Below are 144179 nucleotides of genomic sequence, written 5' to 3'. Positions count from 1 at the left end.
TCTGATAGCATCGGGGGGGGGGGGAACGTACCTGTCTTATCGCATAGGAGTAAAGATACTGTTTTATGTTTGGCGCCTCTCTTCTCCCCTTTTGCCCCCTTAATAAAACCTATCACTAACCCCCTGAAGATCTCCCTACCTTAAGTCGTCTTCACCCAGCCGAGCCGAATTCTTCATCCAAGCGGAGCAAGAAGATGTCCTCCATCCGGTAGAAGTCTTGATCAAAGCGGCAAAGAAGAGGTCCTCCATCCGGGCGAAGTCTTGATCCAAGCGGCAAAGAAAAGGTCTTCCATCCGGGTGATGTCTTATTTATTATGCAATCAGCCAATCAGATTGAAGTTCAATCCGATTGGCTGATCCAATCAGCCAATCGTATTGAACTCGCATTCTATTGGCTGATCGGATTGAACTTCAATCTGATTGGCTGATTGCATCAGCCAATCAGATTTTTTCTACCTTAATTCCGATTGGCTGATAGAATTCTATCAGCCAATCGGAATTGAAGGGACGCCATCTTGGATGAAGTCCCTTAAAGGAACCTTCATTCATCGTTAGTCCGTCGGTAGAAGAGGATGGCTCCGCGTTGGCTCCTTTGAAGATGGCTCCGCTCCGGATGGATGAAGATTGAGACGCCGCCTGGATGAAGACTTCTACCGGATGGAGGACCTCTTCTTGCCCCGCTTGGATGAAGACTTCTACCGGATGATGACCTCCTCTGCGCACCTTGGATGAAGAATTCGGCTCGGCTGAGTGTAGACGACTCAAGGTAGGGAGATCTTCAGGGGGTTAGCGATAGGTTTTTTTAAGGGGGGTTTGGGTGGGTTAGAGTAGGGGTTTGTGGGTGGTGGGTTGTAATGTTGGGGGGGTATTGTATTTTTATTTTCATGCAAAATAGCTGATTACTTTTGTATTTTAGAATAGGTTAGGGACATTTTTATTTTGGGGGGCTTTTTTATTTTATTAGGGGGCTTAGATTAGGTGTAATTAGTTTAAACTGCTTGTAATTCTTTTTTATTTTTGTAATTTAGTGTTTGTTTGTTTGTTTTTGTATTATAGATTAGTTTATTTTATTGTATTTTATTTTATGTAATTGTAGGTAATTTATTTAATTAATTTAATGATAGTGTAGTGTTAGGTTTAATTGTAATTTAGGTTAGGTTTTATTTTACAGGTAATGTTGTACTTATTTTAACTAGGTAGCTATTAAATAGTTATTAACTATTTAATAGCTATTGTACCTAGTTAAAATAAATACAAAGTTGCCTGTAAAATAAATAAAAATCCTAAAATAGCTACAATGTAACTATTAGTTATATTGTAGCTATATTAGGGTTTATTTTATAGGTAAGTATTTAGTTTTAAATAGGAATAATTTAGTTAATTTTAGGAATATTATTTCGTTTAATTTAAATTATATTTATGTTAGGGTTAGGGTTACAGTTAGGTTTAGCGGTTAATAACTTTATTATAGTAGCGGCGACGGTGCGGGCAGATCCCATTGAAAAGATAGGATACGCAATTGGCGTAAGCGGATCTTTGGTAGCCTGGAATCGCGGTAGGGAAGTGAGCGTTAGACCCTTTCCTGCCTGACTCTAAATACCAGCGGGTGGCCAAAAGCAGCGTTAGGACCCCTTAACGCTGCTTTTGACGGCTAACGCCAAACTCTAAATCAAGCCGATAGTAAAAAAAGAAATCTAGGATGTCCATTTAAAAGTACATTAATTACCTGTTGTGCTTGTCCTGCATGCAGTAAAGAGACCAAAAAGCAAATTCTTCAAAATGCTAAAAAAATTCCAATCCATGATTGCTTAGAACAGCTGACACTCATTTGCAGCTAGCCCTAAATGGCCACAATTTAGAGACATAAAGTAAAGTTGTTGTTATTTTTTAAATAGAAAACATTTGTTTTTTGTTAACTACATTTTCCTGTTATGTCATATAAGTATGTCAAGCCATTTTAATATTTCAAACAGGTGAAAAAATAGGACAGACTTTCCTCCCTAAAACATTCAAATCTGCAAGAAGAAGCTGGGACTCGAGCCAGCCTTGTTTCCAGATAGCCTATAAGTGCCACACCATTGTTTGCAGATCCCAACAGTTCTTGATCCTGTTTCCAGAGATACAGATATATATCCTGCAATGGAATGATAAAGAGTCAATTGTCATCCCTGCTAAATGTGATTAAATTCTGTGGTTTGTTATTGAGTTTGTAAAACATATGCCATCAAATATCTTGCCAATCGCTATTTAAACTATCAAATGTTAAAGCACAGCAAAAAAGTTTGTTTAAAATTTCAAGAGGGACATTTAAAGATGTCTTATATATGCATTAGAAATTGCATTTTAAAATATCTTTATACATATGTTTCTGTGTCTCTGTGTGTGTGTGTGTAAAGCATTTTAAATTGTAATTTTGTTAGAAAAAATTGCATTTTGTTAGCAGTTCAGGAACACGCTCCTTGAAAAGCCTAGTGTATGTTATCTTATCTCCTTTACTGTAATAGTAAATGACAGATATAAATGAACTCCTGTGCACATCAAGCAGTCACTGTGCAGCAAGTAAGAGAGCTGGGGAACTGAATTCTAATAAATGCACTTCAGTACAGATTTAAATTACAGAAAAATTAGGCAAACATTATAATAAAAGAACACTGCAGGGGGGCATCTCCAAACCACAATCTTACATGGTCGCATTTTTCCTGAGCTCCTACTGATCACTTGAAATCCGCTGGTAAATTTCGGAACAATTTGTGCTGTATTTGGGAAGTTAGAGCCCGGCATCGGACGCTAGAGGCCTAGAGCGGTGGCTCATGCATAGGCAACACCACCCCCTTCAAGCAATCGGGGGAATTTGCCCTAATTGGGTGCTCAAGCCCAAAATATACACTCCTCAAACGAACTTAATCAGCAACTTAGCGCTTGAAGAAGAGAAGATATCACTCATTACTATTTCACTACTACCTAGCAAAAATGGCTGCTGCGCAGGAAATAGACCTGCAAACACGCTTTGACCCCAGCATGGAGAGATTGGATCGCTGTTTTCAGAACTTGATAGCAAGAGCCCCATGGGATTTTTGAATGCAAGCTTACCAATAGTGACAACAGCTTAACCACCCTAGTGCTGCCATCGAGGAGGACTCTATGTTAGACGTACCGGGTTTGCCGACCCTCCAATAGTGCCTACACTTAAAATGAGGCTCTTACCTTCTATTATGCAACCGACAGCGACATACAGCATGGCAGAAATCGAGAAGGATGACGACTATTGTTACATCAACATTGCTGACGCAGCGGCCAAGAAGCTATCCCAATCCGGTCTGGGCCCCAGCGTTATTGAAATGCAGCCGACTACAACCAACATAGCTCAGGAGCTACCACCATCAGATGAGATTACAATTAGAGCTGTATCTGCGTGGGAACTCGGGGTGGACTCCCGTGCTGTTTTAAATACCAAGAAGATCACTGATCCATCTAGCTTTCAAAAGTTTAAGATCCCTGGGTATCTATTCAACTGGCTGGGCCCTGCTGATACGCTTCCATCTACAAAGCTGATAGCGGATGGTTGGTTAGGAATCCCAACATCAATAACTCGGCACCCCTTCCAGGTATTTGGTGACCAGGACAGGGACATTGGGGCGCTGTTTATACACCTGCAGGCTAAGTCTGGGTACAGAAACCTAGCGTAACCTTTCCTTTTGTACACAGATTTTATTGGCCACAGAGGTAGAGTTATAAAGATGCTTTGCGTTGTTTCACCTATTGTTACAAAACACTTGATTTTATCTTATTTTTAGTGTTGTTATAATTATAAGGGTAGATTATAAATCTATACTGTCATTAATACTGATAATGTACCACAGGGGTTCCTTTGGTGTTTACCTACTATTTCAACCTACTTCCCGCGGTCGCAGCCAGAACCAGGGAGGAGGGTAAATATATCTTCATAAAAGCTACAGAAACCGCCTCTAAATAATTATGTACCTTTTAGAGACATCTATGATAGTCAACCCATTACTCTATTCTTTGCTTTCTATACACACCATGCTAATATGCCCTAAATAGCATTTGGTATATTTTATTTTTCACAATTTTGCACAGTGGATTTTTTATAGTGCCCTTAATTAAAATTGTGTGTTTTCTGTGGGGTTTAGTGGGGGACCCCTAGGAAGACATCCTACACCATATATATATATATATATATATATATATATATATATATATATATATATATATATATATATATATATATATATATATATATATATATATATAAAAAATAAGGGTTTGTAAAACAAAGTGTGGTAGTGTCCATATGCATGGAAGACACATCTCCCTCAGAGCTATAAAACAACTAATTTCCTTTCCCTACCAGATATCTGAAAGTTTCCAAATACATAATTATTAGCAACATCCACCCAATAAATAACTTAGCACTGCTGCCCAAACTGTTCTCCTAGACTTAATCTGTCACATATTACCCTTTTAAAGATGTTATAGAGGTATACCTGAATATGCATACCTATACTAAAACACTACCTAACCTTTCTCACATTAAGCAGCTTAACTTATTACACATTTGTGGCTGATATTTCTCTTCAAAATATATAACAGTTATTTAATATATAGCGCTTAATCGTTTTTGTAGTAATGTTTAAATTTACCAAGTGAGTACCTGATTAGGGCTTTTGCATCTTCTTTTTTTAAACTGGATCCACTTAGCATTGTTATTTTTGGAGATGCTATTTTTCTGTGTATTTTCTGTTACCGCTTTATTTTAAACCCCTACAAAACATGTGTTTCTTACCTTAGATCCAAGAGTGATCTATCACATCAAAAAGAGGGGGGGAAATAAATGAGGGGAAAATCATTTTATTTCTGTTATTGTTGCATTGCATACTCTTAAATATGTCATAAATATTTGTATTGATGTTTGTACCACACAATATATATCTTGTAACCTTTTTTACCCTCAATAAAAATATTAAAACTTAAAAATACATATACTGTGTATATATATATATATATATATATATATATATATATATATATATATATATATATATATATATATATATATATATATATGAATCTATATGTTAAAGCCCTTTGCCTGCCCTTTGTTTCTAACACTTGAGACCTCGTATCATTGAGCCCTTATTACTTTTTTGTGCAATATTTTTCTTTAATCCATTTTATTAAATAGTGTTATTATGGGTGTGAAAAAAAAAATAACTGCAAAGTTATCCCTCCATATATGACTAAACATCTTATGTTAAACAACATTTTGAGTATAACATGCCTTTACATTTACTTGGCATGAGTAAGTGATATGCATGATATTTCTTATTTGCTTGACAGTACTGAAAGGACGAACCAATGTTGATGGGAAATCTTGTCTGCTGATTTGCATGTAGATATGCACAAGTCTACTGCATGTACAAATATTGTTTTCCCTTTCTCCTTATTCTATAATATTCCCCTTTATTCGTCAGAACAAATTTGTATAGTTCATGATTATTAAAGCAAGGTGCACAATGTAATTTATTAAGAAAGCAGTAGGACAGCCAACTTAATTCACAGACAATTTGATTGTGTATTACAGATGCACATTTTTTATAGTATATTAACAAATTATGCAAATAAATAAACTGCTGATGGACGAACCTGTCAAATGATTCATATTTGCGTCTTCAAATCCATTACTCAAATTATATAACAATTTATTACCATGCCATATCCAAATTTATTAAAGATTTTTACTTTCAACATGTAATGCTGAGACATTAAAAATGGTCAACGTTTATAACAGCATATTCTTTAATTTTATGTGTCCTATACAGATTGCATACAAAAATATAAAAATCACAGTACTCCAAAACTGTATATTCAAAACAAAAAATGTCAGGTAAATTCATGAACGTTAGATGTATGCATGCAGGAATTGTTTGTGTGTGCATGTGTATCAATGTAAAATACAGTTTCAGGATAATTGGTTAATCTTTGGCAGCATGCATGTAATTAAGCTAATTAAGGGCCAGATTACGAGTTGAGCTTCAACAGTTACACGCAAGTGATAAGGGGTATATCGGGTTTTCCGCTCATATTACAAGTTGAAAGTAAACGCAATCGCGTTACCGCTATTCAAGTTAACACTCGTCAGGTTATCTCATCCGCAGAGCTCTGGTTAACTGTTTTGCAAAACAAAAAAGTGTCACAAAACAACTCAAAAACACACTACAAATATTTCTCATTCCTATGTTCTGCACAGAGCAGAATATGTTCTAAGTATTTATAAATAGATATTCCTATATATATATCTATATATATCTATACCTATGTATAATCATGTTATGAAAACTGACAATATGATAAATTAGCAATGAATCATACTAAAATGTAACTTTAAGAAAGACTAAGATGCATATTTCTGTTCTTTCCCTCTGTTCCAGTTCTTAAAGCATTATACACAATATTCTATAATGCATTAGAAAGGGGGTACATAGATAAATAGAGACTGTAACCTAGATTATAAGTGGAGCGCAAAAATATTACCGATATTGAGCGATAACAACGCTCAAGTTAAATCAATAGCAGTCTAATTCTTTTGCTGATATTACAAGTTTAAAGTAAAAATGTATTGAGCGAAAGCCTCAGCACACTTTCATGTTGAGATTGGATAGTCTGAATGCGCAAACTCCTTTTCCTAATAGAATTCTAGGAGGTGCACTATAAAACCCTGTTCTGGCACAAATAATTTAAATAGCCTTGTTCTTCACTCAGAAGATAGTGTTATTTTTATTTTATATATATATATATATATATATATATATATATATATATATATATATATATATATATATATATATATATATATATATATATAAAATAAAGTAGAAGAAAAGTTGCTAGCAGCGGTCTTAAAAGCAAACAGTCTTTATTAGAACATCAATAATAAAAACACTCCAGGAAATGCCACAAATGCATACACAACATTTAGTCCGCTAACATGTTTCGGCCAGGGATACTCGTCGACTTACGACCTATGCGACTTACGACCATCCGTACTTACGACCATCGGTCGCACTGAAGAGGCGATGCTTATTTGCGTATGTGCATAAAGGGGCAAGGCGGTGCTTGTGTGTGCAAAGGCGGTACTTACGACCATTGGTCACAAAGGCGGTACTTATGTCCATCGGTCGCACTGAGGGTGATGCTTATTCGCGTATGTGCGTAAAGGGGCAAGGCAGTGCTTGTGTGCGCAAAGGCGGTACTTACGTCCATCGGTCGCACTGAGGGTGATGCTTATTTGCATATGTGCCTAAAGGGGCAAGGCAGTGCTTGTGTGCGCAAAGGCAGTACTTACGACCATCGGTCGCAAAGGCGGTACTTACGACCATCGGTCGCACTGAGGGTGATGCTTATTTGCGTATGTGCATAAAGGCAAGGCAGTGCTTGTGTGCGCAAAGGCGGTGCTTGTGTGTGATGAGAAGTGACTGTAAGCAGCAGCCTTTGTATGGGTCTCACCATGTCGCAGTCCAAAAGGCCGGTACCGTGTAGTGGCAAAGAAGCTACAAAGAAGAGGAAAGCTCTTGATTTGGAGATAAAAATGAAAGTGATAAAGCAGTATGACGAAGGTAAAAAAGTGAATGCGATTGCCCGTGATATGAAACTGTCACATTCCACAGTTTCCACAATCATTAAGGACAAGGAACGCATACGTGAAGCTGTAAAAGGTTCCGCACCAATGAAATCAACAATAATAACAAAACAACGTCAAGGGCCCATTCACGAAATGGAGAAATTATTAATGTTGTGGATAGAAGATCAAATACAAAAACGTACACCCATAAGCCTTCTAACAATTCAGATGAAGGCTAAAAGTTTGTTTGAGACTTTAAAGGAGAAAGCTGGTGAGGATTACAAAGAGAATTTCCAGGCAAGCACTGGATGGTTTAAACATTTTAGAAGAAGATTCAGTCTGCATAATGTGCGGGTTTCAGGAGAAGCAGCAAGTGCAGATTCAGAAGCCGCTGCAAAGTTCATTGACACTTTGGATGAATTAATCCAAGAGGGAGGGTATTTACCTGAACAAATATTCAACGTTGATGAAACGGGTCTGTTCTGCAAACGGATGCCTGAGCACATATACATTCACCAAGAATCAAAAACCATGCCAGGATTTAAAGCATTCAAGGATCGGGTAAGCTTGTTATTTGGAGGAAACGTTGTTGGTTTTAAGCTTAAGCCATTTCTTATCTATCGCTCAGAAAACCCACGTGCATTTAAAAACATTAATAATAACACTGCCTGTGTATTACCGGTCAAATGCTAAATCGTGGATGACTCAGGCATTGTTCACAGACTGGTTTGTTAACTGTTTCATTCCTCAAGTTCATGAATATTGCTTAGGGAAAGTTATCCAGTTCAAAATTTTACTGATTTTATACAACGCACCTGGACATCCACCACACCTGGGTGACCTTAATCCTGATGTAAAAGTGGTTTATATGCCACCCAACACAACACCACTCATTCAACCGATGGACCAAGGGGCAATTGCCACGTTTAAAGCATACTACCTCAGATCTACATTCTCCCAAGCCATAGCTGCTACAGATGCTGATGATGACATAACATTGCGTGATTTTTGGAATAGTTATAACATTCTTCAGTGCATAAAAAATATTGCAGCAGCGTGGGAGGATGTAACAGAAAAGTGCATGAATGGAATTTGTTAGAAGTGCCTAAAACGATATGTGACCAGATTTGAGAGATTTGAAACAGAGGAAGAGCTTGATGAAATTCGAGAAAATATTGTAAGACTTGCAAACAATCTTGAATTGGAATGTGAAGTGGAAGATGTAGAAGAGCTGTTAGATTATGAGTCAAAAGAACTTTCAAATGAAGATCTAATAGAACTGGAAGCAGAGAGAGTTGCAGAGGAAAATAGGAGAGAGGAAGAAGACAAAGAAGAAGAAGAGCCAGAGAAGAAATTCACTGCAAAGGGGTTGGCTGAAGGCTTTACATTGCTAAATAAAGCTGTCTCCTGTTTTGAAAACATGGACCAGAATGTTGAAAGATTTAACAAGGTTGACCGTCAAATTCAGGAAGCTGTGCGCGGCTATCGTGAAATTTATGAGGAGAAAAAGAAACAAACGCTTCAAACAAAGCTCAGCATGTTTTTTGAAAAGAACACTGCATCTGAAACCCCTCCAGCCTCAACTCACCAAGATGATAACTCTGATTACATATAACTGTATAAGTACAGTAAAAGAAAAATTTAAGTTCAGTTACTTTTTTTTTCTTAAAAGTTTAAAGTAAAATAAGTGTTAAAGTTCCTGCAAACTACTGTACAGGTACAGTAAATGTTATGTTATTATTTGCATAGTACTACAGGTAGAGTACAAAAAATGTTATTTTATTACAGTACAGTATAGGTACAGTACAGTACAGTAAATGTCAGTAATAGTATTTGCACAGTAAATGTTATGTTATTATTTGCATAGTACTACAGGTAGAGTACAAAAAAAATGTTATTTTATTACAGTACAGTATAGGTACAGTACAGTAAATGTCAGTAATAGTATTTGCACAGTAAATGTTATGTTATTATTTGCATAGTACTACAGGTAGAGTACAAAAAAAAATGTTATTTTATTACAGTACAGTATAGGTACAGTACAGTAAATGTCAGTAATAGTATTTGCACAGTAAATGTTATGTTATTATTGGCATAGTACTACAGGTAGAGTACAAAAAAAATGTTATTTTATTACAGTACAGTATAGGTACAGTACAGTAAATGTCAGTAATAGTATTTGCACAGTAAATGTTATGTTATTATTTGCATAGTACTACAGGTAGAGTACAGTAAATGTTATTTTATTATTCATACTGTGATGATACTGTATTAGTAAAGGAATTTAAAACAACTCTGGTGTTATTGTTATTATTAATCATGAAATGTCAGCCCAACACACCACATAATAGACCATATTATTAACATGCCATATATTTTGACCGATTTATGTCCAAATCGTCTTACGACCGGAAGGTCAGAACGCAACACGGTCGTAAGTCGACAAGTATCTGTATATATATATATATATATATATATATATATATATATATATATATATATATATATATATATATATATATATAAAATAAGTGAAGAGCAAAACTATTTTTAAAATAAAAAGTGATGTTAACATTGTTTTAAATAGATATGGTATATGACAATGTATTTAACTGAGAAGGGCTCAAAGTTGTGTATATAAGAAACTTAAAGGGACACTCAAGTCAAAATAAAACTTTTAATATTCAGATAGAGCATGACATTTTAAACAACTTTCCAATTTACTTCCATTAACAAAATGTGTACAGTCTTTTTATATTTAAACTTTCTGAGTCACCAGTTCCTACTGAGCATGTGCAAGAATTCACAGAACAAGCGTGTATGCATTTGTGATTGGCCGATGGCTGTCACATGGTACGTGTATGCATTTGTGATTGGCTGATGGCTGACACATGGTATAAGGGCAGTGGAAATAGACATAACTTAAAATTGTCAGAAAAAAATCTACTGCTCATTTGAAGTTCAGACTACGTACTATTGCATTGTCTTATTATCTTGCATTTGTTGATTATGCAAATCTACTGTGTTGACTGGTCCTTTAATATGTGTGTGCACACTTTTTCAACTTCAGGGGGGGGCTTGGAAATCTCAGGTAACCCTGGTATTGTTAATTCCTTTTGGGCATACTCCTATCCGATAGTTCCCATAGAGACCAGTTATCAATTGGAAGGACCGATCACGGTGCAAAAGGTGCTAGCTGCTATTAAAGACTTGCCCTCCCACAAAAGTCCAGGACCTGATTTTTTTAATGCTTATTACAATCATTACAATCATATATTAGCTCCATACCGCACAAGAGTATTTCAATTAACAGATGCCCTAGGTCAGTTTTCATTGCAAATTTTGGAGGCACACATCACACTGTTGCCCAAGCCTGGTAAATCACCCCTGGAACCAGGCAATTACCATCCCATCTCTTTGCTGAATATAGACACCAAAATATATGCCAAGATCCTTGCTAAGTGCCTGAATAGCGTACTATCTCAGATAATCAATGTAGCTCAGGCAGTTTTCTTTCCACACAAGGAGGCCAGGGACAATATTATACAGGTTCTATACCTGAAAGATTTTGTAATCTGGTCTCCAATGATGTGGAAAAAGTCCTTGACATGGCTTAAATGGCATATTTTGCAAACAACACTAAGGGGATTTGGACTAGAGTCTAATATGATAAATAGAATATTTAGTCTGTACTCCTCACTTTCTGCCTAGATTGATGCCAGAATTCTCTAAAGTAAATGCAATATCCATAAAAGCACCAGGCAAGGATTCCCATTCTCCCCCTTTCTATTTATTTTGGCCATGGAGACTATGGCAACCCACTTTAGACACAACTTGCATATTCGATGTGTCACTATAGGCTTTAAAGAGTATAAAATCAGTTATATGCAGATGAAGTATGTTTGACCCTCATGGTCCTACTATCTCCTTGATGGCCTTGACTACAAAATTCCAACGCTTTGGCCAATTATCACATTTTCTTATAAATAACCAAAAATCGAAAGTTTTGACCTTTAGCATGTCTGAAGTTAAGTTTAAATCTTTTGCAAGGGACGGTGCACATCCAGTGCAATTGTGTGCAGACCGAGGCTTCAGAGCCGCTCGACTGACTTAGATGCTCTGACAAGACTACCAGGCCGCAGAGGGGCTCGTCTCTGATAACGTCACATCTTACAGTCCAGAACAAGGAACCCAGCCAATAGAAGAGTTGCACCTATGATAGGTCTACGTAATGAAGGGTTCCCAACAAGTGTCCGAATCACAGCAAAGGGAGAGCAAGGTACAATAAAAAGGATTTATTAAAAAGTGATTTAAAGCAATATAATGTTGCACAGCAAAGCGTTTCTCTGCACATGCTGCCTTTTCATCAGGCTGTATGACATATTCGATACCTTGCTCTATTAAAAACCCCTTCAGAAGCCAATCAGATTATTGGCATTTCACACACCCACAACAATGCACAATACCTTTTGGATGATAAAGGCGGCCAGTATATCCTGTACAATGATAGGATGCCTGTGAATGAGTGTGAGAAAGACCAAAATATAGTGAATATATGTGAACAAGCAGTCAAAGATTAATGATAATCTAGTGTCAGTGCAAAGCAATGTTAGAATAATGTTATAAATGGTCATTGATATAAATCAACACTAAGGTAATAAATAAATACAAAATTATTTAAAACACCATAATGCATATTACATAAAAAATGTGTGAGTAATATAAATAAATTATTTGGTTCTATTTTATTTCATACTTTTAGTGTTAAAATAAAAGTGGAAAGTAAAAAAAGATCAAATCAGTTGATCGCCAAATGTCTCATAAAGATATTAGGATGATCATTGTATAATGGTCAGTAATAAATATTGGAAGTGCAGTGTGAATACACACCACAAACGGCCATACGCCCTTTACGTCATCACATACCATAACTTGTAGCGGTGGTAAAGGCAAGGATTATATTTGTGTATGAAGAGTGTTGAATGTGGTATGTTAATAAATAACACAACTCAATTATATTAAGGACCAGTAGTGGAGCAGTATCGGATAATCCTATAGTACTCGTAATAATAATAAACATATGTAGGAACATAGTAAAAAAAACTATAAAGGTATTATGTGAATGTTAGGCAATAATAAAACTGTATAGTGTATATATTTAAAATAATACCGCTAGCCCTCCCCTACAGGGGTTACATATCAATTTTTCACAAAAATGCGTTTAGTAGGTAAATAAAGTTGGCAAACTAGTTGTAAGGTGATAGAAATATACAATATGTGATAAGCTATAATAGCAAAGACACAATAGTGACAGGAACCAGATATAACATAAGTAACAGTACAATATGCAACATATTAGAGACAAATGATGACCGTCTCTCAATAGAAAATAAGTGGCATATCAGAGCCACACATTGGGTCCATAAATTGGAGATACATGATAAAGGTCCTAAAAAGCTGCTAGATCCACATTCATATTTAGTCCTAAAGGGTGGAGTGCCTTCAACTTGTGGATCCAATAAGTCTCCTTCTGCCTTAATCTTATAAATCTATTATAGGGGTATGATGTAGACATACCTTTTATAGGAGTCGGGATTACCACTATTTTTCATATGGCAATATCTAATGACACTATGTGATTTTTTGTTATTGATAATACTGCGATAGTGTTCAGACCATCTATGGCTAAGGTGCCTTATCGTGTGGCCCACATATTGAATTTCACATTCACAGGATAACAAATAAATTATATAGTGTGAGGCACAGGTTAAAAGGCTTTTGATTTGATTACTCTTCTTATTTATATGAGAGTGAAAACATGTTCTCCCATGTTCTTACAATTGGGGACACCACATCTAAAGGCTCCCTTCTTGATCTTAAAATTGTGCTTTTTCTTTAGTTTTTTTTGCTATTTTTATGGTAGCTAGAAGACCCAGGAGTATTTTTGTGATTCACAATTCTGATAGGGGCTAAGATGTTCCTAAGATTAGGCGCCTTCTTGAAGACCACCATAGGCTTATCTCCAATTAATTAATTTAGAATCGATCCCTCTTTAGTATCCTCCAGTGATTATTTAGAGTTTGACAAATTTATTTGTGATTAGAATTAAACTGGGTTATGAATCTTAATTCTGATTTATTAGAGTTAATGGGTGATACTATATTCCCTTTCTTATGGTAAAGGCAGCTTATGCCGAGAAATGCGTTGCTGTGCAACATTAAATAGTTTTAAATAACTTTTTAATAAATCTTTTTTATTGTACCTTGCTCTCCCTTTGCTGTGATTTGAACACTTGCTGGGAACCCTTCATTACATAGACCTATCATAGGTGCTACTCTTCTATTGGCTGTGTTCCTTGTTCAGGACCGGAAGATGTGACGTTTCAGAGATGAGCCCCTCTGTGGCCTGGCAGTCTTGTTGGAGTATCTGAGTCAGCCGAGCGGCTCTGAAACCTCTGTCTGCACACTATTGCACTGGATGTGCACAGTCTTTACCTATCATAGGTGCTACTCTTCTATTGGCTGGGTTCCCTTTGCTCTCCCTTTGCTGTGATTTGGACACTTGCTGGGAACCCTTCATTACGTAGACCTATCATAGGTGCTACTCTTCTATTGGCTGGGTTCCTTGTTCTGAACCAGAAGCCATGACGTTAACAGAGACGAGCCCCTCCGTGGCCTGGCAGTCTTGTCAGAGAGTCTGAGTCAGCCAAGTGGCTCTGAAGCCTCAGTCTGCGCACTATGGCACTGGATGTGCACTGTCCTTTGTGAGTACCCTGCTGTTGTTTCTCACATTATTGCATCATTCATTGAGATACTACACCATAAGGTGCCTCTTTTCATTTTGTCTTATAGGACATTGTTTTTCCTTATCCTCTTCTATCAAGAGAGCAGCCTATCGATATATACTGTACTGCCACCGTTTGGATTGATTGAGGACTTTTTACACTTTTGATTTTATTTGATCCTCATATGTGCTTCAATTTGTTTATATGAGTATTTGTTTATATTTAATTTTATTCACTTTTTTCACCTATTGGTCAATTGCACCTTGTCGCTTTGAGGGTCATTGCTGGTGCACCTCTTACACAGTATCTGGTTATTTATTGTGGTTTATATCTTAAATCTCTTGCAAGTGTGTGCCCATACAAATTGCAATCCCCTTCTATTAAATATTTAGGAGTTACATTTGCACCAAATATCCAAAAACTATTTCATTTAAATGATAAACCCCTACTGTACCAGCTGATGAACTTTCTTGGCAGAACAAACACCTGTCATTGGGGGGACAAATACAGGTTATCAAGATGATTACCCTTTTGTGAATTCTCTATCTTCTCCAAATGGTCCCAAAACCCTTCCTTTTTCCTACCTATTGCAATTACAAGCTGCCCAAAATTATTTTATCATGGTTAAAATTTGTTTGCGGGTGTCCAGGGCCAAATTGTATCGCCCCTCAGGTCAGTGTGCCCTGGGGGTTCCCCTTATCCTTAAATTTTACATGATATTGCCTTACAGAGAGTATTAGTTTGGTATGGTAAGGGAGGAGATAAAGCATGGGTCTCTATAGACTCACACATTCTTAGAATCCCCTCAGTAGGTACTTTGTGTTGGCTTCCAACAATACAGTGCCATCAGCTTGCAAGAACTTATATATTGTGTGACCATATCTTCTCCACCTGGGACACTATAATTAAAAATATAGTGGGGTTATCCACTTCAAAATCACCATTATCACCTATCTTGCATAACATGGAATTCTAAGGAGGTCTAAACAGTACTGCAAACAGAACTATTTGATTGTATCAGAAAAAGATTCTTCAACGGTAATCTTTAGATTTAAGAAAAGGGCAAACTAAAGATGAGGATGGATTTACAAAACCTAGCTGGAGGTTACTTCACATCATTGCTTAAATACACACAATTATCCCACTTTTTACAAATGTCTCCATTACCAGCAGGATACTATCCCTAGGGGCATTTCCAAATGTTTTTTAGACAACTGTTGATCTTTTATTTTTCCTAAACTTTCACAGAAGTGGCAGAAGGAGTTGGGACTGGGGTCCCAATGGAGTCATGGGAGTGGCAGAACATTTTCTTATATACACATAAATCTTTTGTATCACCGCTAATCCTACAAGTGAGTTATAAACTGCTTTTTCAGTTGTATTTGAACCCAGTAAGAATACACTGTATTTATTCCAGAGCAACTTCAAGATGCTGAAGTGGCTATGGAGGCATTGGCAATATGATCCACATCATATGGTCTTGTCCCCTTCTATGGCCTTGGTATAAGATATATTCTGTATACAAACACCTATTAGGGGATTCGTTTACCATCACGCCCACAATGGCACAGCTCAATTATAGACCCAAATGCCAATGTAAAATCAGGATGTATCTCCTACAGGTCAGCCTTAATAATGCACAATCCCTGATAGTAAAGAATTAGAAATCCACACAGGTCCCCTCTTTACCGTCCTGGAAAACCAGAACCAACAAACTGGTCTAGCTTGAGGAGTATAGAATATTTTTTTGAAAAATAAACTTTACATGTTTCCTGATATTAAATTCTATTGGGAATCACGACAACAACATATTGTGATGGGGGGATTTGAGAGTGATGTTAAAAGAAAACTGTTTTCTTTAGACATTTATATGTATGTATCTCAATGTTAAAGTCCTTTGCATGCTTTTTTTTTCCAACACCTGAGACCTCATATCCTTGAGCCCTTATAACTTTTTTGTGCATTTTGTTTTTTAAATCATTTTTATTAGTGTTATTATGAGTGTATCTGTATTTTGTAATGTATTTTTGTTGGGGTTTTTTGTGTCACTTTTTGATTTGCAAAACAGTTAACCAGAGCTCTGAGGTCCCGTTAATCATTCTAGCGTAAATCGGGATTGCGCTCAAGGGATCGCGTTTACTTTCAACTTGTAATATGAGCGGTAAACCCGACACGTGCAAACAACCACGATAAACCCCTTTGCACGTAACAGTCAACATGACACTTGTAATCTGGCCCAATGTGTTTTGCTGTTGAATGTTAATATTAATACAAAATTAATAAATAAGAAAAAAATCATATTCTGAAGATTTTAAAATGATGATATATTAGATTTATACTGGATCCTCTAAACCATAAATGCCTTTAAGAACTCTCAACACTTTTAATGTCCCTGTTGTGTTTCAATTCTACCAAATTCAATTGTGATGCATATACCAAAATAGGTCATATTTTACCTCATGATTATCTAAATAAAATTAGTCCCACCCAACATATCTGATAAACATTATATATTATGTGATTACAAATTATGGTCTTACAATTTAAATCTGTATTCACAATTGTAGCTCATATTAGGATCATTTTTTTTTTCACAACAAGAGGCCAGAAATACATGAAGGGTTGTGCAGACACCAATAGATCATTTACAAGAAAAATTTCAGCAAGGGAGCTGGACAGGATACTAACCAGAAAAGCACTCTGCCTTCATACGTATGGGCTTAGTGTATATAGGTTTTAAAATATATCAACTTTATTAGTTTTATTTAAAAAGGGTCACACACAATAAAAACAGTTGCAGCAAGTAAAAGTGGTTTTCAAACTAATGTAGTGAAAATGGTGGATAGTTACAAATTCTTATCCTGAATTGATATCATGGATAGTAACTCCAACCTAAAGAGGATTTATGCTAAACCTTAATGGTAAAGGTATGTTTATGTTTTTTTAATTAATTAATTAATAGCAACAGATACAAAGTTAGTTGTGAGTCATTGGTTACACTTAACTAAACGTTTGAATACACAGTAACTCCTGTGGTTTCATTTATATACATACGCTCCATTTCAGATATTGGGCTGTACATATGACGACGGAGATATACCTCTAATCTTTGGAGCAATGAATATTCTAATTGTGACCCACGGCACACTAACAAGTAATTTGTATACGCCTCCTCGCTAAGTATTACACTCCTTTGGAGGTTGCTGAAAATCGTATAATAAAAGTATACGATATGTAACTTTATAATTAATCAATAGCAACCGATACAAAGTTAGTTGCGAGTCATTGGTTACACTGTAACTTAACGTTTGAATACACGGTAATTCCTGTGGTTTTATTTATATACACACGCTCCATTCTAGATATTGGGCTGTACAAATGACTGCGGAGATATACCTCTAATCTGTGGAGCAACTAATATTTTAATTGTGACCCACGGGCACACTAACAAGTAATTTGTATATATAAGTGCTTGACGGCCCGTGTTTCTGGTGAGTCTTCAGACTTGCCAGAAACAGCAGTTATGAAGCAGCGGTCACAAAGAACGCTGCTCCATAACCTATCCGCCTGCTCTGAGCAGGCGGACAGACATTGCCGGAAATCAACCCGATCGAGTACGATCGGGTTGATTGACACCCCCCTGCTGGCGGCCCATTGGTGCAATGCTGAATATGGAGAGCGTATTGCTCTCTGCATTCAGCAAGGTCTGGCAGACCTGATCCCCACTGTCGGATCAAGTCCGCCGGACCTTGATAAATAGAGGCCTTTGACTGAATAGTGTATATATAAGTTCAAACTACATGTAACTTACAAGGTATCAATACCTAGCCATACTACTACTGTTGCAGTACTCTATCACAGAGCACATATGGGTAATTTATTTTAGTATACACATAACACTCAGTGAGGTATACAATTTATAAGTACACACTTTGACTAAATAGTGGCCCCTAACAGGTTGGCCTCAATTTTTCAGGGATGTTAGCCCACAGCAGATTATAAACATACCTTTACCATTAAGGTTTACCACAAATTCTCTTTAGGTTGGAGTTACTATCCATGATAATAATTCAGGATAAGAATTTGAAACTATCCACCATTTTCACTACATTAGTTTGAAAACCACTTTTACTTGCTGCAACTGTTTTTATTGTGTGTGACCCTTTTTAAATAAAACTAATAAAGTTGATATATTTTAAAACCTATATACACTAAGCCCATACGTATGAGGGCAGAGTGCTTTTCTGGTTAGTATCCTGTCCAGCTCTCTTGCTGGAATTGTTCTTGTATATGTTTCTCTCTGATACTCAGCACCTATACACAATTACATAGTATAACTACATATTAGATTATATTCTATACATTTAAATAAAGTGTTCCCTCAAAGTAATGAGTGGTGCCATTGTTCATCTCAATTTTAACAATAGATCATTGACTTATAAAATTCATATATTAAAACTAGACATGTGCGCCACTGAAAAATTCAATTTGTTTCATTTTCAATTAGTTAAAAAATAATTTGTTTCGGCAAATTAGTTACGTTATGTTAAATCGGTTTTGGATCCGTTAGTTTTTTCAGATCTATTCATTTTTCTGATCCATTCTTATTTCATATGCATTATTCTATTCTGAACTAAGTTATAGAATAATGCATATGAATAAAGAATGGATCCGAAAAAACGATTTAATATTATGTAAAACCACCTCCACCAAATAAAGCTTTTAACCCCTAAAGTGCTGTCCCCCACATCGCCAACACTAACTAAACCTATTAACCCCTAAACCGCAGCCCCCCCCCACATCGCCGACTAACTAAATCACTAAATAAAGTTATTAACCCCTAAAGCGTCGTTTCCCAACATCGCCGACACTTACTAACTAAACCTATTAACCCCTTAACCGCACCCCCACATCACCAACACTACTTAAACCTATTATTCCCTAAACCGCTGTTCCTAAATATTGCCAACACTAACTAAATCACAAAATAAAGTATTAACCCCTAAACCGCCGTTCCTCGACATTGCCAACACTAACTAAATTTATTAACTCCAAAACCGCAACCCCCCATCGCCAACAGTACCTAAACCTATTAACCCCTGAACCGCCATTCCCAAAAATCGCCAACACTAAATCACTAGTATTAACCCCTAAATTGCCTTTCCCCGACATCACCGACACTATCTAAACCTATTAATTCCTAAACCAAACCTGCCCCCACATCGCAAGACAACCAAAATTAAACTATATTAACCCCTTTCACTAACACCCCCTAACTTTAACATAATTAACATAATTAAAATAGAGCTAAATTAAAGTTACAATTATTAACTAAATAATACCTATTTAAAACTAAAATATACTGTGAAATAAAAAGGAAACCTAAGATAGCTACAATGTAACTAATAGTTATATTGTATCTAGCTTAGGCTTTTATTTCACAGGTAAGTTTGTTTTAACTAGATAGACTAGTTAGTAAATAGTTAATAACTATTTACTAACTACCTAGTTAAAATAAATACAAACTTACCAGTGAAATAAAAGTTAAACCTAAGCTACCTTACACTAAAACCTAACATTACAAAAAAATAAAAAATAAAATTACAAAAATAAAAAAACTACCATTACAAAAAATAACAAATGAAATTATCCAAAACAATAAAATTCTTCCTATTCTAATACCCTGTTTTAAAAAAAGAAGAAAAAAAACCCTAATCTATAATAAACTACCAAGGGCCCTTTAAAAGGGCCCTAAATAAATCAGCTCTTTTTCTAAAAAAAGAAAATCAAACACCCCCTAACAGTATACAAACCCCAACCCCCAAAAAATCACAAAATAAAAATAAAGTTGTTAAACCTAATCTACCCATTGCCCTGAAAAGGGATTTGTATGGGCATTGCCCTTAAAAGAGCAATCAGCTCTTTTACTGCCAATTAAAAATAAAAAATGTCTATTCTAAAAAAAAAAACACCCCAAAAAGAAAAAAAAAATTACACAAAATAACAAACAAATTATTCAAAATAATAAAATTCATTCCTATTCTAAACTGTTTAAAAAAAACACCCCAAAATAAAAGAACCCTAATCTATAATAAACTACAAATAGTCTTTAAAAGGGCCTTTTGTAGGGCATAGCCCTAAAGAAATCAGCTCTTTTGCTACAAAATAAAAACGAACACCCCCTAACATTACAACCCCCCACCCCCCAAACCCACAAAATAAAAAAACCTAACTAAAAAAACCTAATCTACCCATTGCCCTGAACAGGGCATTTGTATGGGTATTGTATGCCAGTCTCTCTCTGATTTAAAGTATATTTGGATAGATTAAATATCTTCACTGTATGGTCACCTATTATGTAATTTCCCTTCTCCTTTTTAGATTGTATTCTCCTTCCCCCTCTACATCCCCTTCATCTTCCATGGTTCTCTTTCTTCCTCTACCTCCTGCATTTTGTATTCTGGGTCGTCTCCACTCCATCTCTGGGGTTGTTACCTCTTGTCTGTATTCTTTTACTACTGGGTGATCCCTGGGTTTGTCGGTTAGGTGTCTGTATAAAAAAACCTGCTCATGGTGTTTTACTTTATTTTTATTGTTGTAATTGTTGTTATATTGATATTGGTTCTCACGACCTTCAAATTTCCCATCAAGTCTATTCCAGTTACCTCTAGGTTCCCTTTGTGCATTGGGTCGGGAATATAGGGTCTAGTGTCCTCCATATAAGTAGGGTTTTTTTCATAGTATCCTCTGTGTTGCCTCCCCTCTCTTTGGTAATATCCATGATATCTATTATTTTTATTTATCATGTATCTGGGGGGGCTCCTATCTCTAGAAAACTGGTTGTTTCCTTTGTAGTTTAGTCCTGATTGTTTTTTGCTATTGTTCCCTTGATTGTACTGGCTCCCTCTATTATAATGGGTTTATGGGAAATGAAATCTGTGTATTCTTTGCTGGGTGGGTGATATTAGTGCTGACAATTGGAGTGGATCCTCCCAGGTATTCTATGTTTCTCTACAAGATTTCCCTTGAATTTCTTCTTTTTCTTAGATTTTAAATCTCTTTCTAGCTTTATCATGCGTCCTCTTATATCCCCATCTAATTTAGCATAATAAACATCCTCTTTAAAGGGTAGAATCCGAGCTTCTAACTTCTTTATTTTCAGTGTAACCTTTTCAAAATTGGCTTCTCTAAATTTTATAATGACTCTTATTAGTTTTATAGAGCTATCCTCTTGAATAGTCCCACTCAGTTAGGAATTCCACATCAGTGCTATTAAAAATTGGTGTCTTGGTTAAAGTGAAACTTTTGGGTATGATACCTGCTTTCGAAATAAGTTTCTAGACCTATAATATCACACCAGTTTTTAATCTGTATCCTACTGAGTTTCTCTATTTGTTTGAAAAATTCTCTAGGATTACATTGGGACTCTAAAGTAGTGGCACCCTCACTGTTTGATATATCAGAGGAGAGGGTTCTTTTCCTATTGTTATGATCAAAGTAAACCCCAAAAGTACACTCAGTCATCTTTCAAGCAGCTATTTGTAATGATTAGATCACTCTTAGGTATGACCAAAAAAACAGAATCAGGAATAGAGAGTAAAACAGCGCTAGATATAGATAGACTAGGAATGAGTACCAGTATGTGTATATCACAGGCTCTGTGTAGTGATATAGTGTATTATAGGTGTACAAGGCTGTAGATACCAGAGGATGATAATACAATCTATATAGCTATATGTTGTCTGGTAATGGATATAAAATATGCCAGATCTCTACACCTCTACTGGAAACATAAAATATATTTACACAAGCGAAACTAGTATGGTAACAGCAAGTGAATATAACTATCTAGGTAGGCAGTGCTTTGGTGAGAATATCTAATAGGTTTACTTAGTCTCTGTTCAAACAATCCCCACGGAGTGCAGCACAGCCCATGCAAAAAAGATTCACCTCTCCCGGAGAGGATTCTCCCAGGTATTCTACGGAATAGAGAAAAGACAAGCGCACAGGGGGTACACCTAGTGCAATAAATGACAGACTAGGTGACTTTAAATAAAAAGATGTACATCACACTCACATGGTTCCACCTCAAACGTATGAGGTATGGTAAAAGCACTTGTGGTATAGTAGCAGATGCTCCTCCTCCACTTCTTTTTATTTTATTCCACAAGTTCATATAGGGGTTAATCTAGACTTTTAGAGTTTTTAAGTATTGACAGTATACAGGTGAAAGAATGGGGAGGTGGATTACATTAGTGGTTTAGTGATAAACATATCACACACACACACACACACACACATATATATATATATATATATATATATATATATATATATATATATATATATATATATATATATATATATATATATATATATATATATATATATATATATAAAGAAACAGTATACAAAAAGATAGAGACAACTATCACCAAGTAGATCTCTAAGGGTTTACAATTTGAATGCCCAACATACTTCTAAGTGAAATTTCCAGATATAAACAATATGGAAATCCATCTTCTCTCCTCTAGGGGGAGTAGATGGTGTTCCCAGCTATAGTCAATGGGGCCTATCTATCAAGCTCCGTATGGAGTTTGAAGCCCCGTGTTTCTGGCGAGTCTTCAGGCTCGCCAGAAACACCAGTCATGAAGTAGCGGTCTAAAGACCACTGCTCCATAACCTGTCCGCCTGCTCTGAGGAAGCGGACAGACATCGCCGCAATTCAACCGGATCGAATACGATAGAGTTGATTGATACTTCCCTGCGAATCTGCAGGGGGCGGCGTTGCACCAGCAGTTCACAAGAGCTGCTGGTGCAATGATTAATGTGGAGAGCGTATTGCTCTCCGCATTCAGGGATGTCTGTCGGACCTGATCGGCTGATCGGATCATGTCGGACAGACACATAATAAATAGGCCCCAACGACTTTTCCAGCAACAAAAAAAGTATTTTACTTTTACTTTATTCCATAAGTTCATATATGGGTTAATCAAGACTATTAAAGTTTTTAAATATTGACATTTGATGCAAACCAAGTTTTATACAGAGAAAATTAAAAGACTATTTTATACAGGGGGCGATACGATGCCAGTAAGAAAAATGGCTACCATAGCATCTAATTGCCAGGAGTGTTTTTTTTTATATATCTTCTGCAGCAGCTGTGGGTCAGGCTCATGCTGTTATCAAGTCTGTGTAAATGGTTGTTGTTTTTATTAATTTCTGATACTTTTTTATGTGGTTTTATATACTTTATGGTTGTATGTGACCTTCCTGCTTTGTGAACTTTATACTGACATTTGTATATAATTACATGTCTGAATATATATCCTTTGTATATAGTAGCCCCTGGCCCTCACCCTTTTTACCTCTAGTTTAAGGACTTCTGAGTAGTTGTACACATGGAGGAATACTCGCATGAAGTTTGAGTGTGTCCAAGGCAGGATATTTCCCGGAGGAGGAGCATCTGCTACTATACCACAAGTGCCTTTAACATACCTCATATGTTTAAGGTGGAACCACGTGAGTGTGCTGCATATCTTTTTATTTAAAGTCACCCAGTTTGTCGTTTATTGCACTAGGAGCACCCCTTGTGCGCTTGTCTTTTCTCTATTCCACATATATATATATATATATATATATATATATATATATATATATATATATATATATATATATATATATATATATATATAGCATAGAGGTTAGAGATATGGGACTGGTTATCTCATCAAAAAGGTGCATACTAAAGTCATCTCTACATAACTTGAAATTTCTTTAAAATAGTGAAAACTGCTACAAAGTGACATACATCACTCTCACATATAGCAATTATATTGGCAATATGTAAAAACATCATATGTCTAAACAAATGCAAGATGATACATTGCCTTTTTTTGCTATATATTCTGCTTCATTCTGATTGTTTAGAATTTTAACATCTCTTTTTTGTACTCTTTTATCTTTACAAATGATTGTTGTTTTACACAATTTGTAATAAAATATGTGTATATATGCTTGCTAGTTTTAGTGTTAAGTGTCTATGATTACAGTGGTCTCCGTGTATACTGCCATAAGATAAAGGTTTCTAATTTTCTTACATTTACAGCCTGGCTATATTAGTCATCCATTAGTTTGCGGCATTTTACACGGACACCGTGTACGTCAGGTGTTTGTGGGTGTATTCTACAAATCTAAGTATTTACAACTGAATTGAGACACTCCCAAACTATCTTTGAGAAAGCACCAGTCGGCGTGAAATGCGTCTGGTGATGTATCTCTTCCCTTGTCTTTCGTGAGTCTGTGAGTTTGTCTTCTATTTCACTTTAAATGCATATCGCATAAACTTATACTATGTTTTATATAAGGCTTGTGCATAGTGTATTTGCCCATGCATTCTAAGAATACCAAGGTGCACCTCTATGGTCATATTCACATATAAGGAGCTTGTCGTTTCTTTTGAGTCCATATATATATTTAGGGTCTGATGAAGGGGAGCATTCCCCAAAATGTCACTAAATAAACTTTGTTTTTTTTCTATTATCAAGAACAGAGAGTGCTGTCTTTTGCTTGCTATATCTTACCCCTATTCAAGCACCCTGGCATGTGAAGAACTGTTTGTGAGAGTGCACCTTACTCAATTTGTGTGTGTGTGTGCATATATATATATATATATATATATATATATATACACACACATACATATACAATATACAATAATACAAATACATCTTTAACAATGTATATGTAAGTGTCTCAATCTTGAAGCCATTTGCCTGCCTTTTTTATCTAACACCCAAAATCTCCAATCTTTGAGCCCTTATAACTTTTTTGTGCAATAAACCACCATCCCCCCACATCACAAATGATATAAATAAACTCTTAACCCCTAAACCACTATCCCCCACACAGCGCAAACTACCTAAATCAACTATTAACCCCTAAACTGCCATCCCCCACATCTCAAAGTACCTAAATAAATTATTAACCCCTAAACCGCCATCCCCCCACATTGCAAACTACCAAAATAAACTATTAACCCATAAAATGATGTGGCTACTGCCTACTAAGGGAAATTTATATGCAGTTTACTAAATCTTCTTCTAAAACAGAAAAGAACATGCCAAAAGTTAAAAACACATTTCATTAAATAACTAAAAGACATTAAATACATATTATAGTATGTTACACTATAAAACATATAGATACCATAGTATATTCACATGAACAATATTCCCACAATTCCCCAGCTTCTATATGTTTACTATAGTATTGTAACAAAACAGGTTAGGTTTCGGTTAACACATGCAGATTGTATTGCCATTCAATATTGTTTAAAGGTATCATTTACATTACACCTTCAATGCAGGTGGCTATGCAGCTTTTAAAAATTCAATGGCAGAGAAGCATTGTATCCCATAGAGAAGTATAGTAAAACACCTCTTAGAGAGACTACATTCAAACACTGATTTCAGACCTTTATAAAATTTCACAAGTTTCGCAAGATGGATCCCTTTTTAAATGATTGCTATTATCACAATACTTTTTACATAAGGACCTAGGTAATTAAATGTGTGTATTTGTAGCAAATGTAGTATATTTGAACAGTAAAAACAGTTAAATGAAATTCATAAATAATCTATACTATAATTGCGTTTGTAACGCATCCGTCGGTGTCGCCAGTTGTGCACGTATCCTCAAAGGAATGTTGGCAGCGCGAGGCAGTCAAAATAATTCAGGTGGATTCCACCTGGATGCAGCGAAGGCAAACGGAGCATTACAAAACCAAAAACCTAACCGCCCGCAATAAGTATTAAAAAAAAAACTAACCACCTGCAATAAGCATTAAAAAAAACACCCTTAATAAGTATTAAAAAAAAAAACTGCCCACAATAGGCATTAAAAAAAAAACTAACCACCCGCAATAAGTATTAAAAAAAAACAACAACCAACTACCTAATAAATTTATAAACCCTTAAATCCGCAAACCACAACATTTCAATTAACATAATACATCTATTAACCCCTAAACCGCCATAACCCACTACGCGAATAACTAATCCCTAAGCCCCCTAACCTAACACCCACTAAATTAACCCCATTACATACATTTAAATAATCCTAAATTACAATTAAAAAAAACTAACATTACTTTAAAAATAAAGAAAACTAAACTTAAATCAACCTAAAATTATAGAAAATAAAAAAGTCTAACATTACACAAAATAAAAAAAGTCTAACATTACACAAAATAATAAACCACATTATCCAAAATAAAAAAAATTAAAGCTAATCCCTATGAAAAAAAATAACCCCCCCAAAATAAAAACACCCCCTAATCTAAGAATAAACTATCAATAGCCCTTAAAATGGATTTTTGTAGGGCATTGCCCTAAAGGAATCAGCTCTTTTAAATTAAAAATAAACCAAGTCCCCCATAACAGTAAAACCCCCCACCCATCAAACCCCCCGAAATAAAAAACCTAACACTAAAAAAACCTAAACTACCATTGCATTTGTATGGGCATCGCCCTTAAAAGGGCATTCAGCTATTTTACAGCGCCCAAATCCCTAATCTTAAAAATAACCCCCTCCAAAAAAAAACAAATACTAAGCCCCAAATAGGTACTCACTCAAGTTCGGCAGAGAAGGTCTTCTTCCAGGTCCATCATCTTCTATCTTCATCCACAGCAAAGGCGAAGCGGAGGTACGGATCGGTCTTCCCAGATGTGGTGATCCTTGGCGGCGCTCCTCGGTGGCGGCGTTCCTCTGCGTCGTGGAGGCTCCTCATCATGCGATTGTTTGCCGCACACTGAAGATGTGGGGTATCTTGCATTCCTATTGGCTGATATTTTAAAATCAGCCAATAGGATGAGAGCTTATGAAATCTTATTGGCTAATTTGAACAGCCAATAGGATTTCAGTAGCTCTAATCCTATTGGATGATTTCAAAACTTCAGCTAATAGCAATGCAAGGTACCCCAAATTGATTGCGGTACGTTGCATTCAATCTTCAGTCTACGACGAACATCAGATAAAGTGGAGCCTCCATGCCGCCAAGGAATGCCTCCGCTGATAACCGCCACTGCCGATGACCGCCTCTGAGGACAGCCACAGTTGAGGACCGCAGCTAAGAATCCAGGCATCGGGAACACACCTCCACACCTCCGCTCCGCGCCGCCTTCACTCTGGATGAAGATGGAAGATGATGGATCCTTCTGGAAGAAGACCTTCTCCGCCGGACTTCAGGAACAGTGAGTACCTATTTGGAGCTTAGGTTTAGGCTTTTTTATTTTAATTTTTGGGATGTTTTTTTTTTTTTAGATTAGGGTTTTTTTGGGGCTTGAAAAAGAGCTGAATGCCCTTTTAAGATCAATGCCCATACAAATGCCCCTTAAGGGGCAATGGGTAGTTTATTTTTTTTTTAGTGTTATTTTTTTTATTTTGGTGGGTGGGGGGGTTTACTGTTAGTGGGGATTTAGAATTTTTTGGAGGTAACAGAGCTGTTTATCTTAGGGCAATGCCCTACAAAAGGCTCTTTTAAGGGCTATTGGTAGTTTCGCATTAGATTAGGGGGTGTTTTTATTTTGGGGGATTTTTTATTTTTTATAGGGGTATTAGTTTAGGTTTAAAAAAATTTTTTTTGGATAACTTTGTTTATTTTTTTCTGTAATTTTATTTTTATTTTTTTGTAACTTTAGCTTAAGGGGTTGTAGTTTTTAAACATAGACTGCCCTCTGGGCAGGCTTATCGCCTAGTAACTAAATATGTCCAATTTAGTTTTAAATAAAACGTGATTATAATCTAATTTTAATTTTGATTATTAAAGGTATAGGAAAGTCAAAAATAAACTTGCAGGATTCAGATACAGCATGTAATTTTAAAAACTTTTGAATTCACTTCTATTTTCAAAAGTGCTTTGTTTTCTTGATATCCCTTGTTTAAAAAAAAATACACACATATCCTACACTAGTGGGAGCTAGTTTCTGATTGGTGCCTGCACACATTTGTCTCTTGTGATTGGCTAACTAGATGTGTTCAGCTAGCTGCCAGTAGTGAAATGTTGTTCCTTCAGCAAAGGATAACAAGAGAAGGAAGCAAATTTGATAATAGAGGTAAATTGGAAAGTTGTTTATAATTGTATGTTCCATACGAATCAGAAAAGAAAATGTTATCATTTCCTGTCCCTTTAAAGGGACACTGAACCCAATTTTTTTCTTTCATGATTCAGATAGAGCATGCAAATTTAAGCAGCTTTCTAATTTACTCCTATTATCAATTTTTCTTCGTTCTCTTGCTATCTTTATTTGAAAACCATGAATGTAAATCTTAGCAGCCAGCCCATTTTAGGTTCAGCACCATGGATAGTGATTGCTTATTGGAGGCTGACATTTACCCACCAATAAGCAAGCATAAACCAGGTTCTCAAACAAAAATAGGCCGGCTCCAATGCGTCACATTCCTGCTTTTTAAAAAAAAAGATAGCAAGAGAACGAATAAAAATTGATAATAGGAGAAAATTAGAAAGTTGCTTAAAATTGCATGCTTTATCTGAATCATTAAAGAAAAAAAAAATGTGTTTAGTGTCCCTTTAAGCAGCACAAAACAATATATAAACATCTGTACTATTACAAAGGAAATTCACACAGGAACACCACTGGTAAAAATGTATCTTGCATCAAAAATACATAAAAAGCATGCACATATGTACAAGATCCATTTAAGTAAACTGAAGTTTATTCTAGATATACAGTTGATTTTTTTTATGTTTATATAACTATTTAGTATTTTTTTTTCTTTTGTAAATTTATGTTAATTTAAACTGTCATGATTCAGATAGGGCATGCAATTATATCATCAAATGTGCTTTGTTCTCCTAGAATTCTTTGTTGAAAGCTAAACCTAGGTAGGCTCATATGCTAATTTCTAAGCCCATTAAAAGCTGCTTCTTATCATTTTTATGGTTTTTAACTGCTAGATGAGCACTAATTCATGTGTGCCACATAGATAACATTGTGCTCACTTCTGTGGAGTTACTTATGAGGCAGCACTGATTGACTAAAATGCAAGTTTGTGAAAAGAACTGTTAATGCAAAACTGGGGAATGGGTAATAAAGGGATTATCTATCTTTTTAAAAATGAAAACTCTGGAGTAGATTGTCCCTTTAAACACATCAATCTATAAAGGACCAATTATTTGTAAATGAGTATTTTTTTCTGTAGAATGTTACAAATTATGTTGTCTTTTGCAAACAGAGATAAATCTTCAAAACATTATAAATTATCCATAACACAAAAAAACATAATTTTAAGAAAAAACGGAAAAATATAATGTAATAAAATGTCACCAGTCTTTTAATAATAAACACCATTAGAATAAAAAAATAATTGGTATATAATAAATATTTTATATACAGAAAAACCTTCTTAGGAAATTAATATAAAAATATTTGAGAACCCCCGCCCCCCTCATAAAATTAAGTGACTATATGTATATATAAAATACTTGCATTCACACCAAATCACACAATAAACATAAATACAACATGTTTATGTTAGGATATAATATGTTGTTAACCTTTTTAATATGTTGCTTTGATCAATAAGCTATCCCAACTTGTTCTTACTCAGTATTGTTTGTAAGACTTTAGTTTTCTGCCAAAAAATATATTGAGTGAGAACATAAGTGGCTCTGCATGAAGCCATTTTTATGAAAATGATTTCTGCGGTAGTTATTCCTACAAAAGCTACTGTCAGGTAATCAAATTATGGAAAATCTAAAGGTCACAACAGCATAAATTCAACGTCTTCATAAAATCCTTATACCTAGCTGGAGATGTCAGATATAGATGACAAAATAACTTCATATAATATGAGGGGGGCTGCATTCAATGGGAACAAAGACATTTGTATTAATACATCTCAAAAAGGCAAAACAAGTGGTGAGAAGCTTTGGCAAACATAACAGCAAAGTGATATACTAGGTTTGAAAAGTGCAATGCATTTTCAAGCAATGTGTTACTGAACCCTCATGTATTCAATAAATTAATCATACAAACATCATTTATTTAACCCTTTCCTGATGGGACTTATTTGTCTACATCGGAACAAAGTTCTGATGTAAACAAATAAGTAAAAATTAAAATTACGCAATTGTTCATATGATTGCGTGATATCAATGATGGGATAAGGTCAGAGTGCCTATGATGTTAGGCATGCCATCCAGCCCGCGATCCCATTTAGCAAGTGGCTATGGCTTCAGTTCCATGTCGTCCTAATGGCGCTAAAGCCCAGCGCAGTTAGGACGCATGGAATGTCCTAATGGCAGGAAGGGGTTAAAGGGATATTCATAACTTTCAACTTGTAATATCAGCAATATGTAGCACTAAACCTTCTCTGGTAAATTTGTTTTACCATGGGCTTGTAATATCAATTAACATGCTCATTTTAGTGCTGCCCAGAGATATTGCTATAGCATCCCAACTAGCATTTGTGTACCACTTGTAATCTGGACCTCTGCTGGGAGCTAGCTTGTGATTGGTGGCTGCACATTTATCTCTTGTTATTGGCTCACCAGATCTGTTTAGCTAGCTTCTAGTAGAGAATTGCTGCTCTGCAGGGTTTAAACGCACAGTAATATACAAGCAAATGTGCTTTATTTTTGCACTTTTATATCACTTTAAGTTTTAACCAAATGATGGTGCTGTTTGTGTCAGGCTGAAGTAACTGTAAGACCAGTGTGGGACCAGGGGCGCACTCTGCCCACAGAATGAGGCTCAGACTGTGCCTTTACAAGTATGGGTGTAGCCAGGTCCAGAAACAGATGGTCATAGCCAAGTCTAAATGGGAGAGGCAGAAGAGTAGTCAAATCCAGGATGTGGTCAGTGACTATCGGTAAAAAACAAACTTGAAGAGTGAGGCATAAGGATCTACAGGAAACAGGCCAAAGGTTAGAAACAGTCCAAGCAACAATGGTACAAGTATCAATAGGCAGAAGAGGCATCAAAAGTTTAAGGTAAAACAAAACAAATAGGAATTATACTGAAAAAAAAAACAAGCACACCCAAGGAATGATGTTCAACAATCAGGCGGGGAAATAACGCATCATAGATGCAACAAACCAATATTAATTTATGTGTTAATATGTGTATGTGTACATATATATATATATATATATATATATATATATATGTTTGTTTGTATAAATTCACTAATGTTTGAAGCATTCACTGTCTGAGGAAGGGGATACACTGTCCCCAAACGTCACTAATTTTGCCAAGTAAAAAAGTTTGTTAAAAAATCCAGCGAGTGCAAGGTCTTTTTCTGATGTTATATATATATATATATATATATATATATATATATATATATATATATATATATATATATATATATATATATATATATATATATAGGATACAAGAAGAAAAGCGAGGACCCAGGAACTTGAAGCCAGGTGACTTTTATTTGGTATACAAAGGTGGTTAGCACAAACACAGGTGTGCAAGGGGTGCTAGATCTGACGCGTTTCGCGCATGCTCACATGCGCTTCATCAGAGATCTAGTAGTGTTACCTGTGAAGGATTTTTATAGGGGGTGTCGGCCAATGGAACAAAAATCACTGAAGTGGGCAGTGCTAGTCTAGTACTGGTCCCTGTAATAATATACCAGGTGTGAGCATGTCTTCTCTCAAGTGAATGCTATGAGTGAATAAATCAGTGAATAACTTTCTATGTTCTATTGGGTGGATCAAAAGAAAAATGTTAAAGTGCAAAATGAAAAAAGGGAAAACATGAAAAAGTTTAAAAAGTGGTACTAAAATCAAGTGATGGTGGTTTAGTTAAGATGGACCATTGGCACAACATTTACTACATTCAGGCTAAAAAACTAAGGGCCGAGAGCGGGGAGGGTCCTAAAAAAAGGATAATCTCCACACCAAGGCCCAATGATTGTGTTAAAAACACACATCCTCAGTGTGCAGTGTGATTACTGTTACTACTTTTTTTGTATTTATTTGTTTTTTTATTTTGTTATTTATTCATTTTTCTGTATTGGTGTCATGTGTTGGTGTAAGTTATTTGTTGTTGTATTTATTTTTTGTTTTTAATTTTCTATTTTTTATTATTTATTCTATATTCAATTCCTATCTTTTCTGTATGCCTTGTGATATTAGTCAACATGCTGCTAAATTCTGTATCTGAAGTATCCTTAAAATAATTTGGCCCTTAGGCCACAAAAAACCATTGGTAGGTTATTCTTAAATTTTATGGGTTAGTTTTCTTCATAACATTGAGTTCCTATCTTGGTAACCGAGACACTTGTAATGTTTACTGTACCATAAAATTCTCATTGTCAGTTATGGAAATGAGTTTAAATTGTTAGTTATGGAACTGAGTTTTGAGTAGACAAATGGTTTTAAGGAAGGCATTATTCCTATATGTCACAGGGTCTCACCTGTGAGTGAGAAAGAAAAAAGGGAATACATTGATTAGGGGCTCTAAAATTACTAAGTTGGGGCATTGTGTGCCTACCTAGAGAGGTATCTTGCTATTGAAAAAATTAATATTAACAATAAGGCATATGGAGAATAAAACATATGTGAATAGGGCATGTAAAATTAAAAAATGAATATAAAATTAAATTGAATGTTAAAAATGAAGAAGAAGGAAAAAAGGAGAAAAAGTGGAAATGGTAATGATAATTAGGAGTTTCTTATGGCCATATCATAGCTGCATAGGTGGAGTAATTGGTAGGATGCTTGGGCAAGGCCAAGGGGGTGATGGTTTCTATGAGCCCAAAATGGCCAGACAAGTGGACACAGTGTATAGAGTGAATACCTAGTTTTCGTGTCAGGGCCAAGGGGAAAAAGAGAAACTAAACCTATTGGACATTACTTGCCAGCTCTGGGAAACCTCTTTGTAATAAAACAGAAACCCGGGTGGGGGATGCAGAGGTCGGATCAGAGAAAATAATTGCTGAATTGGAGCAGTAAGCAATTCTAAAATCAGCAATGGCCATTGAAGAAAAAATAGACTGAATGCAAGGTATAAGTTACAGACCAGAAAAATAGACTGGATGTAAGGTATAGGTTACAAACCAATTGAGGACAAAGGGAACACTAAAAATAGTCTAAATAAAGCAATAACCTAGGGTCAGATATTTCCTGGGCCTGGACTTGAGTGTGGGACAGAAAGAGAGGAGGGAAAGGTAATGAGGGGAAATAGGGGGAGGAAAGAAGTTTTAGGGGAGGGGCAAAGGATACCCCTGCTGGTAGGGCATATATAGGACCTAGTCTATGAAAAGGTCAAGGTCTTGTCTCATATTAATGCCATGGTGAAATTTGGTACGAAGGGTAAATATCCAATATGCCTCTCTCTTCTGAAGTTTCCCAGCCCTATCCCCTCCTCTGATGTCATTGTGAATATGTTCGATGCCTATAAATTTGAAAAGGTGTTTATTATGATTGCCATGAGACCGAAAATGTTTAGCTACAGGGGTTCTCGGAATTTCATCTTCTAAAGATAATAAGTGTTGTCTGATTCGGTCCTTAAGTGGTCGTGTGGTAAGACCTACATATTGGTGGGAGCACTGCCGGCATGTGATTAAGTATACTACAAAACGGGTAGTGCAGTCTATTCTTTGTTTGATAGAAAATGTTTTGCCCGTGCTGGAAGAAGTGAATTGGTCTGTTTTCTGAGTGTAATTGCAACTCTTGCAAGTGTGGCCACATTTGAAGAAGCCTTTGCTGAGGCTGAGCCAGTGTGTCACAGGTGTGGGTTTGTTAGTAAAATGTTTTCTAACCCTGTCTCCCACTGTGGGGGCCTTCTTTGCTACACATTTAATTTGTCGTTTGGTTATATGTTGTAGTTTGGCATCACTCTGGAGAATGGGAAGGTATTTAAGTACTATTTTGCAGACCTCATCAAATTGTCTGCTGTATTGGGTAGAAAAGACAATTTCATCAGTAGATACGTTTTTCTTTGTAGTGTTAGCAGTATTTCTAATAGAGTAGCTTGAGAACAGAGTCTGCCTCTCTATTTTGCTCACTTGATTAGCTGTTTGTATTAGTGACTTCTTATTGTACCCCCTCTCTAGAAGTCTCTGGGTGATTGCATCTGCCTGTATCCTATACTGTTGAATGTTAGAGCAGTTTCTACGCGCCCTAATGTATTGGCCTTTGGGGATGCCCCTGATAGTGTGTCTGACATGGCAGGAGTCTGCTCTAAGTATGGTGTTGCGTGCTAGGGTCTTCCTGTATATTGTGGACACGATGTTAGATCCTTCATCTATGTAAAGATGTAAATCTAGATAAGCTATAGAATTGGGTGATGATGAATATGTAAATTTAAGATTAAACTGGTTGTCATTGAGGAGGTCTACCAGAGTGTGTGCCTCTGTCTGGTTGTCTGAATTCCAAATGACTATAAGGTCGTCAATATAACGGCCATACACAACTAGATTGTCCCTGAGGGGGAAGTCATCAGAATAAATGCTGTTAAGTTCCAGCCAGCCCATGTATAAGTTGGCATATGCGGGGGCAAATTTTGCCCCCATGGCTGTGCCACAATTCTGCAAGTAGAATTCCCCCCCAGAGACAAAGTAGTTGTGTGAGAGAAGGAATTTGGCAGTGGAAACTACAAATTGGATGTATTCATCAGAGAATGAAGTATATCTCCTAATCATTTTACCCAAGGCCTCCAGTCCCTTTGAGTGGGGTATACTGGAGTAGAGGGCTGTCACATCTATGGTGAGCCACTGAAAAGTGGGTTGCCACTTGATGTCATTCAGTTGGTGAAGAAGGTGTGCACTGTCTCTAATGTAGCCTGGCAGTGAGGTAACTATGGGTTGAAGGACTGAATCTAGCCAGGCCCCCAGTCTCTCACATAGGGACCCCATGCTAGCCACTATGGGTCTCCCTGGGGGTCTGGTCAGGGTCTTGTGTATCTTGGGCACGACCCTGAAGGTTGGAATCAGAGGGTGCTCTACGAATAGATATTCCATGGTTTCCTTGGTAATGAAACCATTCTCTAGGGCCGTATCCAGGAACGAAAGCAGTTCTAGGCTGAACCTAGAGGTGGGGTCATAGCCTAAACGTGTGTAGGTGGAAGTGTCCCCAAGGTGCACATCAATTTCTTCCATATAATCAGTAGTGTTGAGGATCACTACAGCCCCACCCTTGTCGGCCTGTGTGATTACTATGTCAGGGTTAATCTCTAGTTCTGCCAGTGCATTTTTTTCCTCATGGGTAATATTGTGTTTTACTGTTGTGTGAGTGTCTTTTGTGGTCTCGTGGAGTGATATGATGTCTCTCAATACAGTATCTTGATATAATTCGATATTGGGGCTTCTGGCCTGAACAGGGTAAAAGAATGAACGGTCTTTGTGTGGGAAATTATGTGTGGATAGTGAGGGACTGGAGGTGTTGCTTTGTAATGATAACAGTGTGTTAAAATCGCATTGGTCTCTAAATAGCAGGCCTGAGTGAATGTTGGCTGAAAGTGTTGGGGGAGGCTCTGGAGGAGAATTCTCCATATCTATCTCAGAAAAGTGTTTCCTTAGTGTAAGTTTGCGCACTAATCTGTTGATGTCTATAACAGTAGAAAAGACATCGAAATTCGTGCTGGGTGCAAAAGTGAGTCCTTTATTAAGTATAGAAATCTGTGCAGGTGTGAGTTCAATTTTTGATAGATTAATTACATTCGTTATTTCTTTTTGTTTTTTGAGGCTGCCCTGCTGGGGTAACGATGTGCCTGACTAGATGCTTTGGGGGTGCTGGTTTGGCTGGGTGATTTGACAAGGGTGGCCAGAGTCGTTCTAGTGGGGACACTAGTGTCTATGTTAGCAGAGGTGGAGGGTTCACTAGGCTCAGCTGTAGGAGTGCTGGGGGATTGTGGGAGAGATGTTTCTGAGTCAGTGGCTTCTATACTAGAAAAAGTGACTCTCTTCCCATTTGTGATGCCCCTGCGTTTTTTATTGCTATTCTTAGGGGTGTTGGGATTACCCCTCCCCCTGGTGGGCCTGAGTTGTTGCCATGAGTAAACTATGTTTAGGTCATAGTCCTTAGTGTCACGATTATATTTAGACACTTTTCTGCTAGATAAGTCCATATCTAATTTATTGATGGTTTCCTCAAGTTGGACTGTGTAATCTTTATATTGGGTAGTGGCCTCAAAAGGTTGAATGAGAGTCTCTGTGGCTTTGATTTCAGTCAGGATTAGATCTCTTTCCTGTCTTTTATGTCTCAGTAGTTGGTTCATAAGGGTCATGGAACATCTGGTTAGAGTGTGGTTCCACTCCTCCATGAACTCTGGTAGTTGTTGGGCGAAGGAGGGGAATTTTTTCATCCTTAGCCCACGTGGGACCTTCCCCTCCTTAATATACAAGTCCAAGAATTTTATGTCCCACCAAAGATTGGTCTCCTTAAATCGGAGTTTCTCCAGGCCTGAAAATAATGAGGGCAAATTTTCTTCCCTAGGTACTGTCGGTAAAGCATTAGCCCCTTGAAGTGCTGTGGCCAAAATGTGCCTACGTTTATCATCAGAGGATTCCCCTGTGGGGTGTGTAGTTACAGTTTCTGGCAATTCGGCCATTGTATATCAATGAAAAATATGTAACTAAAGAGAGAACAGAATAATGAGCAAAACCAGTTTAAGAAACAAAGATGATGCTGTCTCTCTTATCGGTTGTTAAGGTTCAGTCCTGTATAGGTGAAATGACCAATACTATTAGTATCACAACAGGTGTCTATTAGATGCAGTGTCGTTATGGTCAGCGTGAGTGTGTCGGTCAGTGGAAACTGAGCTGACCGTGTTTGCGGTGGCACAAGATACAAGAGCTGGTGTTTTAAGACAAAACAGGCGAACAGATAAATGAACAACAATCCAGAGCATATAGCTACCTGTTTGGTGATATCAGGCCAGGTCCCTCTGTGGGGTTGTGTCTGCTGGAAAGTTGTGATTACAGAAAGTGATGCGTGAGTGATGCTGTAATTTCCTGCTGGCTCACGTAAGTAGTCGCTTTGTCTGTGCTCCTCTGTAGGCCCGCTGAAATAGACACCTGTGTTGCAAAGTTCCTGCTGCTGTGGGGAAGGAACCCGTCTTCAGCGTGGTATGATGTAGTCTATCCTCCGCGTCGTCACCGATGATGACGTCTTACGTGTCTGTGCGCCCAGTCATGCTGCGTGCCTGCCGCTGTGTCGCCTAGTATGACGTGTCTGGGGCGACCGGCAGTGAGATGGGCCTGCTCCGGAGTTGTCGTTATTTGGATCCACCAGGGGACTACAGGAGGCTCAGTGCTGTAACGGAGCTGCGGGTAGTCGGAGCACACAGCGTGCTAGGTCGATGGCACGTCGATGACCAGGTACCAATCACTGGCGTACCTGAACTGCTTTTTCCTCAGTCAGAGTCCACCAGGGGACAAAAGGCAGGGTGCTGTGCAGAAGTACGCCAGGTAAACAGGACTGAAATAGTGGATGTTGGTTCCGGTCCTCAGGGCTAGCTCAGCCGAATACAGGATACAAGAAGAAAGGCGAGGACCCAGGAACTTGAAGCCAGGTGACTTTTATTTGGTATACAAAGGTGGTTAGCACAAACACAAGTGTGCAAGGGGTGCTAGATCTGACGCGTTTCGCGCATGCTCACATGCGCTTCATCAGAGATCTAGTAGTGTTACCTGTGAAGGATTTTTATAGGGGGTGTCGGCCAATGGAACAAAAATCACTGAAGTGGGCAGTGCTAGTCTAGTACTGGTCCCTGTAATAATATACCAGGTGTGAGCATGTCTTCTCTCAAGTGAATGCTATGAGTGAATAAATCAGTGAATAACTTTCTATGTTCTATTGGGTGGATCAAAAGAAAAATGTTAAAGTGCAAAATGAAAAAAGGGAAAACATGAAAAAGTTTAAAAAGTGGTACTAAAATCAAGTGATGGTGGTTTAGTTAAGATGGACCATTGGCACAACATTTACTACATTCAGGCTAAAAAACTAAGGGCCGAGAGCGGGGAGGGTCCTAAAAAAAGGATAATCTCCACACCAAGGCCCAATGATTGTGTTAAAAACACACATCCTCAGTGTGCAGTGTGATTACTGTTACTACTTTTTTTGTATTTATTTGTTTTTTTATTTTGTTATTTATTCATTTTTCTGTATTGGTGTCATGTGTTGGTGTAAGTTATTATTTGTTGTATTTATTTTTTGTTTTTAATTTTCTATTTTTTATTATTTATTCTATATTCAATTCCTATCTTTTCTGTATGCCTTGTGATATTAGTCAACATGCTGCTAAATTCTGTATCTGAAGTATCCTTAAAATAATTTGGCCCTTAGGCCACAAAAAACCATTGGTAGGTTATTCTTAAATTTTATGGGTTAGTTTTCTTCATAACATTGAGTTCCTATCTTGGTAACCGAGACACTTGTAATGTTTACTGTACCATAAAATTCTCATTGTCAGTTATGGAAATGAGTTTAAATTGTTAGTTATGGAACTGAGTTTTGAGTAGACAAATGGTTTTAAGGAAGGCATTATTCCTATATGTCACAGGGTCTCACCTGTGAGTGAGAAAGAAAAAAGGGAATACATTGATTAGGGGCTCTAAAATTACTAAGTTGGGGCATTGTGTGCCTACCTAGAGAGGTATCTTGCTATTGAAAAAATTAATATTAACAATAAGGCATATGGAGAATAAAACATATGTGAATAGGGCATGTAAAATTAAAAAATGAATATAAAATTAAATTGAATGTTAAAAATGAAGAAGAAGGAAAAAAGGAGAAAAAGTGGAAATGGTAATGATAATTAGGAGTTTCTTATGGCCATATCATAGCTGCATAGGTGGAGTAATTGGTAGGATGCTTGGGCAAGGCCAAGGGGGTGATGGTTTCTATGAGCCCAAAATGGCCAGACAAGTGGACACAGTGTATAGAGTGAATACCTAGTTTTCGTGTCAGGGCCAAGGGGGAAAAGAGAAACTAAACCTATTGGACATTACTTGCCAGCTCTGGGAAACCTCTTTGTAATAAAACAGAAACCCGGGTGGGGGATGCAGAGGTCGGATCAGAGAAAATAATTGCTGAATTGGAGCAGTAAGCAATTCTAAAATCAGCAATGGCCATTGAAGAAAAAATAGACTGAATGCAAGGTATAAGTTACAGACCAGAAAAATAGACTGGATGTAAGGTATAGGTTACAAACCAATTGAGGACAAAGGGAACACTAAAAATAGTCTAAATAAAGCAATAACCTAGGGTCAGATATTTCCTGGGCCTGGACTTGAGTGTGGGACAGAAAGAGAGGAGGGAAAGGTAATGAGGGGAAATAGGGGGAGGAAAGAAGTTTTAGGGGAGGGGCAAAGGATACCCCTGCTGGTAGGGCATATATAGGACCTAGTCTATGAAAAGGTCAAGGTCTTGTCTCATATTAATGCCATGGGGAAATTTGGTACGAAGGGTAAATATCCAATATGCCTCTCTCTTCTGAAGTTTCCCAGCCCTATCCCCTCCTCTGATGTCATTGTGAATATGTTCGATGCCTATAAATTTGAAAAGGTGTTTAATATGATTGCCATGAGACCGAAAATGTTTAGCTACAGGGGTTCTCGGAATTTCATCTTCTAAAGATAATAAGTGTTGTCTGATTCAGTCCTTAAGTGGTCGTGTGGTAAGACCTACATATTGGTGGGAGCACTGCCGGCATGTGATTAAGTATACTACAAAACGGGTAGTGCAGTCTATTCTTTGTTTGATAGAAAACGTTTTGCCCGTGCTGGAAGAAGTGAATTGGTCTGTTTTCTGAGTGTAATTGCAACTCTTGCAAGTGTGGCCACATTTGAAGAAGCCTTTGCTGAGGCTGAGCCAGTGTGTCACAGGTGTGGGTTTGTTAGTAAAATGTTTTCTAACCCTGTCTCCCACTGTGGGGGCCTTCTTTGCAACACATTTAATTTGTCGTTTGGTTATATGTTGTAGTTTGGCATCACTCTGGAGAATGGGAAGGTATTTAAGTACTATTTTGCAGACCTCATCAAATTGTCTGCTGTATTGGGTAGAAAAGACAATTTCATCAGTAGATACGTTTTTCTTTGTAGTGTTAGCAGTATTTCTAGTAGAGTAGCTTGAGAACAGAGTCTGCCTCTCTATTTTGCTCACTTGATTAGCTGTTTGTATTAGTGACTTCTTATTGTACCCCCTCTCTAGAAGTCTCTGGGTGATTGCATCTGCCTGTATCCTATACTGTTGAATGTTAGAGCAGTTTCTACGCGCCCTAATGTATTGGCCTTTGGGGATGCCCCTGATAGTGTGTCTGACATGGCAGGAGTCTGCTCTAAGTATGGTGTTGCGTGCTAGGGTCTTCCTGTATATTGTGGACACGATGTTAGATCCTTCATCTATGTAAAGATGTAAATCTAGATAAGCTATAGAATTGGGTGATGATGAATATGTAAATTTAAGATTAAACTGGTTGTCATTGAGGAGGTCTACCAGAGTGTGTGCCTCTGTCTGGTTGTCTGAATTCCAAATGACTATAAGGTCGTCAATATAACGGCCATACACAACTAGATTGTCCCTGAGGGGGAAGTCATCAGCATAAATGCTGTTAAGTTCCAGCCAGCCCATGTATAAGTTGGCATATGCGGGGGCAAATTTTGCCCCCATGGCTGTGCCACAATTCTGCAAGTAGAATTCCCCCCCAGAGACAAAGTAGTTGTGTGAGAGAAGGAATTTGGCAGTGGAAACTACAAATTGGATGTATTCATCAGAGAATGAAGTATATCTCCTAATCATTTTACCCAAGGCCTCCAGTCCCTTTGAGTGGGGTATACTGGAGTAGAGGGCTGTCACATCTATGGTGAGCCACTGAAAAGTGGGTTGCCACTTGATGTCATTCAGTTGGTGAAGAAGTATATATATACTGGAAACAAACAGTTCCCATAGACCACTTTGTAAAGAAGGGGTGCCCAATAGGTAGATAGAGATCTACCAGTAGATCATGGCCGATGTGATCAAAATGATGTGGTCAAGTTATGCAATCTCAACACTGGGGCGTGATTAGAGTATGGTTTCTAGGGATACTGCTTAATCTACTGCAGTGTGTGAATGGGGCATGTCATTAAACAGTTTGATGGTCGAATATGAAAAGGGCTACAGGATTGGATCTCGAGGGACATCGATTTAAACCATTCAATGTAGATGATTTTTTAATAATAACACAATTGGCCTATCAAAAGCATGGTTGAGTGAGTACTCTCCTAATGGATATGGCGGTATAATATAGTTACGTGAGTAAGCGTCAATAGATAGAAAAAGTAAAGGCGGAGGCTGCTGTGCTATGCTAAAGGAAGAAGTCTGAATGATGTCTGTCAAATGAAGGTTTTGACCTGGTAAAAAATGGTCTGCATGACGCGCTATTGAAATTTATTTGTGTACGCTTCACTGGCTCATTTCAGGCCAAGCCCACAGCGAAAAGTAAAGGGGGGTCAGTGGCAGTAATTTGAATGCAGTGTTTTGTAACATGGCACAAGGAGTTGTTCCTGTTAATCCAAATTAAAGTCAGTGCTACTTTTGCCATCAGGATTAATCTGTTATATCTTTATGCTTTTGCACCACCATGTGTTGTTAAATCATGCAACCTTAAAGGGATATGAAATGCTAACAGGGTATTTTAAGGAGCACCTAAAATAAGGCTAATGTGATGGTTGAACTAAATGTATAACATGTATAGATAATATATAGAGAAGTGTATAAAATGTTACATTTATTAGTACAGTTTAAATCTGATAAAATCTAAACATAAAATTAAAAATAAAAATAAAGTATAAAACATGGATCCATGTAACAAAGCAGATAAATATCAAGTAGTAGTGCACTAAAAACAGATAAAAACTGAATAGTAGGTTCAAGATAAAAAAAGCCACGTATATGGTATAAGTCTATAAGCTCCAGATGAAAAAAAGTGCAGTGTGTCACTTTTTGTAGTGTTAATTGCTGCCGCAAGCTTGCAGTAGCAATAATCCGCCACTTGTAATTATTTAAATGTGCCTGTTTGCGGGCACACAATACATTTGCGCTCCTCTTCTAATCTTGCCCTATATATTGCTACTAACTAGCTATCATTAACTTTTAAACCAAACTTACCTCTCTAATGCAACACTAGTATTACTCTAACTCATCTCATTCTTTAGTCTTTCTCGTTTCTACTACTAGTACTAACACTTCACCTTCCCTAACCGAATGTGAGTATTAACAAAAGCATTACCATAGCCTAACCAACTGCCAATAATGATTAAACTTACTTAAACAACAGTAATTGACTCCACTAGTAAGTAACTAACTAAACCCTAAACAACCTAAAAATAACCTTAACCAACCAATAGCAAGAAACTAGTAGTATTACTAGATCTAACTAACTGCCAGATTACGAGTTTTGCGTTATGGCTGGCTCACTACTAACTTGCAAGTTATTTCCACCGCTCTCCTTTAATAGCGCTGATATTACAGGTTTTCCAAAAACCGGTGTTTGTGGGCAATATGGCAGCGTTGAGCTCCATACCGCACACAAATACCAGCGCTGCCTTGAGCTGCTTTGGCGTGCTCGTGCACGATTTCCCCATAGACATCAATGGGCAAAAAAAAGCCTAATACATGCAATGACAGAGCATAAAGCTCCGTAATGCAGCCCCATTGATTCCTATGGGGAAAGAAAATGTATGTTTAAACCTAACACCCTAACATAAACCCTGAGTCTAAACACCCCTAATCTGCTGCCCCCGACATCGCCGACACCTACATTACACTTATTAACCCCTAATCTGCTGCCCGACATCGCCGACATCTACCTACACTTATTAACCCCTAATCTGCCGCCCCCAATGTCGCCGCCGCCACTATACTAAAGTTATTAACCCCTAAACCTCTGGCCTCCCACATCACTAACATTAAATAAATATATTAACCCCTAAACCTAACCCTAATCCTAACCCTAACACCCCTAACTTTAATATAATTAAAATAAATCTAAATAAAAATTACTCTTATTACCTAAATAATACCGATTTAAGACTAAATACGTACCTGTAAAATAAACCCTAAGCTAGCTACAATATAACTAATAGTTACATTGTAGCTATCTTAGGATTTATTTTTATTTTACAGGTAAGTTTGTATTTATTTTAACTAGGTAGACTAGTTAGTAAATAGTTATTAACTATATACTAGCTACCTAGTTAAAATAAATACAAAGTTACCTGTAAAATAAAACCTAACCTGAGTTACACTAACACCTACCATTACACTAAAATTAAATAAATTAAATAAATAAAAACATTTATAGAAATTACAAAAAATAATAAACACTAAATTACACAAAATAAAAAAGAAATGATCAAATATTTAAACTAATTACACCTAATCTAATAGCCCTATCAAAATAAAAAGCCCCCCCCAAAATAAAAAAACCCTAGCCTACGCTAAACTGCCAATGGCCCTTAAAAGGGCCTTTTGCGGGACATTGCCCCAAAGAAATCAGCTCTTTTACCTGTAAAAAAAATGCACACAACCTCCCAACAGTAAAACCCACCACCCACACAACCAACCCCCAAAATAAAAACCTACCTAAAAAACCTAAGCTCCCCATTGCCCTTAAAAGGGCATTTAGCTCTTTTACAGTGCCCAAAATACCTCATCTCAAAATAAAACCCACCCAATAAACTCTTAAAAAAACCTAACACTAACCCCCCGAAGATCCACGGTTTTTGAAGACCGGACATCCATCCTCATCCAGCCGTGAGAAGTCTTCATCCAACGGCAAGAAGTACTCAACAAAGCCGGGAGAAGTCTTCATACAAGCGGCAAGAAGTCGTCCTCCAGGCGGGCAAAAGTCTTCATCCAGACAGCATCTTCTATCTTCATCCTTCCGACATGGAGCTGCTCCCTCTTCAAGACATCCGGCGTGGAGCATCCTCTTCTTTCGATGGCTATTGAAGAATGAAGTTTCCTTTAAATTATGTCATACAAGATGGCGTCCCTTGAATTCCGATTGGCTGATCGAATTCTATCAGTCAATCGGAATTAAATCCAATCAGCCAATAGGATTGAGCTCGCATTTTATTGGCTGTTCCAATCACCAGATGATGAGGCATTTATATAAATGGTATGAAAATTTACACCATGCACATTGCACATCTCTCGTCTCCACAAAATATACTTCCCAGTTATTCACAATCTTTCTTTGAATCATTTCCAAATTCAGAAAGACATGTAACCTAACCAAGAATTACAGCATCAAGCCAACTTTATAAGGAGAAAGGTAACTGACTAATTTTAATAGTAATCATCTAAAGGGCTGCTGGAAGACTAATGTGCCATATAGTCAATTCCGAAGGATCTGTAGAAATTGACACTCCCTAGAAATGTTTGATATACAAAGTAAGATTTTAACAAATAAGTTTTTACAGAAAGGATATCCCGCAAATCTGGTAGAAAATAGCTATCATAGAGAACGACTAGTAGATAGGAACACAATTTTGGGACCAAAGAATTTTTTTTTTGAATATTTCTGTTCTTAATAAATTAAATTTTATTAACCAATATAGCTCTAATTTTAAGTCTATTAAGAAGATTTTAAATAAACATTGGCCAATTGTATCAAAAGACCATATCCTATAACAAACATTGGGACCAACCCCAAATATAGTCTATAGAAGAGCCCCTACCCTCAAACAGAGACTGGCTCCTAGCAAGATAGTTTATTCTAAAAATAACTTTTTTTAATAAAAATAACAAAGAGAAGTCCTCAATCATTAACAAAAATGGAAGTTTTAGATGTTTACACAAGAGGTGATTAATGTGCAAATCCATTACACACAGCGTTTCCTATGTTGAAATCCCACACTTTAGGAATTCAAACAACACCTCACATGCAATTCCAGCTATGTGATTTTTGTGTTGATGTGCAATTGTGGGATTCAATATTTGGGACGTATGAGTCATAAGATCAGAAGGAGATGGAGCGAACACTGACTTGAGGAACATCAAGAAATGTTCTCTCAAACACACAGTATCTAGACATTGGTCAACATGTCATAACTCTGAAACTTGCTTCATGTTTATTACTCCATTAGAATCTATCCCTCTGGTCTCAATGAAGTAATAGATCTGGCTGTCTTTTAAAACATTTGAATAGTTTTTCATTCGCTTATTAAACTTTACTTACAACCAGTATATATTTTAGACACACTTTTAAAATAAGTTTAACAATTATATTGTTCACATTGGTAAAAAAAAAATCCATTTAGGTATATAGAATTAGTTTAGGTTATGTTATTGGTTTAGTTATTTAACACATATAGATACAACTTTTATCTCCCCTTAATTTTAATTATTATTTGTTTATAATATAACATTGGCAAAATACCCCACATTCATTATTATTATATTATTATATTATTGAATCAACACCCCACATATTATCATTATTTCACTTTTTTTTAGGGATTTAGGATTGTAAATTTTGATACACAGAGCTGGAATGTATCATTGTATCCAATAGTGTGTTTGTTTCTACAATGGTGACTGTATTTGTGATTATAACTGTGGCTCAGAAACAACTTTTAGATTTATGACATGAAACTTGCTTTAAGTCAATTCTTTTTGGCATATGCAGATCTTATATGTATGTGTTTTTTATACATTTTATACATGCTTTATTAGTCTTTTAATTAATTATTGTTTTTAATGGGATATTATACTCTATCCCACATGCACATCTGTTGTCCTGATATACAAATTATAGTGATATGTTTATGCATGCATATGTTTTATATTAATGGTTTATTCCTTTGTGTTTTATTTGTTATTAACTGAGATTGCAGAGGGAGTGGTTAGTGAAGTTTTACCATGTCTCTAATTACACTGACCACTACCAGCTGCAATTGTTTTTAAGATCTGTATATATGAAGGTAGTTTAAGAGGTAAATATTATATGCCTGAGGAAACTGCTTATAAGCAGTACTACATTAAGGGTTAACCAATTTGTTAATACCCTTTTCTTTGTGGGTCTATATCACCTTTTTGTTGATTAAATTTATATTTAACATCAACAAACCGTTTAGTTCCTGTTTTGCTACCTTCAACACACCTCACATTGGAGTTCCAGATTGCTGGAGAATAGTGAGCTAAAGCACCCTGTATATATTTAATCAATAGGAGTACCATTTGGAATTGCTGATACACACAGGAGGCATCCTTTCATGTGCTTTCTTTGCAGAAACATTTGATCAGTAGCACTACCTTTAGTGGTTAAGAAGAGGAGCAGCCGTATCCTGGTGTGAATTTGGGTTAAAGACCCTGCTTTCTTTGATCCACTGGAGAGCTTTGAACATCTTTTGGACTGAAGTATTAACTCTTGATTTATTTTCTTTTCACGATTATTTATTGTTTAATTTTCCATTTAACATTTTTTGTTTAATTCTTTTGTGCACTTTTTTCATAGTGCCACCTTGTGGTCCTAGAGCAAGTTGACAGCATCAAACCGACTTTACCAGAAGGAAGAAAGGTAATGTATTGTGATGTAGCCTAAGCCCAGGTAAGTTTTACTGCTAATCCTTTTTCATCTTAATTTTCAAAATTAACCTAACCTTACTATTCCTATCCTTACATTAATTGAATTTCTTTCTACTGTACTTACTTGATCATTCATTCAACCACCTTAAAGTTAACCCATAACCAATAACAAACCATTACTAATTCCTACAAATTCTTCATCTCATCATCATTCTACTCTTCCAGTCTCGTACTAAACATCAACTAACCTACTAAACCTACTAGTAGTACTACCAGTAGCTACCTTGCCCTACCTAATCACACTAGGAAATTACCTACTTATTACTTATTAATTTACTAACTATTACTAATACTAACTGTGTGCAAAAGTGTGGTGAGTGTGGAGGAGAGACTGTTGATTGGGCAAATGTTCAGTGGTTTTTGGTTGACGCAATACCATGGTGTTACTGACACTACAAGAGTAAAACCACATTGCGCTAATTCAACCGATAACAAGCATGGTATGGGATTGTGTGGACACAGTAAAATGGTTGACACAATAACGTGGTGTACTGACACTACATGAATAACATTACATTGCGCTAATTCAACCAACACGTATATATGGTATGGAAAACTGTGTATGTATGTGACTGTGTGTGTTGTATTTGTTCTTTGTTGTACTTGTTATCATTTGTAATAACCAGTACTAATTTATTTTATTAACAAAAACACTGGCACAATGCTAATTGACTCAGATCCTGCTAACTCATATTGCCAGATCATTATTAGCGGCTGATATAATTTATTTGAGATGCCATGCTGGCACAATCGCCCAAAAATATCTCTCAGTGAAGGGGGGGAGGCTATATCAGGGTATATCTGGAGTGGAGAGACCACTGCACTCTGTAATGGATGCTTGTGTTTTGTCCTCAGCAGATGCCGGCCGGGATAATTTTGTTTTGATGGAAACATACTGAGTGAGAATTTACTGGAAATAATAAGTAAGTATAAACCAACCCACACCTTCAGATATATGAACATAAATGCAACATTTCAGCTGTACTGTGCAGTCATCGCCACCCGGACTTCAGCTTTTCATCAAAGGTGTGTGCACTGCACAAACAATATACAATAACATCCATATTTTCTTTGTCATCATAGGTTCAGGTGAAAAAGAAAAATTGTGTGACATTGAAGCTTGTCCTCTGTTGTGGCTGCCTGCTTAGGAACCTTTAAGTAAATTTTTTAGTTTTACCAAAAATGCAGTACACAAATATCTGATGTATAAATAGAAGAATAAGTTTCAAAATTACATAGAATGACAAAACTAAAGATAATATAGGTGATTACAGCTACAAAATGGATACAATTTGCACTGTTGCTTAAAACAAAAAAATAAGTTCAAAAGAACACCCAACTAAGCAAAAAGAAAAGTATAACTGCCATAGACAGAAGTATAAATATAAAAGGTTTTTTTTTTCTTTAAGTCTGTTAGTAAAAGGGTATTAAAGAACTGAAAAGAATAAAACAAGAATGATGAAGCAAGTTGTAATCTGTGCTAAAATAAAAACTAAAATACTTAAGATCCTGTTACGTTAATGGTTCAATGGTTAAATTATGGCCAGCCATAAAATGCCATGAAATGCTATTTTCGTACTTCTGGAGAAGATTACATTTTCAGGGCTACTATTTGTCAGTGAGGCGTCAATTCAACAACACATTGTGTCAAACAGTGAAATAAGGAGAAAATTAGAGAAGTCTGCCCATTAAGGTTAATTGATTTTAAAATACTCTATTATCCAAAGATGGCAACTAATTATTTCTTTCACGGCCCCAGCATGTTCCTGTTAAATGCATTAGTTGTTCAAAACTCATGACGGGCGGTGGAAGAACATAATCACAAGTACACATTGTTTTAATTGGTAGATGTTTTACTATATTTGGAGAGGCAGACTTAAAGATAAAGCTTCTTAAAAAAATATAGTAAGCAAAGAAAAATAATGAAAAACTAAAATGTATTTAAATTAAGTATTGCTAAAATTTCCATAATGGTTATAAGCTAAACAAATTATGAGAAACATCTATTGGAAGCATATATAATTGCTCTTATTATATCTATTAGTATATGCATAATTAATGCACATTATTTTTATTATTATTATCTTTATGATCCAACTAATTTCATATGTTATACAATAGGAAACATATGACAAAAAAATCACAAGGCAACAATATAAAGTATTTCAGGATATAAGCCTTGTCTAAAAAATATTCTCAAAAAGGATCATGTAAAATATTCACTATAAATTATTGTTTACAAAGTTTGCTGAAAGTTGACTGTATTACAAAAAAATCTCTATGGAAATGTACTTTCATAATGACTATTTCATTCCAAAGGCTTTGAAATCAAATTGCTATAATTTTCTAATACTTTACTATTGCTCAATAATTTTGTTTTCGATATAATTTTTTATATTTTTAAGGCTAACCATAAAAGTGTGCATTTCACTCATTTCACTCTTGTCTAACTATGTTTGAGATTTAAATATTGTTTTTTATATCTGTGAAGAAAAAAAATAAAGATATACCTCTGTATATAAATGTATATTTTTTGCATATATAGTATTGTTAATATATAATGTCACCAGATTATAATTACAAATATCACAGACACTGCATGATCTTGAAGAACTGCAGAATGAATATTAAACATGTATTTCTAATCAGTAGTCTACTTAGCTACCTGTTTTTTTTCTGAAGTGTATACTCAGTTCTACACTTTATTATTAATTTTAAAAATATGCTTTATAAATTAGAAAGTATAAAGATTTTAAAAGTAAAATGTAAACAAAAAGAATGTCTCCATACCACAACCTCCGGTAATTAATACTGGGTAAGGCAAACTTAAAATAAAACTTACTATTTATTCATCAAAGCATGGAAAAAAGGCAACAGAAAAAATTATCCTGAGGGGCACACTGAATTCTATATACTTTTATATTTAAACCACATATGTTCTGAGCTGTGGTTATGGAAACCCTCTAAATATGAGAGCTGCAGGGATGATTTTAATGTTTGGATGATGTCTTGCTGCATGGTATGGCATATCTTCTTTAAGCAAGAATGATCAATCGTTTGCATGCAGGTTAAATTGCGCTCATATTACAGGTTGAGCACATGTGAGCGCAATCTTGATTTATGCTAGAATGATTACCAAGATCTCAGTGTCACAAAACACATAAAAAATACATTACAAAGTACAGTTACACTCATAATAACACTAGCTAATAAAACAAATAAAAGGACTTAACATTGAGAAAAATACATATTCATGTCTACAGATGTATATGTATATATACACTCACCGTCCACTTTATTAGGTACACCTTGCTAGTATTGGGTTGGACCCCCTTTTGCCTTCAGAAATGCTTAAATTCTTCATGGCATAGATTCAACATGGATCACGCAGTTGCTGCAGATTTGTCAGCTGCACAGCCATAATGAAAGTCTCCCGTTCCACCAAATCCCAAAGGAGCTCTATTTGATTGAGATCTGGTGACTGTGGAGGCCATTGGAGTACAGTGAACTCATTCTCATGTTCAAGAAACAAGTTTAAGATGATTTGAGCTTTGGGACATGGTGCATTATCCTGATGGAAGTAGCCATCAGAAGATGTAATAAAGGGATGGACATTGTCAGCAACAATACTCAGGTAGGCTATGGTGTTTAAATGATACTCAATTGGTACTAAGGGGCCTAAAGTCTGCCAAGAAAATATCCCCCACATCATTACACCACCAGCAGCAGCCTGAACTGTTGATACAAGGCAGGATGGATCCATGCTTTCATGTTGTTTACACCAAATTCTGACCCTACCATCTGAATGTCCCAGTTGAAATCAAGACTCATCAGACCAGGCAAAGTTGTTTCAATCTTCTATTGTCCAATTTTGGTGAGCCTGTGTGAATTGTAGCCACAGTTTCCTGTTCTTAGCTGACAGGAGTGGCACCCGGTGTGGTCTTCTGCTGCTGTAGTCCATCTTCTTCAAGGTTCGACATGTTGTGCATTCAGAGGTGGTATTCTGCATACCTTGGTTGTAACAAGTGGTTATTTGAGTTACTGTTGCCTTTCTATCATCTCAAACCAGTCTGCCCATTCTTCTCTGACCTCTGACATCAACAAGGCATTGTCGTCCACACAATTGCCGCTCACTGGATATTTTCTCTTTTTTTCAGACCATTCTCTGTGCGTGAAAATCCCAGTAGATCAGCAGTTTTTTAAATACTCAGACTAGCCCATCTGGCACCAACAACCATGCCACATTCAAAGTCACTTAAATCCCCTTTCTTCCCCATTCTGATGCTTGGTTTGAACTTCAGCAAGTCTTCTTCACCACGTCTAGATGCCTAAATGCATTGAGTTGCTGCCATGTGATTGGCTGATTAGCAATTTGTGTTACCAAGCAATTGAACAGGTGTACCTAATAAAGTGGCCAGTGAGTGTCTATATATATATATATATACACACACACACACATATATATATATATATATATATATATATATATATGTATTTATATGTGTATATACAGACATATATACACATATAAACATATGTATGTATATATATATTTATATATATATATGTGTGTGTATATATATATATATATATATATATATATATACATATATATATATAGTAAAGAGGAGAAGAAACGTCCCAGAGGCAAAGTTTAAAATCCAAAAACTTTATTATAATCCACAAGGATAAAAAAAAACATGGGGTCCAGTGTACACTCAGTAAAACAGCACAGGTTTACTGTGAGCTATAGCCCATGTTTTTTTTTTATCCTTGTGAATTATAATAAAGTTTTTGGATTTTTAACTTTGCCTCTGGGATGTTTCTTCTTCTCTTTACTATTGGATTGCCCAGGCTTCTAGAGGCAAAGGGAGCTCGACATCTCACAAAGAGTCTGTATGTCCTCAGTTGCAGCTGAACTTAGAGCTATCCAGATCTATCATAGGCTACAGCCGAACTTGTGACTGTACATGTCCCCTGTTCAACGAAACACCGCTGTGTGTGGCAGAAGACTGCACTTTGGAAGCCAGGAACCCTGAGAACTAATCACGGACAAAGGGGTGTGGGATAGTGCTAGTCAGCATAAGAGATATATAAAAAAAAAAATAATGTTAAAAATAAAATTACATATGACAGTGATAACTTTATCCACACAAACTTTAAAACAAAACTTCAAAACTTCAAAACAAAATCTACCTTCTTCCCAACAAATGAAAAAAGTGAACATATCAAACTTTTTGAACAGAATATTAAGAAAGATCTAGAATCATTAAATCAAACTAAACACTTTAGGAATAATTTAAGTAAAAAAGAAATCCAAGTCCTGAATGAATTCAAAAATAATAAAGAGATAGTGGTCAAACCAGCTGATAAGGGTGGGGGTATAGTTGTCATGGACACAAGATATTATCTGGAGGAATCTAATAGACTTTTACAAGATACGTCCACTTATGTGAAACTTAAAAATAATCCTTTAAGACAACAAGAACAATAACTAAGTACCCTATTGAAAGATGTTAGGGAAAAAGGAATTATAAACAATTCTGAATTAGAATTTTTGTCTACAACACATCCAAAGACCCCTACTTTCTATTTTTTACCTAAAGTACACAAACATCTAACAAGACCTCCGGGACGTCCCATAATATCAGGGATTGAGTCTCTTACCTCTAACTTATCACAGTATGTAGATTTCTTTCTACAAAAATATGTTATAAATTTACAATCATATTTAAGGGATTCTACTCATTTCGTAAATTTTATTAAGAGCCTTATGTGGCAGGAAAATTATATTCTAGTGACATGTGATGTCAATTCATTATACACCAACATTTCACATCACCTGGGTCTATCAGCTGTAAAAACTTACTTAGATAGAGATGAAGATTTACCAGCAACACAAAATAAATTCATTCTAGATTGTATACATTTTATTCTTTCTAATAATAGTTTTCTGTTCAATGAAGAGATTTTTCTGCAAGTTAAAGGTACTGCAATGGGCACAAGGTTCACCCCCAGTTATGCTAACCTTTTCATGGGCCACTTCGAAGAGAACAATATCATTGATGGCCCATGGGGGCGAACCTTGTGCACTATTGCAGATACATTGATGATATATTCATAGTTTGGAAGGGATATATTGAATTGTTAGATTCTTTCATGGTGGATATGAACACCAATGATATGGGTATATCTTTTACCCATGATTATAGTAGTCAAAAAATCAATTTTTTAGATATTGAAGTTGAAATATTCAATAGTCAAATACACACCAATACATATTTTAAAGATATTGATGCTAACAATTGTGTACACTTTGAAAGTTGCCATCTGGCCCAATGGAAATCTAACATCCCTAAAAGTCAATTTATGAGGATTAAAAAGAACTGCTCCACTCTAGATAGTTATCAATCACAATCTCAAATTCTTACCACAAGGTTTATAGAAAAAGGATATGACCCTAAAATAATAGAGAAAACACAAAATGAAGTGGCCAATATAGATAGGGAGATACTATTAACTACTAAAACTAAGGATAAAAAGATAGACACTAATACAAGAAATCACCAAAAGTACCAAAATCATGAAGATTTCTTTATACCGTTTATCACAGATTTTATCTCACAACACTCAGAGATTAAAAAAATTCTCAAGAGTCACTGGCACCTTTTAAAACAAGATCATATATTAGGTCATAAATTAAAAAATCAACCAGATATTATTTTTAGAAAAGCAAAAAGTGTAAAAACTTTACTTTCACCAAGTGAATATAAAGGGAATAAACCACAAAATGATAGAGATCTAAGAGGTAAAGAACTAATTAGCTTTTTTCCATGTAACATGAGCAAATCCTGTAAATATAGCACCAACATCAAAGAGATTAAATCTCCCAATACAGGCTATTATACCAAGATTAAGGAATTAATCAGGTGTCCAGATAAAAACATAATTTATTGCATACAGTGTTCATGCAATCTGTTCTACTTTGGACAGACTAGTAGAATGTTAAAAGAAAGGATACGTGAACATAATAAATTCACTCATCTGAAATTACCATTTAAGTTTATAGGGATCCCCAAAATATCTCAATATTATAAATATAAATACATTCTTTGCTATTAAAACCTAAGATCATGTCCCTTTAATTGGTTTCTAAAAAAATTTCTAAAATAATTTTAGACATATGTCTAAAAACATCATTTTAGGTAATACATGATTGGTATCTTATGATACATTTGTAGAGTATGTATATCTCTACATATAGATCTTTACATATGCATCCCACTTTACATTATCTTTTAAATTATTTAATAAACGTATTTAAAACTATTAAACAAACACATGTGAACATAAACATAGATTGTTGTGATACTACGATATAATTCATGTTTTCAAAATTTTCTTTGTTTATAGTATTCAATACAGGTCTTTTTAGTATTTCAAATATCTAGTTATACACTCCTTTTAAACCGAGTGTTATTATGTGTTGCAATTTGCAATTGAATTAGCAATTTTTTAGATATTTTTAGTATGTATCTAATTATGTCTCAAAGAACAGCTTATATGTCAATGACACTTCAAACGAATAGCCTCCATGTCGGTATACACCTACTGGAATCACATTTAAACCAATGAGGAGAAGACATAATAATGAGCATCTTGATAAAGGCCTGAAGGGCTGAAACGCGTAGAAGTGCTCATTTACCCCTAAGTTTAATCTATTAATATACGGTAGTAGGAGAGGTGCATCGAGCCACTTACAATACAATACGAGTGGTCTCTATATGCATAATTCCTCACCCATGATCTACCGTTGTCTTTCTGGTTATACACAGATTGTTTACAGGTCAACATGTTACTAAACAGGATTTTCAGCGCTCGCACTTGAGACCCGTATCCTGACCTGCTAACCGGAACTGGTAGTAGGACCTAGAGGTTCAGCCGCAACAACCGTAAAGGCTGCCAACAAACACCTCGGTCCCAATATCTACCTCTACCACATCAAGGAAAACTCATCTGGCTACAGACTTTAGCCAAATCCACAGCCATCTATTCAAGGTTTGTTGACTAATATTGGGTTACTTTGAGTCGCTAACACGGACTAACAGTGACATTGTTATCATACCTCTAAGACATTATCGCAAAAGGAGAACTTTGAACGGTCTGATATATTTTTGCCATTTAGCATCTATGGGGTTAACATTTTATTATTAGCCTTTTGTAGAATGCTATACTACGTTTTGCATGATATGCACCTCAGTTAGTATACTGATATTTAATGTTTTTATTGTTAATTATTGTCATTGTAAATTTGATCCCGGCATCTTCATTTTATTTTTTCATTCTAATTTGTTTTTTATATAAATATATATTTATTATATATATATTGCACTGATTTATTAATCTAACATAATATTGGTTTAGCAACTCTTTGACTATTTTTTATATGTCACTTATGCTGACTAGCGCTATCCCACACCCCTTTGTTCTTGCATAATTAATTAGGTTTGTAGTTAGGAGGTTTACATACCTTGGGATTAGCTATTTGAGATTAGAGTGTTAGTATCTTTAACAATCCCCTTTTTTACAAACTAATCACGGACACACTGCAGAGCGGTAAGTGGATACAGCTAAACACTGATAGAGCACAGGCTGCTCACTTTCTAGTTCCACTACCGCTGGTGTGTAGAGCATAGGATTACTGTGCACGATGTGTATCGTTCAAAATATAGCTTCAAATGTATGGCTTTCTGTATCGCCCTCAAATAGCTGGCTTTGATACTTTGGGAGATTTTTTAGCCCATGCCAGTTTGCATTCCAAGGGACTGTCATTAACGGTGACTATCTCAGCTGCTTTATGGTTTAACTCTGAGGGACCGGAGTGAGATCCCTATTTGAGACTGTTTATAACCTGTGCCTACTAGTGAAGTATCCTTTATTGCTAATATATATATAAGTGCATTGAAGTCCTTTAACGTTAGGTAGATTAAAACATGTAAAAACATATTAATGCAATATTCATATCAGGCAGGCTTGGGAATCGGATGTTAGGTTTTTCTTCTACTTTTTTTTTGTCATTGACTTCTATAGGGGATTCAGGGGAATTGGTTATTGTTTGCGTGACAGTCTAATTGCGCTAGAAGTAAGCCGCTTGAGTGGAATCCAACACAAATGGAGCGCAATCCAACGAGCAAAAAAAGTTTAATTCTAGCGCAAGTAGTGCTTTATCGGAAGTGCAAAATACCACTCCACTTGTAATCTGGCCCTAAATGAGCTATATTATGTGATTCTAGACCAGTTGCTGTTGAATTATTTTACTCCTAGGAATTGTTGACCCTTTTGTCTCTAACCATCGATATTAATCTGGAGTTCCCCATTTCAAGCTTTCAAAATTAGATATATTGCCCTTTAGCATCACAATGAGGTATAATGTCTCTTCAGCTGCTAAACTCTTTATGAAAAGCAGGGACATATGTGTTGGCCATTTATAGATCACTATATGGCAGCAGTTTTGCAAGAATGTTATACATATGAAAGAGCACTAGATGCTAGCACTATTTCCTGCCATGAAGTGCTCCAGATGCCTACCTAGGTATCTCTTCAATAGAAGCAAACTGGAAACTTTTTAAAAAAATTGTATGCTCTGTCTGGATCACAAAAGAAAAATGTTGGGTTTAATTTCCCTTTAAGGCAATTAGTCTAAACTTTGATATATGCCTATTAAAATTAAGAAAGAAAAATACTAACTTCCTTGAGGGGGTCTTGAACGGTTGTAGATCAGTACAACAGCAAGGTAAAGACTCTTGGTTCATCAAAGGCATGGGAAAAATATGTTAACAAATCAGCACTTTATATAAAGTATGTTTAAAATAGATTTGTTTGAGCTTTGACACATGCTTATTATTATTATTAAGGAAAAAAAATACTAGATTCCTTGAGAAAAACTTGAACTGGTAAGGATCATTGCATATATATAAATATTAGTGTTTAGTATAATGATATGTATGGACTCTAGTGTAAAAAAAAACACCTTTAGGGACCACATATACCAACTAGAATGAAAGATGGTCATTTAGTTAGTCAGGCTACCTGTTTATCTGGGCTGTGTCTATTATATACAAGACTTCAAACATGATTATATTATACAAATTATAACTTGAATAAAAATTGGGCACCCAAAGTTTGTACAAAAAGTTAGAAATTGTAGCTGCACATGCTCTTAAAATTTATTTTAAAGGGACATGAAAGCCATTTTTTTTCTTTTGTGATTTAGAAAGAGCATATCATTTTAAACAACTTTCTAATTTATTATCTAATTTGCTGCATTCTCTTGATAGCACTTGCTGAAAACCATATCTAGATATGCTCAGTAGCTGCTGATTGGTTGCTGCACCTAGAGGCCTTGTGTGATTGGCTCACATATGTGCATTGCTATTTCTTCAACAAAGGATATCTAAAGAATTCAGCAAATTAGAAAGTTGTTTAAAAGTGCATGCCCTATCTGAATCATGAAAGTTTAATTTTGACTAGACTGTCCCTTTAACTTTTTTTTCTGTTGCTAAAATTTGAACAACAATTTAAAAATGTCAATGCAATTTTATAACTTTCTATCTCTGGATTTACTGTGGATTTACTGCTCAGTTTTTCATCAAATAAGCACTGTACCAGACTGTGCCAGAATAGATCCATCTCAATGCCATGAAGATTGGTACCGTAGTTTTCACTGTAGCCTTGTCTAGAAAGTCTCATATGACTGTATTATCTTGTTTACTACTGCCATTCCAAGACTAATGGTTACATTTCAAAGTAATTTATTCATCCATTTCAAACATCTCGTAAAAGGTAATTATCTAACTATCTATCTATAATCTATCTATCTAAATCCATATATTTAACATAACTGTGATTCAGAGGCCAAATTATGAAAGGTCTTGCGGACCTGATCCGACAGTGCGGATCAGGTCCGAAAGACCTCGCTGAATGCGGAGAGCAATACGCTCTCCACATTCAGCATTGCACCAGCAGCTCACAAGAGCTGCTGGTGCAACGCCACCCCCTGCAGACTCGCGGCCAATGGGCCGCCAGCAGGGGGGTGTCAATCAACCCCATCGTACTCGATCGGGTTGAATTGTAGCGATTCCTGTCCGCCTCATCAGAGCAGGCAGACAGGGTTATGGAGCCGCGGTCTTTAGACCGCTGCTTCATAACTGCTGTTTCTGGCGAGCCTGCAGGCTCGCCAGAACCACGTGCCGTCAAGCTCCATTCAGAGCTTGATAGATAGGCCCCTATGTATATAAACTATAGCACTACATCCTGATCTCTGCAAACAGTTAATTTATTCTAAAGTTTAACTACATAGGGGGAAGGAATTAGTTTTTTTTAGTGGAATATGCAATTCACTCAGACTGACTTTGTAACCCGGCTTTCTAAACAATAGAACAACATACTTCTATTTGATTTTCTATGTTATTACAGTATTGAAAGTGGAAATTGAAATATTTATGCTATGGTTTTGCTGGAAGAAATTGTAAGTCAATGAATAATTCAGACATAAATAAAAAGAGAGAAGCGCTCAACCTGGAAACGAACAATAGCATAATAGCTTGTTCTATGGCTAGTTACCACCCAAGAAGCAGCCTCTTTTTGCTCAACATGTGCCTTTCACAGAGAAAAACTTTCCTGAAGCATATCAGTCTGATCCTGACTTCACAGTACAGTCCAGCCCCGAAATACCAGGCAATTCCTCTCTGAACGAGAGAAACAGCAAAACCCCAGACGTACGTTTCGGCCTATTGTGGGCCTCGTCAGTGAGGTGCAGCCATATCCCTCTAGGCACACTGAGCAACGGGTCCACGTCTGGATTCCCGCATCACACTTAGGGAGACTTCCCAAAATGTCATAATTTGCATAAATAAAAAGAGAGAAGCGCTCAACCTGGAAACGAACAATAGCATAATAGCTTGTTCTATGGCTAGTTACCACCCAAGAAGCAGCCTCTTTTTGCTCAACATGTGCCTTTCACAGAGAAAAACTTTCCTGAAGCATATCAGTCTGATCCTGACTTCACAGTACAGTCCAGCCCCGAAATACCAGGCAATTCCTCTCTGAACGAGAGAAACAGCAAAACCCCAGACGTACGTTTCGGCCTATTGTGGGCCTCGTCAGTGAGGTGCAGCCATATCCCTCTAGGCACACTGAGCAACGGGTCCACGTCTGGATTCCCGCATCACACTTAGGGAGACTTCCCAAAATGTCATAATTTGCATAAATAAAAAGAGAGAAGCGCTCAACCTGGAAACGAACAATAGCATAATAGCTTGTTCTATGGCTAGTTACCACCCAAGAAGCAGCCTCTTTTTGCTCAACATGTGCCTTTCACAGAGAAAACCTTTCCTGAAGCATATCAGTCTGATCCTGACTTCACAGTACAGTCCAGCCCCGAAATACCAGGCAATTCCTCTCTGAACGAGAGAAACAGCAAAACCCCAGACGTACGTTTCGGCCTATTGTGGGCCTCGTCAGTGAGGTGCAGCCATATCCCTCTAGGCACACTGAGCAACGGGTCCACGTCTGGATTCCCGCATCACACTTAGGGAGACTTCCCAAAATGTCATAATTTGCATAAATAAAAAGAGAGAAGCGCTCAACCTGGAAACGAACAATAGCATAATAGCTTGTTCTATGGCTAGTTACCACCCAAGAAGCAGCCTCTTTTTGCTCAACATGTGCCTTTCACAGAGAAAAACTTTCCTGAAGCATATCAGTCTGATCCTGACTTCACAGTACAGTCCAGCCCCGAAATACCAGGCAATTCCTCTCTGAACGAGAGAAACAGCAAAACCCCAGACGTACGTTTCGGCCTATTGTGGGCCTCGTCAGTGAGGTGCAGCCATATCCCTCTAGGCACACTGAGCAACGGGTCCACGTCTGGATTCCCGCATCACACTTAGGGAGACTTCCCAAAATGTCATAATTTGCATAAATAAAAAGAGAGAAGCGCTCAACCTGGAAACGAACAATAGCATAATAGCTTGTTCTATGGCTAGTTACCACCCAAGAAGCAGCCTCTTTTTGCTCAACATGTGCCTTTCACAGAGAAAAACTTTCCTGAAGCATATCAGTCTGATCCTGACTTCACAGTACAGTCCAGCCCCGAAATACCAGGCAATTCCTCTCTGAACGAGAGAAACAGCAAAACCCCAGACGTACGTTTCGGCCTATTGTGGGCCTCGTCAGTGAGGTGCAGCCATATCCCTCTAGGCACACTGAGCAACGGGTCCACGTCTGGATTCCCGCATCACACTTAGGGAGACTTCCCAAAATGTCATAATTTGCATAAATAAAAAGAGAGAAGCGCTCAACCTGGAAACGAACAATAGCATAATAGCTTGTTCTATGGCTAGTTACCACCCAAGAAGCAGCCTCTTTTTGCTCAACATGTGCCTTTCACAGAGAAAAACTTTCCTGAAGCATATCAGTCTGATCCTGACTTCACAGTACAGTCCAGCCCCGAAATACCAGGCAATTCCTCTCTGAACGAGAGAAACAGCAAAACCCCAGACGTACGTTTCGGCCTATTGTGGGCCTCGTCAGTGAGGTGCAGCCATATCCCTCTAGGCACACTGAGCAACGGGTCCACGTCTGGATTCCCGCATCACACTTAGGGAGACTTCCCAAAATGTCATAATTTGCATAAATAAAAAGAGAGAAGCGCTCAACCTGGAAACGAACAATAGCATAATAGCTTGTTCTATGGCTAGTTACCACCCAAGAAGCAGCCTCTTTTTGCTCAACATGTGCCTTTCACAGAGAAAAACTTTCCTGAAGCATATCAGTCTGATCCTGACTTCACAGTACAGTCCAGCCCCGAAATACCAGGCAATTCCTCTCTGAACGAGAGAAACAGCAAAACCCCAGACGTACGTTTCGGCCTATTGTGGGCCTCGTCAGTGAGGTGCAGCCATATCCCTCTAGGCACACTGAGCAACGGGTCCACGTCTGGATTCCCGCATCACACTTAGGGAGACTTCCCAAAATGTCATAATTTGCATAAATAAAAAGAGAGAAGCGCTCAACCTGGAAACGAACAATAGCATAATAGCTTGTTCTATGGCTAGTTACCACCCAAGAAGCAGCCTCTTTTTGCTCAACATGTGCCTTTCACAGAGAAAAACTTTCCTGAAGCATATCAGTCTGATCCTGACTTCACAGTACAGTCCAGCCCCGAAATACCAGGCAATTCCTCTCTGAACGAGAGAAACAGCAAAACCCCAGACGTACGTTTCGGCCTATTGTGGGCCTCGTCAGTGAGGTGCAGCCATATCCCTCTAGGCACACTGAGCAACGGGTCCACGTCTGGATTCCCGCATCACACTTAGGGAGACTTCCCAAAATGTCATAATTTGCATAAATAAAAAGAGAGAAGCGCTCAACCTGGAAACGAACAATAGCATAATAGCTTGTTCTATGGCTAGTTACCACCCAAGAAGCAGCCTCTTTTTGCTCAACATGTGCCTTTCACAGAGAAAAACTTTCCTGAAGCATATCAGTCTGATCCTGACTTCACAGTACAGTCCAGCCCCGAAATACCAGGCAATTCCTCTCTGAACGAGAGAAACAGCAAAACCCCAGACGTACGTTTCGGCCTATTGTGGGCCTCGTCAGTGAGGTGCAGCCATATCCCTCTAGGCACACTGAGCAACGGGTCCACGTCTGGATTCCCGCATCACACTTAGGGAGACTTCCCAAAATGTCATAATTTGCATAAATAAAAAGAGAGAAGCGCTCAACCTGGAAACGAACAATAGCATAATAGCTTGTTCTATGGCTAGTTACCACCCAAGAAGCAGCCTCTTTTTGCTCAACATGTGCCTTTCACAGAGAAAAACTTTCCTGAAGCATATCAGTCTGATCCTGACTTCACAGTACAGTCCAGCCCCGAAATACCAGGCAATTCCTCTCTGAACGAGAGAAACAGCAAAACCCCAGACGTACGTTTCGGCCTATTGTGGGCCTCGTCAGTGAGGTGCAGCCATATCCCTCTAGGCACACTGAGCAACGGGTCCACGTCTGGATTCCCGCATCACACTTAGGGAGACTTCCCAAAATGTCATAATTTGCATAAATAAAAAGAGAGAAGCGCTCAACCTGGAAACGAACAATAGCATAATAGCTTGTTCTATGGCTAGTTACCACCCAAGAAGCAGCCTCTTTTTGCTCAACATGTGCCTTTCACAGAGAAAAACTTTCCTGAAGCATATCAGTCTGATCCTGACTTCACAGTACAGTCCAGCCCCGAAATACCAGGCAATTCCTCTCTGAACGAGAGAAACAGCAAAACCCCAGACGTACGTTTCGGCCTATTGTGGGCCTCGTCAGTGAGGTGCAGCCATATCCCTCTAGGCACACTGAGCAACGGGTCCACGTCTGGATTCCCGCATCACACTTAGGGAGACTTCCCAAAATGTCATAATTTGCATAAATAAAAAGAGAGAAGCGCTCAACCTGGAAACGAACAATAGCATAATAGCTTGTTCTATGGCTAGTTACCACCCAAGAAGCAGCCTCTTTTTGCTCAACATGTGCCTTTCACAGAGAAAAACTTTCCTGAAGCATATCAGTCTGATCCTGACTTCACAGTACAGTCCAGCCCCGAAATACCAGGCAATTCCTCTCTGAACGAGAGAAACAGCAAAACCCCAGACGTACGTTTCGGCCTATTGTGGGCCTCGTCAGTGAGGTGCAGCCATATCCCTCTAGGCACACTGAGCAACGGGTCCACGTCTGGATTCCCGCATCACACTTAGGGAGACTTCCCAAAATGTCATAATTTGCATAAATAAAAAGAGAGAAGCGCTCAACCTGGAAACGAACAATAGCATAATAGCTTGTTCTATGGCTAGTTACCACCCAAGAAGCAGCCTCTTTTTGCTCAACATGTGCCTTTCACAGAGAAAAACTTTCCTGAAGCATATCAGTCTGATCCTGACTTCACAGTACAGTCCAGCCCCGAAATACCAGGCAATTCCTCTCTGAACGAGAGAAACAGCAAAACCCCAGACGTACGTTTCGGCCTATTGTGGGCCTCGTCAGTGAGGTGCAGCCATATCCCTCTAGGCACACTGAGCAACGGGTCCACGTCTGGATTCCCGCATCACACTTAGGGAGACTTCCCAAAATGTCATAATTTGCATAAATAAAAAGAGAGAAGCGCTCAACCTGGAAACGAACAATAGCATAATAGCTTGTTCTATGGCTAGTTACCACCCAAGAAGCAGCCTCTTTTTGCTCAACATGTGCCTTTCACAGAGAAAAACTTTCCTGAAGCATATCAGTCTGATCCTGACTTCACAGTACAGTCCAGCCCCGAAATACCAGGCAATTCCTCTCTGAACGAGAGAAACAGCAAAACCCCAGACGTACGTTTCGGCCTATTGTGGGCCTCGTCAGTGAGGTGCAGCCATATCCCTCTAGGCACACTGAGCAACGGGTCCACGTCTGGATTCCCGCATCACACTTAGGGAGACTTCCCAAAATGTCATAATTTGCATAAATAAAAAGAGAGAAGCGCTCAACCTGGAAACGAACAATAGCATAATAGCTTGTTCTATGGCTAGTTACCACCCAAGAAGCAGCCTCTTTTTGCTCAACATGTGCCTTTCACAGAGAAAAACTTTCCTGAAGCATATCAGTCTGATCCTGACTTCACAGTACAGTCCAGCCCCGAAATACCAGGCAATTCCTCTCTGAACGAGAGAAACAGCAAAACCCCAGACGTACGTTTCGGCCTATTGTGGGCCTCGTCAGTGAGGTGCAGCCATATCCCTCTAGGCACACTGAGCAACGGGTCCACGTCTGGATTCCCGCATCACACTTAGGGAGACTTCCCAAAATGTCATAATTTGCATAAATAAAAAGAGAGAAGCGCTCAACCTGGAAACGAACAATAGCATAATAGCTTGTTCTATGGCTAGTTACCACCCAAGAAGCAGCCTCTTTTTGCTCAACATGTGCCTTTCACAGAGAAAAACTTTCCTGAAGCATATCAGTCTGATCCTGACTTCACAGTACAGTCCAGCCCCCCAAATACCAGGCAATTCCTCTCTGAACGAGAGAAACAGCAAAACCCCAGACGTACGTTTCGGCCTATTGTGGGCCTCGTCAGTGAGGTGCAGCCATATCCCTCTAGGCACACTGAGCAACGGGTCCACGTCTGGATTCCCGCATCACACTTAGGGAGACTTCCCAAAATGTCATAATTTGCATAAATAAAAAGAGAGAAGCGCTCAACCTGGAAACGAACAATAGCATAATAGCTTGTTCTATGGCTAGTTACCACCCAAGAAGCAGCCTCTTTTTGCTCAACATGTGCCTTTCACAGAGAAAAACTTTCCTGAAGCATATCAGTCTGATCCTGACTTCACAGTACAGTCCAGCCCCGAAATACCAGGCAATTCCTCTCTGAACGAGAGAAACAGCAAAACCCCAGACGTACGTTTCGGCCTATTGTGGGCCTCGTCAGTGAGGTGCAGCCATATCCCTCTAGGCACACTGAGCAACGGGTCCACGTCTGGATTCCCCGCATCACACTTAGGGAGACTTCCCAAAATGTCATAATTTGCATAAATAAAAAGAGAGAAGCGCTCAACCTGGAAACGAACAATAGCATAATAGCTTGTTCTATGGCTAGTTACCACCCAAGAAGCAGCCTCTTTTTGCTCAACATGTGCCTTTCACAGAGAAAAACTTTCCTGAAGCATATCAGTCTGATCCTGACTTCACAGTACAGTCCAGCCCCGAAATACCAGGCAATTCCTCTCTGAACGAGAGAAACAGCAAAACCCCAGACGTACGTTTCGGCCTATTGTGGGCCTCGTCAGTGAGGTGCAGCCATATCCCTCTAGGCACACTGAGCAACGGGTCCACGTCTGGATTCCCGCATCACACTTAGGGAGACTTCCCAAAATGTCATAATTTGCATAAATAAAAAGAGAGAAGCGCTCAACCTGGAAACGAACAATAGCATAATAGCTTGTTCTATGGCTAGTTACCACCCAAGAAGCAGCCTCTTTTTGCTCAACATGTGCCTTTCACAGAGAAAAACTTTCCTGAAGCATATCAGTCTGATCCTGACTTCACAGTACAGTCCAGCCCCGAAATACCAGGCAATTCCTCTCTGAACGAGAGAAACAGCAAAACCCCAGACGTACGTTTCGGCCTATTGTGGGCCTCGTCAGTGAGGTGCAGCCATATCCCTCTAGGCACACTGAGCAACGGGTCCACGTCTGGATTCCCGCATCACACTTAGGGAGACTTCCCAAAATGTCATAATTTGCATAAATAAAAAGAGAGAAGCGCTCAACCTGGAAACGAACAATAGCATAATAGCTTGTTCTATGGCTAGTTACCACCCAAGAAGCAGCCTCTTTTTGCTCAACATGTGCCTTTCACAGAGAAAAACTTTCCTGAAGCATATCAGTCTGATCCTGACTTCACAGTACAGTCCAGCCCCGAAATACCAGGCAATTCCTCTCTGAACGAGAGAAACAGCAAAACCCCAGACGTACGTTTCGGCCTATTGTGGGCCTCGTCAGTGAGGTGCAGCCATATCCCTCTAGGCACACTGAGCAACGGGTCCACGTCTGGATTCCCGCATCACACTTAGGGAGACTTCCCAAAATGTCATAATTTGCATAAATAAAAAGAGAGAAGCGCTCAACCTGGAAACGAACAATAGCATAATAGCTTGTTCTATGGCTAGTTACCACCCAAGAAGCAGCCTCTTTTTGCTCAACATGTGCCTTTCACAGAGAAAAACTTTCCTGAAGCATATCAGTCTGATCCTGACTTCACAGTACAGTCCAGCCCCGAAATACCAGGCAATTCCTCTCTGAACGAGAGAAACAGCAAAACCCCAGACGTACGTTTCGGCCTATTGTGGGCCTCGTCAGTGAGGTGCAGCCATATCCCTCTAGGCACACTGAGCAACGGGTCCACGTCTGGATTCCCGCATCACACTTAGGGAGACTTCCCAAAATGTCATAATTTGCATAAATAAAAAGAGAGAAGCGCTCAACCTGGAAACGAACATAGCATAATAGCTTGTTCTATGGCTAGTTACCACCCAAGAAGCAGCCTCTTTTTGCTCAACATGTGCCTTTCACAGAGAAAAACTTTCCTGAAGCATATCAGTCTGATCCTGACTTCACAGTACAGTCCAGCCCCGAAATACCAGGCAATTCCTCTCTGAACGAGAGAAACAGCAAAACCCCAGACGTACGTTTCGGCCTATTGTGGGCCTCGTCAGTGAGGTGCAGCCATATCCCTCTAGGCACACTGAGCAACGGGTCCACGTCTGGATTCCCGCATCACACTTAGGGAGACTTCCCAAAATGTCATAATTTGCATAAATAAAAAGAGAGAAGCGCTCAACCTGGAAACGAACAATAGCATAATAGCTTGTTCTATGGCTAGTTACCACCCAAGAAGCAGCCTCTTTTTGCTCAACATGTGCCTTTCACAGAGAAAAACTTTCCTGAAGCATATCAGTCTGATCCTGACTTCACAGTACAGTCCAGCCCCGAAATACCAGGCAATTCCTCTCTGAACGAGAGAAACAGCAAAACCCCAGACGTACGTTTCGGCCTATTGTGGGCCTCGTCAGTGAGGTGCAGCCATATCCCTCTAGGCACACTGAGCAACGGGTCCACGTCTGGATTCCCGCATCACACTTAGGGAGACTTCCCAAAATGTCATAATTTGCATAAATAAAAAGAGAGAAGCGCTCAACCTGGAAACGAACAATAGCATAATAGCTTGTTCTATGGCTAGTTACCACCCAAGAAGCAGCCTCTTTTTGCTCAACATGTGCCTTTCACAGAGAAAAACTTTCCTGAAGCATATCAGTCTGATCCTGACTTCACAGTACAGTCCAGCCCCGAAATACCAGGCAATTCCTCTCTGAACGAGAGAAACAGCAAAACCCCAGACGTACGTTTCGGCCTATTGTGGGCCTCGTCAGTGAGGTGCAGCCATATCCCTCTAGGCACACTGAGCAACGGGTCCACGTCTGGATTCCCGCATCACACTTAGGGAGACTTCCCAAAATGTCATAATTTGCATAAATAAAAAGAGAGAAGCGCTCAACCTGGAAACGAACAATAGCATAATAGCTTGTTCTATGGCTAGTTACCACCCAAGAAGCAGCCTCTTTTTGCTCAACATGTGCCTTTCACAGAGAAAAACTTTCCTGAAGCATATCAGTCTGATCCTGACTTCACAGTACAGTCCAGCCCCGAAATACCAGGCAATTCCTCTCTGAACGAGAGAAACAGCAAAACCCCAGACGTACGTTTCGGCCTATTGTGGGCCTCGTCAGTGAGGTGCAGCCATATCCCATGGGGTTTTGCTGTTTCTCTTGTTCAGAGAAGAATTGCCTGGTATTTCGGGGCTGGGCTGTACTGTGAAGTCAGGATCAGACTGATATGCTTCAGGAAAGTTTTTCTCTGTGAAAGGCACATATTGAGCAAAAAGAGGCTGCTTCTTGGGTGGTAACTAGCCATAGAACAAGCTATTATGCTATTGTTCGTTTCCAGGTTGAGCGCTTCTCTCTTTTTATTTATGCAAATTATGACATTTTGGGAAGTCTCCCTAAGTGTGATGCGGGAATCCAGACGTGGACCCGTTACTCAGTGTGCCTAGAGGGATATGGCTGCACCTCACTGACGAGGCCCACAATAGGCCGAAACGTACGTCTGGGGTTTTGCTGTTTCTCTTGTTCAGAGAAGAATTGCCTGGTATTTCGGGGCTGGGCTGTACTGTGAAGTCAGGATCAGACTGATATGCTTCAGGAAAGTTTTTCTCTGTGAAAGGCACATATTGAGCAAAAAGAGGGCTGCTTCTTGGGTGGTAACTAGCCATAGAACAAGCTATTATGCTATTGTTCGTTTCCAGGTTGAGCGCTTCTCTCTTTTTATTTATGCAAATTATGACATTTTGGGAAGTCTCCCTAAGTGTGATGCGGGAATCCAGACGTGGACCCGTTACTCAGTGTGCCTAGAGGGATATGGCTGCACCTCACTGACGAGGCCCACAATAGGCCGAAACGTACGTCTGGGGTTTTGCTGTTTCTCTTGTTCAGAGAAGAATTGCCTGGTATTTCGGGGCTGGGCTGTACTGTGAAGTCAGGATCAGACTGATATGCTTCAGGAAAGTTTTTCTCTGTGAAAGGCACATGTTGAGCAAAAAGAGGCTGCTTCTTGGGTGGTAACTAGCCATAGAACAAGCTATTATGCTATTGTTCGTTTCCAGGTTGAGCGCTTCTCTCTTTTTATTTATGCAAAATATGACATTTTGGGAAGTCTCCCTAAGTGTGATGCGGGAATCCAGACGTGGACCCGTTACTCAGTGTGCCTAGAGGGATATGGCTGCACCTCACTGACGAGGCCCACAATAGGCCGAAACGTACGTCTGGGGTTTTGCTGTTTCTCTTGTTCAGAGAAGAATTGCCTGGTATTTCGGGGCTGGGCTGTACTGTGAAGTCAGGATCAGACTGATATGCTTCAGGAAAGTTTTTCTCTGTGAAAGGCACATATTGAGCAAAAAGAGGCTGCTTCTTGGGTGGTAACTAGCCATAGAACAAGCTATTATGCTATTGTTCGTTTCCAGGTTGAGCGCTTCTCTCTTTTTATTTATGCAAATTATGACATTTTGGGAAGTCTCCCTAAGTGTGATGCGGGAATCCAGACGTGGACCCGTTACTCAGTGTGCCTAGAGGGATATGGCTGCACCTCACTGACGAGGCCCACAATAGGCCGAAACGTACGTCTGGGGTTTTGCTGTTTCTCTTGTTCAGAGAAGAATTGCCTGGTATTTCGGGGCTGGGCTGTACTGTGAAGTCAGGATCAGACTGATATGCTTCAGGAAAGTTTTTCTCTGTGAAAGGCACATATTGAGCAAAAAGAGGCTGCTTCTTGGGTGGTAACTAGCCATAGAACAAGCTATTATGCTATTGTTCGTTTCCAGGTTGAGCGCTTCTCTCTTTTTATTTATGCAAATTATGACATTTTGGGAAGTCTCCCTAAGTGTGATGCGGGAATCCAGACGTGGACCCGTTACTCAGTGTGCCTAGAGGGATATGGCTGCACCTCACTGACGAGGCCCACAATAGGCCGAAACGTACGTCTGGGGTTTTGCTGTTTCTCTTGTTCAGAGAAGAATTGCCTGGTATTTCGGGGCTGGGCTGTACTGTGAAGTCAGGATCAGACTGATATGCTTCAGGAAAGTTTTTCTCTGTGAAAGGCACATATTGAGCAAAAAGAGGCTGCTTCTTGGGTGGTAACTAGCCATAGAACAAGCTATTATGCTATTGTTCGTTTCCAGGTTGAGCGCTTCTCTCTTTTTATTTATGCAAATTATGACATTTTGGGAAGTCTCCCTAAGTGTGATGCGGGAATCCAGACGTGGACCCGTTACTCAGTGTGCCTAGAGGGATATGGCTGCACCTCACTGACGAGGCCCACAATAGGCCGAAACGTACGTCTGGGGTTTTGCTGTTTCTCTTGTTCAGAGAAGAATTGCCTGGTATTTCGGGGCTGGGCTGTACTGTGAAGTCAGGATCAGACTGATATGCTTCAGGAAAGTTTTTCTCTGTGAAAGGCACATATTGAGCAAAAAGAGGCTGCTTCTTGGGTGGTAACTAGCCATAGAACAAGCTATTATGCTATTGTTCGTTTCCAGGTTGAGCGCTTCTCTCTTTTTATTTATGCAAATTATGACATTTTGGGAAGTCTCCCTAAGTGTGATGCGGGAATCCAGACGTGGACCCGTTACTCAGTGTGCCTAGAGGGATATGGCTGCACCTCACTGACGAGGCCCACAATAGGCCGAAACGTACGTCTGGGGTTTTGCTGTTTCTCTTGTTCAGAGAAGAATTGCCTGGTATTTCGGGGCTGGGCTGTACTGTGAAGTCAGGATCAGACTGATATGCTTCAGGAAAGTTTTTCTCTGTGAAAGGCACATATTGAGCAAAAAGAGGCTGCTTCTTGGGTGGTAACTAGCCATAGAACAAGCTATTATGCTATTGTTCGTTTCCAGGTTGAGCGCTTCTCTCTTTTTATTTATGCAAATTATGACATTTTGGGAAGTCTCCCTAAGTGTGATGCGGGAATCCAGACGTGGACCCGTTACTCAGTGTGCCTAGAGGGATATGGCTGCACCTCACTGACGAGGCCCACAATAGGCCGAAACGTACGTCTGGGGTTTTGCTGTTTCTCTTGTTCAGAGAAGAATTGCCTGGTATTTCGGGGCTGGGCTGTACTGTGAAGTCAGGATCAGACTGATATGCTTCAGGAAAGTTTTTCTCTGTGAAAGGCACATATTGAGCAAAAAGAGGCTGCTTCTTGGGTGGTAACTAGCCATAGAACAAGCTATTATGCTATTGTTCGTTTCCAGGTTGAGCGCTTCTCTCTTTTTATTTATGCAAATTATGACATTTTGGGAAGTCTCCCTAAGTGTGATGCGGGAATCCAGACGTGGACCCGTTACTCAGTGTGCCTAGAGGGATATGGCTGCACCTCACTGACGAGGCCCACAATAGGCCGAAACGTACGTCTGGGGTTTTGCTGTTTCTCTTGTTCAGAGAAGAATTGCCTGGTATTTCGGGGCTGGGCTGTACTGTGAAGTCAGGATCAGACTGATATGCTTCAGGAAAGTTTTTCTCTGTGAAAGGCACATATTGAGCAAAAAGAGGCTGCTTCTTGGGTGGTAACTAGCCATAGAACAAGCTATTATGCTATTGTTCGTTTCCAGGTTGAGCGCTTCTCTCTTTTTATTTATGCAAATTATGACATTTTGGGAAGTCTCCCTAAGTGTGATGCGGGAATCCAGACGTGGACCCGTTACTCAGTGTGCCTAGAGGGATATGGCTGCACCTCACTGACGAGGCCCACAATAGGCCGAAACGTACGTCTGGGGTTTTGCTGTTTCTCTTGTTCAGAGAAGAATTGCCTGGTATTTCGGGGCTGGGCTGTACTGTGAAGTCAGGATCAGACTGATATGCTTCAGGAAAGTTTTTCTCTGTGAAAGGCACATATTGAGCAAAAAGAGGCTGCTTCTTGGGTGGTAACTAGCCATAGAACAAGCTATTATGCTATTGTTCGTTTCCAGGTTGAGCGCTTCTCTCTTTTTATTTATGCAAATTATGACATTTTGGGAAGTCTCCCTAAGTGTGATGCGGGAATCCAGACGTGGACCCGTTACTCAGTGTGCCTAGAGGGATATGGCTGCACCTCACTGACGAGGCCCACAATAGGCCGAAACGTACGTCTGGGGTTTTGCTGTTTCTCTTGTTCAGAGAAGAATTGCCTGGTATTTCGGGGCTGGGCTGTACTGTGAAGTCAGGATCAGACTGATATGCTTCAGGAAAGTTTTTCTCTGTGAAAGGCACATATTGAGCAAAAAGAGGCTGCTTCTTGGGTGGTAACTAGCCATAGAACAAGCTATTATGCTATTGTTCGTTTCCAGGTTGAGCGCTTCTCTCTTTTTATTTATGCAAATTATGACATTTTGGGAAGTCTCCCTAAGTGTGATGCGGGAATCCAGACGTGGACCCGTTACTCAGTGTGCCTAGAGGGATATGGCTGCACCTCACTGACGAGGCCCACAATAGGCCGAAACGTACGTCTGGGGTTTTGCTGTTTCTCTTGTTCAGAGAAGAATTGCCTGGTATTTCGGGGCTGGGCTGTACTGTGAAGTCAGGATCAGACTGATATGCTTCAGGAAAGTTTTTCTCTGTGAAAGGCACATATTGAGCAAAAAGAGGCTGCTTCTTGGGTGGTAACTAGCCATAGAACAAGCTATTATGCTATTGTTCGTTTCCAGGTTGAGCGCTTCTCTCTTTTTATTTATGCAAATTATGACATTTTGGGAAGTCTCCCTAAGTGTGATGCGGGAATCCAGACGTGGACCCGTTACTCAGTGTGCCTAGAGGGATATGGCTGCACCTCACTGACGAGGCCCACAATAGGCCGAAACGTACGTCTGGGGTTTTGCTGTTTCTCTTGTTCAGAGAAGAATTGCCTGGTATTTCGGGGCTGGGCTGTACTGTGAAGTCAGGATCAGACTGATATGCTTCAGGAAAGTTTTTCTCTGTGAAAGGCACATATTGAGCAAAAAGAGGCTGCTTCTTGGGTGGTAACTAGCCATAGAACAAGCTATTATGCTATTGTTCGTTTCCAGGTTGAGCGCTTCTCTCTTTTTATTTATGCAAATTATGACATTTTGGGAAGTCTCCCTAAGTGTGATGCGGGAATCCAGACGTGGACCCGTTACTCAGTGTGCCTAGAGGGATATGGCTGCACCTCACTGACGAGGCCCACAATAGGCCGAAACGTACGTCTGGGGTTTTGCTGTTTCTCTTGTTCAGAGAAGAATTGCCTGGTATTTCGGGGCTGGGCTGTACTGTGAAGTCAGGATCAGACTGATATGCTTCAGGAAAGTTTTTCTCTGTGAAAGGCACATATTGAGCAAAAAGAGGCTGCTTCTTGGGTGGTAACTAGCCATAGAACAAGCTATTATGCTATTGTTCGTTTCCAGGTTGAGCGCTTCTCTCTTTTTATTTATGCAAATTATGACATTTTGGGAAGTCTCCCTAAGTGTGATGCGGGAATCCAGACGTGGACCCGTTACTCAGTGTGCCTAGAGGGATATGGCTGCACCTCACTGACGAGGCCCACAATAGGCCGAAACGTACGTCTGGGGTTTTGCTGTTTCTCTTGTTCAGAGAAGAATTGCCTGGTATTTCGGGGCTGGGCTGTACTGTGAAGTCAGGATCAGACTGATATGCTTCAGGAAAGTTTTTCTCTGTGAAAGGCACATATTGAGCAAAAAGAGGCTGCTTCTTGGGTGGTAACTAGCCATAGAACAAGCTATTATGCTATTGTTCGTTTCCAGGTTGAGCGCTTCTCTCTTTTTATTTATGCAAATTATGACATTTTGGGAAGTCTCCCTAAGTGTGATGCGGGAATCCAGACGTGGACCCGTTACTCAGTGTGCCTAGAGGGATATGGCTGCACCTCACTGACGAGGCCCACAATAGGCCGAAACGTACGTCTGGGGTTTTGCTGTTTCTCTTGTTCAGAGAAGAATTGCCTGGTATTTCGGGGCTGGGCTGTACTGTGAAGTCAGGATCAGACTGATATGCTTCAGGAAAGTTTTTCTCTGTGAAAGGCACATATTGAGCAAAAAGAGGCTGCTTCTTGGGTGGTAACTAGCCATAGAACAAGCTATTATGCTATTGTTCGTTTCCAGGTTGAGCGCTTCTCTCTTTTTATTTATGCAAATTATGACATTTTGGGAAGTCTCCCTAAGTGTGATGCGGGAATCCAGACGTGGACCCGTTACTCAGTGTGCCTAGAGGGATATGGCTGCACCTCACTGACGAGGCCCACAATAGGCCGAAACGTACGTCTGGGGTTTTGCTGTTTCTCTTGTTCAGAGAAGAATTGCCTGGTATTTCGGGGCTGGGCTGTACTGTGAAGTCAGGATCAGACTGATATGCTTCAGGAAAGTTTTTCTCTGTGAAAGGCACATATTGAGCAAAAAGAGGCTGCTTCTTGGGTGGTAACTAGCCATAGAACAAGCTATTATGCTATTGTTCGTTTCCAGGTTGAGCGCTTCTCTCTTTTTATTTATGCAAATTATGACATTTTGGGAAGTCTCCCTAAGTGTGATGCGGGAATCCAGACGTGGACCCGTTACTCAGTGTGCCTAGAGGGATATGGCTGCACCTCACTGACGAGGCCCACAATAGGCCGAAACGTACGTCTGGGGTTTTGCTGTTTCTCTTGTTCAGAGAAGAATTGCCTGGTATTTCGGGGCTGGGCTGTACTGTGAAGTCAGGATCAGACTGATATGCTTCAGGAAAGTTTTTCTCTGTGAAAGGCACATATTGAGCAAAAAGAGGCTGCTTCTTGGGTGGTAACTAGCCATAGAACAAGCTATTATGCTATTGTTCGTTTCCAGGTTGAGCGCTTCTCTCTTTTTATTTATGCAAATTATGACATTTTGGGAAGTCTCCCTAAGTGTGATGCGGGAATCCAGACGTGGACCCGTTACTCAGTGTGCCTAGAGGGATATGGCTGCACCTCACTGACGAGGCCCACAATAGGCCGAAACGTACGTCTGGGGTTTTGCTGTTTCTCTTGTTCAGAGAAGAATTGCCTGGTATTTCGGGGCTGGGCTGTACTGTGAAGTCAGGATCAGACTGATATGCTTCAGGAAAGTTTTTCTCTGTGAAAGGCACATATTGAGCAAAAAGAGGCTGCTTCTTGGGTGGTAACTAGCCATAGAACAAGCTATTATGCTATTGTTCGTTTCCAGGTTGAGCGCTTCTCTCTTTTTATTTATGCAAATTATGACATTTTGGGAAGTCTCCCTAAGTGTGATGCGGGAATCCAGACGTGGACCCGTTACTCAGTGTGCCTAGAGGGATATGGCTGCACCTCACTGACGAGGCCCACAATAGGCCGAAACGTACGTCTGGGGTTTTGCTGTTTCTCTTGTTCAGAGAAGAATTGCCTGGTATTTCGGGGCTGGGCTGTACTGTGAAGTCAGGATCAGACTGATATGCTTCAGGAAAGTTTTTCTCTGTGAAAGGCACATATTGAGCAAAAAGAGGCTGCTTCTTGGGTGGTAACTAGCCATAGAACAAGCTATTATGCTATTGTTCGTTTCCAGGTTGAGCGCTTCTCTCTTTTTATTTATGCAAATTATGACATTTTGGGAAGTCTCCCTAAGTGTGATGCGGGAATCCAGACGTGGACCCGTTACTCAGTGTGCCTAGAGGGATATGGCTGCACCTCACTGACGAGGCCCACAATAGGCCGAAACGTACGTCTGGGGTTTTGCTGTTTCTCTTGTTCAGAGAAGAATTGCCTGGTATTTCGGGGCTGGGCTGTACTGTGAAGTCAGGATCAGACTGATATGCTTCAGGAAAGTTTTTCTCTGTGAAAGGCACATATTGAGCAAAAAGAGGCTGCTTCTTGGGTGGTAACTAGCCATAGAACAAGCTATTATGCTATTGTTCGTTTCCAGGTTGAGCGCTTCTCTCTTTTTATTTATGCAAATTATGACATTTTGGGAAGTCTCCCTAAGTGTGATGCGGGAATCCAGACGTGGACCCGTTACTCAGTGTGCCTAGAGGGATATGGCTGCACCTCACTGACGAGGCCCACAATAGGCCGAAACGTACGTCTGGGGTTTTGCTGTTTCTCTTGTTCAGAGAAGAATTGCCTGGTATTTCGGGGCTGGGCTGTACTGTGAAGTCAGGATCAGACTGATATGCTTCAGGAAAGTTTTTCTCTGTGAAAGGCACATATTGAGCAAAAAGAGGCTGCTTCTTGGGTGGTAACTAGCCATAGAACAAGCTATTATGCTATTGTTCGTTTCCAGGTTGAGCGCTTCTCTCTTTTTATTTATGCAAATTATGACATTTTGGGAAGTCTCCCTAAGTGTGATGCGGGAATCCAGACGTGGACCCGTTACTCAGTGTGCCTAGAGGGATATGGCTGCACCTCACTGACGAGGCCCACAATAGGCCGAAACGTACGTCTGGGGTTTTGCTGTTTCTCTTGTTCAGAGAAGAATTGCCTGGTATTTCGGGGCTGGGCTGTACTGTGAAGTCAGGATCAGACTGATATGCTTCAGGAAAGTTTTTCTCTGTGAAAGGCACATATTGAGCAAAAAGAGGCTGCTTCTTGGGTGGTAACTAGCCATAGAACAAGCTATTATGCTATTGTTCGTTTCCAGGTTGAGCGCTTCTCTCTTTTTATTTATGCAAATTATGACATTTTGGGAAGTCTCCCTAAGTGTGATGCGGGAATCCAGACGTGGACCCGTTACTCAGTGTGCCTAGAGGGATATGGCTGCACCTCACTGACGAGGCCCACAATAGGCCGAAACGTACGTCTGGGGTTTTGCTGTTTCTCTTGTTCAGAGAAGAATTGCCTGGTATTTCGGGGCTGGGCTGTACTGTGAAGTCAGGATCAGACTGATATGCTTCAGGAAAGTTTTTCTCTGTGAAAGGCACATATTGAGCAAAAAGAGGCTGCTTCTTGGGTGGTAACTAGCCATAGAACAAGCTATTATGCTATTGTTCGTTTCCAGGTTGAGCGCTTCTCTCTTTTTATTTATGCAAATTATGACATTTTGGGAAGTCTCCCTAAGTGTGATGCGGGAATCCAGACGTGGACCCGTTACTCAGTGTGCCTAGAGGGATATGGCTGCACCTCACTGACGAGGCCCACAATAGGCCGAAACGTACGTCTGGGGTTTTGCTGTTTCTCTTGTTCAGAGAAGAATTGCCTGGTATTTCGGGGCTGGGCTGTACTGTGAAGTCAGGATCAGACTGATATGCTTCAGGAAAGTTTTTCTCTGTGAAAGGCACATATTGAGCAAAAAGAGGCTGCTTCTTGGGTGGTAACTAGCCATAGAACAAGCTATTATGCTATTGTTCGTTTCCAGGTTGAGCGCTTCTCTCTTTTTATTTATGCGAATAATTCAGACATGTCATACTAAAATCAAATAAGCAGTGATAGTGTAGCACACATAAATACATTTATCAGTATATAAGTCTACATGGCCAATATATGCCAGCATTATAGGCCAATGCATTATGAGAAATGCTGTGTGTAATGCTATTTGTTCAAAGCATTTCACAAAACAAATGTAATCTGCCAAGTGAGGGAAACATTCATGGGAAAGTCTCTGTAGAGAGCGTTATAAGCCTTTTTAGTAGTCAAATACCAGATTATTAATTAGTTATCATAAGTATTAAAGTATTTGATTTTTTCCATTTAAAAATACACTTTATTCACAAATAAGTGGATTTCCACCTGTTTTATATTTGAGGTTACAACTGAATATCTGTCACATCCTAATGGTTAAGCAACTTATACTGTATAAGAATATGCACAGAGCATTTGTCCTTAGACAGTTCAAGCTACTATGGCCAACTTCCAATCCTTTAGAGTTTACCACACAAAAAAAATAAAACTTAACTCAATTGTTTTTGTCTTCCATTTCTATAGATTCCAATTAATAATAATAATAATAATAATAATAATAATAATAATAATAATAATAACTAGTATTTATATAGCGCCTTTCTCCCAGTGGGACTCAAAGCCCTTTTTTAGCGCTCACTCTCGGAATAACCAAATCGGCAGCTGAATAGTAATAGTTGTTATTATTACGCAATTTAATGGCTGTTTGAATTAGATATGCTGTTTGACTTTTAAGTTTGATACATTTGGATAATCTGTCTTTTTTAATTTTATGTTGGGTAAACACCTAAAAACCTATAATTGACAGCTTTTACCAGGCTTTACAAAAGTTTATCATGTTTATCATATTATACAAAAGAGTATCATGAAAGCAAAATATATGCAGGAAATACAGAATTAAAGTATGAAGACTGATTCAACATTTATGTTAAACGTATAGTCTAGTCAAAAATAAACTTTCACGATTCAGATAGAGCATGATATTTTAAGCAACTTTCTAATTTACTCCTGTTATCAATTTTTATTCGTTCTCTTGGTATCTTTATTTTAAAAAGCAAGAATGTAAGCTTAGGAGCAGACCCATTTTTGGTTCAGAACCGGGGTAGCGTTTGCTGATTGGTGGCTAAATGTATCCACCATACGCAAATATATTTATGAACATCTTTGAGGAGAGATTTGTCTTTGAGAACAATCTCTTCATTCTATGTGGCGCCACCTGGTGGCGCTACATAGATGATATATTTGGAGTGTGGTTGGACGACATTGGCTCCCTATGGGACTTTGTCAATCAGTTGAATAGTGCAACTACACATATTAAGTTTACACTAAAGCACAGTGAGGAAAGTATTGAATTTCTTGACACCAAAGTCTATAAATTAGGCAACAGTTTTGGAACAGATCTGTTTACTAAAGTCTACTGACAAAAATAGCCTGCTCCACTTTGATAGCTTTCACCCAGAATCTCTTAAGAGGTCATTATCTCGGAGTCAACTCTTGAGAGTAAGAAGAATTGTTTCAGATGATAAACTGGTTAGACAGAGGTTGAACCAGATGGGTGACAAATTTAAGGTGAGGGGCTACCCCACTGATCTAGTTAACAGAGAAATTGAAGAAGTGGCAACAGTGTCACGTAACAGCTTGCTTGAGACAACAAAACCTAAAGTTAAGATGAAGCAGAACCGTGTTGTTTTTGTTACTAAGTTTAACTCATTAAGCAGCAATATTAACTCTATTCTTAGGAGACACTGGCACATATTGAGCCAGTGTAACCCTCATGTAACTGAGTTTCAGTCAGGCTTTATGCCGGCCTATAAGAGAAGTAAGAATCTTAGAGATAGGCTAATTAAGGCCGATATAGGTACTTCTAAAACTAAAGTGCAGAGATATATTACAGATAAAAATATGGGGTGTTACCCATGTTTAGGCTGTGCTAGTTGCAATAGTATGGTAAAGGGTAAATTTTTCTATCATCCACGCACAGGCAAGAAATATAACATCAGGGGTTTATTTACATGCAATACTACGTTTGCCATTTACATGATTAAATGCCCATGTGGGCGGAGCTACATCAGAGAGACCACTAGGATGGTCCGCGAGAGAATATGTGAACATAAGTCTGATATCAGAAATGGCAAAATAAAAAATCCAGTAGCAGAACACTTTGTTCAGGCAGGACACAGGGTATGTCAACTTAGGTTTCAAATAATTGACCATATTAGTACACCCAGAAGGGGTGGTAATAGAGAGCTTTTTTTAAAACAGGAAGGAAGTATTTTGGATTAATAAATTGGAAACCATGGCCCCTGTTGGTATGAATAAAGAATATGATCTATCTGTCTTTCTTTAAATATTTTAATAGGATCAGTCTCTGTATCTAATATTCTGTAATTGTTGCTATTTTTTGCAACAATATGTAACAGTTATTTTTTTAACATGTATTACTATACAGTATATCTATCACTAGATGGCGCATCCTCTTCTAGGACAAGTAACACTGTAGAAATGTTTGTGTATTCAAAGTTAAATTGTTAATTAGTAGGTGTGGTTTTTTAACCCCCATCCCTATATCAAGGTGTGTTACCTGCATTTATGTATTGACATGACTAAGGACTAGAGGTCCGAAACGTTGTCTTTTCTTCTTTGAATATCCCAATAAAGATGGAACTTTTTGCATAGTGGTGAGTGCTGCTGTGTTCTTTGGACTGTGTTAAATGTATCCACCAATTAGCATGCTCTACCCAGGTGCTGAACCAAAAATGGGCCGGCTCCTAAGCTTACATTCTTGGTTTTTCAAATAAAGATACAAAGAGAATGAAGAAAAATTGATAATACGAGTAAATTAGAAAGTTGCTTAAAATTGCATGCTCTATCTGAATCATGAAAATGTAATATTGAATAGACTATCCCTTTAAGTGTATAATGAAGTTGAATGCACCTTTTTAACTTGGCCAATAATTGGTGAGATTACGAGTGGAGAGCAAAGGTTTGCGCTCATATTACAAGTTGAATGTAAACGCGATCACTTGAGCACAATTGAGGTTAACGATGATCAGGTTAGCGCATCCTCAGAGCTGTGGTTAACTGATTCATGAAACAAAAAAGTGGTACAAAACACATAAAAAGTACATAACACAATACAGTTACACTCAAAATAACACAGTCTAATACAAAATATTACAAATATTGCACAAAAAAGTTATAAGGGCTCAAAGATATGATATTAGGTGTTAGAAAAAAAGGAAGGCATTTAACATTGAGATACAGACATATACATCTCTAAAGATGTACATGTATGTGTGTACAGCAAATTTACAGTTATACAGGCTGTATACTCACTACTTTACATTGTAACAAAGTGTCATTTCTTTAGTGTTGTCACATGAAAAGATATAATATTTACAAAAATGCGAGGGGTGTACTCACTTTTGTGGGATATATATATATATTTTGTGACCTGGGATCTTACAATCACACAGTCTACAAAGCTGAAAACACCACACAAGGTTGTAGCTTTATAAAATATAGTCCATTTATTAAAAGGTCTGGCAAAAACAGGCAAAATAAACATAAACAAAACAAAAGAAGCTTGCTCCACTGAGCACTTACTAACAAGTACAATTGACTGCACTAAGTAGCTTTTCACAAAAGAAAAATGCACAGACCTTTCAAACTTTGGTTTTCCTTTAGAGATAATTCCTCTCAGGAGAGTGTTGCAGTTTCCCTTACTGCTGGCATTCTGACTCTGAATCCCTGACTGATTTATATTAGCACCTGCTGTCAATTACCACATGCAGGTGTGTAGCTAGCTGGGTGAGACGGAATTCTTGGACTAGACTTTCTCACGATGTGCTGCCAGCAAACTGCGGGGGGGGGGGGGGGGCGTACTGGCCCGCCCTAGTCTCGAAATGCTCCACCCCAGGGACCCAGAAATAAATAACATATTTTCTTTATGTGATAAACAAACACAACTATTCTCCCTGGGGTTGTCAGACCCTACCCTGCACTGCAGCACTTTTGGGGAATATAGACACCTTCCAATACTATGTCTTGGGTTCTGTCACACATCCTCCCCCCCAGCTCAGACAAAGTGGGTTAAGCGATAATGGCCAAAAGCGTATGCATACGTGAAAGGCCATCAGCATTTCCCTGTTTACATCCTGCCCTGTGTTTTACTAAGAAGTGATAGGGTTGCAAACTAAGGAACCAGCATGTAACTACTGTTATTATCCTCATTTTGACTCATCCATTTGAGAGGTGCATGATCAGTAACTAGCCTAAATTTTCTGCCCAACAAATAATATTTGAGAGTTTCAACAGCATATTTAATTGCTAGACACTCCTTTTCAACTATCGAATAGTTATTTTCTCTAGTTTAAGTTTCCTGCTGAGGTATAGTATTGGGTGCCCTTCACTTTGACATTCCTGAGAAAGCACTGCTCCAAGCCCTACATCAGAGGCATCCATCTGTAAAAAAACAAACTTATTTGAAAAATCAGGGGTAACTAACACCGGCTGTCTACAGATGGCTTCCTTGAGATTTGAAATGCTTGTTCAGCTTCAGGGGACCATTTCACTATTACTGGTGCTTTTTCTTTAGTGAGGTCAGTTAAAGGACCCGCTATAGTAGCAAAGTTGGAGTTAAACCTTCGGTAGTAGCCAACAAGCCCAATAAATGTTCTGACCTGTTTCTTCGTCATAGGTCGTGGCCAATTTCTTATGGCTTCAACTTTAGCAAGTTGTGGCTTCACTATTCCTCTTCCAATGGAATAGCCAAGATACTTGGCCTCTTCCAAGCCAATGGTACATGTACTAGGGTTTGCTGTCAGACCGGCATTTCTTATGAAATTAAGGACAGCTTGCACTTTTGGCAGGTGAGACTCCTAATCTTCGATATGTATGACCACATCATCTAAGTAAGCTGTGGCATAATGAGCACCTTGTATTGGAAGAGCCCATCTGGAGTAGAGAAGGCAGTCTTTTCCTTTGCCCATCCTGTAAGCGGCACATGCCAATAACTGTTGGTCAAATCCAGCGTGGTAAGGTACATGGCTCTCCCGAGTCTCTCCACGAGTTCATCAACCCTTGACATGAGGTATGCATCAAACTTGGATATTGCATTCAGCTTCCGGTAATCATTGCAAAACCTGATTGTGCCATCAGGATTTGGTACAAGCACGATTGGGCTACTCCAGTCACTTTGGGATTCTTCAATTACCCCAAGGTCTAGCATTTTCTTTACTTTTGATTTGATTACTTCCCTCCGGGCTTCAGGTATTCTATATGGCTTTAGATTTATCCTTTTTCCTGGTTCAGTGACAATGTCATGCTTTATTATCGTAGATCTTAGGACTGTGGAGAAAACATCTTTATTTAATCTGATGAAGTCTTTTACCTCCCTTTTCTAGCGGATAGTCAGGGTTTCTGAGATATTGACTACAGGTTAATTGTTCTCCATTGTAGGGAGGTCTGCTGTTTTTATAGCCACAAGTGTTTCTCTTTCTTTTCCACGGCCTAAGTAAATTCACATGGTAAATCTGTACATCCTTTCGCCTCCCAGGCTGTCTTACTTTGTAATTTACTTTCCCCACTCTGTCAATGACTCCATATGGTCCATGCAATGTTGCCAAAAATGGGTTCTCTACGGTGGGAACCAGGACTAGCACTCTATCTCCTGGGTTAAACACACGAATCAGGGCATTTCTGTTATAGCTGTTCTGCTGGTTCTGTTGGGCATTTTTCATATAATCTCTAATTATGGGCATAATGCCTGCAATCCATTCCTGCATCTGAGTTATATGTTCTATCACACTTCTGTGAGGGTTTGACTCCTGTTCCCAAGTCTCATTAGCTATGTCTAGCAAACCTCTGGGGTGTCTTCCATATAAGAGTTTAAATGGCAAAAACCCAGTAGAAGCTTGAGGGGCCTCTCTGATAGCAAACATTAAATAAGGCAAAAGGAAGTCCCAGTTTTTCCCTCCTTTATCAATTTCTTTTTTGAGCATAGTCTTTAGTGTTTTATTGAATTGTTCTACCAGACCATCAGTTTGCGGGTGATATACTGATGTTTTCAGATGCTTTAAATGAAGGAGATTACACAACTCCTTTGTAATTCTCGACATAAATGAAGTGCCTTGGTCTGTTAATATTTCTTTGGGAATCCCAACCCGGCTGAACATTAACATTACCTCCTTGGCAATCACTTTTGCTGAAGTAGTACGCATGGGTATTGCCTGAGGGTAGCATAATCTACTACTACCAATATGTACTGATGTCCCCTTGCAGACTTTACAAGATTACCCACAAAATCCATACCAATGCGTTCAAATGGGACCTCAATTATGGGTAAGGGCACCAAGGGGCTATTGTATGCTGTAAGAGGGGCAGTTAATTGGCATTCAGGACAAGAAGAACAATAATTTGTGATAGATGCCATTACACCTGGCCAATAAAACCACCTAAGAATTATCTCTCTTGTTTATTCAATCGCCAGGTGTCTCCCAAGTAAGTGGCTATGTGCCAGGTTTAATACAGTATGTCAATATGCCTGGGGTACTAATAGCTGTTTGACAGACTACTTTTTTCAACTCAATAAATAATTTTACACTTCAAAGTATGGATAGATGAGGTCTTTTTTAGGATTAACGGGGTACCATTTTTTACAGAAATATGGTTTCTAGCCACAGCTAAAGTTGGATCCTCCCATTGTGCAGCCCTAAATATACTTGGGCTATACTCTAGGTCAGTTATTTCTACATCAGGTTCAGATATATTAGATTGACCTGTATTATCCTGTTCAGTATTACCTCCAACTAGGGTTTCCATAGGGGTTGACTGTTTCCCTCTAGCAGCAGTTATTTTGTCTAAGTCATCCCCCAATAAATCAGAAAAGGGAAAATCACAAACAGCACCCTCTACTGAATCCGGTGAATTTTTCTCAGCAGCATCCCATAGATTCAAAAAATGGGGAAAATCTCTGCCTATTATCATTTCATGGACTAATTTATCTACTAAACCAACATTGTATAAACATTTCTCCGAAAAACATCTTGGAGATATTAGAACATTGAAATATATGGGAATACAAAAAGTACCAAAGGACTGGAGAGGAGGCAACCAGGAGAAAAAACTACTCACAGAAGAATCAAAATGGATCTTTCGTCTAGATTGTCTTTTTCCGAGAGGATTAAATAATAAAGAAGATCTGTCCCACTTATTAAATCTGAACTAAGGAGAAGTCTAGAATAACCATTGGAGCAATTTACCAAATCTTAAACTTCAACCATCCTTGAAAGATAAGGAATGTAGAACAAATTTTGCTTTCCATATTTGGAGTGAGAAAACTTGATGACCTGGTGAAATTATTTCTGTTTCTAAAAAGAAATTGATGGTCCCTGATACACATTGACAGAAATAACAAGAGAAGATGTCCTTTCTCCCTGAACCCATCCTGATGAAAGACTAAAAGAGTTTTTTCCTAATCTAACCTGGCGATAATTAAACCAGAAAATCAAACAATGGCATAAGAATGAAAACAAGATGTGCAAGCAAGAGCTCTCCCTTTGTATCTCTTCTCTGACCTAGATGTGAATCTATCTAAAGTTGTCCATATTGCAACATTGATCCCAGGGGGCAAAGCCTCTCCTGAGCCCACTAGACACATATGTCATATTATTAGACATACCTGTTAAAATTCTTGACCACTACAATGGCATAAGAATGAAAACAAGATGTGCAAGTAAGAGCTCTCCCTTTGTATCTCTTCTCTGACTTAAATATGAATCTAGTTATAGTTGCCCATATCACAATAGTGATGCCAGAGAGTAAAGCCTCTCCTGAGCCCACTAGACACATATGTCATATCATAGATATATCTGTTAAAAATCTGATCACTACCATAGAAAATACCCAGATGTAACATTGAATCTAACCCAGATCTAACATTATTATCCTCCGACATAGGAAGATCAATATCCTCGTATATATAAGTCTAGCTTACTAAGAAAAAGTAACTTTTGATTAATCACAATTAGTGGAAAAGTCAAAATATATAAAGAACTACTTTTTGAAATTCCCTTTGAAGATCTCTCTCTCGACATTCGAGATTATAACTATCCCCTCTATAAATTTTAATATGTCTCTGCAGATTAGTTCCACTTTTTTTCAGGCTAAATAGAAACTGAAAATCAATAAGTATCGCAAGAATACTCAAGTTCACATATATTAATAAAAAAAGCTAGCCACTCTGAAATAATGGAATATTCCCTTTTTCCATCACTCATTTGAATAAAAGTTTTTTTAAAGATTTTTAAGTTTTTTAAGTTTTTTAAGAAATTCACACAAACATTTTTCACAAAGTTCAACACATAATGGAGAATCAGAAATATAGTCTTAAATTTATATAATATACTTGTTTTCTAAGTTGTGATACACTTTGGAAAACCGCAGATGAGTAGTTATAAAAGATAAACATTAGGCAATAATGTTTTAATCATAAGCACAAGGAACATTGTACAGGGTCTACTTTCCTAGAAGGCTGTCATGCTATAAAACCGAAACCTATTATTATGAAGGAAACATCCCGTGTCACACTATGTATAAAGTCCAGCTAGTACACTTTTTACACATAGAACTTATAAATACTCCAGAATATTGTAGCAATTCAAGATCTAAAACTATGCGCTATAAAGGATATCCTTTATATATAATAGTTGGCATTATGAAAATTTAACACAACGATCTCTCTCACATTACACTCACAAGAAACTAATAGAATTCTGTAACTCATTACACACCTCCAAATTTTACCAATCGTTAAGGAGTGTGGACACTTTCTGACAATTTCTGGCATCTAATAGGCAGGCTGGAAAAACGGACAAGCAGTTCTGTAACCATAGTTACCTATAACATCACTAATGGCCAATAGAACGGATATCTTATAACCCGCCCCCCATTTAGCCAATCGGAAGGATCTATGTGTATAAGGCTAACCAATAGGTGAGCACACATAGTAAAGTTATAAGTGATCCGTGAAAGAATTGTCCCATAGCAGTTTAAAATGAATAAGGATGAAGATATAGAGAATAAATGCCTCACAATCTGACAAGCAATACACGGCATTTAAGAAACATAGGAAATATCAGAGTCACGCGAAACCGGAAGTGGTGAGGTCCACTTCCGGTATAACGAAAAATTGATAATTACAAACAAAGGTATATAAAGACCCCAATTATATAAAAAAAACAGTCTTGATAAAGGTCAGTGGATGACCGAAACGCGTCGACTGGTGAGTGATATTCTGGTATTATTATCTTTTTTAAACCATCTACACTATTATTTATTTCTTTTTTGGCAGAAGAACTTTTACTGCAGCAAGTTGAATTTATTGCTTAGAAGACACATTGCACCCTCAATCTTGGAGGAAAATCATCACATACACAGTTGAAAATTTGACTTCATTTTTGTTGTGTGACTGTTTGAACAGACATTTTTGCTTTTCTTTTTTTCACTTGACTTTTTACACCATGGATCACAATTCCCTTTTATTTTGATCACTGGATTATTTTTGCTTAATTGTGAAGACCACCTTTTTCATTGTTTCACATTTGTACTGACATTTTTTTACTGTCAATCAGTTATGAAGACAGTTTGTATTTAGATAAGCACTGGTTTTGTACTTTAACTGGATTTTTTATCGTTCACACTGTTCTCTGCTTATCGTTTTTTAGTGCAGTTCTTTCACTATTTTCCAAAATTTATTTTTATTTTTATTTTTATTTTTGGTTTATCAACACACTTTGATTTTGACACATATTATCACACATGGAGTTTATCATACAAAGATAACAAATATATCTTTCATCACAGAAACTAGGACAACACATTAATTCCTTGGTCATAAGGCATTAAGAACACCGCTCTAACACGCCCACAGGCCATACACAGGAAGTCATTTGTCTATTTGCATTTTTATTGTAATCCTTGGCATCTCCCAAGGAGTTTGGTATTTTAATATTGTATTTTAAATATTGTAAAATCTTGGATCCTCGATTATTTGTTTTAATTGTAACATTGTTTTAATTAACACAGTTTTTATTATTGTCACATTAAATTGTTCCTACTGTTACATCGTTTCAAAATTTAATTCATTAATCAGACCCTGCCATTGTTATTTGGCGCTTTGATAATATATCTTCTGATAGCAAACATTAAATAAGGCAAAAGGAAGTCCCAGTTTTTCCCTCCTTTATCAATTTCTTTTTTGAGCATAGTCTTTAGTGTTTTATTGAATTGTTCTACCAGACCATCAGTTTGCGGGTGATATACTGATGTTTTCAGATGCTTTAAATGAAGGAGATTACACAACTCCTTTGTAATTCTCAACATAAATGAAGTGCCTTGGTCTGTTAATATTTCTTTGGGAATCCCAACCTGGCTGAACATTAACATTACCTCCTTGGCAATCACTTTTGCTGAAGTAGTACGCATGGGTATTGCCTGAGGGTAGCATAATCTACTACTACCAATATGTACTGATGTCCCCTTGCAGACTTTACAAGATTACCCACAAAATCCATACCAATGCGTTCAAATGGGACCTCAATTATGGGTAAGGGCACCAAGGGGCTACTGTATGCTGTAAGAGGGGCAGTTAATTGGCATTCAGGACAAGAAGAACAATAATTTGTGATAGATGCCATTACACCTGGCCAATAAAACCACCTAAGAATTATCTCTCTTGTTTATTCAATCCCCAGGTGTCTCCCAAGTAAGTGGCTATGTGCCAGGTTTAATACAGTATGTCAATATGCCTGGGGTACTAATAGCTGTTTGACAGACTACTTTTTTCAACTCAATAAATAATTTTACACTTCAAAGTATGGATAGATGAGGTCTTTTTTAGGATTAACGGGGTACCATTTTTTACAGAAATATGGTTTCTAGCCACAGCTAAAGTTGGATCCTCCCATTGTGCAGCCCTAAATATACTTGGGCTATACTCTAGGTCAGTTATTTCTACATCAGGTTCAGATATATTAGATTGACCTGTATTATCCTGTTCAGTATTACCTCCAACTAGGGTTTCCATAGGGGTTGACTGTTTCCCTCTAGCAGCAGTTATTTTGTCTAAGTCATCCCCCAATAAATCAGAAAAGGGAAAATCACAAACAGCACCCTCTACTGAATCCGGTGAATTTTTCTCAGCAGCATCCCATAGATTCAAAAAATGGGGAAAATCTCTGCCTATTATCATTTCATGGACTAATTTATCTACTAAACCAACTCTATGATTTATAGGGCCATTTTGTGTCTCAATAAGAACTTCAGCAGTTGGATACTTGTGTATGTCCCCATGGACACAGGCAATATCTAGGTTCAGGTAATTATCAATAGGAGTATTTTTCAACAGACCCTTGTCTATGAGCGTAACCATGCTACCAGAGTCCTTTAAATTTCATTTACTTCCACCCTTACAGTGCACCAAAGGTGGCGATTTAGACAATCATTTTTTGGTAACTGCATATACTGAACAAGAGTACAATGAATAATTGTCCCTCATATTGCCAACATTACATTCCATAGCAACATTATTCTCAGGGCAGTTCTTTGCAAAATGTCCATACTATTTACATTGAAAACATTTAATATTAGCATTAGACAACATATTTGAAGCTATTGTGGACCCTTCCTGCCTCACAAAACTCTTGCCCCTTGCTGTAATGTCCCTGTCTGCTCCTCCTGAGACCCCCTTTTCCCCGGAACAGTCTTTCCCAATTTACTGGGACTCTGGATCTTTGGGTTTCTAGGTCTTTCTTGGTTGGGGATTTGTAGAAACTCTCTTGCAGCCAAATAGCGTTCCACCAGGGCAACTAGACCATCAGCAGTTTTAGGTTCACTCTGGCTAACCCACCACCGTAGGGAAAAAGGCAATCCTCACAGGAACCGGTCCATCACGAGTTGTTCCACAATGTGACTAGCTGAGTTGACCTCTGGCTGTAGCCATTTCCTGGCAAGATGTATCAAGTCAAACATCTGTGCCAGCATGGCTTTGTCTTGATTATAAGTCCAGGAGTGAAATCTCTGGGCTCTCACTGCTGTCGTTACTCCCAGATGGGCCAAGATTTCCGCTTTTAGCTTTTTGTAGTCACTGGCCTGTTCAGGCTCCAAATCATAGTATGCCTTCTGAGGTTCTCCACTCAAAAATGGCGCAAGGAGGCTTGCCCATTCAGACGCAGGCCACTCTTCTCTTTAGGCTGTCCTTTCAAAAGCCATCAGGTAAGCCTCCACATCATCTGTAGCCACCATCTTTTGCAAATAGTTACTCACTCTGAGTCTTAGAACTATGTGGTATTTCTGCAGCGCACCTGCCCAGTCTCTCAGATAGGCCTTGGAGTCAATGATTAATTCACATGGGGGTTTTAGACCAAAATCATTTTTTTACCCCATACAAACGAGGGGCGACATACTTTTGAGTTTTCAACGTAGGGTAGAGGCAGACTTAATAGAACTAGCAAACAAACCTGCCACTTGCTACCCCAATCTTTCAAAAGAAGAGAAAGATGCCATTGAGGCTTTGAAAAATAATGATCACTTAGTGATCAAGATGGCAGACAAGGGGGGCAGTATAGGGGTGTGGAGCAAAGAAGCTTATAAGGAAGAAATAATGAGACAACTAAGCTGTCAAGATGACTATCGGTCACTACATTTCGATCCTATGCTAGTCTTCTCAAAAGAAATCAAATCATTGCTTGATGATGGTCTAGAAGAGGGACATATAGATCAGGATACCAGTGCCTTTTTGACTGTCAGTGAACCTATCATACCCTTATTTCATGTCCTTCCGAAGGTACACAAATCGCTAGTTGAGATAAAGGGCCGCCCGATAGTCTTGGGTATAGGCTCAATTTGCGAACCTCTTTTGGAATGGCTAGATGATTTGCTTCAACCAATGGTATCTAAATTGAACAGTTATCTAAGAGATACAAAACATATTTTGCAGATACTGGCTAAGAGCAAGTGGGCTTAATGTGGTTGTGGTGTCCCTTTATTCTTCGATACCTCATGAAATGGGCCTGGCAGCCATTAGATTTTTTCTAGAGAGAGACACCCCCTACACTACAAATATCATAAATTTCATACTAGAAGTAACAAATTTCTTATTGAAACACAATTACTTCAGATTTGACGGAAACTTTTTCCTCCAGACAAGAGGTACGGCGATGGGGGCAAAGTTTGCCACTTCGTTCGCGAATCTTACAATGGGCTGGTGGGAATTAAATGCCATATATGGAGAGCAAAATCATTTTGCAAGTAAGATTAAGTCATTCTATAGATATATAAATGATTTTATATTTATATGGATGGGTAGTGTAAGCGAGGCCAGTGACTTTGTGAATCATCTCAATCACAACATATGGGGTCTAAAATTTACGTTTGAGTTCAATAAGTCAACTATATGTTATTTGGATCTCACGCTAACATCTAATATAGAAACTAGACGTATTGAAACCACAAATTACAGAAAACCAATTTCAGGTAACACACTATTACACGGCAAAAGCAGTCATCCTGCCAGTGTACAAAAATCAATAGTGAAGGGACAATTGATTAGACTAAAAAGGAATTGTTCAAGTAACCAAGAATACAAAAAACACAGTGAAGATTTGAAGAACAGATTCCAAGATAGAGGATATAAGAAACCACTGTTAGTAAAAATTGAAAAGGAGATAGATGAGAAAGACAGGATGGAACTATTGAAAGACACAGAAAAAGCCAAAACATCTAGACGTGATTGTGAAGGAGGACAAGTGTCTTTTGTCTTTTCTGTCACACAATACTCCTCCAACTACAGCGACATATGCAAAATTATAAAAAAGCATATACCGATGCTAGCAGCCGATGAGGGACTTACTGAGGTAGTCCAAAAAGGATGCAGGTTTTCTTATAGGAAGGGTATTACCTTGGGCAATATGCTATCACCTAGTGATTTACCATGTAGCATTGTTTCAAGTTCCTGGTTAACAACAAAGGGGATGTTTAGGTGTAGCTATAGTCAATGCATACCATGTGGATTTATAGACAGAGGAGAGATGTTTAAGTCTAATATCACATCTAAGGAATATACTATAGATGGTTGTGTTAATTGAAGATCAAAATATGTAATATATTTGTCCTGGTGTACATGCTCTGATAAACAATATATAGGATGTATCTCGAGAAAAGCCAGGGATAGAATCCGGCAGCACCTCTCAGATATAAAGAGATCTGAAGCTAAATCTGAATAAGCGAAACATTTTATAGTTAAACATGCCAGTTCAAATCTTACTTTCAAATGGAAGATAATAGAGAAAATAAAGAAGCCAAGAAGAGGTGGCGATTTGAACAAATTATTGCTGAAGAGAGAAGCTTTCTGGATTTTCTCCCTGGACACTAGGGTCCCAAAAGGCTTTAATTCTATCTATGACATCATAAACTTTTGGGAATAGATTATCCCAACACACACAGTTCTCAAGGACAACTCTTTAAATAGCAGGGACAATATCCAATAGCGAATGGTAACAATGCTAGTATAGGTAGCAGTGACACATTTTATGTATGTAATTCTTCAGTACAACGATTGTGATCATCATTCCATTAATGTATTTACTGCAAAACAATTACAATTTCATGTTTTCTTAAACAATAGGTAATATGTATGAATTAAGTGTGCCAGTTAGGTAACAGTTTGCAAGTTTCTTATTACTATGATCAAGTTCTGATAGAATTGAACAAGTATGGTTAAATAAATAAAAATAAATTAGCTGCAACTTTATATTTTACCTTTTAGGATGCACACAGTATATACTAGTACCCAGGTTAGAGAGAATACAGGTATTGTAAAAAGAGCAGTCAGCTCACAAGTGTTTTGTAGAATATTTATATTTATTTTTATTTCTATTTTTTTCTGTTTATGGAATTAATACAGTCCAGGTCAATGTCAAATTGTGACTTGTATGTGAATATTACAATATAGAAATCTTATTAGAAGATTAAATTCCATTTATTTCACAAGCTCCATTGTAAAGTTTATCTATGTGTTTAACTGTGTAATTTATTCTGTATTTTGTATTACAGCATATTGTAAAACACATTCTAGCATATTATTGTTACTATTGTTATTTTCATCTTATGGATTAAATAATTTAAAATATTGTGAATGTTATACAGCACATATAGGGGTTAACAAGACCTCAGGGAGTTCATATTCAAAATGTCCAATTTATGTTTGATTGGTCAGATTCAATGCAATAAGCATTAAGTCAAGGGTATATATTTTAATTGCACTTATGTTTTAAATATGTCTATGATTAAGGCTACGGCCGAAACATGTTAGACAAGCTATCACCTTAAAGGACCAGTCAACACAGTAGATTTACATAATCAACAAATGCAAGATAACAAGACAATGCAATAGGACTTAGTCTGAACTTCAAATGAGTAGTAGATTTTTTTCTGACAATTTTTAAAGTTATGTCTTTTTTCCACTCCCCCTGTACCATGTGACAGCCATCAGCCAATCACAAATGCATACACGTACCATGTGACAGGCATCAGCCATTCACAAATGCATACACACTTATTCTTGCACATGCTCAGTAGGAGCTGGTGACTCAAAAAGTTTAAATATAAAAAGACTGTGCACATTTAGTTAATGGAAGTAAATTGGAAAACTGTTTAAAATGGCATGCTCTATCTGAATAATGAAAGTTTAATTTTGATTGAGTGTCCCTTTAAGAGCTTTTTGCACTTTATTTTTGCTCTCTTTTTATGGAAATTTGAATAAAATTGGAATTTTTATCAAGAAGTTGCAGTGCTGGCTTAACTTTCTACAAAAGAATTTTCCCTTTTGAGCTGAGCACCTTTTTGGGTCCAATATCACTGAGATGCACTGTTCATTATATCACCTGTGATTGGAGGAGGTGAACACAGAGGCGGCACTGACGATCTGGTGCAGGAGTGAGAAACAATCCCTGCACAGGTGCTGAGGATCTAACAAGCAGTGGTGAGCCGACGAGAAGCACAGTACAGCAATCCCCCGAGAGGCTAAGGAGGTAACATTCCGACTGGTGAAGCAACCCTGAGTCACACACGGCTGCGGTGGCGGCCGTTGGGACAACGTGAGGTATTGAGCTGAAAGAGGCTGGAAGTAAGTTTTTACCCTTATCCTGGGGGAATTTATCCATTAGAGGAACACAGTGTTTGTCAGTCCCACGCCCTGCTGGTAATTGTATCAGTAACTGTTAGTAAGCCTGGCTTGTAGTTCGAGCACCTGCTCATAGGAGTTTTGAATCTGTTTCTATATATGTATATCTATGTATTTATATGTGTATATATGTATTTACAGATATATATATATATATATATACATATAAACACATAAATACATGTGTATACATATATAGACATATACATATATATATTTGCAACAGAGTGGATGTTCCAGGGGGGGGTAGACAAAATGAGAAGTGATATACAACAATTGGAGGATTGGACAAATGACTGGGGTCTAAAGTTTAACACAGCAAAGTGTAAAATAATGCATTTAGGGAAGAAAAATCCAAATGTTAATTACAGACTCAATGACACTTTACTGACTGTTACAGACGAGGAACAGGACTTGGGAATTATTATTTCAGATGATTTAAAACTTAGTAAACAATGTAGTAATGCAGCGAGTAAGGCTAGCAGAATGCTTGGATGTATTGGTAGAGGTATTTGCAGCAGAAATAGTAAGGTTCTTATGCCACTTTATAGATCATTAGTTAGGCCTCATCTTGAGTATTGTGTGCAGTTCTGGAGACCATATCTTCAGAAGGATATTAACAAACTTGAATCTGTGCAAAGGAGGGCTACCAAAATGGTACATGGTCTAAAAAATAAAACTTACCAGGATAGGCTCAATGACCTAAATATGTATAGCTTAGAGGAGAGAAGGGAAAGAGGTTATATAATAGCAACTTTCAAGTACATTAAAGGGTTTAGTAAAACTGAGGCTGTGGGTATTTTACATAAAATGGAAAATTCAAGAACAAGGGGTCATGAGCTCAAGCTAAAGGGTAGTAGATTCAGAAGTAATTTGAGGAAGCACTTCTTTACAGAAAGAGTGATTGATTTATGGAATAAACTTCCTCAAGAGGTAGTAGCAACAAACACTGTGGGGGACTTTAAAAATGCATGGGACAAGCATAGGGCTATCCTACGAACTAGATAAGTTTATACTATTAGGTAAGGTCGGGCAGACTTGCTGGGCCTATGGCTCTTATCTGCTGTCAATATCTATGTTTCTATATATATATACACGTGCATTGGAGCCCTTTGCAGTTAAGTATATAAAAACATGTAAAAGCATATTTATGCAATATTCATATTTTTTTTAAATATTATAGAGTGTAATTATGGTAAATATTTCACATTCCAATGTTCTGCATTGCAGAATATGTTCTATGTATTTATAAGTAGATATTCATATATATATATATATATAAATATATATATATATATATATATATATAATCATGTAAATATATGGGTATAAATATTTATGTTACCAAAATACCATCAGATATATCTATACATAAATAGAACATATTCTTGTATGTGAAGAACACTGGAATGTGTAATGTTTATATTTTCATGTCGGGTTAGCGCACATGAGAATATGTGATTGGGTTGGCATTCGAGTTGTGGGTTTTTTTTCACTTTTTTTCTCCATTGACTTCTATGTGGGAATAGGTCATCGCACGCACAATATTCTAAGTTCGCCTTTTAGCGCATTTCGGGTTAGCACGAGTGCGATAAATTTTTACTTTCAACTCATAATACAAACACAACCCAACACGCGCAAAAAGTTAACTTCTAGTGCAATTAGCACTAGCAAAATCGCTAAATAGTGCTCCACTCATAATCTAGCCAAATATTAAACAATTAACATTTGTATATCAATCTGTGCATATTTTACTTAAAATTTTAAACATGTGTGTGCCCAAAAAGTAGATCAGGATCTACCAGTAGCTCTCTAAGAGGCTGATAATCTAAGCTTCGCCAGATCAGATGTGATTTTTATTGCCAATCCTCACAAGGGCTGTCCTGGTGGAATTATCTTAAAAAAGGGCAGTTCCTTTGAGTGGACAGATATCTCCTATAGAAGGGAGTGGAGATCGCTGGAAAGGGAAACTTTGCTGGGTAGAGCGAAGTAAAAAGTGAGCAGGGTCCTTTAAAATTCAATCCTGCCTCTAAATCAAATTACAAATATTGATGTGGAAACAGAACAGGTATTTTAAAAACAAATGGAGGAGGCTAACCAAGCCTAAGTCCAATACATGAAAAGCAAAGTCCATTGACTAGCCCATAAACGTTGCTGTAACTTTGGACCCAATGTTTGATTTAATAAAGGTCACTTAAATTGAAGTAGCTGGAGAAGTTAGCTTTTTCAAAAAAAATCACACATTGCGCTTCTTTCTGCATATAGCGCCTTACAATGGCACCTATTTTTGTTTACATGTGTTTTTCTAATAGGGTATTAAGTATTTTGCGTATTTTGTCAAAACCTCGACAAATTTTCGTTTGTGAGAAAAAACAGACGGCTAGATTTAGAGTTTTGTCGGTAATGACCCGAAAAGCTAACGCCGGCTTTTTTCTGGCCGCACCATAAAAATAACTCTGGTATTGAGAGTCCACATAAAGGCTGCGTTAGGCTCCAAAAAAGGAGCGTAGAGCATATTTAACGCAGCTTCAACTCTCGATACCAGAGTTGCTTACGGACGCGGCCAGCCTCAAAAACGTGCTCGTGCACGATTCCCCCATAGAAAACAATGGGGCTGTTTGAGCTGAAAAAAAACCTAACACCTGCAAAAAAGCCGCGTTCAGCTCCTAACGCAGCCCCATTGTTTGCTATGCGGAAACACTTCCTACGTCTGCACCTAACACCCTAACATGTACCCCGTGTCTAAACACCCCTAACCTTATACTTATTAACCCCTAATCTGCTGCCCCCGCTATCGCTGACCCCTGCATATTATTATTAACCCCTAATCTGCCGCTCCGTAAACCGCCGCTACTTACATTATCCCTATGTACCCCTAATCTGCTGCCCTAACATCGCCGACCCCTATATTATATTTATTAACCCCTAATCTGCCCCCCACAACGTCGCCTCCACCTGCCTACACTTATTAACCCCTAATCTGCCGAGCGGACCTGAGCGCTACTATAATAAAGTTATTAACCCCTAATCCGCCTCACTAACCCTATAATAAATAGTATTAACCCCTAATCTGCCCTCCCTAACATAATAGTTAAGAACTATTTAATAGTTACCTAGTTAAAATAATAACAAAATTACCTGTAAAATAAATCCTAACCTAAGTTACAATTAAACCTAACACTACACTATCATTAAATTAATGAAATAAAATATCTACAATTACCTACAATTAAACCTAACACTACCCTATCAATACATTAATTAAATACAATATCTACAAATAACTACAATGAAATAAACTAACTAAAGTACAAAAAATAAAAAAGAACTAAGTTACAAAAAATAAAAAAATATTTACAAACATAAGAAAAATATTACAACAATTTTAAACTAATTACACCTACTCTAAGCCCCCTAATAAAATAACAAAGCCCCCCAAAATAAAAAAAATGCCCTACCCTATTCTAAATTACTAAAGTTCAAAGCTCTTTTACCTTACCAGCCCTGAACAGGGCCCTTTGCGGGGCATGCCCCAAGAAGTTCAGCTCTTTTGCCTGTAAAAAAAACCATACAATACCCCCCCCCCAACATTACAACCCACCACCCACATACCCCTAATCTAACCCAAACCCCCCTTAAATAAACCTAACACTAAGCCCCTGAAGATCATCCTACCTTGTCTTCACCTCACCGGGTATCACACCGATCCGTCCTGGCTTCGATATCTTCATTCAACCCAAGCGGGGGCTAGACATCCACTGAAGAAGTCCAGAAGAGGGTCCAAAGTCTTCATCCTATCCGGGAAGAAGAGTAGATCCGGACCGGCAACCATCATCTTCCAAGCGGCATCTTCTATCTTCATCCGATGAGGACCGGCTCCATCCTGAAGACCTCCACCGCGGACCCATCTTCATCCGGCGACGTCCAACTGAAGAATGACGGTTCCTTTAAGGGACGTCATCCAAGATGGCATCCCTCGAATTCCGATTGGCTGATAGGATTCTATCAGCCAATCGGAATTAAGGTAGGAATATTCTGATTGGCTGATGGAATCAGCCAATCAGAATCAAGTTCAATCCGATTGGCTGATCCAATCAGCCAATCAGATTGAGCTCGCATTCTATTGGCTGTTCCGATCAAGGGCCCTGTTCAGGGCTGGTAAGGTAAAAGAGCTTTGAACTTTAGTAATTTAGAATAGGGAAGGGCATTTTTTTATTTTGGGGGGCTTTGTTATTTTATTAGGGGGCTTAGAGTAGGTGTAATTAGTTTAAAATTGTTGTAACATTTTTCTTATGTTTGTAAATATTTTTTTATTTTTTGTAACTTAGTTCTTTTTTATTTTTTGTACTTTAGTTAGTTTATTTCATGGTAGTTATTTGTAGGTATTGTATTTAATTAATGTATTGATAGTGTAGTGTTAGGTTTAATTGTAGGTAATTGTAGGTATTTTATTTAATTAATTTATTGATAGTGTAGTGTTAGGTTTAATTGTAACTTAGGTTAGGATTTATTTTACATGTAAATTTGTAATTATTTTAACTATTTTAGCTATTAAATAGTTCTTAACTATTTAATAGCTATTGTACCTGGTTAAAATAAATACAAAGTTACCTGTAAAATAAATATTAATCCTAAAATAGCTATAATATAATTATAATTTATATTGTAGCTATATTAGGATTTATTTTACAGGTAAGTATTTAGCTTTAAATAGGAATAATTTATTTAATAAGAGTTAATTAATTTCGTTAGATTAAAATTATATTTAACTTAGGGGGTGTTAGTGTTAGGGTTAGACTTAGCTTTAGGGGTTAATACATTTATTAGAATAGCGGTGAGCTCCAGTCGGCAGATTAGGGGTTAATGTTTGAAGTTAGGTGTTGGCGATGTTAGGGAGGGCAGATTAGGGGTTAATACTATTTATTATAGGGTTAGTGAGGCGGATTAGGGGTTAATAACTTTATAATAATAGCGGTGCAGTCCGCTCGGCAGATTAGGGGTTAATAAGTGTAGGCAGGTGGAGGCGACGTTGAGGGGGGCAGATTAGGGGTTAATAAATATAATATAGGGGTCGGCAGTGTTAGGGGCAGCAGATTAGGGGTACATAGCTATAATGTAGCTGGCGGCTCTTTGCGGTCGGCAGATTAGGGGTTAATTATTGTAGGTAGCTGGCGGCGACGTTGTGGGGGGCAGATTAGGGGTTAATAAATATAATATAGGGGTCGGCGGTGTTAGGGGCAGCAGATTAGGGGTACATAAGGATAACGTAGTTGGCGGTCGGCAGATTAGGGGTTAAAAAAATTTAATCGAGTTGCGGCGATGTGGGGGGACCTCGGTTTAGGGGTACATAGGTAGTTTATGGGTGTTAGTGTACTTTACAGTACTGTAGTTAAGAGCTTTATAAACCGGCGTTAGCCCAGAAAGCTCTTAACTACTGACTTTTTTCTGCTGCTGGAGTTTTGTCGTTAGATTTCTAACGCTCACTTCACACACAACTCTAAATACCGAAGTTAGAAAAATCCCATTGAAAAGATAGGATACTTAATTTACGTAAGGGGATCTGCGGTATGGAAAAGTTGCGGCTGAAAAGTGAGCGTTAGACCCTTTTTTGAGTGACTCCAAATACCGGAGGTAGCCTAAAACCAGCGTTAGGAGCCTCTAACGCTGGTTTTCACGGCTAGCGCCAACTCTAAATCTAGGCCATAGAAATCTGTAGGACAGAAATGTTTAAGTAATTAAGCTGTGATTTGAGAGACAATTTCATACAGGCCCATAGGACGTCCATGATCAGCCCATTTTACAATAAAACAACAATTACGCTTTGTATTCTGTATATTTTAAGTACAAATTTCTGAGTGTTTTTTGCACATCCAGTGTATTTAAATTATGGTTTACACTGTACATATTTAATACGGTTTATTCCTGTAATTTTAAGTTTTTGATAAAATACGATTTTGGTCAACAATTTTGCTATGATTTTTGAAGCCCTTTAAGCCAGTACCAGGGTGGATAAAAATCAACTCTATTTTTTTTAAAAATATGATTTTTTTTAAATTTAATAGTTTTTAAGGATAAATCTATCTAAAGATAGTGTCCATTTAAAGGTTATTTATCCTGAAATATAGATTATATAGCAAGATGCTGTATGGTGGTAATTTTTAATTTTTTTGAAAAAATAATTCCATTAATTCATTCGCAAGGTCATGCTGTCCCAGAAGTTTCTGTCAGATTATGTGGGGCAATTTTTTTATCTTGAAGATATTATTACATGTGGAGCGCAATATTGCACTTATGCAATGTATTACAAGTGCAGTTCGATGAGAATGCAACCTCGCGTTCGTATTGCCTGGAAACCGAACACTCACAAGAGCGTGGTTCCATAGTCTTCAATGTGAGCCTCATTTTCATGCCGACAGGCACAGCAAGCTATCTAGCGCAGCGCAGAGGGCAAATCGTGCACTGTTGGTGCATCAATATATGTAAATGATTATATATATATATATATATATATATATGTGTGTTTATATGTGTATATACACATATTAGCACAAAAATATATATATGTATATGTAGTAAGCATACGCATATATATTTATAGTTAAAACACAGTCCCCCTTTGACCTCCATGTAAATGCACTTTTAGTGCCGTTTTTTCCTAACATCCCACATCCCCTCACTTTAACCCCTTTTAACTGCTTTGTGCAGTTTTTTATTAAACAATAGAGATGCTAAATTTTTTTAATGATACTCTACTGTCCGCTTTATTTTGGGTGCAATTGGGGCAACTTTTGTCACGCCGCACCACTCTAGCTGTTGCTAGGGGCGCAGCGTCTCCTTCCCTGCTCATTGTCAGGGGCTGTGTCAGGTCTGGATGCGTGCGCTGCTGATGTCATCGCCGCACGATCCTCTCTCTGATGCCGGTCCGAATTCCTGTGGTGCGAATCCTGCGCTTATGTAAGTTGCTCAGAACGATCTATCACTGCCCAAGTATAGGTGTTACTTTGTGTGCTCCTTGGTATGATAGATTGTTATTCTCTGAATTGCCTTATTATTGTTGAACCCTACCTGTCTGACTACTCTGCCTGTTAACCCCTAAATTGCTGGATTGATATACTGCTGCTGAACTCTGCTTGTCTGACCACTCTGCCTGTTAACCCCTAAATTGCTGGATTGATATACTGCTGCTGAACTCTGCTTGTCTGACCACTCTGCCTGTTAAACCCCTGAATTGCTGGATTGATATACTGCTGTTGAACTCTGCTTGTCTGACCTCTCTGTTTGATTAACCCCTATTGTTCTGGTGCCAAAAACCTTCCTGCATGACCATTCTAGTGGTTCACCGTTGGACTGCTTAACCGTTGCCAAACCCTGCTTGCCTGACCATTTTAGTGGTGTACCCTTGGGCTGCTTTACCATTGCCAAACCCTTTCTGCCTGACCATTCTAGTAGTTTGCCTTTGGACTACTTTACTGTTGCCAAACCCTGCCTGACTGACCGTTTTTGTGGTTTACCCCTGAACTGCCTTTCTCTAATTCCCTGCCTGTTGCCGCCGAAGACTATCCTGCCTATGGTGAGTGCCGCTTAACTCATCTTGCTCGGCACCGGGATAAAAAGACTACTGGCCGAGTTTGGTCTGATAGTGGAATATCCCACAAGCATTACATTATACTTGGGCCATGGAGCCAGATGAGGTAGCAAGAGCAGTTTATCTTCAGGGACAGGTGTTGGGAACCCATACCACACAGTTGCAGAGTATGGATTCTAAACTAGAGGCTATAACTGCTCAACTCTCTTCACTACTTACAGCAAGGAATGCCACTCCTGTTGTTGCACCACCAGTCTCTGCTCCTAGTACTGTGGCTTCTTCCTCTGCTTCTGGAAGTATACGCTGGATACCATTGTCTGACAAGTATGAAGGTACTAATGATTGCAGGGGTTTTCTTAACCAATGCAGGCTGCACTTCCGCAATGATCCTCACACCTTTCAGTCTCACCAGTCATATGTAACCTTTATCATTTATTTACTGAAAAACAAGGCCCTAGCCTGGGTCTCTCCCCTTTTAAAACAGAACGCTCCTCTCCTGCATGATGCTGATGCTTTTATTTCTGCATTATCTTCTGTGTTTGGGACTTCTGGCCAAACCTCTGCTGCAGAATTTTCTCTTCTGGATTTCCCCCAGGGCAATAGAACTGTGGCACAATTCACCTTTGAGTTTCGCACCTTGGCACTTGAAACAACTTGGGATGGCAGTGCTCTCAAGGCAGCCTTTAGGAGGGGTCTGCATGAACGCATCAAAGATGAACTCACTTATCGTGATATTACTTCTTCTTTGGATGACTTTGTAACACTTTGTATCAGTCTGGACACTCGCTTCCAGGAGAGACAAGCCGAGAGAAACAGAACTTGGAGGGTCCTACCCTTCCGTCCTTCTATTCGGCCGGTTTCTGCAGTATCCTCTACCCCTTCAACAGCTCCAGTTACCCCAGTGGAGGAACCCATGGATCTCTCCTCCTTCAAACCTTCAGAGTCTGAAAGACAGAGAAGAAGGAAATTAAGACTATGCTTTTATTGTGGATCTAACACCCACCAACTAAAGAATTGTGACATTCGTCCGGGAAAAGCCAATGCTTAGGGGATAACACTGGGGTACCTCTAAGCATGATCACTACTAAATCCCCTCACTCCTCTCAGATTCTGGTAGCTGTTACCCTTACGTTCCTTCAGAATACTGTCCACACTCAAGCCTTCATTGATTCAGGGGCAGCTGGAAACTTTCCGGATCACCGTTGTATGATTCAAGCTGGCTTGCCTCTTCTGCAGAAAAGACATTGTCTCAAAATAACTACTCTGGATGGTACCCCCCTTGGTTCAGGCTTGATCCATTTTGAGTTAGCACCCCTGACCCTGACTGTGGGAGTCCTTCATACTGAAAAGCTGCAGTTCAAGGTTATTCATTCCCAGCACAGCCTGTCATCCTTGGTCTTCCTTGGCTTTGGATACACAATCCACAGTTTGACTGGGCTGAAGGACAACTGGCCTCCTGGGGTACCTCCTGTTTCAACTCCTGCCTTGCTAAGGTCACTCCTCTGCTCCGCATCCCCATAGCCAGTATACAGACTCCTTCAAACCTTCCCTCAGTATATGCAGACTTCACAGATGTGTTTGAGAAAAAAGCAGCCGAAGTGCTGCCACCCCACCGTCCTTATGACTGCAAAATCAACCTCTTTCCCGGAGCCCCACTTCTTAAAGGGAGGACTTATCCACTCTTTAAAGCTAAAACCAAATCCATCGAGGAGTACATCCAAGACAACCAAGCTAAAGGTTTCATTCGCCCTTCCTCCTCTCCTGTTGGGGCAGGCTTCTTTTTCGTCAGTAAGAATGGTAGGCTCAGACCCTGCATCGACTATAGGGCCTTGAACAACATAACTATCAAGAATCACTATCCCATTCCTTTGATCACCAAACTGTATAATTGACTTCTTCACTAAGCTGGACTTACGTGGGGCATACAATCTGATTCGTACACAAATGAAAGACCACCTTCAACACAAGATTAGGGCATTACGAAATACCTTGTAATGCCCTTTGGGCTGTGAAACACCCCTGCAGTCTTCCAGGCATTTGCCAACAATGTCTTCCGTGACCTTCTTAACTGCACTGTCATCATCTATTTGGATGACATCCTTGTTTTCTCGTCCACTTTGGAGGAGCATCATAAACACATGAGACAGGTACTTCAACGTCTCAGAGACAATTCTTTGGTAGCCAAGCTAGAAAATTCTTGGTTATGCCATCTCGAAGGAGAGATCTGATCTCTGGTTAATGATTTCTAGCACAAAGTGATACCGAGAGCACGTGATCATATTAACCAGCCACTTGTAATGGCTGGTTATTTAATGTGCACCCGTAAACCAGCAAATGTGCCTCTTTACGGAAGCATGATAAGATAGTGATCCACTTATAATCTGGCCCATTATTGCTTTTGTAGTTCTCAAAACTGTGAATTTGTGTCTGTAGAAATTACACGCCCCATGTTTACAGAAAAATGTTTTAAAATAAACATACAGAGTTGAGAAATAGACCTTAAAGGGACATAATCACTTTCGAGTTTCAAACAGAACATACAATTTTCAAATGTACTTCATTCTCTATGTATACTTTGTTGAAGGAGAGCAATGCTGTACTGGGGCCTAGCTGAACACCATCAATAATTATACATTAGTAGTATTATTACTACAGGGAAATATAAGTTGTATTTTCTACTGTATTGTTTCCAATGTCAGCATTTCACAATGAACGTAGCGTAAACACACAGTGAGTCTAAATGTTCACTGAGTACACTTATTAATTAGTTAACTAGGTTGTGTAGCTGATTGTTTTTATCCTATGAGATCTCAGCATTTTTTTTAAGAGCACGGATGTCTCTGACAGTAACCACGCTATGACTACAGCAGAACTACCGAAACACGTCAGCGGGTCTGACAGATACACCAACCATTGATGACACTTGGTACATCACCAACTCGTTTTTAATATGTACTGCACTTACAGGCCAATGAGTTCAAATACTTCTTCTGTTTCTACTACGGCCAGTACACAGGAACACTGGAGCCTTTACTGGAAGTGAAGCGGACCGATCCATTGGGAGTGATTTGCGGAGGGGTAGTTAGGAGGTGTAACAGGACTGAGTTACGGCACTTGGTGCACACACATGCAGAGAGGCTAAGGGAAGTGACAATTGGAGCTGCAGAGAGAAGCCGACTCGAGCAAGGGTAAACAGCTAAGAGACTTAAATACTTTCACATTTTCCCCCCGGAATGAGCGCCAACCTAAGGATAATCTGGCTTGAAGATGGGAATAATTTAATTTTGTCAAGGTGTCTCTATTACCTACCCCCAGGACCAAGTGGCAGCATGGGGACTTTTTACTAGCAGGAGTAGCTGTCTCAAAGAGGGGATTATACAGAACTACTGGTGAAGAATTGGTTCACGTGCCAGCACTTTCCCCTAGGACCGAGTGGCAACTAGGTCTACGACTACATTCACACACCTGAACAATAAGTCCCAACCCTAGCAGACAAATCAAATAAGTGCTAAATATGCATCACGCTTGATGAACTGAACTTTTCTCACCAATTGGGGACAGCTGATATAATATTTTTGTTTGTTGAATGAAGCTGCCACTCCATGTTGTTGTTTTGAGGGCTGATTTAAGCCTGGTATTTGGGAGAAGTGAATACCCGGTCTATTGGGTTTATCACACCGTTACGGTTGCTTAAAGAGACATTCAGGTCAAATTAAATTTTCATGATTCAGATACAGCATGTAATTTTAAACAACTTTCCAATTTACTTCCATTAAAAAAAAATGTGCACATTCTTTTATATATACACTTTTTGAGTCACCAGCTCCTACTGAGCATGTGCAAGAATTCACTGACTATACGTATATGCATTTGTGATTGGCTGATTGCTATCACATGGTACAGGGGGATTGGAAATATACATAACTTTGAAATTTGTTAGAAAAAATTCTACTACTTATTTGAAATTTAGAGTAAATGCTATTGTATTTTCTTGTTATCTTGCATAGAAAATCTATGCAAATCTACTGTGTTGACTGGTCCTTTAACCGACTCTTACTGAAAACACCTACGCAAAAATATGTCTCATATTCTACCCCTTGCATTTAACAGGGATGCTGCTTGCCTCTTACCTTTAACCAGAGTTTATTTACCCAGTTACTCAGCATCTATTTTCTGATGTGGGAACTCTAGTGGCTATAGACTACTAAAGGAAAAGAGTCTACTTAACATCCATAATCAACCCCAGGGCTAAAGGCTTGCCCATGGACTTTTTTGCTAATTTGTTCTATCTTTTTTTGATATAGGGGATATGGTCACACCTGTTCCTGGGTGCAGCCTATACTCTGAACAGGTCCATTGCACAAGCCTGAAATTAATTAATTAATTAATTAATTAATTAATTAATCTTATATTTGATTATATATAGGCTTTTTACTGCTATTGTTACATCTTTATAAGAATTGTGTATTTAATTTATTCATGTACCAGTAATAGTCTAATATACATTCTAGTTCCTACACTAATAACCCATGAACATACTTATGTGGTGCAGAGTTATTTTGGGATTTTAAATATTTTATCTGACAATGGACAATACAGTGGAGAATTATGATTATTTCTCTCTTAAGTCATCCTTGGAGAGAGATGAGATAGGTTTAGATTTTGATAAGGTCTTTGTAACTGATAAATCTATTCTCTCTTTGAGTTCACTTTTTGATGAGATGGAGCATTTGTTGATTAGAGAACATAAGGCTAAATGGGATATACAAATTCTGACCAAATATCATGAGATGGGTTTAATTCCCAGGGGTCTAAGGTTAAGTACATTTCCAACTTTTATCACTGATGATGTAGATTTCATCACAAGGTGGAATGATACTCTGTCAGACTGTTCCCTCAAATTAATGCTTCTAATAATAGAGTTTAAGTCCAAGCTCCTAAATGAGATTACAAGTCAGATTAATCTGGTGCAGACAGAATTTAATAAAAGATGGGTCGCACCGGAATATTCTGAGTATGGCAGAATACTAAAACAGAGTATCTCAGAAGCTAAGACTCTATTACTGGAGGTGAAACACAAAAAATATTTGAGGGGCCAGTCCGACTATGACCTTAATAGGGTATATGTTTGGAACAAAAGGGAACGCTCTCAATATAGGAATAACTACCCACCAAAAGGTAGGAGAAGGCAAGGCAGGGGGGATAGGAGGGGGATATATAATGGTGGGAGAAGGGTGAGATTCTCTGAGAGCGAGGCAGAATCCCAATATGAGCACTATAGCTCAGGTGGGGAAGAAATTACTCGCACCTTCTTTAATACCATTAAGAATAGCATTGACCAACAAACAGTGAGAACAAAAAACAATTCTTATCCCCTCCAACCTTCACTAGTAATTGACAAAAAGCAACAACAACAGAGTAAATACCAGGTCATTCCACCAACATTAGGCTCAGGTACCAATTTAAGAGAAGTCAAGCAGATTTTTCAGAAGCGCCCAAGAGAACAAGAAGGGGGGGGGGTCAAGTACACACACAAACCCCACAGGTCAGGGTCAGGAATGAGTGCAAAAGAATTTGACACAGGATCAGAACAGATCAAGTCAATACTCCCAGAAAAGGGGCCACTACCAGTCAAAATACAAATAGATAATGTAGTTAACATCTCTGATCATACACTAACACACCTGGAACGATCGGTCCTAAGCAGGGGACTGAATTTTGTACCTTCTGCCAAATTCAATCTCTTTCAAACACTTGTGGATGTCAACAGAATGATCAGAAACCTAACTCTGAGAAAGTGTTACAAAGGGGATATAACTCAACAAGTCAAACTCAGATCGATACCACAATAGTCACCAATGTTGAATCACAATTACAATTTTTAGAAACCTGTGACTTGGTCGCATTGGCTGACCTATACATAGAAGGAGCCACGGGTGGTGTTGATCCAACTAGATTTCCCTCCTTCAAGGAAAGATCCTCTTTCTATCCTATAAACTTTAGAGGACATACACTAGAACTATTCCAAAAAAGAGTGGAAAAGGATTTAACAACACTAGATGAGAAGACCGATAACAAACAGTATCATAATAATATGACAAAAAAAGAAAGGGATACACTCAAGGGTCTACAAGAAAATGACTGGTTGGTAATAAGAGTGGCCGATAAGGGAGGCTCTATTGTAGTCTGAATAAAACACAATTTGTTAAAGAGGCATTGAGACAACTTGAGGATAAGGACCAATATCATCACCTCAGTAAAGACCCCACACATAACTTCCAAAGGGAATTAGATAATTTACTTGACGATGGTAGAGATCTGGGAATTTTTGACAATAATACATTTGATGGTCAAAAACCCAGTTACTCCTATATTTAACCACTTGCCAAAGATCCATATGTCAACACCAGAAATACAGGGTAGTGGAGTTGAATTCCCGATGAGTGGAATTGGATCTCTTACAGAGTGCCTGTTTCAGTGGTTGGATACCATCCTCCAAACCCAGGTTGAAGCTTTACTGAGCCATCTATCAGATACCAAACACCTCTGCTCCTAAACTCATCCACCACCTCTGAGGTGGCGGACTGCAATCATCCTGATCAAAAACGATCGGGATGATTGATGAGAAGGGGCTGCCTGAAAGTTTTCATTATGTTAACATTTTCTGTGAGTTCTAATGAACTGTCCTTTCATGCATTATCACCAAAATCTATCAGAAACCCTCTGCAGGCAACTCCTTGCTACATACAGGTAGTGGGCCTTCGAATTGGGTGTTTAAGGCCATCATGAAAGGACAGTTCATTAGAACTCTCAGAAACTGTTCACATAATGAAAACTTTCAGATACAGGCTGATGAACTCACAGATAGACTCATCTCTAGGTCTTACACAGAACATTTGGTAAAAGGAATTAGGAAATCTTTGGAACAGAGAGACAGGGAAGAATTCCTACTTAGGCCCAGACTTAGACCTGAGAAAGGTAAAAATTCCCCCAAAACTACTTTCATCACCAGCTACAGTGACCAATTCTACCAGATCTGTGGGATTATAAGAAAGCACTTCTCAGTTCTAACTGCAGATGACGATTTAGTAGAAGTTGCGAGAGGTGGCTGCCGCTTTGCATACAAAAGGGGCCTTACAATATGAAATAGGGTGTCCCCTACCTGCTTAAAAAGCACGACAGCCAACAAAAGCTTCCGGCTCACAACCAAGGGGGTGTATAGATGCCATTTCCAAAATTGTAAGGCCAGTGAATTTGTCCAGACAGGAGAGGGTTTTACCATCTCAAAAACTGATAAAAGTTATTATCACAAGATGTGCTATAACTGTAGGGCTACCTATGTGATTTATGCCCTGACATGCACAATTTGTAATATTCAATATGTAGGCATGACCTCAAGAGAGTTCAGGTCAAGGATACGGGAGCACGTCTGCAATATCAGAAATGGTATACTAACTACACCGATAATTTCACACTATACCCACATACATGACAACAATCCCGAGGGATTGAGATGGACTGTAATTCACCATATACCCAGACTCAAAGGAGGGGGGATAGGGACCGATTACTGGCTAAACAGGAGGCCTTCTGGATTCACACTCTTAAAACCAGACAGCCACTGGAATTGAATAGTGAATATGAACTTATCAATTTCTGGAAATGAAGCAGTATATTACTCCAAATGTGACAGTTATATTGTCCAGATAGTAATCTTCCTAGAATTGTCTGAGTAATTTTATTTTTATTTTGGAAAAGTTGTATTCCTTTGGTTAGGGTTTCATAAAATTACTATACACATCTGATTCTCTAGGTATACTTTGTTGAAAGAGAGCAATGCTGTACTGGGGCCAAGCCGAACACATCAGGGCTGATTTATTAAGCAGCAGATGCTGTTTATTCTGCGCGAGCCTTCCGGCTTGTTGGAAACAGGAGTTAACAAGTAGCAGGACACTAAACCCAATTTGTTTCTTTCGTGATTCAGATAGAGCATGAAATTTTAAGCAACTTTCTAATTTACACCTATTATTATTTTTTCTTCGCTCTCTTACTTTCTTTATTTGAAAAAGAAGGCATCTAAGCTATTTTTTTGTTTCGTACCCTGGACAGCACTTGTTTATTGGTGGATGAATTTATCCACCAATCAGCAAGAACAACCCAGTTTGTTCACCAAAAATGGGCCGGCATCTAAACTTACATTCTTGCATTTCAAATAAAGATAGCAAGAAAATGAAGACAATTTGATAATAGGAGTCAATTAGAAAGTTGCTTAAACTGCATGCTCTATCTGAATCACGAAAGAAAAAAAATTGGGTTCAGTGTCCCTTTCAGGTCGCTGCTCCTAAACTCATCCACCACCTCTGAGGTGGCGGACTGCAATCATCCTGATCAAAAACGATTGGGATGATTGACACCTCCTGCTAGTGGCCGATTGGGAGCGAATGTGCAGTGGGCGGCATTGCACAAGCATTTCACCAGAAATGCTTGTGCAATGTTAAATGCCGACAGCATATGCTATAGCGAATCATGTCCGTCCGGGGTATGATAATCTACCCCTTCGGGTGAGACAAGCAGCTAGTTCACAGTAATGAATTGCTTCTGAGCCTACCTATGTATGCTTTTCAACAATGGATACCAAGAGAACAAAGCAAATTAAATAAGACGTAAATTTGAATATTGTTAAAAAATGCATTTTCTTTCTGAATCATGAAAGTTTGATTTTGACTTCACTGTCCCTTTAATGCCGTTGCTCCCCTTCAAATCTATGTACATAGAGTGAACTGATACTAAAGCCCCTATTTATCAAGGTCTGGCGGACCTGATCCGACAGTGCGGATCAGGTCCGCCAGACCTCGCTGAATACAGCGAGCAATACAAGAGCTGCTGGTGCAACGCCGCCCCCTGCAGACTCGCGGCCAATGGGCCGCCAGCAGGGGGTGTCAATCAACCCGATCGTACTCGACCGGGTTGATTTCCGGCGATGTCTGTCTGCCTGCTCAGAGCAGGTGGACAGGTTATGGAGCAGCGGTCTTTGTGACCGCTGCTTCATAACTGCTGATAACTGTATCATACGGAGCTTGATACATATGCCCCTAAGTTTCAAGTTTCTTACTGCATAGAAGATTGTTTAGAGAGGAATAGCACAAAGAAACCTAAATGTAAGGAGGGAGGGGCAAGCATTAAAAATTAAATATGTTATTGTTTTAGTTAAATAAAATTATATAAATTGTTATTATTAAGGTAATGGTTATTTTTCTTTAGTTAAATAAAACAATGTATGACAAGATTACAAGTGAGGAGCAATGGATTTTGCTGTAGAGCAATTACGATTTTGTGATCCATTTTTCTCCCGCTGATATTACAAGTCTCATGATATGCAAGAAACCTGCAACAAAATAGTGAAAAATAATTTTTAATAAACAAGGTTATAAACAATAATATGTGTGTGTTTTTTCCCCATAAATAGTAAAAAGAAAGGGGTTATCCTAATATAAATAAGGCCTTTCAGGACAGTTATAATATTTTGTTTTCTATATCAACATTTTTACTTCTTGGATTATAGAACGAGTTCCACTGCGGAGAATACCAGCATCACAAAACACCTGGAAAACCTTACAAACAAAAAAACTAAACTAAAAAACAGTCCACAAGCTTTAACATATGCAAAAATGAAAATGTGAAAACAGAGAGAAAAAAAAATATGAGACATTTTTGCCAGCCTTGAAATAATGAGACACGACCACAAGGTGAAATAATTTACAAGGGCAATAAAGTATTTATGAATTCTGCATGCTTGGCCGAGGTGTAGATGAGAAATCCACTAGAACATCCCAGAATGCACAGCCAGACCTTTTGTTCTACCCAGTGAGATTAAGTTCCATAACAAAATAGACGCGTGAATATTTTACAATTACAAGCATTTACAAAAAACATTTTGCCATTGTGTTTCTAAAGTGTTGTGGTCATAAATATTGTGTTTCCACATTGCTAGCGGCTCCCGTTTATTACCAGATTACGAGTGGAGCACAAAATTGTGCTTTCGCGACCGCAATATTTGCGCCCACCCGTAATACCAGCGCACACAATTGTGCGCTGGCATTAGAGGTGAGGCGCAATGCGAATGTGACCTCATGTTCACATTGCTGGGAAGCACGCTTCCATGGAAGCTACGTTCTCATGCCGTGAGACACAACAGAGAACTTCGTACAGCGAAAGGGGTAAGTCGCGCAGCGATGGGCAGCAAATGTATATACACATATTAACACATAAATATATATGTATATAAGAACACACAGTCCCCATAGACTGCAATGTAAAGTTTTTTTTTTCTAACACATAACACCCGCACACTTTAAACCCTAAAAACTGCTTTGTGCAGTTATTTTTTGAAAAAATAAAGATGCTACTTTTTTAATAAAAATGGAAGCTTACACTTAGGTTTTGGGGCAATAGCGGACATTTCTAAAATTACCCAGAGATCTAGCCGAATTTGCCCATATACGGGTGCGCAATAAATTAACGCTCCACTTGTATTCTGGCTCTTAATGTACAAGATATCATGAATGTGCCTCATACAACTGTAGGTATTAATGGCAAAACAAATACTAATGAAATGCTGTAAAATACAGGTAAAGTGATGCTTAATACAGTTTGATCATGATCTCACCTTTACTACGAGGCCAATTGGCAACCTCACAAGTGGCTATGAATCTAGGCCAATGTCTCAGCTACTTGAAATGATTAATAATTAACACCATGCATCCAAAATAAAAAATAAACCATGAGGTAATTTATAAGAGAATAAATAATAGTCATGTACTAACACAGAAAGAGAAGTGAGTGAAGGAGAGGCTCCTATATTACAATTTGTGGTCCAAAATAAATCCCAAAGATTTTGTGCTCTCTCTCCATGCTGACAAGTTTTTCATCATTGGGCCCTTAGACCTCACCTGAAATCTTCCATGAGCCTCTCTTCATATGGTTTTTATTATTCTTGACTACCTACACAGTAATATTTTTCTGACTCTAAGTGATTTATTAGCATTAATAGAGAGGCTAGGCAAGGCTGTGTAGCTTTCTAGCTTTTCATAGAATGCCCCCACTTCTTTTGTATTCAAATATATAGTTAGGTATGATACAGCAATCAGACAATAATATATTTCATTTACTGCTTTCTAAAGAACTAGGGATAATGAAAGCTAGTAATTAAAATATCCTTTCCTGCTATTAAAAAAGGTTTACACAGAAATCTTTAGTATCCCTATTTTTAAATATAGAATTAATTAGAAAATACTGTTTAGAGGCAGCTTCATTTTCTAATAGATAGTAGGTAGAACACAATGTTCACTTAGATTATGCTAGTTCCCGATTTAAAAGAAAACAATAAATTAATTCAACAAATCCAGTTTATTTGCTTGTTATCTATAAAAACTAATATTAATGTCCAAGCGTACAGTTTCAAGATTTGTTTCAGCAATTGTGCCTCATACTTCTTAGCTTTAATTGAAATCCTTGACCTGGTATATTTATTAATTTATACTTAGAATTAATTGCTTACCACAGTGAAGGAAAATGTAGTCATACTCAAAGGTTTTCAGTTATTATTTAGAAAATGGTGTACTCGATTGAGTGTTTATAAGATGAGGTATAACAATAATGTCAATGCAACATCTCCGTTTTGCCAGTATACGTCGTATTTAAAAAATATCAGCCACATTAAGAGTCTCCGGTAAACCCTTTTTTACCATTCACTTATAATACCAAATTGTGCTTTAGGGGCATATGTATCATCAGACTTGCCAGAAACAGCAGTTATGAAGCAGCGGTCACAAAGACTGCTCTGAGCAGGCGGACACACATTGCCGGAAATTGAGTATGATCGGGTTGATTGACACCCCCCTGCTGGCGGCGAGTCTGCAGGGGGCGGCGTTGCACCAGCAGCTCTTGTGAATAACTATGGGCCAGAGTCTTAATGCAGGGCACAATCCCATACATACTCCAATCCAAGCACTTGCCCACCTACCTGCGGATGCACTTCTAACACATACTTAACTCCCATGAATTCTACTTCTTTTAAGCGCACACAACATGCTCTATCTCAGTCTAATGCACACACCTGGGGTGCTTATCTTCCATCACACACACACACTAGTACAGCTGCTTATGCCACATTGTTGCACATTCCCAGAAACCCTCCTATTATTATGCACAACCAAAAGAAACTTTTCCACTTTTACTGATACCTTTAGGGACTCTTCATGATAATGCCCATGCCTCAGACTCTCTCCCAATTTTGCCTACAAAGAAAGAAATGCTCTACCAGGAACAAACAACAGCTCAGTAGCTTGTTCTATGGCAAGTTACTACCTAGGAGCAGCCTCTTTTAGCCCAGTTGTGCTTTTTACAGAGGAAAACTTTCCTGAAGTATATCAGTCTGATGCTGCTGAGTAAGGTCAGTCCAGCCCCGAAATACCAGGCAATTCTCCTCTGAACACAGAACATAACAACCCCAGAGATTTGTTTTGGCCTTCTGCGGGTCTTGTCAGTGAGGTGCAGCCATATTCCTCTAAGCACCCTGGGCAAAGAGTCCACGTCCGGTTTCCCCCTGTGATTCCAACACACTTACCCATTTAACACATTCATTTTCAGGTGTTCTACTCATCCTTAACTCTTTAACAGCTGAGCCAATTCCATCCCTGTGCTGAGCTGTTTTGCAGTTTTTAGATGCTGCTTGCATTTAAGCCCTACTGTAGGTCATTTTCAGTGAGAAATCCACACAAATTCTAATTCTTTTTTTCAGGAGACCAAGCAGATTTAAATAATACCATCATTATATGTATATATCATGATATGCAAGAAACTTGCAACAAAAGTGTAAAAAATAAATTTTTAATTAAAACTTTAATAAACATGGTTAAAAACAATAGTATGTGTGTGTTTTTCCTATAAATAGTAAAAAGAAAGGGGTTATCCTAACATAAATTAGGGCCTTTAAGGACAATTATGTAGTTTTGATCTGCGCATAGTGGCGAAATGAGCCTCTATTCAAATAAACAGACATTTATTAATGACAGGTGATCACTATTACTACAGTTAGGGGCATCATTTTAAAGAGGGGCTTCTGGGAATTAAAACAAGGGGCCTAGGGGGTGTCTAGGCATTTTACATTAACTGCAAGTGCCCAGATACCCCCCTCATTAAAAAAAAAAAAAAGTGTATTTTTTGTAAATGTGTGCCCTTTCTTTTTATACCCAAGACCCACTCTGGCCTCCATGTACTAGCCAGCGTAATCTGCTCCGGAGCCCTCTGTATGAAAGAGTAGGTGATTTCCTTGGTTTCTAAGGCTTAAGAGTGATGAGCTTAAGGGGGTTGAATACCCCCCATCCATAAGCCCTGTGGTCCTGTCTTAGGCTCTTGGTGACCTCATAACGCACATGCATGATGATGTCACCAGCATCCCCGGATTCCTCTGATAATGATGTCAGACCACTAGACCACAAGGGATAAGTGCAGGGGAGGGGCTTGTGATAAGCTACAAAAGTGCCCCCATGGATGACAAAATGCAATGAATAGATTATGGGGACTACAACAAAGCATCATCATCCACAATGAAGGGGTTAATGCATACCCATAGTTGCTCTGCCACCTTTATGTATGCACTCCCAGTAGCTCTCCATTCATGCTCTTACTCCTCCATTCCTTCCCCTGCTTTTAAGCACAACCATAGAAGAATTTTATATTACTCAAGACGAGCATTTTAATGTAAAATTGGGTCTGTGGGATAGTTTAACCCTAATACCTAAAGGACATATTCTGTTTAGCTCTTGCAAAACACAACACCTGTGCTGGTCTAGGGTCATATTGCACATTTTTGGACTATAGCAACCACAGGGTTAAGAAAACGGACATATTTTGCACCTCAGAAGCAGCAATGCACTACTGTGAGCTAGCTGATGGTGTTGTCATTATATGCCTCTTGTCATTGGTTCATCCTATGTGTTTAGATAGCTAATGCTAGTGCATTGGTGCTCCTTAAACAAAGGACACCAAGAGAATAAAGCAAATTCGATAATAGAAGTAAATTGGAAAGTTGTTGAAAATTGTATGGTCTACCTAAATCATAAAATAAAAAATGTGGGATTTATGTCCCTTTAGTTCCGTCAGGAAAATTCCATGCTTGAACATGGATATAATATAAAGGTTTGGCACCCATGCACCCATTAGACATAATTGATTATTATTTACTATTTGTATCTACCTATGTACCTACCATTACACAGCTCAAAATCTGCAGTGAATATGCAACCTGGAGGAAATTTGCATGAAAAACATGAACAACAATGATCTTTTAGCCAATTGTGCTAAGCCACAAAAACGAAAATATAGCATTTTTTAAGTTCAGTCCTGAAAATAGCAAGCTTGCACAGACAGATATGTTTCCTATTTATGGGTTAAGAAGGTATATATAAAATAGCAAGCTTGCACAGACAGATATGTTTCCTATTTATGGGTTAAGAAGGTATATATATATATATATATATATATATATATATATAAAACATGGAAGTGCAGTTCCCTTCCATGTTTTGTATTTCTCCGGGTGATTACATCCACCTGTACACCCCTTCTTTGTTCTCAGTTTGTTTGGCTTTGTAAGCTCGCATGGTGTGGCTGTGTTAGGGACTCAGGCAGTGGAAAGGACCTTGATGTGGTGCCTGAGCTTTTCCCATTTCACCAGATGCGGTAACTAACCTTTCCAGTTGTGATTTTATCTTAACTGTGAGCTAGCTGGTGAGTGCTGGGTGTCTCTATGTGTTGTATTACTTTTTGTTTGTAATCCCCCTTGTTTCTTGCACCCATTCCGGACTGGGGTTAACTGCCTGTGGCTCTGGTGACATCACAGCTTTTTTTGAGTGCTATTTAGCACCAAGGGCTGGGATGTTGCTGAGTCACTGGATGTGTACCTGGTCCGGTCTTGGAGTGCAGTTCCCTTCCATGTTTTGTATTTCTCTGGGTGATTACATCCACCTGTGCACCCCTTCTTTGTTCTCAATTTGTTTGTCTTTGTAAGCTTGCATGGTGTGGCTGTGTTAGGGACCCAGGCAGTGGAAAGGACCTTGACGTGGTGCCTGACGTTTTCCCATTTGGCCAGATGCGGTAACTAACCTTTCCAGTTGTGATTTTATCTTAACTGTGAGCTAGCTGGTGAGTGTTGGGTGTCTCTATGTGTTTTATATATATATATATATATATATATATATATATATATATATATATATATATATATATATATATATATATAATGTTTGGTATCTGTGTGATAGGAAATATGGTACATTTTGAATTATTATTATTATATGCACACAATAATAGATCATAAACAATATATAAAGAATGAACATACAAGTGAAAAAAGAAAGAATGCCTATTTTTAAAGCATATTCTTGGGATTTCTATAGATTACGTGTCACATATGAAGACTGACCCCTAAAATGGTTGCATGTTAGTTTTAACTTTTAAATTGGTACAGTAAAAGAGTTTATATTAACAGAATGTATGGGTGTGAGTATATTACGATAATAGGGATAAGGTGCTAGTGTTTTGTGGAGTATTATGTGACATTTTCCATCTACAAATATCATTCATCATTAATTAATTATGTTAATGAATCTATTTAAATATATATTTTCAGTTTAAATCTCTCATTACAGAGAAAGGGGGCAAATTATGCATATTCATGAAGTTAATCATATTTGTTTATGAAAAATACGCATATATGATTGCCAACATTACAATTTAGTTACACTAAATAAATCTAGACGCCTTAAAGCATCTTCATTATTACAATTTCATGAAATGCTGTCTAAAATTATTCTTTTATGCATACATTTTCCTTATTAAACCAGTCAGAATTAGAATTAATTAGTCAAAAAAACATATTAAATGTCACCCCTTACAAGATGACCTTTATCTGAATTCTCAGGATAGTTGTCATGCAATGGTACTAGAGTCAAATGTTAGATATCATATTTATGACCAAATTACAAGGGGAGCACAAATTAAAGCCCCCGCTTGAATGTTAATTAGTAAGATTTTTGCACTTGTCGGGTTGTGCTTGTATTATGAGTTGAAAGTAAACAGTTCTTGTGGTAACTCGACCAGCGCTAAAATCCGAACTTAGAATATTGTGTGTGTGTTCACGTATTCCCCCATAGACGTCAATGGAGAAAAACACCAAACATCCCACTCTCGCGCAAACATAATCACATATTCTTATTTTCGCTAACCTGACATGAAAATATGAATATTTCACATTCTAATATTCTGCACATAACAGAATATGTTATATTTATTCATAAATACATATTTATACATATATCTGATGTTTTTTTTGGTACAATATATATCTATACCTATATACAGTATATACATGATTATATATAGGTATAGATATATACAGATATATATATATATATATATATATGAATATCTATGAATACATAGAACATATTCCTCTATGTGCAGAACATTCGAATGTGAAATATTTATAGTAAATACATAGTTAAAATCATTATTAAATATGAATATTGCATAAATATGCTTTTACATATATATATATATATATATATATATATATCTGTACACATATATAGACATTTACACACACACACATATATATACTTTTTATTATTACATCTATATTTCTATATATATCTGATACTGTGCATGCAAAATACATAGGTATACCTTTATATCTATAGGAATAGATATGCAGGTTAACTCCACATAGGTATATATATATATATATATATATATATATATATATATATATATATATATATATATATATATATATATATATATATATATATATATATATATATATATATATATATATATATATATATATATATATATATATATATATGTGTGTGTGTGTGTGTGTGTATTTAAGAATAAAAGGACATTATCCTGTAAGTGAAGAACATTGGAATGTGAAATATGTACAGTAAATATACATTAAAGCACATATAAGCACATAAATAAATTTGTACACACACATATATATACACATACATACATATACATATTTAAAGCCCTTTGGCTGCCTTTTTTTACTAACACCTGAGACCTCCTATCTTTTTGTGTGAATAATTTTCATTAGATGGCATTATTCTGAGTGTAACTTTACTTTGTAATGTATTGTTGATGTGTTTTGTGCAACTTTTAAGTTTTGCAAAACAGTTAACCAGAGCTCTGAATAGTGAAATATGAGCGGTAAACCCAATGAGTGCAAACCATCGCTATAAACCCCTTTCTCACTCAGGCCAACGTTTGCACTTCACTCGTAATCTAGACCTTTGTATTTAGAGTAACATTGTACTTTAATATCTAAAAACTAAAATGCATTATATACTGTATAAAATCTAATACTTTTTGATTATTAATTATCAAACTTTGCTTCTTTCTGTTTATTTTTAATATAGCTAAATTTGATACATAAAATGTTATTGTATTGCAGAAAGATTATATTACAAAAATCCTGCAAACTTTTTTGAACTGAATAATTATGTGTTACAGAAGCTCATCATTGCCTTGCCAATGCTATTTAGGAATAGATTGCACCAAACAAAGAGTGTGACCTTCATTTGAATGTGACGCACCTTTTCTGTAGAAAGAAAATTGAAAAGTGAATTCTGATAAGCAAACCATGGATGCAGACCCAAATGAGATTAATTAAATGGAGCAGACAAGGAAAGATACAAAGTGCAACATACAGTATCAAAGTCACATGCAGGTCAGAATCACGCACGGGAAACTACTCAAAACAATCCATAATTCAAAATCAAAGTTGGGTACAGGCGAAAGTCATGCAGAGTTAATTTCATAACACAGTACATAACCACAACAACCAAATTCACACATTTCACAAGGCTAGGAGGGAGATAGACAAGGCACCACACATCTTCCATGGAATCCTTGCCCAAGTGTCAGTTCTGGTTAGAAATATATTTTGCACAAACTCCTGGAATGAGCACATCCCTGGTAACCACATTTAACAAATTCAAGCTTTCCACAAGGCTAGAAGAAAGTGAGACTTGGAGTCACAAATCACAGTGAAAATATGTTTTGTGCAAAAAAAAGGCCTGAAAGGTCCAACACCCTTGAGGCCACACCAGCCGAAGTCACCCCTTTCACAAACTAAGAGGGAGAGATACAGGGATCCACAGGTCTGCCACATAATCCACTCCCAACTGCAATTTCTATATAAAATAAAAGTAGCTTTAGTAACTAAATTCACTCATTCCACAAGGTTAGCAGGTAGAGAGATAAGAGGTATGGAACCTTCGTTTAAGTACTTGTTCTGGTCCCAAAAGAAATCTAGGGCCAAATTAAGAGTGAAGCATTATTTATTGCTCCTGCTTGAGCTTTAACTGCGCTAGAAGTAAGCTTTTGCACACATCAGGTTGAGTTCATATTATGAGTTGAAAGTAAACTGTTTACACTTGCGTGCTAATCCGACGAGCACAAAAAGCCAAACTTAGAATATCAAGTGCGCATTCACATATTTCATTATAGAAGTCAATGGAGCAAAAAAAGTGGAAAAAACCTAACACCCTACTAGCGCACAAATCCGATCGCATATTCTCATGTGTGCTAACCTGACATGAAAATATGAATATTTCACATTCCAATGTTCTTCACATAGAAGAATATGTTTTATTTATTCATAAATAAATATTTCTACATATATCTGATGGTATTTTGGTACAAAATATAGCTATACCTATATATACATGATTATATACAGGTATTTTATATATATATATATATATATATATAGAGAAGAAAGTAAAATGTGTTCACTCAGTATACTGGGTAGACACAAGTGGCACTCTATAGTTGGCGCTAGTCTGTATTGTGTATGGTATAGTGGCAGCTATATAAGACAAGTACTGGTTGAGATGTGAAGTCCCAGTCAGTAAGTGAAAAATGTGTATACAAGAGTAGATACAGCGCCTATATATCCATTTAAAATATGGGTGGTATATGGGAATATGAATGAGAACTAGAGCTAATTATTAGAAAAATAATAGCAATTAAAAGAATATTAAAAAAAAGATAGATTTTTAGAATCAATTATACTTGAAGAATGATGAATAGATTATGAAACAGTGTTCATATGAGTCTTTAGACAATATATAGTCCGTAGTAAATCTTCATAAGCAGTTGATATCAGTAAATAGATGGTATGTAATACCCTTACCAGATATTACCTCAATCTGATGAGGTAAGTATGCCGCACTGGGGGTATATACAGATGGTAGAATCTTCTCCTTGTATTTAGATGTGGTGCCTCTTGGGTTTTCGTAAGCCTCCTGGAGTATGCAGGGATATGTTTCTGGTTGTAGATAAATCCCTTGTACTTCCTTTGTGTTGGTAGTTAGCCTCTTGGAGTACCTTTTCTGTCTTGGTATACAATTGCAAGTCTTTTATCACTGGATCATTCAAGTATATTTCACTCCAGTACTTTTCTTCACCACAATGACACAGACGTGTCCCTGTTGCTCAATGTGCCTAGAGGGATATGGCTGCACCTAAATGACGAGGCCCACAGAGGGATGAAACGTATGTCTGAGGTTTCTTCTCAGGCTTTTAGCAGGGCTCAAGTGCAGTTTTCTGAGCTTGGTCTTGGCTGAAAGATTTGCTACCTGGAGACCTGCCCCTTCATCCTGGGGTCCTTTCCCTTTGGGGTTTGGGCTCCTGCTGCTATTCAGGGGGGCTGCTCCTTAGGCAAATGAGTAGTAGTGCCATCCCCTTGGCCTTGTGGTATCATCCCTGGACTTCAGCCACATGCTGCTTTTAGGGGGCGCGCCAAAATCCAGCCTAAAGAGGTGATAAGGCAATTATGGCCACCAAGGTGCCTAAACGTTCCCCAAACATTTTGGGTGTTGATTGCTGAGGACTTCCAAGAGAAGATTGGTTTGGCTCATGTCCAGCAGGTTGCTTTGGAGGGTGATTTGAAGATGGCAATGGCAATTTTGCACTGTGTCCAATCTTTCCTTTCAAGAGGGATTTTTGATGTGGCTTTCATCAATAAGCATCATTTACAGACCTGCTATCAACAGACTATTTGTATGGCTGCTGCTCCAGAGTTGACTGGCATGAGATTTGTTGCCTGTGTGCAGAGGGAGAGAAGAATCCCGGTGACAGTACATATGTACAATCTGTGAGTCACTGATGTCGAAATTCGTCTGTTTCTTTGTCACTACTTTGATGATTTTCAAGGAGGTAGCAAGCTGAAGAATCAGTTTGGGACTTTCAATGGAAAACGCAGGTTCTGGGTGCAGTTTGTGCCAGAGGAATTAGGTATTGGTGGAAAGAAACACCCTCCACAAACTTTTGCCATTGGTGGAAATAGAGGTTTCCTAAACCATGATAACATGCCTCTTTTTTGCCATAGTTGCAACCTGTTTGGTCACATTGCTGAGAATTGTCCAGGTGCCAAATGTTGAAATTGTGAGGAGGAGGATCATCTTGTTGCCACTTAAGTAAATGCCGGACCGGTGACCTGTGTGGTTCTTCAAGTCATCTGTGCAGGATGTGTCCTTTGATGATGTCACAGAGGCTTGGTGGAGTGAAGACTTCCTATGCTGATGTTGCAAAAAAAAAAGTCTTCTGTTGTGGTTGAGCCATCTGTCAAGGAGGAAGAAGTCTCTGGTGAGGCATTGAAGTCTGTATTTCATCTTTGTGTATGAAGTCTGCAATTTCAGGAGGTAGATCTTGCTACATCTAATGTGTTAGCTGGGATGGAGGATTTTTCCTTCACTGAGTTATCTGATGATCCTGCTTCTGATGTTGTTCTTGGTGAAGTGGAGAACATTGACTGGTCTACTGTTGTGTCCTCTGATTCTGAGAAAGATATGGACACTGCAGAAAATAAATCTGCCTCCAAGCAGAAAAAAGGTGCAGATTCTAATGGATGAGAGCATCCTGATTTGGATCTTCCAGTAGTTAAGAGTGTAGATCCTGATACTGCAAGTGATGCTGACTCTTTAATTTCAGAGTTTCCTTATGTTTCTACTAAAAATGTTCTCTCTGACTCAAGCCAGTGTATTGGTGACTTTTCTGATGCCTCTTCTGTTGGTTATCTAGATAAAGGAGATGTGAAACAACTTGCTGAAGTTACTGGTTATGAGCCTGGAAAGGGGGAGCCTTGGAGGTCGGAACGTCAAAGAGGCAGATTGAAATTATCTTCTTCAAGTCCTAAGAAAAAGAAAGGAAAGAGAAGTCCTGATGTTAATAATTTTTTGTTTTTCTTTCATTTATTTTTTTGATGTTTCTTCCCCAAATAGGGTAGAATGGGTAGAACGTTTGCATAATTTTGAAGCCTTAAAGTTTTTTTTGCCAGGTCGGTACTTTTTTGGTTGGGGATTTTAATTGCTTTATTAGGAATGGGGACAGAGAGGGTGGGAGTTATTGTAGGGTGGATAGCACAGGGAATTGTTTAAATGATCTGCTTAAATCTTTCAGTTTGAAGGATGCATTTGGGTCTATTTCATTTGGGGAGGGTTTTACTTTCTTTAGTGATAGTGGTGAGATAAAATATCAAATTGACTTTGGTTTTTTTATCTAACTTTATAGGTGTTGTTGATTTTTCTTTAAAGTGGATGCCCTTTACGGATTATGCCCTTTTGATGTGTAAGTTGAATTGTGATTTGAAGATGAAGTATGGTAAGGGTGTTTGGAAAATGAATGTGAGTTTGCTAGAGGATGAGAAGATTAAGCATCCTGGTTTGGATGTATGAAAGGTGGCGTGAAAAAAAGTGTGATTTTAGTAATGTGCTTATGTGGTGGGAATAGTTGAAGGTGGAAATAAAGAGGATTTTTTATTAAGAAAGGCTGTGAGAAAGTTAGAATAGAAAGGTAGTTGTATTATAAATAGTATCTGAGGTTGTTGTATTTTTATGAATTGAGAAATTGTGGTATTGATGTGCATGAGGAAATTGCTGAAGCAAGAAAGATAATTAAAAAATGTATGCATGTAAAAGGAAAGAAATTTGTTTTTATGACAAGATTGGAGAAAATGGAAAAGGATGAGTTTTGCAGTAAATACTTGTTTAAGAAAGCTTTTGAAGGAAATACTGGTTTTGTTAGTGTTTTTGATAAGGATGAGTGTAAAATTAATCATACAGATGGTGTTTTGCATGAAGTTCATGAGTTTTATAGTGAGCTGTATAAAGAAAAGACAAGAGATGTTTGTAAGTAAGGGATGTAAGTTTGGATGAGATTGCAGAGGTTGTTAGGAGTTTTAAGAATGGAAGGTACTGAGTTGTGATGGTTTGCCTGTTGAATTTTATACTTGTTTTTTGGGATTTGATTGGGGTGGATATGTTGGATGTTTGTAAGTTTGTTTTGAGAATTAATGTTTTGCCTGTTTCCATGAGGAAAGGTTTGATTGTTTTGTTTAAAAAGGGTGACAAGAGAGATTTGTGGAATTGGAGGCTGATTACGTTGTTGAATGTTGACTATAAGGTTATTGCAAAGGTGTTTTCAAATAGAATACGTGGAGTGATTGGTAAGTTGTGGGTGAAGAGCAAGTGTGTGCTGTTCCTGGGTGCTAGAATTCTGAAATGTAGTTGTTATTACGTGATATACTGTGGTATGTGAGGGAGAGGATGAGGTCTGTTGCTGTTGCTATTGTGGATTTTGAAGAAGCGTATAATAGGGTAGTGCATGTTTTATGTTTCATGTTTTAAAACGTTTAGGTTTTTCTGGTAAGATTATTGGATGGTTTAAATGTTTGTCAGGATCAGGTTAATTTTTTTTTGTCTCATGTGTTTTTGTATGTGTCATTGAGCCATTGTTAACTAGTGTGAGGAACGAAAAATTAGTTAGAGGTGTGAGTGTTCCAGGCAGTAATGGAAGGTGTTTGAAAGTTATTGGGTATATGGATGATGTGAGTGTGTTATGTGAGACTCAGGCTGGTTTGAGAAGGGTGAAAACTTTGGTTGAATGTTTTTGTATGGCTAGTAGTTTCAGAGTTAATTGGAATAAGTGTAAAGTTAAAGTTTTTTGTAATGATAGGGAGATCGATTTTTGATGCACTGTGACTGATGGTGCAATTGAGGTGTTTGGTTTGAAATTTGATGTGGATTTCAAAGGCTTGGAAAGTTGGGAGAATGTTTTTGAAAAAAGTGAGTAGAAAACTTCAGTTTTGGTCTTTAAGGACTTTATCTTTGGAAGGAAAATCCCTATTATGTTGTATTTAGCTTTAGTTTTTCCTCCTCCTGATAGGATTTTTAGGAGAATTCTGAGAGTTTTGTTTTCTTTTTTTCTGGAGTTCTGGTATGGAGCCTTTGAAAAGAGATTTTGTTGTTAAGAGTAAGAATGTTGGTGGTAATGGTTTTCCAAATGTGGAGAGATTCTTGGTTGTGAAATATGTTAGTAGGTGTGTGGTTCTGAGTGGTAAGGATACCATGGCTGGTTGTATGGTAAAGTATGCTTGTGGAAATGTTTTAAGACTATATGGTTTGTTTGAGATTGAAAAAAAGGGTATGTTTTGCTGTTCCTTTGTTTTTTGTAAAGGTGGAATATTGGATTAAAAAAATATGGTTTGAAGAGGTAGTAGGGAGATGTAGTGTGAAAATAGAATGGTTTTGAAAATGTTGGAGAAGAAGGAAGGTCTTGAGTTTGGTTTGAATGAGAAGATATGTGTGTTGGTGTGGAAAAATGTGTGTAATAAGCATTTGATGAATAGGCAGAAAGATATTAGTTGGATGAGTGTGCATAAGTGTTTGCCAAAAAGGGATTTTCAGAGAGTGAGTCGTTTAGTAGCTTCAGAAGTGTGTCCTAGAGATGGCTGTTGTCGAGGTGAGAGTGTTATTGATTTGTTTTGGAATTGCAAGTATGCTAGGTATGTTTGGATAAGTTTGAGTAGGATGATTAAGGGTCTGACTGGAGTGCAGTTTTTTTAATTTTAATATGATGATGTATGGTTTGTGTGGAAGTGGTGTGGATAAGGAGAAAGCAAGATTCATATGGTTGTTAGCATCCTTTGTGAAGGAGGTGTTGTGGGTTGTGCATAATATATTGATTTTTAATAAAGAGGTAGTTATGTGTGAACATAATGCATGGGAAGTTGTTTATGTATTTTTCTTTTGATAGGAGGCAATATGGGGTATTAGATTCGAAAGGCATCTGGAAGATAAAGAAGTGTAAGGATTGGATTTTTTAGATTTTTTTTTTCTCCAGTTTGTTTTTGTCTGTATTTGAATTATGTTTATTTTATTCTGTGTGATTATTTAAGTTTTATGTTTGCATTTTGAATTCTTTCTGATGACAAAAGTTTGGGTCAATATTTCAGTTGTTTTGTAACAAGATATATTTTGTTTGCATTTGTTATTATGATTTTATTCTGTATATACTGTATGTATATATGATTATTTTACTAATAAAAGAATTACGAAACCGACGTCTGGGGTTTCTCTCGTTCAGAGAGGGATTGCCTGGTATTTCGGGGCTGGACTGTACTGTTAAGTCGGGATCAGACTGATATGCTACAGGAAAGTCCTTCTCTGTAAAACGTACATATTGAGCAAAAAGAGGCTGCTTCTTGGGTGGTAACTAGCCATAGAACATGAGCTTCCCTCTTATTTATGCAAATTATGACTGTTAGGGAAGTCTCCCTAAGGTTGATGTGGGAATCCAGACGTTTACATGTTGCTCAGTGTGCCAAGAGGGATATGACTGCACCTCACTGATGAAGCCCACATTAAGCCGAAACATACATCTGGGGTTTTTCCGTTTCTCTCGTTCAGAGAGGGATTGCCTGGTATTTCGGGGCTGGACTGCATTGTTAAGTCGGGATCAGACTGATATTCTACTGGAAAGTTCCTCTCTGTGACAGGCACATATTGAGCAAAAAGAGGCTGCTTTTAAGGGCAATTACCATACAAATGCCCTTTCCAGGGCAATGGGTAGATTAGGTTTATTAGTGTTATTTTTTTTTTTATTTTGGGGGGTTTGGTGGGTGGGGGGTTTTACTGTTAGGAGGGTCTTTGCAATGCCCTACAAAAAGCCCTTTTAAGGGCTATTGGTAGTTTAGCATTACATGAGGGTTTTTTTTATTTGGGGGGGGCTTTTTTAATTTTAATAGGGATTAGGTTTAATTTTTTTTATTTTGGATAATTTGCTTATTTTTTTCTGTATTTCTATTTTTTATTTTTTGTAGTTTGGGGGGTTGTATTTTTATTTTTTGTAGCTTGGGGGGTTGTATTCATATGTCCTGCCCGGGGTGCTTTTAAGATAAATCCACGCAGCCAAAAAGTAAAAAGCACTCACCAGGTCTTGAAAGCAACATCTGTTTAATAAAAGTGAAAGTGACGTTTCGGGGTTGCCCCCGTCCTCAGACAATATTTACAGAATAGTGACAAACTTACCCTATTTATTAGAACCCAATTCCCATCTGTGGTACTGTCGGCGGCATTCTGGAAGTCCAGCAACCGCGTGGTACGCACCTACGTCATAGGTTGCCATGGCAACTGGACACCGTTCGGCAGACCTGTGTTCGGTTAAAAACATATGTTAAAAACATCACAAGGTGTGCAGGCAGTAATTTGCGTGGCATATTAGGATCTGTGCATATTACGTATGATACAAATACAAAAACAAACACAAACAGACCATCCTAATAGATGTTTTTGTGTGAAGGGTTACATTGGTAAGGGCAAGGTTATCATTCAAAATCAGGGGGATATAGTATATCCTAACTATGTGAATGAACAAAAAAAAAAAATGAATTGCCAGAGTACTATAATGTACCTTTATTAGGACAACTCAACCCTAGATTGGGATGACCAAAGAGGAAATGCCTCTAAACACAAAACAACTAAATTGTAAAGAAAATGTGTCATACAGTGATTTGTAAATTTAACTTTTATTAATTCACAATTTAATAAAAAGACAGCTTAGAGTAAATGAATATCCTGATAGCTGCCCACGTACAGGAGCAACTTAAAAACACATCCGCTATGGTGTATGTGAAAAAGTAAATCATTGAAGTTGTCAAGTAAATACCCAAACATATACTCATATTGAAATATTGCCTATAATGTCAATAATGCTGATTATTGCATGCAACCATTATAGTTTCAAATAGGTTATGCTTGCCCCTATATTAATATTATAAAGGGGTTAAGCCATTATGTATTGTATCACTTGTTGTAACAAAAAAATAACAGCATGAGGTTATTGGTTTGAAAGAGAAGGTCTCTGGATATATAGGTATATGGTCTGGGAGGTCAGTGCTGGTCCTGCTATATACCACCGATTTTGTTCAACTAGCGTATGTTTTGTAACATATGCTCTAAAGTAAAAATTAGATATAAAGCTGGGATTGGTGGAAAGGAGTACTGCAGCATCTATTATCGACTTGAAATAATAGTTATGTATATCATTACAATACCGTAACAAAAGTATCGCTTTGCAGTTGTGTTAATGGCTTGCCAATCGCTACTGCTATTTAAGGTAATGATACCACTGCAATATTAAATTAGTTATAAAAAATGGTCTTTGATTTGGTGGTAGTAACACCACTTGTTTAATCCCACAGATTATTACTGGTACAAATATTTAAAAAATATATCTTAAAGACCAATAGTTTAACAATGTTTCCTACAGAACCGGTAGCACAATCCGCCAAACAGCTGTGAAACTGTATTTAGATCAACACAGGTGATATTGTTATTGGAAATTAGCTGTTAGATATAAAATTACACCTTTTCCACCAACACTGAATCAGCTAAGGGTAGCATAGCTCACTTACCCAGGAAATATATATTTTTTAAAAAAGTAATTATTAGAGTATGTCTAAAAGCCCTAAGGCTCAGAGACCAACGTAGTAATTATAAAAGAGTAAAGCTATAGTTAACTATTGTTATTTAAACAACCATAGTGGAACGAGTTAAAAAAGAAAACGAACTCCCCTTATAATGTACCGCCTAGGAGACATAGGCCTAGATTTGGAGTTCGGCGGTAGCCGTCAAAACCAGCGTTAGAGGCTCCTAACGCTGGTTTTGGCCGCCCGCTGGTATTTGGAGTCAGTGATTAAAGGGTCTAACGCTCACTTTTCAGCCGCGACTTTTCCATACCGCAGATCCCCCTACGCCATTTGCGTATCCTATCTTTTCAATGGGATCTTCCTAACGCCGGTATTTAGAGTCGTTTCTGAAGTGAGCGTTAGAGCTCTAACGACAAAACTCCAGCCGCCTGAAAATAGCAGGAGTTAAGAGCTTTCTGGGCTAACGCCGGTTCATAAAGCTCTTAACTACTGTACCCTAAAGTACACTAACACCCATAAACTACCTATGTACCCCTAAACCGAGCTCCCCCCACATCGCCGCCACTCGATTAAAATATTTTAACCCCTAATCTGCCGACCGCCACCTACGTTATACTTATGTACCCCTAATCTGCTGCCCCTAACCCAGCCGACCCCTGTATTACATTTATTAACCCCTAACCTGCCCCCCACAACGTCGCCGCCAGCTACTTAAAATAATTAACCCCTAATCTGCCGACCGCAAAGCGCCGCCACCTACGTTATCCCTATGTACCCCTAATCTGCTGCCCCTAACACCGCCGACCCCTATATTATATTTATTAACCCCTAATCTGCCCCCCTCAACGTCGCCGACACCTGCCTACACTTATTAACCCCTAATCTGCCGAGCGGACCGCACCGCTACTATAATAAAGTTATTAACCCCTAACCCGCCTCACTAACCCTATCATAAATAGTATTAACCCCTAATCTGCCCTCCCTAACATCGCCGACACCTACCTTCAATTATTAACCCCTAATCTGACGACCGGAGCTCATCGCTACTATAATAAATGGATTAACCCCTAAAGCTAAGTCTAACCCTAACACTAACACCCCCCTAACTTAAATATAATTTACATCTAACGAAATAAATTAACTCTTATTAAATAACTTATTCCTATTTAAAGCTAAATACTTACCTGTAAAATAAATCCTAATATAGCTACAATATAAATTATAATTATATTATAGCTATTTTAGGATTAATATTTATTTTACAGGCAACTTTGTAATTATTTTAATACAAAGGATTGAGCTCGCATTCTATTGGCTGATCGGAACAGCCAATAGAATGCGAGCTCAATCTGATTGGCTGATTGGATCAGCCAATCGGATTGAACTTGATTCTGATTGGCTGATTCCATCAGCCAATCAGAAAATTCCTACCTTAATTCCGATTGGCTGATAGAATCCTATCAGCCAATCGGAATTCAAGGGACGCCATCTTAGATGACGTCCCTTAAAGGAACCGTCATTCGTCGGGAGACAACGGAAGAAGAGGATGGATCCGCGTCGCCTGCTTCAAGATGGACCCGCTCCGCACCGGATGGAAGAAGATCGAAGATGCCGCTTGGAGAAGATGTTTGCCGGTCCGGATGTCCTCTTCTTGCCGGATAGGAGGAAGACTTTGGAGCCTCTTCTGGACCTCTTCAGCAACCGGATGATGGATCGCCAACCCCCGCTTGGGTTGGATGAAGATGTTGGAGCCAGGACGGATCGGTGATACCTGGTGAGGTGAAGACAAGGTAGGAAGATCTTCAGGGGCTTAGTGTTAGGTTTCTTTAAGGGGGGTTTGGGTTAGATTAGGGGTATGTGGGTGGTGGGTTGTAATGTTGGGGGGGGTATGGTATGTTTTTTTTTAAAGGCAAAAGAGCTGAATTTCTTGGGGCATGCCCCGCAAAGGGCCCTGTTCAGGGCTGGTAAGGTAAAAGAGCTTGTAACTTTTTTAATTTAGAATAGGGTAGGGAATTTTTTATTTTGGGGGGCTTTGTTATTTTATTAGGGGGCTTAGAGTAGGTGTAATTAGTTTAAAATTGTTGTAATATTTTTCTTATGTTTGTAAATATTTTTTTATTTTTTGTAACTTAGTTCTTTTTTATTTTTTGTACTTTAGCTAGTTTATTTAATTGCATTTATTTGTAGGAATTGTGTTTAATTAATTTATTGATAGTGTAGTGTTAGGTTAATTGTAGGTAATTGTAGGTAGTTTATTTAATTAATTTAATGATAGGGTAGTGTTAGGTTTAATTATATCTTAGGTTAGGATTTATTTTACAGGTAAATTTGTTATTATTTTAACTAGGTAACTATTAAATAGTTCTTAACTATTTAATAGCTATTGTACCTGGTTAAAATAATTACAAATTGCCTGTAAAATAAATATTAATCCTAAAATAGCTATAATATAATTATAATTTATATTGTAGCTATATTAGGATTTATTTTACAGGTAAGTATTTAGCTTTAAATAGGAATAATTTATTTAATAAGAGTTAATTAATTTCGTTAGAGGCAGGTGTCGGCGACGTTGAGGGGGGCAGATTAGGGGTTAATAAATATAATATAGGGGTCGGCGATGTTAGGGCAGCAGATTAGGGGTACATAGGGATAACGTAGGTTGCGGCGGTTTACGGAGCGGCAGATTAGGGGTTAAAAAAAATATGCAGGGGTCAGCGATAGCGGGGGCGGCAGAATAGGGGTTAATAAGTGTAAGGTTAGGGGTGTTTAGACTCGGGGTACATGTTAGAGTGTTAGGTGCAGACGTAGGAAGTGTTTCCCCATAGGAAACAATGGGGCTGCGTTAGGAGCTGAACGCTGCTTTTTTGCAGGTGTTAGGTTTTTTTTCAGCTCAAACAGTCCCATTGTTTCCTATGGGAGAATCGTGCACGAGCACGTTTTTGAGGCTGGCCGCGTCCGTAAGCAACTCTGGTATCGAGAGTTGCATTTGCGGTAAAAATGCTCTACGCTCCTTTTTTGGAGCCTAACGCAGCATTTGTTTGAACTCTCGATACCAGAGTTAAATTTATGGTGCGGCCAGAAAAAAGCCTGCGGAGCGTTAACAGCCCTTCTACCGCCAAACTCCAAATCTAGGCCATAGTCTATATTAGACTATCATACGGTTGAGTAGACGGAACCCAATCCAAATTGTATTGTTACGTCCACACAACCATATGTTTTAAAGAGGTACTATTACAGATAAACCCCTATTTGTAACAATGGCGCTATTTATTGTGAAGACTATACAAAGGGCTATATACATGTGTCAAATATAGTAGATTAGACTATATTGAAATTGTATATAGGTTGTAAGGAAAAAGATGTTTATAAAAAACAGTGCCATTCCAGGTGGACATTCAATCCCTGGGGTGCCATAGTACCCAGGTTGAAAATCCACCTCGAATCACGTTGTAGTAACAATTTGGCTCTGTCTCTAGAGAGTGGGGGGACATGATCAATGATGATATATTTTAAATCAGAAACTGTGTTTTTAGCCAAAGCAAAATGCCTGGCTACAGGCTGGTCAGAGGTTCCTTCGTTAATTGCCATCCTTATGGCCGACCTGTTCTAGGCCAGGTCATCTACTGTTTTTCCAACATAAAACAAACCGCATACACAGAGGTACACTATGTCACCCAATATTTTACGGTAAATCTCCTATTTTTGTAGGGATGACTAAATTCATTCCCAGTCGTCAGGCCCCCACAGGTGGTACACCCTAGGCAATGGAAACATCCTGGTTTAGCATGAAGCCATGTCTCCTTCATATAACAGCCTCTTGGGTCTGACTTGATCAGTTGGTCCCTTAGTAAACTTGATCTTCGGTAGCCTATTCTAGGTGATGGTGTCCCATAGAGGGTAAGTTCTTTGTCCGTAGATATTACTGGACAGTTTTCTGTAAATACTGGTTGGTCGATATCAAAAGTGGTTAGGAACGTCATTCTGTTGTCATCCTTCTTTGTTTCTCTCGGATATATATATATATATATATATATATATATATATATATATATATATATATATATATATATATATATACCACATTCAAATCTCTGGTTAATTTTCTTAAATATACCCCGATTGCCCCAAAAATACAGTGGTGTGTTTTTTTTTTTTAATAAAAAACAATGAGCATCTTTATTTTGTTAAAATATAACTGCAAGAAGCAGTTATGAGGGGTTAAAGTGTGAGGGTGTGGGGTGTTAGAACAAATATTGCGGTCTATGGGGAACTGTGTGTTCTTTGTAAATATATATGTATATGATAATGTGTTAATATGTGTATATACACATACAAGCACATAAATATATATGTATATATTTATATATATATATATTTAAATTTGCTGCCCAATGCTGCGCAACTTACCCCCTTCGCTCTGCTAGGTTCTCCTGCAGCGCACTCTCATGAGCGCAATTCTTCCGTGCAATGCGAGCGTGAGGTCACGTTCACATTGCACCTAACTTGTAAAACCAGCACACATTTGCTGGTATTACTAAGTGGAGCGCAAATATCGCCGTCACAAAAGTAATATTTTGCACTCCACTTGTAATCTAGCCCGATCTTGTTGATCAAGCTATTTGATATTCAAGAAATAAATAAGCACATTTATCAACTATTGAAAACATGATAATTTAATTATGCATTAAAAGGAACAGTCTAGTCAAAATTAAACTATTTATCATTCAGATTGGGCATGCAATTCTAAACAACTTTAAAATTTACTTTTATCATCAAATTTGCTTTGTTCTCAAATTTTTTGTTGAATGCTAAACCTAGATAGGCTCATATGCTAATTTCTAAGCCCCATCTCAGTTTTTAGCAGATAGACAGTGCTAGTTGAGTTATTTATGAGTCAGCATTGATTGGCTAAAATGCAAGTCTGTGAACATAACTGAAATAAGAAAGCAGTCTGCAGGAACTTAGATACAGGGTAATAAAAGAGGTAAAATGTATCTTACTTTAGCCGTGTTGGTTAAGCAAAAGTGGCGAATGGATAATAAAGGGATTATCTATCTTTTTAAACAATAAAAATTATGGAGTAGACTGTCCCTTTAAGTTGTAATTGAATTCAGAAATGCTTCGGTTATTTTTAAGGTTACTGAATCATTGTTTTGGAAATTATTTGTATAAATTTGCTTGAATATTATTTGACCCCCTATTTAGGGACTACATTATTCCCAATAAAACACACACACTCAACTTGCTGGGGTAAAAAGGCCGCAGCTTGTTTATTAACACATCTTAACATATAAATAAAAACAGATAAATATCCCCAAACATAAACATAACTGTAAGAACCCCACGGGGCTTGCCATGTAACCCATTGTAACTCCATTCCACAGGTCCCCTCCGGAACCGTACTAAACCTCTCCTGCCTGACAGGAGGTACCCCAGCCAACTTCACTACCACCAAAGGCAAGCCCCACCGCCAAGCTGCGACATAGTATGTCTCTCCACTCCGTAAATCCAGGGAGGGAGGGAGGGAGCTGCTTTCACCATCAGGTTCGGACAGAAGGTGAGCTGTACTTCCTGCTCACAGTCCTTTTAAAGCCTCCCCTGAGGTCCCCACCCCCTATCTTCCACTCACCCGGTTCCCCTAACTTGCCCTGCTCTGGGGTCAAATGCCCTTCTGAAATAGGCATTTCTCCAGGGCAGGCATGACCCCCTATTTAGGGACTACGTTATTCCCAATAAAACACACACACTCAACTTGTTGGGGTAAAAAGGCTGCAGCTTGTTTATTAACACATCTTAACATATAAATAAAAATGGATAAATATCCCCAAACATAAACTTAACTGTAAGAACCCCACGGGGCTTGCCATGTAACCCATTGTAACTGCGTTCCATAGGTCCCCTCCGTAACCGTACTAAACCTCTCCTGCCTGGCAGGAGGTACCCCAGCCAACTTCACCACCACCAAAGGCAAGCCCTACCGCCACCAGGCCGGCTCACAGCCGGGCCCTGCCACCACCCAAGGCCTTTTCAACCCCTTCTCTCAAATTGAAATTAAACAAATGGAGCCCCACCTCGTTAAGGTGGACTCCATCTCTCAAAAAGAAAAATTCCCCAGATCCTCCCTCAAATTCTACGTGCCATATGGACACCCCACCATTCCGCTCCACAAACTTACTCAGAATTCTGTTGACCTTCCTCCTAGACAGCTCAAGCCTACGCCCATCCCAAGCCGCTCTCCACCTCAAACGAGGTGCAATCTCTGACCATGCTATCCTTAGCCCAGGGAACAATTCCCATAAGCGGTGTAAATCTCTCTTGATCCTGTCTATTAATTCTTTTTGAGAGATGAAGCCCAAATCCTTTCCCCCTGCATGTATCACCAGCATCCCCGGGGGGGCTATACAACCTAGCAAACTCAACTACTTTAACTAACACCTGGTCCCATCTCAACCCCCGATAACCGAACCACCATATCCGCATGGTCTCCCCGTCGAATCCCAGTTGGCTCCCCCCATCTCTCGTCATCGCTCCTTTCCTGGCCCAGTATATGTAGGAATGGCCAACAATTCAACATTCCCTGCCATGCAACCTTGGGGGGAGAAAGGACACACTAAATTATCAAGTCACTACATACGTAAGATCTAAAACTGTTAGAAGCCCACCTCCCAATCCTCCTAATTCTCGCATTCTACATCCCCAGCATTCTCGCCTCAGTTGCGGCCCCAATCCGGAAGGAGTGTTACCCAAAGTCAAGCTGCGGGAGCCCCAGAGCCCCCAACACCTTTCTGAAAACCAAAATAAACTGGAATTGCGATAATGTTTCCCCGTTCCTGTGAATAAGCAACGGGCCGTCCCCCTCTGCTCGCAGCCCCAAGAATGCGGATACCGCCTCCACTGGGTTACAAGCCCCCCCAATTCCCCGAAGGGTAATCGCTCTCCCCCGACCGCCCTGATCTGTTTTTGAATGCCGCAACCATATAAAAAGGTCACGCCCTTGAAACCACACATCCCTACGTTGTATACCCCCCCATCTCTCTTAAATGCGCCCACTATCTCCGACACTCGAAAGCCACAAAAAAGGCTAAAACATACGCCGCTCGAAACAGCACCACTTCATAATTATCCGAGCAAACCAAAACCAGAGCTCCCACCACCCTCTGTAACAGCGCAAAGACTACTGGCCTCCTCGAGTCCTGGGCCCTATTTCTCTTGCATAAGCCTTTTGCCACCATTCTCACCACAAATGATTTGGTGACATCCTCCCAACCCAGACATTGACATAGGAAGGCGATCGCAGCCAGCCTTCTCCTAACCATGGCCCTGGACACCCCTTGTCTCCCCCACTCTCCCATCCATGCCAATAAGACGACAAGCAACTTCCAGCTGTCATGGCCCCCCTTGCTCCTTTGAGCACCTCACACCATTCTTTCCATACCTGTGAGTAAGCCTTCCATGTGGAGTCCGCTAAGGCCCCCGCACCAACATCATCAAACCCCGAAGTCCACCTTCCACACTTCCCCCGGGCACTGCGACCCTATCTCCTCTGCCAATGGAGTCAGCTCCCGGAACCTGTCCCACTGGAAACGTGAAAGAGAATCAGCTATCCCATTGGTCTTACCAGGCACATGCACAGCCCTCCAACACAAACAACCTGAGGAGGACCACCACTGGAGGTGACGACGCTGTCAAGGAATTCACCACCAATACCACCCCCATGTTGTCGGAATGGAAAACCACTCTCCTGTCCCTCAGTAGTCCCGGCCATACAAGCAGGGCCACCAACAGCGGGAACAATTCCAGGAACACTAAGTTCCTGGTCAGGCCTGCAGTCACCCAGTCCTGCGGCCACGATCCTGCACACCATTTGCCTCCCAAGTAGGCTCCGAAGCCATGTGCCCCCGATGCATCCGTAAATAGGTGCACATCTGGGTCGTCCCACTCGTCCTTCTGAATTAGTGACCGCCTGTTAAAGACCCCGAGGACTTTAACGGGCCCGTTAAAGTCCTCCTTCAACCCTTTCGTCAAGCGTACATGGTGGAAAGGCTCCTTGACCCCAATCGTGGCCAAGGATAGCCTCCGGCAAAAAACCCTCCCAACCGGGATGATTCTGCACGCAAAATTTAGCCACCTTGTCCGCTGGCAAGCAACACTCCATCTTTTCCGAGTCGATGTGTATTCCCAAGAAACTCAGTGCAACGCAGGGGCCCTCGGATTTATCTGCCGCCACAGGAATACCAAATTCCTTGGCAACCGCATCAAAAGCATCCATCAATCTCTGGCATGCATAGCTGCTTGCAGGGCCCACGAACAGGAAGTCGTCCAAATAATGGACCATGGAATCCACTCCCGCGACCTGCTTAACCACCCACTCCACGAAGGAACTAAATTTTTCAAAATAAGAGCACGAGATGGAACAGCCCATCGGCAGGCAGAGATCTACAAAATACTGTCCCTCGAAAGAACACCCCAGTAGGTGGTGGCATGCCGGGTGAACCGGCAACAACCCAAAGGCTGCCTCCACATCCACCTTTGCCAACAGTGCCCCCGTGCCCGCCCTTTTTACCAAAGCTACCGCATTATCAAATGACGCGTAATGGACGGACGCCACTTCCGGGTCAATTCCATTGTTCACTGAGGAGCCCCTCGGATACGAGAGATGATGTATCATGCGGAACTGCCCCGGGACCTTTTTCGGTACAACCCCCAGCGGTGACAGCCTCAAGTTAGGCAAAGGGGGAGATGCAAATGGGCCCGCCATCCGCCCCAAGGTTACCTCCTTGTTCAACTTCTCCCGAACAATCCCCGGAAATTCCTTCGCTGACTTCAAATTCCCCGCCCCCCTGTTCCCTTTCACGTCTTGAAAGGGTATGGGGAAACCTGAGCTGAAACCCGTCAAAAGCAGCTCGGCGTCCCCCTGCTTCCCCCTCACATTAGCGTACAGCTCTAGCCACGGGACCATTCTTCTGATGTCCAGTGGCGTCTTGCCTCGGCAGACCCACTTCCCCTGGTCTGCCCCCATTTCTGCATTTTTTAAAGCATTTCGCATATGAGTGAACTCCCCCCCATCCCGAGCATTTGTGCTTATATTTGCACGACGCCCCGAACTGGCACTGCCCGTCGTTAAACTGGAAGCAGAGGCCCTTCCTAAGGGCCACTGCTGCCCCGCTCCCCGTTGTACCAGAATGTAAACCCCCCTCCCCCAGTCCGAAAGGACTGTGACCCCCTCAATGGAGTCATGATCTCTAGCCAGATTCCCATGTCCCTGTCATCCCACCGCATGTCAGGGCGGACGGCTATCCACTGACGAAACTGCTCATCATATCTCCACCACCCCATCCCCCCATAAGTACAGTATGCCGCCGATACCTCATCAAAGTAACAAAACAGGGCAGAACCTTGACCCGGGAACTTCTGAGCCATCACACTGGCCAGTATGCAGAATGCCCTGGACCAATTAGAAAAGGTTTTTGGAATCTTTCGATACCGTTTCTTCCGCTCCTCCTCCTCCTTCTTCCCTTGTTCCCATTTTGGGTCCTCCTTCAGCTCCACAAATTGGTCTATTGGAAGAAGAGAAAATAACTCTAAGAACTCCCTTTTCCAAATCTTTTCCATAACCTCTGCCACCAGATGCAACCCTAAGGGGCCAATCGAACATAGGCATGGCCTACGCAACGCCTCATCCGACACTCAGAAAGATACCACCTCCGAAGTACCAGCTGCTACCGCCTCTGCCCCTACCCCCCTAGCTGCCTCGCCAACGGTCCCCCCCTGCCCTTGCGACGCCACCGGCCCCGACGTCTCATTCCGGCCTGCCCCCGGGGCTACAGTCACCGTCGCTGCCCCGCTAATGCTCGTGCTACTCGGGCCCCATGCCCCGGCCGGGTTCCCTTGACCTTCCATCCTCGCAATCAATTCTTTCAGACCTCTCAACAACTCATTCTGTGTCTCAGCCCCATTCCCCTGTGTTGTAATAAGTGAATTTGTACCTCTTGACATCCCCGCTTCCGACCTGTGCGCCGTCTCCGCTCCTACGTCCCTTGAAGTCCTGGCCCTGCTTGACCTCCGTCCTTCCCTCCTCGGCGACTCCTGACTTCTCTCTGGAGTCCTCCTCCTAGGCCTGGACTCCCTTTGCATGTCCGAGCTTCTTGAGGCCGTTCCGTCCGCGCCCATGTGGGTGACAGCCTCCTTTCTCCCCCCGCTCTGTTCCTGATGGGCGAGCGGGACCACCCCTGCCTCCGGCTGAGCTCCCGGTGTCCGCTGCGGGACCGTTCCCTCCTCCGCACTTCCTCCACCTGTAACTGGCCAGCTGTTGGCAGCTCCGGTGCGTCCACTTCCTGTCGCCCCTCACCATCAAAATAGCTAGGGATGTCCTCTATGATTAGGGAGTCCCCGTCCCTTTCCCGAATCCTGTCGAGCTCCGGTCTCTGAACTGTAACTGGGGTGGAAGCCGCTGGCACTAGCAAAGAAGACAAAAAACAAAGGGGTGAGGAACGTGTGAAGGCAAGGTTTTAACCGCTCCGGATGGATGAAGATAGAAGATGCCGCTTGGATGAAGATGTCCACCGGTCCGGATGTCCTCTTCTGCCCGGATAGGATGAAGATTTCTACCGCTCCAGATGTCTTCTTTTGGTCCATCGGTGCCCGGTTGGGTGAAGACGACTCAAGGTAGGGATATCTTCAGGGGCTTAGTGTAAGGTTTATTTAAGGGGGGTTTGGGATTAGGGGTATGTGGGTGGTGGGTTGTAATGTTGGGGGGTATTGTATGTTTTTTTTTACAGGCAAAAGAGCTGAATTCTTTGGGGTCTGCCCCGCAAAAGGCCCTTTTAAGGGCCGGTAAGGTAATAGAGCTTTTCTATTTTTATTTTAGAATAGGGTAGGGCATTTTTTTATTTTGGGGGGCTTTGTTATTTTATTAGGGGGCTTAGAGTAGGTGTAATTAGCTTAAAATTATTGTAATCTTTTTCTAATGTTTGTAAATTATTTTTTCATTTTTTGTAACTTAGTTCTTTTTTTATTTTTTGTACTTTAGTTAGTTTATTTAATTGTATTTATTTGTAGGTATTTGTATGTAATTAATTTATTGATAGTGTAGTGTTAGGTTTAATTGTAGATAATTATAGGTATTTTATTTAATTCATTTATTTAATATAATTATTATTTATATTGTAGCTATATTAGGGTTTATTTTACAGGTAAGTATTTAGCTTTAAATAGGAATAATTTATTTAATAAGAGTTAATTTATTTTGTTAGATAAAAATTATATTTAACTTAGGGGGTGTTAGGGTTAGGGTTAGACTTAGTTTTAGGGGTTAATAAATTTAATAGAGTAGCGGCGAGGTCCAGTCGGCAGATTAGGGGTTAATACTTGAAGTTAGGTGTCGGTGATGTTAGGGAGGGCAGATTAGGGGTTAATACTATTTATTATAGGGTTATTGAGGCGGGAGTGAGGCGGATTAGGGGTTAATAACTTTATTATAGTAGCGGTGAGGTCCGGTCGGCAGATTAGGGGTTAATAATTGTAGGTAGGTGGCGGCGACGTTGGGGGGGGGGGCAGATTAGGGGTTAATAAATATAATATAGGGGTCGGCGTTGTTAGGGGCAGCAGATTAGGGGTACATAGGGATAACGTAGGTTGCGGCGGTGTGCGGTCGGCAGATTAGGGGTTAAAACAATTTATTAGAGTGGCGGTGATGTGGGGGGACCTAGGTAGTTTATGGGTGTTAGTGTACAGTAGAGCACAGTAGTTAAGAGCTTTATGAACCGGCGTTAGCCCAGAAAGCTCTTAACTCCTGGCTTTTCTCTGTGGCTGGAGTCTTGTCGTTAGATTTCTAACGCTCACTTCAGCCAAGACTCTAAATACCAGCGTTAGGAAGATCCCATTGAAAAGATAGGATACGCAAATGGCGTAAGGGGATCTGCGGTATGGAAAAGTTGCGGCTGGAAAGTGAGCGTTAGACCCTTTCCTGACTGACTCTAAATACCAGCGGTAGCCCAAAACCAGCGTTAGGAGCCCCTAACACTGGTTTTGGTGGCTAACGCAGAACTCTAAATCTAGGCGAATGTTTTTGGTGTTCACACCATGCACCGTCAGTTTGTGAGCATCCAGGAAAGGCTAAAATATAGTATTTGCTTCATGGTATGCCATAGTTTTACAGATTCAAGACCATCCAAACATACACATAATGCATTAGTAATATAATTGTCTCTTTTATTTAAGAGTTTCCAACCTTTTCACTTTCACAATTAACAATCACCTAGATTAAAAGGTTTGCGTTGCGGCTTGTAACGCTGAAAATGTGGCATTTTCAGCGTTAAAACCGCACTGCAGCTATTACAAGTGTTGTAGGTATAGGTGTACTGCACACCTTTTAGCCTGTACCACAACATCAGTCCCGCACACGTAAAAATAATTTTTTTTCATGGGATTCCCATAAAGCCGGTATTACAGGTTTTGTGGTAAAGCTAAAAAGTGAGCGTTACAGCCTAAAACGACAAGATCTGTACCGCCATCTAAAGTCAGTATTTATGAGTTTTACGCTACAAAGCTGTAACATAAAATTCAAATTAGCCAATAGAATAAGAGCTGATCATTTAGCAGCCCTAATTCCTATTGGCTGATTCAAAAATTGTATCCAATAGGAATGCCAGGGACGCCATCTTGAATCATGTTCCTTGCATTGAATATTCAGTGTACGGCGCCGCCTCTGGGATCAAGATAGAAGATGCCGCCTGGATGAAGACTTCGCCGGATGAAGATCGTTCAAGCGTGGCTTCAAAAACTGTAAGTGGATTGTCAGGGGGTTAGTGTTAGGCATTTTTAAGACTTTATTGGGTGGGTTTTATTTTTTAGGTTAGGGTATGAGCAGTAAAAGAGCTAAATAGAGTTTCTTTTTATTTTGTGGGTTGGGGGGGGGGTTGCAATGTTAGTGGGTCTTTGTAATTTTATTTTAAAAAAAGAGCTGATATCTTTAGGGCAATGCCCTACAGAAGGCCCTTTTAAGAGCCATTGGTATTTAATTCTAGATTAGGTTTTTTATTTTGGGGTGTTTTTTTATGGGTATAAGAATAGGAATAACTTTTTTTATTTTTTATAATTTGATTGTTATTTTGTGTAATGTATATTTGTAGGTGGTGGCTTTTTTTTTAGTAAAAGAGCTGTTTATCTCAGGGCAATGCCCTACAAAAGGCCCTTTTAAGGGCCCCCCAAAAGGCCCTTTTAAGGGCCCCTGGAAGTATGGGGGGTGGGGGTTTGTATAGTGTTAGGAGCTGTTTGTGTTCTTTTTGGAGCAAAAGAGCTGTTTATTTCATGGCAATGCCCTAGAAAAGGCCCTTTTAATGTTTTTTTTAGAGGTATTAGAATAGGATTAATCTTTTTTTGGATAATTTCGTTGTTTTTTTTGCAATGATAGTTTTTTTTATTTTTTTGTAATGTTAGGTTTTAGTGTAAGGCAGGTTAGGTTTTAATTCACGGGTAAGTGTATATTTATTTTAACTAGGTAGTTAGTAAATAGTTAATCACTATTTACTAACTAATCTACCTAGTTAAAATAAATATAAACTTACCTGTTAAATAAAAAATAAAACCTAAGCTAGCTACAATATACCTATTAGTTATATTGTAGCTAGCTTAGGTTTTATTTTACAGGTAAGTATGTATTTAGTTTTAAATAGGTATTATTTAGTTAATAATTGTAAATTTAATTTAGATCTAATTTAATTATGTTAAAGTGAGTGGGGGTTAGGGTTAGGTTTAGGGGTTAATATAGTTTAATTTAGCTTGTTTCAATGTGGGGGCTGGCAGTTTAGGGGTTAATAGGTTTATTTAGTTAATAATTGTACATTTCATTTAGCTATATTTTTATTATGTTAAAGTTAGGGGGTGTTAGAGTTATGTTAGGGTTACGTTAGGGTTAGGTTTAGGGGTTAATATAGTTTAATTTAGCTTGTTGCGATTTGGGGGGCTGGCGGTTTAGGGGTTGATAAATGTAATATAGTGGCAGCAATATCGGGAGTGGCAGATTAGGGGTTAATAATTTTATTTAGGTAGCAGCAATATTAGGAGCGGCAGATTAGGGGTTAATAACTGTAGGCAGGCGTCAGCGATGTTGGGGGCAGCAGATTAGGGGTGTTTAGACGTAGGGTTTATGTTAGGGTGTTAGGTTTAAACAGTATTTTTATTTCCCCATAGACATCAATAGGGCTGCGTTACAGAACTTTTGTTTCCATGATCGCAGGTGTTAGGTTTTTTTTTGGCCGGCTCTCCACATTGATGTCTATGGGGAAATCGTGCACAATCAACCAAATCGCACCCAAAAGGCGTATGTTTGAAAACTTGTAATGGCAGCACTATAGAAAATAAAATAACGTAACTTTTGTTGCGTTCATTAATTTCTCTATAGCGCTCAAAACTCGTAATCTAGGTGAATATTGATTGAAAAAATAAGTATAGATATAATTTCCTTACCTTAAAATTAGCAATTTTTTGGCAAAATATATGATATAGTTTTGGTTCATAGAAGAATTAATATCTGTGTGTTGATATCTGTTTTGTGACACAAAATGAGTCAGAAGACCATACAAATTTCTATTACTGGATTTTGTTTAATTTTACCTTAAAATTCCCTATTTTTCCCCCAACACATACAAGCTGCTTGATAAAGAACACAGCTTTAAGTTCAAAGAGCTATCAGAAATCTTGCTGGTTTGAAGAAATACAGTATTCTGTTTGGAAGAGCAAAAGACAAGATAAAAAAAGAAAAAAAAAAAGCTTTGAAGGGTTTTATTATGCTGTACAAAGCATACATTGGTCAATGCTGTTATATCCCACTATAATATTACAGAATAAAAATGACTATAAAATAAAAAAAGATTTGACTGAAGTGCAGGGTGTAATTAACCTACTTTCCATTGCTGAATCGTAGCTGTATAGTATAGTCATATACTGTACTGTATAGTATAATCATATGATTCAAGGGAATTTTAATGTCTATCCAACATGAAAAGGGTTAGTCTGAGAGGAAAAAGTTAACTAGAACATTCAAGTCAAATCTCAAATGCACGAGTATTAGCAAAAATGCTCCTAGTAAAAGTTGTCACTGATTTTACTGTGCAAGGGGCACACAGAACATATTATTAATACTATTAATTATATAACTTATAAATATTAATAATAACATAATTCCATAAATTAATACATTTAAGTTGTAAAATATTTACCTGTTGACATAAAATAATCTTTACAATTATTTTTTTTTGCTAAATATTAACAATAACTAACTGATCTGTGAAGTACACAAGGCCAAATTACGAGTGGCGCGTTAACGCTCGAGCGTTAATTGCACTAGAAGTAAGGTTTTTGCGCTTGTCGGGTTGCGCTCATATTACCAGTTGAAAGTAAACTGTTTTTGCTCTTGCGTTAACCCGACAAGTGCTAAAAGCTGAAGTTAGAATACCACGTGCACATTCACCTATTCCTTTATAGAAGTCAATGAAGGAAAAAAAGTGGAAAAAAACACCCCACTCTAGTGCAAACCCAAACGCATATTCTCATTTGCGCTAACAAAACATGAAAGTATGAACATTTCACATTCCAATGTTCTTCAAATACAAGACTTTGTTCTCTTTATTCATAAATACATATTTCTACATATATCTGATTGATATTTTAGATTTTTTAGTACACCTTGTTGACTAGGACAAGCAAATTGTTCAACCATGACTTCCTGTTTCATAGGGGTATAAATATGAGGTAAAACATAGGCCAAATTCTCTAAGTCATTCATCACAATGGGTAAGACCAAGGAAAATAGCTGTGATGTGCAGCAAAAGGTTGTTGAGCTTCACAAAATGGGAAGTGGCTATAAGAAAATAGCAAAAGCATTAAAAATGCCCTCTCCACAACCAGGGCAATAATTAAGAAGTTCCAGTCAACTAGAAATGTTATGAATCAACCTGGAAGAGGACACGTGTCTCTAATCTCAACGCATAGTAAAGAACATGGTTAGAGTGACCAAAATATCTACAAGAATCACATCCAGAGAACTGCAGAAGTTAATTGTGTCTTGGGGTCAGAAAGTCTCCAAAACTACAATCCAACGTCACCTACATCATTACAAGTTTTTTGGAAGGATTTCAAGAAAAAATTCTTTACTCTCATCCAAAAACAAACTCAAGCATCTTCAGTTTGCTGCACACTACTGGAACTGCAAATGGGATCGGGTTCTATGGTCAGATAAAACTGAAACAGAGCTGTTTGGCAATAAACATCAGAGGTAGGTTTGGCGCACACAGAGAGGTAGCCATATGGAAAAGTACCTCATGCCCACGGTTAAATATGGTGGTGGCTCTTTAATGTACTTTTGGGGCTATTTTTCTGCCAGAGGACATTTTGTTAGGACACATGGCATCATGGACTCTATCAAATATCAACAGATATTAAATGAACACCCGGCTACCTCTTCCAGAAAGCTTTAAATAATTGGTTGTAGTTGGATCTTCCAGCAGGACAATGATCCAAAACATACATCAAAATCAACACAAAAATGGTTTACTAACCACAAAATCAAGGTCCCGCCATGGCCATTCCAGTCCCCTGACTTTGACCCCTAGAAAACCTGTATGATAAACTGTAGAGGAGAGTCTTCCAGCATTGACCTCGGAATTTGAAGGATCTGGAGAGATTCTGAATGGAGAAGTTTTTAGGATCCCTTGCCATTTATTCTCCAACCTTATCAGGCATTATAGGGTAAGCCTGAGAGCTGTTATCTTGGCAAATGGAGGTAGCACAAATATTGACTAAAAGGGGTCCAATAATTGTGCAACACATATATTTAACAATTTTTTGTTTTATGTTTGCAGATTGTTTGATATCCATGAGAGCAGAGTATTTTTGTATATTTTTTTTAATAAA

Source organism: Bombina bombina, chromosome 5, assembly GCF_027579735.1.
Source record: "Bombina bombina isolate aBomBom1 chromosome 5, aBomBom1.pri, whole genome shotgun sequence".
Classification (NCBI taxonomy): Eukaryota; Metazoa; Chordata; class Amphibia; order Anura; family Bombinatoridae; genus Bombina; species Bombina bombina.
Note: the sequence above shows the minus strand (reverse complement) of the source record.